This window comes from Letharia lupina, assembly GCF_014066315.1.
Source record: "Letharia lupina isolate WasteWater1 chromosome Unknown contig_4, whole genome shotgun sequence".
Lineage (NCBI taxonomy): Eukaryota > Fungi > Ascomycota > Lecanoromycetes > Lecanorales > Parmeliaceae > Letharia > Letharia lupina.
Window position 1 is genome coordinate 2175048 of NW_023502973.1, and position 104694 is coordinate 2279741.

The window sequence follows — 104694 nt, forward strand, 5'->3', positions numbered from 1 at the left end:
AACAATGCCTCCCCCTCTAAAGAATTTCATCCTCGAGCTCCGAAGATAGTGCAAAAATCGCGACGTCCCGAGGACTCTTCCCCGAAAGATCTATGATTTTAAAAACAACATGCCCTATACTCCGAGGTTCACTCCCTCGAAGACTTCTAAATACCCGCTCATTTGCGAGACTTAAAATTTACCACTAAGATTTTTACCTACGAGACTACTAAGTAAAAGACCTTTAATCTTATCTTTCTATTAATATAATATAAAAATAGGGCTATATTTCGAGTTTATAACCCCGCCTTAGCGTATATAAATTAAACTTAAATCTATTTTAGCCGATCTCGAAGTTTCTTTTTCGAGCGTCTACTTCTAGAGCTTTTTATTCTAAGACGTTCTACTCGAAATATTCTTATTAAAATAAAGCTATTTTATTCGAAATATTCTTATTAAAATAAGACGTCTTATTCGAAAATCTTCGACTTCGAAGCCCGCCTTCGGCGTAATTATTACTCGAGCGACCCTTTAAAAAATTCTAATTTCTAATTTTTAATAGAGAATTTAAGTATTCTTAAATCTCTAATTCTTAATATTTTAATAACTAAGCGTATTATCTTTAATAATAACTAATATTACTTCGAAATAGCTATTAATTAATCTTTAGATTAATTAATTTAAAATAAAGTATAGATATTATTATTAGTAACTTAGTTAAAAAAATGAATTTAAAAAATATCTACGCTTAAAAGTTAGATATCTCTATTTAAATCTAAATATCTACTCGTAAGATCTCTATAGAGTCTTATAGAACTATTATAGAGCCCTCGTAGAGGCTACTTCTAATACTCTATTAGTTTTTACGAAGTTTTATAAGATAGAAAGTTTTTTTAATTAATAAGATACTTAGTCTTATTCTTATAAACTCTTTTATCTAATATCTTATTAATCTTCTATTCTTCTTCTTTATTAATTAAGATTATTTATAACTTTAAATTATTATTACGCGAGTATTATAACTTTAATAATAATATATAAAATATAGAATAATTTTTTTTATATTTAATAGAAAGGTCTAGCTTATAAATTTATATATCTGTTTTCTCTAATACTTTAAAAGGCCTAAGCTATTTATAATTAAGTTTCTTCTTTATTTATAAAATATATATATTTAAGCTTTATAATAGTACTTTATCTTTTTCTTTAAAGATTATAGTCTTATAATTATTATTATAATACTTTATTTATTACTTTAATACTTACTCTTATAATTCTTTTAGATATAATCTTATCTCTTATAATTAATCTACTTACTCTATAATAAATAATACTTTTTCTCTTAAGATCTTATTTTAAAAGTATTTTTTAAATCTACTATATATTTTATTAATAGCTCTTATAAAATTTTATTAATACTTATATATATATTATTATTATATATAAATATAGTTATTAATAAAATTTTAGACTAATTATTTTATTTATAACGAGTAAAGGTTTATAAATTAAATTTATAATTTTCTTTTAAATTAGGGCTATCGAGTAAGTAGGTAAGCGATCTTTAGTAAGCGAACTTTAATAAGCGATATTTAAATTCCTTGCACTTTAATAATTATAGTACTAAATTTAATAATTCTTTTTATTTCTAAAAGCTTATATTTTATTCTATAATTTAAAAAAGAATTTTAAAATTTTAATAGAAAATAAAAAAGTTATTTTAAAATTAAATGATGTATATCTAATTAGAACTATCCGACTATCGAGCGAACTGCGAACTTTGATAAGCGATATTTAAATTCCTTACGCTTTAATAGTTATAAGACTTAATTCTAATATTCTTAAAAATTCGAAAAGCATAAACGACGCTTTAAAATTTTAAAAAAAATCTTAAAATTTTAATAGAAAAAAAAAAAGTTATTCTATATATCTTTAATAAGAGAGACGCGAGAGAGCGAGATTTTAATAATTACGAACGCTAATTTATTTATCTATAATAACTTAGCTAATCTAGCTAGAAGGCGTAATAATCTCGAATTTATAATTAATTATATATATAAATTTAAGATTTTCTAATTTAATTCTATCTTATTCTTTTATATATATTAATTATAATATATATATAAATAATATTTAAAAATTTAATTTTATCTTTTAGTCTAATTATTAGTTTAGAAAAATATATAATATTAAGTTTACGCTTCGTACTTAAATACTAATATAATATTATTTAGAATTTATTTATAAATAAAGAATTTTAATTTAAAATTAAGTTATATATTATATTATATAATAATAAGTAAAGATCTATTAATTAAATTTATAGAATTAAATTTTTCTAAGTTAAATCGAATTTTAATTTTAGCTCTAAATTAAATTAAACTCTAATCGCTTACTATACGCTTTTAATCTATTTTTACTATTAGAAAATTAATTTAATCTATATAATATATAGATATATATATATATAAAAAGGCGTATTAAGATCTAATTAGAAAGATATATTAAATATAAAAAATTAATTTATAATAATTATTTATAAAAAATAGAGAAAGACTATATTTTTATAATAAAAAGTATTAAAATATTAAAAAGAAATAAAGATAATATATTAATTAGTAATATAAATTTTATAATATCTTTTATTATAGTAAAAATTTTCGAATAATAAAATAGCTATAAATATTAAATAATTTTAATTTATCTAAATATATATTATTCGATATTTCTTTTATAGAGATTTAATTAACTATAATTATTATAATAAATTCTTCTCTTATAATATTATTATAATAATATATTATATTAATATAATAAAAATAATAAATTAAATTATAATAATATTCTTTACTTACTAAGTAATAATTTAATATAAAATTATAAAGAGTATATAACGTGAGATCTTAAAGAGCTAAGTCGTATTCTTAATAATAGTAATCTTATTATTACTTAATTTCTTCATAATATTCTCCGTAGTATTCTCGATAGTATTCTTCGTATTTATCTTACGATATTACTTCTATAAAGACTTAATTAACTATAATTATCGTAGTAGATTCTTCTCTTATAACGTTATTATAATAATATATTATATTAATATAATAGAAATAATAGATTAAATTATAATAATATTCTTCGCTTACTAAGTAATAATTTAATATAAAATCGTAGAGAGTATATAATATAAGATCTTAAAGAGCTAAGTCGTATTCTTAATAATAATAATTTTATTATCGCTTAATTTCTTCGTAATATTCTTCGTATTTATCTACTATATTAACTTCTCTTATACTAGTTAAATAGATTAATATAAGACTATAAAGAGTAAATCTATTATATTATTACTATTAATAACTATCTTTATAATATTCTTTATAATATTCTTCGTATTTATCTATTATAATTTCTTCTCTTACTTCTTAATATAATAAGAATAATAGATTAAATTATAATAATATTCTTTACTTATTAAGTAATAATTTAATATAGAATCGTAGAGAGTATATAATATGAAATCTTAAAGAGCTAAGTTTATTCTTAATACTAAGAGCTTTATTATCGCTTAGTTTCTTTATAATATTCTTTATATTCGCTTACTATATTAACTTCTCTTATATTAATTAAATAAATTAATATAAGATTATAAAGAGTAAATCTATTATATTATTATTACTAATAACTATCTTTATAATATTCTTTATAATATTCTTTATATTCGTCTATTATAGATTCTTCTCTTATTTAATTAAGTACGAGGATATTAAGAATAAATATATTTATATTAATAGAATTAGTAGAATAATAAAAGAAGAATAGTTATATAAATAATTATTATTTAATTCTAGACGCGTCTAATATAACTACTATAACTATTATACTTAAATATCTATTTAATCTATTAATAGTAGACTAAACTTTATAATTCTTATATCGTTAGAAAGCGTAAACTAAGTTTCATAATTTACGAAATTATAAAGTAATACATTTTTAGAGAGCTAGTTATTTTAGAGGATAAGACTTCTATATATAGATTTTTATAGATTTTTAATAATTATAAACGCTAATTTGTTTACTCGCGATATTTAATTAAAAAGCGTAAATCTAATAAATTTATAATTAGCTATATATATAAATTTAAGATTTTCTAATTTAGCTCTATCTTATTCTTTTATATATACTAATATAAACTTTCGCTATAAAATATTAATAAGACTATTAATCTTTAAATTCTTTATAATTATATTATATATTATATACTTAATTCATTTATTTATTAAAATTAAAACAATATTATAAACTTTATTAATATATAAACTTCTTATAGATAATAAATTTATAATAAAATTTATTATTATAATATAAAATAAATTTATAATATTTAATGAAATTAACGTTAACTCGTTATATAACTTATAATAATAAATTTATATTTTTTAATAATCGAGATAAATATAAATATACTTTATTATATTACTTATTATATTTATTTAATAATACTTAAATCTAATACTCTCTTTAATACGCTTATAGATAAATTATTTAATATTAAAATTATTATAATTTATATAAAAGATCTCTTTCTTTATAATAAGATTATTAGATATATAAATTACGAGACTATAATATAGTAGTTTATTCTTATTAATTTTCTATTTCGAAAGCTTATTTTATTTAATAGCGTATCTTTAATACTATCTCTTATTTATAATAAAAGTATTCTTATATTATAATTTAAGTAATTATTAATATATGTAAAAGAATAAGATAGAGTTAAGCTTAAAAATCTCAAATTTATATATATAGTTAATTATAAATTTAGAGTTACTACGCTCTTTAATTAAATCGACTAAATTAGCTCGCTAGCTCTTCTATACTCTCTTATTAAAAATTTATATATAGAAGTTTTATAATCTAAAATAATTAGCTTTCTATAAATATTATTACTTTATAATTTCGTAAATTATAAAGCTTAATTTACGCTTTCTAACGATATAAAATTTATAAAATTTAATTTACTATTAATAAATTAAATAGATATTTAAATATAGTAATTATAATTATATTAGACGCGTTCGAGATCGAATAATAATTCTTTTATCTATTTATATAATTATTCTTCTTTTATTATTCTATTAATTTATTAATATAAATATATTTATTCTCGATATATTACTAAATACTTTAGATATATATACTTCTTTTACTTATCTCTTAGAGCCTCTACTAATACTCTTAAACTATCTCTTAATAAATTTACTATTACTAATAATCGAGGCCGTAAGCGAGCTTAATAGCTATCTATTACTACTTATAAACGTATTAAAAAATTCTTAAAAAGAGTTTAAACGAATTTATAGTTATTATTTTTCTCTATATACTTCTTTTAAATTAGCGATAATATTTTTTAATTTAGCGATACTATCTTCTAAAACGCGTCTTTCTTCTTAATCTATTCTTTATTACTCTATTTTAACTATATTTCTTAATTATTTAATTAATACTATTTACTTTATTAGCTTAATAATTTACTTAATTAGATCGTTAATTAGTTACTTACTTATTTACTTAATTAATTACTTAACTAGTTACTTAATCTAATACTTTATAAAAAAAAGAGTAAAAGAAGAAACTATAATAGATAAATACGAAGAATACTACGGAGAAATTAAGCGATAATAAGATTTCTAATATTAAGAATATAACTTAACTCTTTAAAATTTTACGTTATATTAGTTATTTACTTAATTAATTATTTAGCTAGCTATTTAATCTAGTACTCTATAAAAGAAGAAAAAAAAGAAGAAACTATAATAGATAAATATAAAGAATATTACGAAGAAATTAAGTAATAATAAGATTACTATTATTAAGAATACGACTTAGCTCTTTAAGATCTTACGTTATATACTCTTTATAATTTTATATTAAATTATTATTTAGTAAGCGAAGAATACTACTATAATTTAGTTTATTATTTCTATTATATTAAAAAATAAAAGAAGAAATTATAATAGATAAATGCGAAGAATATTACGAAGAATACTATAAAGAATATTACGAAGAAATTAAGTAGTAATAAGATTATTATCATTAAGAATACGACTTAACTCTTTAAGATCTTACGTTATATACTCTCTACGATTCTATATTAAATTATTACTTCGAAATAATATATATTTAAATAAATTAAAATCGTTCGATATCTTACTTTAATAGTTATTTTATTATTCGAAAGATTTTACTACGATAGAAGATAATATAAGATTTATATTACTAATTAATATATTATCTTTATTTCTTTTTAATATTTCGATACTTCTTACTATAAGAATATAACCTTTCTCTATTTTTTATAAATAATTATTATAAATTAATTCTTTACACTCGATATATCTTTCTAATTAAGTCTTAGCGCGCCTCTCTTTATATATATATATCTATATATTATAGTAGTAAAAGTAGATTAAAAACGTATAGTAAGCGATTAGAGTTCGATTTAACTTAGAGCTAAGGCTAAAAGTCGATTTAACTTAGAAAAATTCAACTTTATAAACTGAATTTATAGGCCTTTACTTATATTATTATTAATTTTTATAACTTTAAATAAAATCTAGTAAATTAGAAGTTAAGACGATATTATAATATCTAGAATATATATTTATCTATTAAGTACTCTCTTATTTAAATTAATAACTTAGATATCTATAATAATAATAATAATATTTTATTATTTTATTAACGTTATAAATTTAATTATAGTAAATACGCTATTATATTTTTATAGATTAAATTAATAATTCTAATTACGAAGCTTATTTCGTAAAATAGAAAAAAATTTATTATTATTATTTTTATTATTATTCGATTTAATAATATTAAATCTTCTTAATAATACGTTTATAGAGTTAAGTTTTCTTTTATAATATTTAATTATAAAATTAAATATAACTAATTTTTTAGTCTAGTAAATTTACTTTATATTAAACTCTTTTATTATTATAAATAATATAAGTTATTATAATCTAAGATTATATAAATAAAATATTTACTATCTTATAAGTAATATTTTTAATTCTTAAAGTTTAATATAATTATATAAAGCTTTTTATTATATATATCTTAATAAAACTTAATATTTTTAAATTTATAATTAAAAAATATAATAAGATATTATTATTTATTCTCGCTTAATTAATTAAATATATTATCTATATTTATATTAAAAGTATTAATCTCTATAATAAATAATATTTTTTAATTATAATTTTTTAGTATAAATATAATAATAAATACTCGCTTAAGTATTTTAAAAGCTTTATATATTTTTTTATTAAATATAAAGAGTAATTTAATTTTATCTTTCTTCGCTTTTTAGCTTTAAATTTATTAAAAGTATAACTATTTATAAGAAATCTTATATAAATTATTAATAAAAATCTATAAATTTTAGAAAGATTAGAATATTTTTAATAGACTTTAATTCTAGTTATTTAATAATAATCTTAATATTTAATAGCTCTATTTAGATATTACGCTAATTTATTAAAAATCTTAAAAAAATAATCTTATTATAATTAAAAGTAAATTTTTTAATAGTTTTATATAAAGATAATACTTTAATATTAGTATATATAAAAGAATAAGATAGAGCTGAACTAGAAAACCTTGAATTTGTATATGCAGTTAATTATAAATTTGAGATTATTACGCCTTTTGACTAGACTAACTAAGTTAGCCCGCTAGCCCTTTCGAGCTCCCTTATTAAAAATTTGTATATAGAAGTTTTACACTCTGAAATAACCAGCTCTCTACGGATGCTATTTCTTTATAATTTCGTAAATTATAGAGTTCAGTATACGCTTTCTAACGCTGTAAAAATAATAAAGTTTAGTCTATTATTGATAGATTAAATTGATATTCAAATATCGTAGTCATATTAAACGCGTCCGGGATCGGATAATAATCCTTCCATCTGTTTATATAATTATTATTCTTCTACTACTCTATTAATTCTATCAATTTCCATTAATATCTTCGGTACCCCTCGCCTAAAGGTTACTTAACGTCTCAGATATGTATACCCCTTTTACCCGCCTCTTAGAGTCTCTATTAACGCCCTTAGGCCACCCCTTAACGAATCTATTACTGCTGGCAATCGAGGCCGTAAGCGAGCTTAACAGCTATCTACTACTACTTATAAACGCGTTAAAAGGCCCTTAAAAAGAGCCCGAACGGATTCACAGTTATTGTTCTTCTCTATATACTCCTCTTAAGCTAGCGATACTCGACTAACCGCTTAGTTAACACTATCTATCCTATCAACTTAATAATTCACTTAGTCAGATCGTTAGCCAGTCACTTAATTATCCACTTAGTTAGCCACTCAGCTAGCCACTTAATCTAATACTCTATAAAAGAAGAAGTAAGAGAAGGAACTATAATAGGTAAATGCGGAGAATACTACGGAGAAACTAAGCGGTAATAAGGCCACCATCGTCAAAAACACGGCTCAGCTCTCCAAGATCCCACATCATATTAGTTATTCACTCAATTAGCCACTCAACTAGCCACTTAGTCTAATACTCTATAAGAGGAGGAGTAAGAGGAGGAACTATAATAGGCGAATGCGGAGAATACTGCGGAGAAACCAAGTGGCAACAAGGCCCTCAGCACCAAGAACACGGCTCAGCTCTCCAAGATCCCACGTCATATGCTCTCCACGGTTCTATATCAAATCATCACTCAGCAAGCGGAGAATACCACTGCAATTTAGTCTGTTATTCCCACTACATTAAGGAGTAAGAGGAGGAACTATAATAGATAAATGCGGAGAACACTGCGGAGAATACTATGGAGAACACTGCGGAAAAACTAAGCGGCAACAAGGCCCCCAGTACCAAGAATACGGCTCAGCTCTCTAAGATCCCACGTCAAATCATTACTCAGCAAGCGGAGAATACTACTACAATTTGCCCTATCATCCCTACTGTATTAAGGAGTAAGAGGAGGAACTACAACAGGCAAATGCGGAGAATACTGCGGAGAACACTATAGAGAACACTGCGGAGAAACCAAGCGGCAACAAGGCCCCCAGCACCAAGAACACGGCTCAGCTCTCTAAGATCCCACGTCAAATTATCACTCAGCAAGCGGAGAACACCACTACAACTTGGCCTGTCATCCCCACTGCATTAAGGAGCAAGAGGAGGAACTACAACAGGCAAATGCGGAGAACACTGCGGAGAACACTACGGAGAACACTGCGGAGAAACCAAGCGGCAACAAGGCCACCATCGTCAAGAACACGGCTCAGCTCTCCAAGATCCCACGTCATATGCTCTCCACGGTTCCACATCAAATTATCACTCCGGAACGATGCATATTTGGACGAATTGAAACCGTCCGATGTCTACAGCTATTTCATTATTCGAAAAATTTCACTGCGGCAGGAGATATTGTGGGATTCACACCACTAATTAACACGTTGTCTCCATTTCTTTCCGGTATTTCGATACTTCTTGCCATAAGAACATGGCCTTTCTCTGTTTTTTGTAGGCAATTATTACACCTTCCTAATTAGGCCTTAGCGCGCCTCTCTCCGCACATATATATCTGTATATTACATAGATTAAATCAATTTTGTAGTGGTAGAAGTAGGTCAAAAACGCACAGCAAGCGATTAGAGTTCGATTTGACTTAGGGCTAGGGCTAAAATTCGATTTAACTTAGAAAAATCCAACTCCATGAATTTAATTCATGGGCCTTTACTTATTATATATAGTATTTTATATATATACTTCTAATATAACTCTTTTATTTCTAAATAGATTAATATATTATTTAAATATATTATATAGAAGATATCGATATATAATTTAAATACTTTATTTATTAATATATATAATAGAATAAGATAGAGTTAAATTAGAAAATCTTAAATTTATATATATAGTTAATTATAAATTTATTAGATCTACGCTTTTTAATTAAATATCGCGAGTAAATAAATTAGTATCTATAATTGTTAAAAATCTATATATAGAAGTCTTATACTCTAAAATAACTAACTCTCTATAAATATTATTTCTTTATAATTTTAGAAATTATAGAGCTTAGTTTACGCTTTCTAACGCTATAAAAATTATAAAGTTTAATCTACTATTAATAAGTTAAACTAATATTTAAATATCGTAGTTATATTAAATACGTTCGAAATTAGATAATAATTCTTTTATCTATTTATATAATTATTATTTCTCTATTACTCTATTAATTCTATTAATTCTATTAATATAAATATATTTACTCTCTCTATCCCTCGCTTTTATATTATTAGATCTATAAGATATATATACTTCTTCTATCCCTCTTTTAAAGCCTCTATTAACGCCTTTAGACTACTTTTTAATAAATCTATTATTATAAGTAATTAAGACCGTAAGCGAGCTTAATAGCTACTTACTACTACTTATAAATATATTAAAAAGTCTTTAAAAAGAGTCTAAATAAATATATTTTTCTCTATATACTTCTTCTAAATTAATAATAATATCTTTTAATTTAATAATACTATTTTCTAAAACGCATTTTCCTTTTCTATTTATTCTTTATTATTTTATTTTAAAGCCTCTTAAGGCGTATTAGATTCTAAATATCGTTAAGAAGAAGCTTTTAAAAATATAATAATTATATTAAACGCGTTCGAAATCGAATAATAATCCTTTTATCTATTTATATAATTATTCTTCTTTTACTATTTTATTAATTTTATTAATTTTATTAATATAAATATATTTATTCTTAATACTCTCGTACTTAATTAAATAAGAGAAGAATTTATAATAGACGAATATAAAGAATACTATAAAGAATATTATCGAGATAATTATTAGTAATAGTAATATAATAGGTTTACTCTCTACGATCTTATATTAATTTACTTAATTAATATAAGAGAATTTAATATAGTAAGCGAATATAGAGAATATTACGAAGAAATTAAGTAGTAATAAAACTCTTAATATTAAGAATACGGCTTAGCTCTTTAAGATCTTATATTATATACTCTTTATAATTTTATATTAAATTATTACTTAGTAAGCGAAGAATACTACTATAACTTAGTTTATTATTCTTATTATATTAAAAAATAAGAGAAGAAATTATAATAAATAAATGTAAAGAATATTATAGAGAATATTATAGAGAATATTACGAAGAAATTAAGCGATAATAAGATTTTTAATATTAAGAATATAGCTTAACTCTCTAAGATTCTATATTATATACTTTTTATAATTTTATATTAAATTATTATTTAATAAGCGAAGAATATTATTATAATTTAATTTATTATCTCTACTATATTAAAAAGTAAAAAAAGAAATTATAATAAATAAATATAGAGAATATTATAAAGAATATTATAGAGAATATAACGAAGAAATTAAGTAATAATAAATTTTTTAATATTAAAAATATAACTTAGCTCTTTAAGATCTTATATTATATACTCTCTATAATTCTATATTAAATTATTACTTAGTAAGCGAAGAATATTATTATAATTTAATTTATTATTTTTACTATATTAAGAAGTAAGAGAAGAAATTATAATAGATAAATATAAAGAATACTATAAAGAATATTATAAAGAAATTAAGCGATAATAAAATTATTATCGTTAAGAATATAGCTTAGCTCTTTAAGATTCTACGTTATATACTCTCTACGATTTTATATTAAATTATTACTTCGAAACGATATATATTTAAATAAATTGAAATCGTTTAATATCTATAGCTATTTTATTATTCGAAAAATTTTATTACGATAAAAGATATTATGAGATTTATATTACTAATTAATATATTATCTTTATTTCTTTTCGATATTTTAATACTTCTTATTATAAGAATATAGTCTTTCTCTATTTTTTATAGATAATTATTATATTTTTCTAATTAGGCCTTAGCGCGCCTCTCTTCATATATATATATCTATATACTATATAGATTAAATTAATTTTATAGTAATAGAAGTAGATTAAAAACGTATAGTAAGCGATTAGAGTTTAATTTAACTTAGGACTAGGGCTAAAATTCGATTTAACTTAGAAAAATTTAACTTTATAAATTTAATTTATAAGTCTTTACTTATATAAGTTTAAAAGATTATAAAAATATTTATAAGATTAAAAGATATTATTTAATACTTAAACTAGTTATAGCGAGTTCGAAAAGTAATTTTTTACTTATTTTTTTTTCGTACTCGTATTTTATAATATATATTATAAATATTAATCTTAATAAAATATTTTATATATACGAGTTTTTTTAATATCTCTAAAAATAGCGATAATAGATAATTATTCTTAATAATTATCTTATTAAGCTTTTAATAATTAATATAAAATTATAGTAAGTTATTTAATTTTTTAATAAATAATATTAGCGAGCTAATCTAATTAATTAAAAATTAAATCTATTTTCTCTTAAGCGTAGTATTTAAATAATCTCTAATCGCTATAAGTTTATTATATAATATATTATAAATTAAATTATTTTTAAATAACTTACTAGATAGTAAATTAATTAGATATTTAATTTAATTATATATATTAAAATAATTAGATAGCTCTTTTAAAAAAAATTCTAATAAATTTTAAAGTTATTTAGATACGCTAAAGTTATTTAGATACGCTAAAGTTATTTAATTATATAATATAATATTATATAACTTTATTATAATTATCTTTATTACGAGCGTATTCTTAATATACTTTTTAGCTCTATAGCTAGCGAGTCTTAACGAAGATATTCTCTATTATATTATATCTTCTTTTTATCTATATAGTTTAATAGTCTTATTATTCTTAATCTATCTTAATTATACTAGTATTATATCTATACTAATTCTAATATTATAATAAGTCTTCTTTATATATTCCTCGACGAAGAGAATTAATAAGTTTTTTATTTTTTATTTAAAATAAGCGATCGAGCTTAATAAAGAAAACGCTAGATATTTCTATTATATAGAAGCTCTATTATATATTTAAATTATAAATTATCTATATTATTCGAAAGAATCTATATTAAATAGTTTATATTATTAACAATAATTTAATTTATTAAAAAACGAGTCCCCTATATCGAATATAAGAAATCCTTCTCTACTTTATATTATAACTTACTTAAATTTTAACTAACTCTCTAAGCGAAATAACATCACTTAAAAGAGTTATACTCGAAGTATTTATAATCTTTATAGCGATCTAATTAATTAAGAAATAAGTATTATAGATCTTTATAAGAAATATTATTATTTTAAGCGTTATAATTAAATTTCGACTCTTAATATAGAGATCTATTAAATTTCTTAACTCGTATATACTTTTATAGTATCGAAATTTTAGAGATCTCTCCGCTTTTACTCCATTTTTACCTATATTTAATATATTATAAATTTCTTAAATTCTCACTCAAATCTATCTATATTAATATTAAAATATATATCTTTATATCGTCGATTATCTATATACTATAACTAGCTTTATCTTATATATAATAATTTATATATGAGATATTCGCCTCTAAATTCGCTATAACTTTATATATTATATATATAGCGCTCTCTATCTACTAAGAATATTTATTAATAATTTTATATTAATTAAGAGAAGATATTAGAATAATAATAGAAGACATAAAGTTAAAACTCGTCTAAGATCTCTATTTTATCTTTATTTCTATCTTTACTTACTCTATAAGATTTTAAAGTACTTAAAGTAAATCGATATCGATTAAATTTATTATAGCTAGTTTAATAGTAAATTAGATAATTACTTAATCTAAGATTATTAGATTTATCTATCTTTATAAATACTAATTTAATATTATTTAATAATTAGAATTTAAGAATTTAAGATAAGCTTACTTATAATAATAATTATTTCTTTATTAATACTTTTAAAATTATCTATATTATAGCGAGACTTAAAGAGAAAATTATTTAATATATATCTATTAGATAACGATATCGCTTATACTCTATAATCGATAATCTTCTAAATTATTTAAGTAATATATATAAGATATTCTTATTTATTCTTTAGAGAATTTATTAATATACTTATAATAAAATAAGTTAAGAAAGTTAATTATTTCTTAAATTCTATAATAATCTTATTAAATATATTAAATATAATTTTAGAAATAATAGTCTTAATCTTCTTAGAAATAATAATCTAGTAAACGATATATTAAAGAAATTAAAACTTCGTTTCTATAACTTAATTTATCTATTAATAAAAAATTAAACTATATTTAAATTAAAGGAATATATTATAAAAATATAGTTTTAAAATTAATAATTTATTAAGAAATTAATTTAAAAGAAAATTAAAAGATTTACGAAGTAATATATAAAAGTAAAGACTAAGACTAATATAAAGAAGAGTAAATACTTAATTATAACTTATCTTATTTTTAATATAGAGGATTTAAATCTTACTAAAATAGAGAATCTTATAAATAAAAATTAAACTTATATATAAAAGTATAGTAAATACTTTAAATCTAATATAAATTTTAATAAAGTATATAAGCTTAATTACTAGAGCTTTCTATAAATATAGAGATAATATAATTAAGATTAATATACGGCTCGACAATACTTCGAATATCGTATTTTTAAATAAATTAAAACTATTCGATATTAGAATAGTCTTATTCTTTCATATTTATAAAATCGATTTCTTAGATCTATATTATTTAATAACTATCTTATATTAGATTTATTAAGCGAACTTCTCTTATTATTATATACGTAAAGATCTTTCGAAGTTATTATATATTATTTATAAATCTTACTATCGCTATTAATAGTCTTTATCGATATCGTCTATATAATATCTTATAAAGAAACTTACTTAATATTAAATTAGAGTTTTTAATACTTATAACTTAATTTAATTTAAGAATCCTCGACTAATTACGTTATATTATTTTATATATATTTTATTTACTTAAATATGAATTCGAAAATTATTACTATTTACTTCTATATTAATAGATATTATTTTTATTATACTATATCGATTTTCTCTTAACTAGGCTCTCTATATACGTCTATATCTTAATTAGCGATATCGCTATAGCGTAAATATAAAGAGTTACTATCGTTCTTAATATCTCTTATAAAGAAAGATATAATACTAAAATTCTTAGATACGATTATTTCTTTATTACTTTTATTATTTTTCAGATATTAAGCGTATATATATATTTATTTTTCTATCTTTCTACTTATTAATTATAGAATATAATTTTATAAAGAGAGAGAGTAGTATTATAAGCGTATTCTTAATATATCTCTTAGCCCTATAACTAGCGAGCCTTAACGAAGATATCTTCTATTATATTATATCTTCTTTTTATCTATATAGTTCGATAGTCTTATTATTCTTATTCTATCTTATATATACTAATATCGTATCTATATTAATTCTAATAATCTTTACTACTTTTAAATAAAATCTAATATAAAAATATAATTAACGCTTATTTTAGATTATATATAATTACTATATTAGCTAATAATATAAACTACTTTATATTTATTATTATAATATTTACTTACTTCTTATTATTTATAAAAAAATCGCGATAAATCTAAAATTACTCGCGTTAATAAATATTTAGATTAATATTATAGATCTAAAAAAAACTAAGAATAAGATTATATTTTTATATATCTACGATATACGCCTTTAAAGTTTACTCTTACTTTCTTTCTTAACTATTTATAAAATTAAAAATTATATTATTAATATATATAAAAGAATAAGATAGAATTAAACTAGAAAATCTTAAATTTATATATATAGTCAATTATTAATTTATTAGATCTACGCTTTTTAATTAAATATCGTAAATAAATAAATTAATATTCGTAACTACTAATCGAAAAGATATAGTATAATATAGAATATTAATCTACTATATTATACTCTAATATAATATAAGTTATTAAGATTTATATAATCTTATATCTAATATAATATAAGATCTTAGCGAGATATTCTACGATATAATATATCTATAATATTATATTATAAAATAATATATATATAAGATATTTCGTTAAGATTTCTATATTTAGAAGTATAAAGTAGCTATTTTAATTATTATTCTAGTTAACGACTAATCGTATCTATCTTTATTCGATATATTACTATAGCTATTACTATTATAACTATTACTACTATAGCTACTACTATTATAACTATTACTACTATAACTACTACTATTATAGCTGCTACTACTATGACTATTACTTACTATTATAACTACCACTATCATGACTATCACTAGCTACTGTCGAAATGTGACCCCCGCGTATCCCAGCCACCGTGTTCTTCAGCCACCTAATTTTGTACTGTATTTAGGATCTGGCCCCGAAGAGGTTTTGGAGAATCAATCCGTCCGTTCTACACATCACATACCTGATATTTTAACAGCTACCATTACCATGGCTATCATTATTTATTATTCAAATAGCCTACTATCTTTAAATAGCCATGGTAGGGGGAGCCATGGTAGGGGGAGCCATGGTAGGGGGAGTTATGGTAGGGGGGGTTATGGTAGAGGGGGCCATGGTAGGGGTGGCTATGGTAGGGGGGGCTATGGTAGGGGCAGTTATGGTAGTGGCAGCCATGATAGTAGCAGTCATGGTTGGCCAGAATGATGACCAGAATAGCTACTTATACTTCTAAATATAGAAATCCCAACGGGATATCCCATACATATACCATTCCATGGTATGATACCACAGATATACCATACCGTGGGATATCCCGCCAAGATCCCGAACCCATACCAGAAAAATGGAATGGTATCCGACCCTATCCATACCATACCCGGGTACGGTATAATATCACTTGGTATGGAATATCCCATGGGATATACCATACCTTTCCGGCCAGTATCCGCAACCATCAAAATCTCGCCCTCCCGCGCCTCCCCTCATCAAAAAAATAGGTATACATTATTAATATATAGAATAACTTTTTTATTTTCTATTAAAATTTTGAGATTTTTTTTTAAAATTTTAGAGCGCTATTTGTGCTTTTCGAATTTTTAAGAATTATGAAATTTAGTCTTATAATTATTAAAGCGCAAGGAATTCAAATATCGCTCACCAAAGTTCGCTCACCAAAGATCGCTCACCTACTTACTCGATAGCCCTAATTAAAAAAATAACTATGAATTTAATTCATAGGCCTTTACTCGTACTTCTTATATAAGAATATTTAATAATTATTAATAATATATATTATTATTAATATATATTTAGATTTAGAAATATTTTTTTTTTAATAAAAGATTATAATATAAAGATTTTCTCGCTATTAATATCTTTTAAAATAATTATCTTATACTTCTTATTTAGTATAATAATTTTATCTTTTAATAATAGAGAGCGAGATTATCGCTTAATTAATAGCGTATTTAATACTATAATAATAAGTATTAAACTTTATCTTTTCTCTTATTTAATTTATAATTATATACTTTATTACTTATAACGTAATTTAAATATTTAAAAGAATTTTTATAATATTCTAATTATTTATAATTATAGTATTATATCTTAATAAAAGATATTTTAAATTTAATATAAGAGTTATTATTTTTAAATTTAATTCGCTTAAATTTTTAATCTTATAATATAAATAAAAATAAACTCTTCTTTTAATCTTATTAGCTTTTTATATATTATTCTTTAAACTTAATATACTATTAATTACTACTTCTCTAATTACTTATTTTATTATTAAAACGAGTTTTATCTAAAATAGAGAGCTCTTTTATTTTTTATAATCTTTATTTTATATTTTAATATTATTATAATAATATAATATAAATAATAAATTAGTTAGTCTCCTTTATAGCTTTTAGAGAAATTTTCTCTATTACTCTATCTTATAAATCTTTTATATATTTTAAATTAATTATATAGCGATCTCGCTATAATTAGAGTATAGTAAAATAATTATTAAAACTAATTATCGATTATATATTTCTTATAACTATTTTAATTAACTAGTATTTTATATTATAAGATCTAATAATTAAATTATAAACTTAATTTAAATATTATCTCTTATATTTCTTCTAGATAAATTTCTTAATATTATATAATATTATATCTCTAATATTTCTTTAAATCTATTTTTTAATATTTATTAAGAGAATAAAAGTCTAGCGAATCTTTTTTTTATTTATATAAAAATCGATATAAGATATTAAGACGATAAAATCGTTATAGTTTTAAAGAAATATAATTATCGAATTATAGTTATTAAAGTATTATATATTAAATATCTTAATAATACTTATCTTCTTATAATTTAAATTATAATAATAAGTATCGCTATACTCGCGATAATATTTTTATATATTCTATATTTTAATTAATTTAAATTCTTTAATAACTAATTACTTCTTAATATTAAACTCTAGAAATTAATAATATTAAATTTAAATTAAGTTTACGAGATAAGAATTTTCGCTTATAAATAAAGAATTATTAGATATAATACTTTAGTAATTATTAGTTTTCTTAATAATATTATTAGAATTCTTATTAATATTAGAATTAATATTATAATTACTTAATTATATAATAAATATATTTTAATAAAAGTTATTTATTAAATTAAAAATATCGCTTATAAATTATAATAAGATATTTCTACTTTATAAATTAATAGAATTAACTCGCGAGTTACTTATTATAATTAAATTAGATAATTTTATATAAATAAAATTATTAAAATTATAAGATAGTAAAGTTTCTTTTAATAAAACTATATAATAATTATATAATTATAAGATTTAGATATATAATTAATAGAATAAATAAATAAATTATTAAATAAATTAATAATTAAAGAAAGAAAAAAGAGAAAGAGAATTTATAAGTATTTAAGACTTTATTAAATATATTAGATACTCGCCCTAGCTGCGTAGCTTATAGTCTAATAAACGACGTAAGGAAGCCTATTAGTTCGCTTCGAGTACTTCCACCCTTATAATTTTCGTCAAACCGGGCTTATAACCTGTTGAATTTTGATGACGGCTTGTTGTTTTTCTATGGAGGAGTACTGCTACTTATAGTCCTTGCCAAGCATAACAGGGCTAAGTTGCTGAATTCCAACACAGACCACATGACTCCCTCATGAAAGACACCCTCAGTACTTAGCCGTGACAGCTCCATACTGCTTGCCGCGACAGTGGTTGCTAAACAGCATTGGCCCGCTCTGAATCGTCACCACCAATTTGTAATGCAGCTCCCACCATTTGATCATCTTACCATCTGCATCGCGTCTCGACTTCTTCTCAAAGAACTCCTTTGGCAGAATAGACAAGTCCGTCTTGAGCGTACAATTGGTCTTCAAGAGTTCGTCCCTTGGGTGTAATGGCGCCTTTGCGCTTTCGCACTCCAGCAGTACCGAAGTGACTTGCAAATCGCTATGCGAAGGGTTCTCATCATACTCACGGAAGAAATCGAATTCGATGGGACGAGCACGCATAAGATCATCACCCTGCTCAATATACCACGTCATTCTTCGTACACCGAACTGTCCTCTCCATTTACTGAAGAGTGGCTTCTCGCCTGCGTCCTTGACAGGGTCGACGGGGTAACATATGGCTGTCACGCCATAGTGCTTGGGTGCGATGTTGGAGACGACGGATGCTTCGGATGGTATATTGTATATGGCTGCGCCGCGAACGATAGCTGACCAGCTGCAAAGGTTCAGCCCCATATGTCAGCGATCGGATGTAGTGTTCGTGTGGATACGCCAAGGGTAGATCGGATGAGTGATGACACTTACGCATCAGGGGGCTGAATGACACGGACATCGGGGTATTTTGCCATTATTTTCGCTTTGAGGTATGCACTCGCGCCGAACCCCCCTACAAGGAAAATCGCCTATGTGAACATTGTCAGACTCTTTGGTGTGCCAATCACACAGGCGACATTACTTACCGTGATTTCTTGGCCTTTAGGATGTTGTTCCTGCAATCTTTTTAAGCGAGCTTGCGTAATCTGATGGTTTACAAGCCTGTCGACATCTTCGATAATCGGGTCGAAAATCTCTTGGAGGGTGCTCCTGGACTGTTGTTTAGTATGAATGATACTCGTAAGGGTAAGAGCAGCTTTCTATACCTCTTCACTGTGATTGTATCTTTTGATAGCCCTCTCTCGGGCCGGTCTTTGAGTGAAGCTTTCGGGAAGTTCACAAATTGCTCATCGTCGTCGGAGGTATAGAATCCCGGCTTTATATTCTCGTCGAATTGCTTCATCGCTCGAGCAAAAGCACTAGTCTCACGAAGGCTCAAGAAATCTCTGTCCCCTACGACACTCTTTACGTATTCCTCGAACCGTCGGTTAAGCATCAAAGAGCCGGCAAGCCCTCCTGCAATATTAAACCTTGGTCAGCGCATTTGCGTGCAAGCGAAGAAGTCAGGCGTAGAATCAGGTTTCTTTCCGTACCCTTCGCTGCAACCAGCTCCTTAAGTCTGAAAGGCTTCAAGCTCACGATCTCGTAGGATATCATATCCACAGTGCCGCCGCCGGCGTCGCAGATGACAAATGCGTCGCCAACCTCCAGGCCTTTGTCGCCCATATGTTGCAATGTGAAGAGCGCAGCGGCTTCTGGTTCTTTGATTAATTTGACGGGAGCAAGGCCTGCATTCCGAGCCACCTATGGTCAAGCACATACTGTTAGCTTGAAGGGACTTGTGGTCATTCAAAGACTCCCGGAGAAGGTGAACGTACCCTCAGTGTCGCGTCTTGCGCTTTGTCTGACCACACAGCCGGGACCGTCATGACGTATTGCTTCTTGAGTATCTGGAAGTAGTTCTTGGGATACTTTGATTCGATGAAGGCTGTCAAGTGTTTGAAGATGGCACTAACGTAATCGGCTGCCACCGCAGTAGGAGCTTTTCCCAATCGACGGAGCTCGGCTGTGGTGTCCACGGCAGGAACATATATGGGCTTGGGCTGGTCCGGGTCCAAAAGTAGCTTTATCGCCTCGATTCGGCCCTCGGTGGTCCTGTCCAGCTCAAAGCCCCATCGTAGCGATCCATCTGGTTCATACTTTAGAAGAGTTGGACACTTCTCGTAGGTGATTCCTTTAGATCCAGGCCATTCATTGACCACGCGTACTTCGGAAGGTGCGGCGGTAAGAACCCACGCAACTCCGCTGTACGTAGTGCCGAAATCCTAGTCGTTACGGATCAGCTGGATGAACTGCACCTTGATTCTAGACCGTCATACTCACGATTGCAATGATGACCCTGTCGGCTGCGTCGTCCGCCTCGATCTGAGTATCGGATATCAGATCAGTGATAGAAGATACTTCTGACGAAAATAAGTTCGGTGACGGTTGTGGCGAAGGGTAAGGCGACGATAAGTTCGGTGACGGTTGTGGCGAAGGGTAAGGCGAAGATAAGTTCGGTGACGGTTGTGGCGAAGGGTAAGGCGAAGATAAGTTCGGTGACGGTTGTGACGAAGGGTAAGGCGAAGATACTCTTGACGGGGTATACATCGCTCCACCGGTGGATTTCAAGCTGCTGGAGCTTTTGTTCCTTCTACCAGATTTTCGGAAAATTGAAGTTGGACCCATCGTTACCTATCAGGAATTGGTTTCTTCTATTGTAGCAAATTTCTTACGTATTTAAAAGTGTATTCGGAAGTGATGAACGATTTACACTTACTTGAACTAAGTCTTCGCAATGCCTTTTAGAAACCGATCCAATCAGGAATCACTTGCGCTCTTTTTGGATACGAATCAAAGCGGGGCATACATGTGGCTAGCTCAAAAAGGCAGCCTGCATCTTCTGGGTCGCTCATTCCCGAGGCTCCGTCTGTGCATCACATCCGGACGGATTGTTCGCACCGACACCATCCTCTTGACGCATGGCGTCTCCCCGGGCAGCCTCGGGGATTCCGGTATTGCTATCCCCAATCAGGGCCTGGAGTCTCCCCGCAGAGGTTTGCTGTAGATGATGTACTGCATGGAACTGAATGCGGGACGAACGGGCGATAAGGTCGTAAGTCGGGGAACGGATTGATAAGTCGCGTTCAATTCTGGATCGGGAGAATCGGTCTGAACATCCCACTACGACTCGCTGATTGCAATAGGTGGACTTAGACATCAGTGACGGCAAGGCAGCAACTAGATGCTGACCTTGCATGAGCCTTTGACAGAGATCGAAAACCGTGGCCTCGTAGCCTTGTCGTGGACTTTGGTATTAGCGCGCTTTGATCCATCTCACTGCATAGAATTAATAGTGCACACCCTTCCATCAATCATCAGGGCCTTTGGTAATAACGCGCCTTGATCAAATGCATATGATGCGCGCCCTCTCGTCATCTCGCTTGGTATCGTAGACTTTGCTACTAGCGCGCCATAACCCACTGCAAAGAATCTACCGCACTGACCCTTTTACACTAGGACACTTGGCAACCCTCATGTGTGAAGCCTCGACTGCTGCTTTTTTGAATCTCCTGCGGCCATTCTTCAATATAGCAAATGTTTTGCAAGACATTGTGCACTCAGGTTCTGTCGGTCATTCTGGAACTGTCAGGTAACATAATCCAGCGGGAACCCTTCACTAATCATCAAAAGATATAAAATGTCGGATTATAGTGATCAAGAAAACACCATGGTGGGGATCGAGCCCGACCCGGGCAGTCCCCATAGAGATGACCCTAAAAAGGCTTTGGTGCGAGAGGTTATCCTCAAAACTTCTGATATTCTCGGCACAAGGGATCGATCTTCGTCGTCATATCCTTCTCTTCACGAGCCCGCCTCCAAGTGCTGGGACGATTTATGGGACGCTTGCAGAGCCTTGTTAATGTATGAAGGTGACATTGCGGGAAACGAACGCTCCGAAAAACAAGTAAGTCGATGTTACACCAGTGCTATGATAGTCCGTATACTAACCAGCTAGTATCAGTCACTGCTTGCGAAGATCAAGACTGGGGAGCTTCAGGCAAAGCATGCAGCGGAGATCGAGCATTTATCACGGGACCTCTCTGCAAAAGACGAGTCGCTGAAAACGCTCGAGCGAAACATTGAGGCCTCAAAATCTCAGCTACTTGCAAAGGACCAACGACTTTCTCGAGTACATAGTGCCCTGAAAGCAAAGAACGACCGTCTAAGTGAGATGGAAGACAGTCCCAAGTCCACAGTTTTCCAACTCAAGGATGAGCTTGCATCGAAAGAGAAGACGATCAACGGCCTAAAAGACCAGCAAAAAACGTTGACTACGCAATACAGGCTGAAGGTACAAGACAATGGAAAGCTACATGCCATGGTCGCAAAAAGTGCGCAAGAGATTGATCCTTATGATGACCAGCACATCACCAAACAATTTACGGCACTGGAATGGCACATAGGACATTTGGTGAGGAAACACTTTCCAGCAACTCGGACCAAGACAAGCTGGAAGGAATACGACAACGTACGGAAAGCAGATGATCGTGATTACTTCTTGCAAGCACATATTGCAACCGTTTTAGCACAGATGTTCTTCAGTCACGATGCACGGCTTTTCGGCCTCGATGGGAAGTTAGAAGAGCATCAAGCCGATTTTGAGAGCCTGCTGCAAGAGCATAAGGGTAAAACTTATCAGAACCTCTGCCCCAATTCATGTGATGAGAGCTAACACATCTGGTCGTGTACAGTCTCGCCGCCGGAGATCGTGAAGTGGAGGATCCAGACCGTTAAAGTCTCGGGGCTGATAGCGAGCGAGCATGGCGACTTCCGAGTGGTTCAAATTCCTGAAAAGCTCAAAGAAAATCTCAAGCACGTCTACAAATGCCTTCCGGAGCCGAAAAGATGGGAGAGCGCCAAAAGCGCCCTTCTTGCGCTGTGTACATCCGCTTCCAATCTGGCACTTTCCCTCAGACGTTGCAGGGTAGAGTACGAATGGCTCCAGGTAGCACTTCCACTCCCTGAAGGCGACTTTGACCGCATCGAAGACTACAACGTTGGAGTCAAAGGGCGGACAAATGAGATTGTAGCGATATTCTTCGGCCCGGTGTACAAGCAAGTGGAAGGTGTGCCAGTGAAGCTGCGGAATGGCACAGTGCTTTGTGGTTAGAGGCCTAGAAGCTTCCCGATGGTCTAGCTAGATTCATGTGAGTCGGTATACGGCTTGTTACGGCCTCTATGCTCATACTTCCTTGTCGACACGTCTATCAATCAGCGAGTCTCAATAACGCGGGTTCCCCAGCTCGGCCAGGGGCGCCAGGCGGATCTGAGGCCCCAATTAAGTGTTGGCTGTTCATCATGGATCACCTCCCGCTATCTGTGACGGAGGCCATGATGACGAACGTGATGTTGACAAAATTGGATAGGTAGACAAGTAATACCTGAGAGTATCCTTGCGAATAACAAAAACACCAATGAGCATTTTCAAATATGCATCCACTTAATCACATTCACTGGCCCCCAAGATATGTCCTCGCCAGCATACTGTGCTCATTTGGCGGCTTTCTGTTTGGGTATGAACCCCCTATCGCCCTGTTTGTCATTCGGCTAACAACCTGCGAATCGATTGACTGACAGACCAAACTTAGATTGGACACCGGTATCATTGGTTCTATCACCGTCATGAAGAGCTATGTCATTATGGAGCAGGCCGCTGGGTGGTTATCGTCTCGATCTACATCTTCGTCACCATTTTCAGCACGTCCTGGGCGGTTGGGATAAGAATCTACGTGGCGGAGAGTCAGCCACAGCGAACGCGCGCCTCGGCCACCAATTTCACACATGGGAGCAACTGGGTGATGAACTTCCTAGCGGCTCTTACGACCCCTATTTTATAGGCAAAGTGTAGCTTCGGGGCTTACTTTTTGTTTGGTGGATGTACACAGCCATTGTGTGCATTGTCTTCATGCCGGAGACGAAGGGAAAATAATGAAATTGAGGGGGTATTTCGGCGGAAGGCTTCGGTGTCAGGAAGCTTTACAAGGGCTGTTCGCAAACTTCTTGGACGGACCGCTGTGCCATTGGCCTCTTGAGCTGAGAGTAGAGCAGATCTAGGAACCAACCCATTTCTGACTCAAGTGGGTTGATCTCTATTGGAATTCAGCACCTCAGCCCTATTGTGCTTGGCATATATTAGCGTATACAAAAAACGTTGAAATATAGAGTCGGAAGGTGCTTTCTATAAAGTTATTCTTTCTAACTATATATAGCATAGCTCGCTTAATTAGATCCCTAAGATCCTTAAAGATCCTGCTTCCATAGAAATCTATATTCTTCTTCTACCCACACGAGCCTGATCATCCTTATTCTTTAGAGATTCTTATCTAGATCTTTTTATGACCCTAAAGTAGAATTTTCTTTACTATTATTCTTATATATTTTTAGAATCTTTATTTAGCCTATCTAGCTATAATCTATCGTTATTTATTTTTCTACTAAATTTTTTACTGAAAATCTTACTATGAAAGTACTTTCTTAAGTTATTTAGTCTAGAAAACCTCTTTTATCTATTAAATTACTTCTCGAGATTTAAGAAGCCTTTAATAAGTATTTTAAGAAGTTGTTATTATTTAACTCGATTTTTAAATTATCGCTATTACTTACTAAAACTCTTTTATTATTATAAAAATAAATAAGTTATAGCACTATTATTCTAGCGAGTATTAGAAATCTTTTTAAAAAATTAATATATTATTATTATCTTAACGCTCTAGACTTCTCGAGAATTCCTCTTAGTAAAAATCCTACGAATTTTATAATCTTATCGTTAGAATCTTATTAAAGTATATCTTTTTTAAATTAGTTTAAATCTTCTATATATTCTAGTAATACTATAAAAATAAATATATCTTACTCTATATTTAGTATATATAATAATTTCTTAGAAATTATTAGTATATTAGTAGTAAAGTAACTTCGAAAGTTTAATTTCGATATAAAGGATTATTAAGATAAAGAAGATTATTTCTCTCTAGCTAAGTATCTGAAATATCTTAATATACTTCTTATCGATAATATTTTTAAATAATTAGAAAATTATCTAGAAATTATTTAACTTCTTAATTAAAGTAGAGTATATTAATTTTTAATAAATAATCTAACAATTTCGAATTATATTTTATAAGAATTTTTTTTAAAAGCTATAAAAGTAAGTATAATTCTATTTAATATCGAGATTATAGATCTATATTAACGTTTTAAAGAATCTCTTATTTTTTACTTTAAGCGTATTACTAACTTAATATAGAGAGTTAAAATTAAGAATAAACTCGCTATTACTTCTAGTGCTATCTTTAGTCTTCTTAAATCTACTATACTTAATATTATTCTTCGTATTTTTATTAGAGAATTAAATAATTAAGAGATTTAAAAGGAAGTAATGAGAGATATAGTATCTTTCGATAGATCTCTATATATAATCTATAATCTCGCGAAAGAAGTATAGCGTATTAATATCGAAATCTAGAAGCTCTTAGATAAAGAATCGAGATCTAACTAGCTATAATTCTATAAATCTCTTATAAAATAAAACTTATTAAAGTAATAAATAACTTTTTTACTTACTTCTTATTAAGCTATTAAAGTTAAAAATTCTTATATTATTAATCTTAGTTTTTTTATATAAATCTATCGAAGTAGCTATTAGAGACTTTTTTAAATTTTTAATATTTTATATAATTCTAACTCTTAAAGTATTATTATTCTTTATATAAAGTTTTAATTTTTATTTAAACTTCGATTTTAATTTAGAATTCTAATAAAGAAAATATTAATAGAAGTAAACTTACGAATTTTATAGCTAATAATTACTTTTATAATTATTAATTAATTTTAAAAGATATATCTAATTAAATTATCTCGAAGAATTCTTATATTAATAATATTATTTATTAGTCTTATAGAAAAGATAAATAATTATATATTAAGTATAATATTAAGAGTTACATCTCTTCTAATTATAAGAATACTTCACTACTTATCTAAGAATAGTCGTATCTAAAAATACTTATTTTCGAGAATAATCTATAATTAAACTTTATTTTTATTAAATTTAAAAAGTTTAATAAATCTTCTAGATCTTATAAGATTATCTCTTTATAGAAGCTTTTCGTAGCTTCTTCTTCTTCTTCTTCTATTAGATTAAGTTAAATAATATCTTTAAGCTTTATAAATTCTTATATTTCTTCTTATTCTAATTTAATATAATTTAAAATAATATAATTAAATTAATTTTATTTCGTTAACGTAAAAATCGCTAAAGCTCTTTTTAATAAAGATTAAGATTTAATAAGCGAGCTTATATAAAAGAAGTATTAATATTAATATTAATATCTTAGAGATAATAAGAAAAGTAATCTAAGAGATCTTAGTCGATACTTATTTAATTATAGCAATTTATATTATAATAGTTTTAGATATTTTAATATTTATAAAAGTAGCTTAATACTAATCTAAATTTTAATACTTCTTTTTATTCGCTATAAGTTTCTATTTAAATAAGTTCGTAATAACCTTCGACAGCTATAAATCAAGGATTTTCTTTCTAGAACTAGCTATATCTATTTTAGACTACTTTAAAAGAAGAGTATTCTAAATATAAAGATAAGAAGCGAGTTAATAAAAAAGTAGAATCTTAATCTTTAATAAATTTATTTAATAAATTTAAATATAATTCTCCTATTTCTATTCGATATATATTTAAGAGTATTAAAGTCGATATAAATATAATAGATCTTATAATATAATTATCTACTATATATAAAAAATTAAAACGTCTTATACTTAAGTTTTTAAGAAATAAATTTTAAAGCCTACTATAAATACTACGCAAGCACCTTTAATTAGCTGTTAATCTACTTTTATATAATAAATTTATAAATATTTATACTATCTTTAGAGTATTTATAAGTCTATTAATTTATATTAATATTTTCTTTTATATTAATATCTTAAATATTTATATCTTAGCTTTCTATTTAGTAAATTTTAGAGAATCTTATTATATTAATATCTATATTTTATATTAATACTTCTACTATAGAAACTAAGAAGTATATATACTTTTTAAGCTCTCTTATAAATATAAATAAGATATTCCGTATTTCTATTATTACGAAGAAAGTTAATAGATTCGATATTAGTTTTAAGAAATCTTATACTTAGATGAATTAAGGTTTCGATATAAATATAATATCTTCTAAATTAATACGCTTTTTAAATTTATATCTTTATTTACTTTCGAAAATTAGATTTAAAGGCCTTTTTATATATATAGCGAATTATTATAATATTATATTAGAATATTAGATATAGCTTATAATTAATATAAAAGAAATCTAAAGAAATATTCGATGCTTTATAGCTCTAAAAATTATATTTATTACGAAATTAGAGAGATTTAAGTATCTTAATTTAATTCTTAAAATTTCATAGCTTTATTCTATAAATACTTTTATTTTAATTCGTTTTTCTATTATTTTTCTAGAAGATAAATTAAAAAATAAAAAAGTCTAAAGAATTATAGATTTGAAAATGATTTTTTATAAAGATTATAATTTATTAATATATTTAACGTTCGCTATAATTATTTTGAAGGCTATTAGATAAGATATATTAAAGATTTTTTTTTAAAAAAATCAATTTTTTAGAATTTAATAGTTTTTTTAATTCTAGAAATAATTTATTAGATATTAAAAAGATTAAATATTATAATTTTTAATAAATTAAGTATATCTTAAATAGAATATTAAGTTGCTAGAGCTTATAGTAATTTATCTTAAAAATTTAAACCTCTTAAATATCTTTATTATTATTTTTAAAGATTTTAATTCTTTTTCTTTATCAAAATAAGTAACTATTATAAGCTTTTTAGACTAATCTATTAAAGTCTTTAATACTTCTAAACTATTAGTATTATTATTTTTATAGATATCTCTTAAATAAGTATTTTCTATTAGAAGAATAATTCGTAAAAGTTTTTTATAATATTTTTTATTATTAGAATTTAAAGAATAAATTAATAAGCTAGAATTAGATTTAATTCTTAAATTACTTATTATTATAAGAGAATAAAGATTAGAAATATTATAATTATTATATTAATATAAGTATTTTAATAGAAAAGATCTAAGAGATTTATCTTATATAAATTTTATTATATATTAAGTACATATTATATCTAATATAAAGCTTACTTCCTCGAAATCTTAGAAGCGCTAGTCTCTTTATATAGAATAGTAATTAAGAAAGCTTATTTAAGATAATCTTAAAGATAATATCTATAAACTTACTAAGTCTATAAATAAATATTTATTTTTATAAAATATATAAGCTATTATAGTAGATAAAGTTAAGAATTCGAAATCTATTAATAAGCCTTAAATGATTTTTAATTATTTATAAGTTACGAAGCTTTTTCTAGAAGCTTATCTCGAGCTAAGCTCGAAAGTTTACGATTATCTATTTAATTTATATTATAAATACTTATTTTTAATTAATTTAAAATACGCGTATTTTATAATATCTCTATATTCTAATAATAAATACTACTTTACTTTTATTATTTTAGATATTAATTAAATATAGCTTACTAGAATATAGTAGAAATTATAATCTATAGACTTTATTATAACAGAGCTAGCTTATAAAGTATTTAATTCTATTTCTTTTAAATCTTTATTACTATATTCATCGAATTCTAAAATTCTATTATCTCTTATATTCTATATAAATAATTTCTTTAATAGCTTTTATAACTTTAAGAATTTATTCTTCTTTTTATAATTTTTTTTTCTAAAATCGAATAAGCTAAATTACTCTTATTCTTCAAGAAACTATAACTATTTATATTATTAATTAAGATCTTTAATATAATTTATATTATTAAAAAATATATTTATATTCTCGAAGAATAAGTTATTAAAATAGTTAAGTAATCGATTTCTTTAGATTAATTAAAAGTTTAAGATTTCTTAGAAACTATTAATATTATATATCGATAAGTAATAAATTTTATAAAAATCGCGAGATCTTTTTCTAAATTTATAAGAAAGATAAAATAGCGATAAACTTAAATAAAATAGCTATTATTCGAAATTCTACGTATTAAATATATTATAAAAATAAGTATATATAATATTAACTTTAGTTAAATCGTTTATATATATATTAATATTTTCGATTTTATAGTTAAATATACTATTATATAATATTATATTTCTATATTATAAGAGATTTTTTAAGTTAAAGCTACTCTATTAAAAGCTTTATAATTTTAAAAGTCTATTATAATAAAAAAGAATATAAAAGTATTTATTTTATACGATTTATTTATCTTTAATCTTATTTAAAAGAAATATTCTACTTATAAGCGAGAACTCTATACTATTATTACATTCTATAAGAAGTATAATTACTTATATAAGCACCCGTATTAATCTACTATAATATATATTAATTATAAGCCTCTTATATACTTTCTTAATTTAGATCTTTATAAAAAAATCTATAGATATTAGATTAATAGACTTCGTCGCTTAAATCTTACTATTTAATATATATCTAAGTCTCGAAATAAAGCTATTAACGACTTATCGAGAATTTTATTTAATATTAAATATTTAGAGAATATTATAATTATATAAATACGATAGAAATTAGAGAATTATAATTTAAAATAAATTTAAAAGAATAATAAGAATAAATTTAATTCGTTTTTAATAGTATTTACTAAATTAAAGTAACTTAAAATCGTTAATAGAGATACGCTATATAGTATTTCTTCTTTCTTACTAAAAGCTATTTCTACTATAAAAGTTATAAAATTATTTATAAAAGCCTTCGATAAGATTAATAAAAATATTAAGATTTAAATTAAAGCTTATTATAATAGTATTTAATTTAATAAAATATACGAATTTCTTATTATAAGATCTTCGATTCTTACTATTACGTTGCTTTGAAAAGCTTTTAAATATTAAATAATACGATATATTCTATAAATCTTTTAAGAAGATATATATTTATCTTACGTATTAAAAGAAAAGATATTTATAATACTTCGAGAAAGTTTATAATAAGAGTAGTTATTAGATTAAGATTGATACTCTAATAAAATTATATAACTACTACTAATCTAGAAAGTATAAGATATTAAGAAGTATATTATCGAGTATCTCGAGTATATTAAGTATAGACTCACTATTAAATCTTAATCTTTATATTCTATTAAAGTTATATACTCTTTTTAACTTATAAAAATAAATTTTATAAACTTACTTAAAATTATTAAAGTAGAATTTACTTTTATACTTATAAAAGTCTACTATATAAGTAAATTTATACTTTTCTTTACTACTATATCTACTAATATAAAGAATATTATTAAGGATACTGTGTAAGAAGCATACATATACTCCTGGAAAGGAGTTTCACGAAGAAGCGAAAGGTGTTTCTTGGTTCTGATTGTGATTGAAAGATTGATTAAGATGAAGCTATGAACGTTCTCGAAGAAAGGAAAGGAAGCGACATGCCAAGTCACGCTAGTAAGGTTTCTCACGCTATGCTGGGAACGTAACAGTTACCCTCCCTCGTGAAAAGCCATATCGTCCTCGGGCTTTTCCTCATCTCCAGACGTGAAGGTGTGTAAGGCATGAAAGAAGGTGATTCCCGGACGGAACCTCGTAAAGTTCTAGACGTAAAGATGTAGAAAAGAAGATATACGGGTTTCACTCCTCGTGAAAACAGATATATCGGACCTAAGGCGGACACTGGAAAGCGGTAAAAGGGAAAGCGTGGAAGTGTCCGACGTGAAGGTGTCCCGATAAGATCCGCGTTCCTCATCTCATAAAGATCCAGACGTGAAGGTGTATAATTTGAGCTAAGCCGGTAAAATATAAAAGGGTGCTAGATCTAAGAGAAGAGTGCTAGATCTAAGGTAGAGAAAGGAAGACATATGCTTTCCTTAAGAGACGTAAAAGTATCACGATAGACCTAACGTGAAGGTATCTCGATAAGGTCCGCGTTCCTCATCTCGTGAAGATTCAGACGTAAAGATATACAATCTTTTCCTTCGGTTAAGCGCTTTCTTCAGTTAAAGAATCAAAAACGAAAAATCCTTCCTTCCACTCTTCGAACTCTACGAAAAACTTTCCGTCGTCATCGTAAACGAACACTAAAGTCGCCAGATCTGGATATTCCTCAGCGAAGGTCTCTTACGCTTTATTTAAGATATCGAGAATCTTATTCAGCAATAGCTTATTGATGCTCTAGTATTCCTTAATACTCTCGATATCGATCTTTCTATCTTTAACTTACTTATAATCTTAGTTTAGAAAAGATAAAAGTTTCGCAGCGCCCCTAATAAGTTTCGTTACGCTTTTATACTATGCTAAAAGTAAAGTAACCATTCTATAGATCTTTTCCGTCGCCGTTAAAAGTACCACCAGCTTTCCTTACATTCTTAAAAGAGTATCCTTCAACAAGTCGATCTCCTTCTTTATACATACGCAATCATCGCAAGTATCTACTTCCTTGACTTTCAACTCTAAATCCAAATCCTCAAAGACGAACGACTAATAAATCGGTTCCTTCTTAATTACCATCTTATCACTTAAGTTCTCGAGTTCCGGCTTCTTAGAGTCCGGCTTCTCGGCGATCTTTCTCAAGAATTCAGCTTCGATCATAATATTCCCCGTCGCAGACCTAGTCTTATAAATAACCTCGTCCTTCTTAAGTCGTTTCGTATTAGCGTTCGACGGCGATGCCGTCCGTTTCTTAATCTCTAGCAAGATACTCTTAGGCTTCTTTAAGGAATCTACCTTCTTTATAGCGGCTTTCTTTACCTTCTCGAAGTTATACTTAAAGTTCTAAACAAAGTAGAGGTAACCTTAATAGAGATTATAGTTATTATACTTCGCGGCGTTAATGTAAATACTAATATCTCAAGAGTAATCGCGTTCTTCCCCTTCATCTCTATGCAACTATTAAATCCCGAATACAACCTTATAATACCACTTAATTTCATTATCGTCTTTCATATCCATCTTTACTAATTAGCCTTTCATAATATAATTCTAATATAGATATTTACTCGCGAATACCTGAGGCCAGTATTAATATCGCTAGAATTCAGTAAAGCTTCGCGTTTCCACTATCTTAGCGATTTAAGCATCCGAAAAATTCATATAGTGGGGAGGAGTATTAATACCTTCAGTTACTTCCTCGATAAGAATAGCCTCATTTTAGTAATAGCCTTTATTCTTAAGTAGGCCCTTCGTTCAACGTAAGATTAGCTTAGATCTTAAGACGAGAGGTATCCTTAAGTAACGAGCCACGGAATCGAGAAAGTTATTCAAATTTTCGTGGTGAAGGTTCGATAGATGCGTGAAAAAACCTCGCCACGAACAGAGACGATAAGGATCCTAATTGTAAAGCGTATTTATTTATTTAAGTTTGTTCTTGAGTTTATAAAAGTAATTTAGATAAATTTGGGAAGGACGATTAAGGATATACCACAGTAGACTTTCGTAATCCTACTATTTCGAGAGCAAATCTTCTTTTACTTCGAGTCGAATATAATCGATTATTTTGCCGAGATCTGCAAGACTCGGTCGGAAGAATTTGAATTATTTAGAAACGCGTTCGATTTGGCCCCAGAGGATCAGCGTCAAGGTCTCAAGATTCGCTATTCCTACTTCTTCAAATCTCGGATGAGGTTGCCAGCGCTTTGCTTCCTCAGCGATGACTTTTGAATCGTCAGGATCGTAAGGAGTCTTTTCCCGAGGGGTAGAGTCACGTCCGGTCATGAAGTGTTGGAAGAAAATGTGGTGAGGTAAAGGAAAGAAATGAGGGGCTGGTCAAGTCACTTCACTTCGCGATTATAAGTTACGAAGTCTTCCGAAATTCCCAAAATTTCCGAGATTCCCGAAATTTCCGGATCCGAGCTTCTGTGTAATGATGTATCAGAAAATGCGAGTTAATAAAGCATATCATATCCATGGTCCAGCGGCTTAACAAAGCCTGAGAACCATGCTCCGTTTAACGTCCAGCTTGACGGTATGCCAGCAGCGTGAGAAATGATTTTCACGCTGCGGGCTTGCGTAGGGTTCTAAGATTTCCTCTTCCGGTACTCCCTTTGCGAGCGTTTCCCGTACTTTAAATCGTAGTCGTGGATCAAATCCTTTGCGTTCTCCAAATCTTCCATCTTATACCACACATTATGGGCCTTTCCCCAGCCTTTCCATTTCACCAGGTACTCTATGACATCCTCCTTGTCTTTACTTCCTCGACCCGGAGGCCGACTGGTACGCCGATCCGCCAATCTCTAAATCTCGTAGTGATTCTTAATTGCTGGCTCCTCGTGATCGAACACAGGAGCTTGTCCTTTCTTACGAGATCGGCGGTAAGAATCTTCCCCCTTAAGCGCAGGCTCAAGCATTACGACTGAGATAACGGGGTGGACCTTTCAAATAGCTGGGAGATCAAGTCTGTAGGCTAAGTTTCCGACTCGCTCAAGAATAGTAAAAGGTCCGGCCCTCTGATTCGAAAGTTTCGCATTCTCAAGTCCGGGAAGACGGTATCCCCTATGGAGCTTAACGAAAGCTTTGTCCCCTTTCTCCATGACCAAAGCTTTGTGCTTCGAGTCATACCTGAATTTCGCGTCAACCGCCGCGAAAGCCAAGGCATCTGAAGCTTCCTGTCGGTATCGAGCACGGTCATTTACGACATCTGTCTGATCCTTAGCTAAGACATCCGTTACATCAGATCCATCGTTGAGTTTCGTGCCATAGACAATCTCATTGGGAGCCTTTCCCGTCGATGTGTTTGTGGAGTTGTTGAGGCTACCCCTCAGGTGTACGGAGAATTTGTCCCAAGGATCATCGGGAACGCAAGAAATGTGGAACCTCAAAGCAATCTCTATCGTCTAGTTAGTTCGCTTAGATTGACTATCAGTTTGCGGGTGATAAGTAGTGGAAACGAGAAGCTCCGTTTCTAAGGTCCTAAAGATAGCTTTTCAGAGGTCCAATAGGAACTTTGGATCCCTATCTGAAATGATAGCTTTAAGGATTCCCCAGTCAGCGAAAGCAAGAAGCAAGGCTTCCGCCCATTCGGCAGCATTCCATGTGTCTTTCCCCGGTACAGATGTATTTCTTTTGGAAAACTTGTCAGTAATAGTCATCATTGCGTTGAATCCATTTTCCAGGAGTGGCAGTGCTAGAATAAAATCGATAGTGATCGTGTGGAAAATCAAAGGAGGAGTCACAATGGGTTTAAGACTCCCATACGGGGCGTGTCTCACAGTCTGATTCAGCTGACACTCCGGGCAATAAACGATGTAGCGCTTTAAGCGCCGAGTCAAATGCCTCATGTAGTAGGTCTCCACGATCCTCTCATATGATCTATGGAAACCGGCGTGGCTGTGATTATCATGAGCAAGCTCGAAAATCTTCTGCTCCGCCTTCTTTGGAATGCAAAGCCGTTCCCGCTCGTTGAACTCATCTTGGTAGTAGATAATTTCGTCTCAAAGCAGAAATTGTATGTTCGGGAGTTTGACGCATTCCACAGGTTCTTGTTTCTCGAGAAGCTATACCTTTCAAGCGACGAGAGCATCGAGAATCTTCGACCATTTCTTATCCTCTTGATAGCCAAGTATAAGTTTGGCACGGAATTCCTTAGACATTTCCACGAGTGTTAAATTATATGCGAGAACCTCGTCAAGAATTCCTGGATCTTGGGCGTCGAATTTTTCTTCCTACTTACGAAGCAATCTAGACAAAGCGTCGAGAACCACGTTTTGCTTGCCGGGTCTCCACCGGACATCCAGATCAAACTGAGAGGCGTACTATAAAACACGCATAAGCCGTAAATTCATTCGGTCAGAGGATGAAGAAGAAAGTGTAGTCTAACGAGCAATATCGGTGGTGGCAGAGTGGTTAGTGAAAACGATGACCTTCTTTCCCGTTCTTTGGCTCAGCATATAAGGAATTTTCTTCAAGGTCCAAATCAAGGCAGCCACTTTTAGTTCCGTCGGCCAGTAACGTAACTCTGCGGCGTTCAAGAGCTTGGATAGAAACATAATGGGTTGGACATCCGTCTTGGGAAAAGAACTTTCTTAAGGATCGTCCACCACGTGATACACCATGACTCCGAAACCGTACTTCTTAGATCCATCGAGGTCAACGTAAAGTTGGCGACTGGCGTCGTAATGGTATAGGTAAGTTTCCGTAGTCAATGCTTGCTGCAGAATGCGGAAAGCTTCTACTTCTTCTTCGGTAGGGGTGACCTTCGTAGTCTTCGAGAAATTCCTGCGAAGACGACCGCCCGGGGCTAGAGATCGCTTCAAGAGTTCCGTCTTCAAGCGTTGTAGTGGCTCAGAAATCTGAGCAAAGTACCTGACGTTTCTTCGCAGCCAGTTCGCCATTCCTATGTAGGTTTCGAGTGCCTCCAAGGTGGCGGGGAACTACATTTCCTTGATCGCTGCAACCCTTTCCTCGGTGGTAGTAAGGCCGAACCCATCTACCTTCTATCCTAGAAGCGTGACTGACGGGTATCCAAGGTAGGATTTCTTGGGCTCAAGGGTGATTTTGAGTTTCGCGAAGAGGCGAAAGATCGTTCTCAAGTGCTCGAAATGATCTTCCACGCTTCGAGAAAAGATGACAATATCGTCTATATAGCATCTGGCAAAGTAACGATATAAACGAAAGAAGTCATCCATTTTCCTCTGAACGTAAGGCACTGAGTTCTTGAAACCCATTGCTGCCACGTTGAAGTGCTCTGATCCTCGATGAGATACCATAGTGAATCGTTGCCGGTGATCTTTTTTCACCAAGAAAAGATGAAACTGTCCACTACAATCAACCACACTGATGAAAGTGCATCCTTGAACCACTGTGACTATGTCATCCTGTAGAGGAAGAGGATGATTGTCAGGAACCGTGATCTTATTGAGGCCTCTGATGTCAACAACGACCCTTCCCTTTCGCTCAGGTGTTTTCTCAGGCCCAACGTAGACTGTCTTATAGACCACGAAAACAGGGAAAGCGAAAGGAGTCGGCTCCTCAGACCAGCTCATCTTGCCTTGCGCATGCATCTTATCGAACTTTTCGTCGACAAGCTTGCGGCCTTCTGAAGTTAGGGGATAGACCTTGTTCTCTAACTTCGCCGAGAAAGATTGCCAGTCCGTGGTAATTGGCACCTGCAGCCACTCCGCTTCAGGAAGATCAATAGTGTCGCCAGAGTCTTCCCAGATGCGGGGGTTTTCTTCTAAGATACTCCGCATTATGTCGGCATATTCCTGTTTCCCGTAGATAGTGATTCCATTGGGCAGTCGCGTTTCCAAAGCGGGATCTATAGTTACCTTCCCGATGGCTAACTTTAATATAATAAGGTTGGTGAATTCCTCGAGCATGGGCCCCTTGTCTTCGGATGCCTTGGCTGCCAAAGAGTGATTCTCCACTTAGATCGGGTAACCTTCTTTAGCTTCGTACTCAATCACGGAGCCGATCCTGTGACGGCGAGGTACCACAAGCGGAGTGGCGCTATCATTTCGAATAGAAACAAAGTTGAAATTTGCGTCTATGAGATGTGCATAAAACTTTATTCATCTCTGGTTCGAAAAGGAAGTCCCGGTTAGAAAGTGGGTTCTTGCCTCGCAAAGACACAGCAATGGATCCAGTGGATTTTGGAGGAATGACTTGATGTCGTTCCGATCTCACGATTCGTCGAATTCTCATATTATCTCTAATAGTAGCTTGCACCGGCACAGCGACATTCCCACACTTGGTGAGAATCACTTTCTCCTGTGGAAGATCGATCACTACTCCTTCTGGACCGAGTATGTCCATCCCTATCAGGAGGTTTGCTTTAAGATTATCCACGACATGTATGTCTCGGGTAAACTTAATCATGACAGGCTTTCCTTCCGGAGTTTCACCTTTCATGAAGAAAGAAAGGGTGATCCATTCATCAGTGGAATGCCGGTTTGAGCCAATCCCACGCAAGGTAATCGAAGCTATGTGCTTCTTAGTAGAGAAAGAGGGCACTAGTCTCTTCAAGAAAACTCGATCCCCCATGCTCATTGGGCATCCGGTGTCCAGGCATCCTAATTCCGGCGGAGCTTCCAAAGAAAGACTAAATAGCCCGGTAAGATAATGCCATGACCGGAAGGTCATTCCATTATTCGGATTCGCGGGTGCTGCGAACTCGATCAACTCGAGTTTCTTAGGAACAGACGCCTTTTCTAGTAGCATTTTCTTGGAGGTTTATATTGACTCCTCTAGTAGCAAGTCAAGCATAGGATTCTTCTCCCTGGGAATCTTCCCAGTGTTCTTTGAAGGGGCTATTCGACGACAAGATTTCTCCTTGAGGTAAGCATGTAACTGATTGTTAGACGAAAACTCCTTTTGATATTTTCGGCAAACTAGCGAATCTCCCATCTTACTCGTAATAATATAGTAAGTAATCGAGACGAACCCGACGTCGACTTCCTCGTCCTTATAATCGGATTTCTCATCTTCTGAAGCCTTGTTCTCGTGCGCATCGTGGAAATGATCATCATTACTCGCATAATATACCGAAGAATCCTGCGAGTACGTGGGATCATAGTCTCCATAATAACCCTCAGAAATAAAGCTCTCGTTCCCAAGATCGTGAAAGTATACCTTCTATAAAGGTTAAGGCATAGATATTCCCGCAAATCCTTAATCACCATATCCTTAATTACCGCCATATTATCTAGCTAAGTAGAACAAACGTCCACTACGATTTTAGTAGTTCGTTTAATTCGAATATTATAACTGATTTGGCTAAGCGTTTTTAACTATAATTATAAGTAGCTGCTTAAAAGCCGATAGGGCGTTTCTTAGAGCTTGATTTATTGAAGCCGTAGCCGGAGCCTAAGCCTAAGCCTAAGCCTAAGGCGAAGTCTATGGGAATTGCTATCCGGGCGGCTACATGTAAAAAGATACTTAACCGCCTTGATTCTACTAATAAGGCGTATAAGCTTGAAAAGTATAAGAGGGATACATAGGGAAATTCGGCTGCTACTAATACCTATAGCCTAGATATAACGGCCTTGGCTGATAAGAACGAGTATCATACGCTCGCGGACCTGTCATGAAAGGGCGAGAAGAAAGAAATGGTCGCTTCTGAGCTTCCTAAAACCCACCTTATCGTTCCCTAGATAAAGATCGATCTTTATTAAATCGTTGTTCACGGTCTCAATCCCGATCTCTCTCTCGATCTCGATCTCGAACTTCCTTTCGCACATCCTTATACTGTAATTTCTTTTGCTAATTAAGACGGTGCCACAGCTCCTTCTTATTATTAAGCTTCTTCGTGAATTTATAAAGCGTAGTCTAAGAAGTTAAAGGAGGTATAATAGCTTATAACTCGACTTTTAAGTGATTCCACGCCTAAGTAGCTTAAGCGTGCTTCTCGAAGATTTCTACTTATACGATATACTTAAAGACGCTCTACACGTAGCTTGCAGGATTACGCCTACTGCCAGCGTCACCAAGAGTATAAACTTATCTCATAAGTTAATTCAGGGCCGAGAACATGGATATCTTGAAACGATCTTGTAGTCGAGTAAGCGTTCTTCTTAGTCCTATTTGAAATTACATTATCGCGTTTTTCTTATTTTAGAATAGAGTGTTTAGCTACTAGGATAAGGTAGCTCCTCGAAAATAAGTCGAGAGATTTATATATATAATATCCTCTTCTTTAATTACGACGTAGTCTTTTATACGCCAACAGAAAGAATATACTTCCCGATATATGATTTCTTTGCTGCTGAAAATGATGTTATCAATATTATATAATTCTTCAAGATCTAGATAAAAGAATCCTAGGTCGGAGGCACGGAAACCACCATCAGATCCCTTCGAAGCAGCTTATCCAGAAGGTCCTAGAAGACCCTACGGGCCCATTAAATCTGTGATATTAGATATAGATTATAAGTTCCTTACGATTACTTATATAGCTTATAGCATAATCTATTATATTATCGAATTTACTCTTATAGACGAAGGCGATATTTATTAAGAGCTTCCTTAACCTTGTGGAAGCTAATTTTCGCTAGAATTGGATTTTGGAGCGGTATTTTCTAAGTTGGAAGCTTCTGGCTAATTAAAAGCCGGTCTATTAAGTCCATTACCAGAAAATCCTACACTTATAAAGTTTCGGTATCCTTCATTACCATTTCCCGACATCTTATCGAATATAGCTTAACCTAATAAAAAGAGAATCCTATTCACCAAGTCCGTAGCTGTGTAGGGATCCTGGGGATCCGATATACTTAATTTCCTTAGAGTAGGGTTCACTTTCGATATAGAATCCGAAAGCGATAAGAAGAAAGGTGGGGATTAAGATCGATAAAGAGATCGAGTCCTTCGCGTAAGTGTTATAGATGGTGATAAGGAAAGACTGGTGAATCTTCTTTCTTTGCCTTTGTCGAGCTTGGGAAGAGAAGTTCTATTATTAAGGCGAGAAGATTGAATTATCTTAAGAAAAGGAGAAGGTAACGACTCTAGGAAGGCGTCTATATAATCTCTCGAGTCGGGGCTTAGATTCTTAGAAATAGAGGTATTCTTAGGCTTAAGGCGAGTTGTTTTAGCTTGTTAGATAAGAAAGTAATCAGTATTCATATAGTAACGAACTCCTCGTATAAAGGTGGTAACTACTTTTATTAGAGCACTCGTAGATTCGGAATCGTGATTTTAGGAAAGAGGGTAGGTGAGAGGTTTCTTCGATCGAGTAGTCTTCGAAGGAGAGATCGAGTTAATACTCTAAGATCGATCTTATTAGACGTATAAATCTTAATCATATAGAATATCGGTAGGTGAATTGTAAGTCTATATAATCGATTTGATAATCTAACGATAATTCTCGTTGAGAATCTACTCGTAAAGTTTAGGATTTTTTATTAAGAAAGCTTAAAATTAAAAGGCGAGTGAAATCGTTAAGTCTAATAAAATAGGTTTTCTAACTTCATCGATTATGAATAGTCGTACTCTGTCATGAAAAGGTGTGGAGAGAAAACGAAAAGAAAGATTTGTCGAGAAGGAAGGGAAGTGTTAAGGATGAGAGATAAGTTTTCTTTAAGAGAAGAAAAGTTATTTAAAAAGGTGGGGGGAATTAAGTAGCTCCCGTAGCGGTCCTTCCTTTTAGAAAAAGGTCCTTTCTTTAAGAAAGTAATAGAAGAAAAACTCCTTAGTATAAGAATAGTGTCTCTGGTGCGGAAAATAATGAGGATGGTGGTTAAAGAATATAGAAAAGTCTGGTATTGCTATTAATTATTAGGGATACTGTGTAAGAAGCATATATATACTCCTGAAAAGAAGTTTCACAAAGAAGGGAAAGGTGTTTCTTGATTTTAATTATGATTAAAATAAAATAAAGCTATGAACGTTCTCGAAGAAAGAAAAGAAAGCGACATGCCAAGTCACGCTAGTAAGGTTTCTCACGCTATGTCGGAAACGTAACAAATGTTATTTAATATTTTAAGCTATTCTTTACTATATATTAAAAGTCTTATATTTACTATCTCGATTATAATTAATATTTCTTTAATAATAAGTTAAAGAAATTCTTAAAATTCGAAGATATTACTATTATATATAGTTCTTCTAATACTTTTAAGAGTATAAGAATAATCGAGGTCTATAATAAATTACTAGAAGCGGTATTTCGCAAGAATTCTCTTTATATTAAATTAGAGTAAGATCAACGTCTATTAAAGACTAAAGATTTAATTAATATACGAGTTATTAAGTATCTAAGAATTTCTTCTATTAACATTCTTTTTATATTACTTTAGAAAGCTTCTACTAATATATCTATCTTATATATATTTTTTAAATATAACGTTTCTACTTAGATAGCTTAGTTAGAGAATTCTATTAATTATTCTTAAATTATATAATAATATCTTATTTATTAGATAAATCTTTATAATATAATTAAATAATATTTAAATTAGTAGAAGAAAAATATAACTTCGCGATATAATAAGAGAATTAAGTAAGTTATATATTATATTAATAATTTAATTATATTATATTAGAAGAATATAGAAAAGCTAAAAGCTCGCTAAAGAGATTTATTTCGAATAAGTAGATATAATAAATTTTATAAAAGATTCTTTATACTTATATAACTTAATAGTTAAAAAATTAGATATATATTTTATAATAATTATCTTAAGAAATTCGTTACTTATATAGATTATCTTCTAGATCTTACTACTCTCTTATTATCGTAATAGTAAACTATCTAATATCTTCGCTAAAAGCTTTTCTAGAGATTTATACTTTTTCGAAAGTATATACTTTTCTAATATAAAGGAATCGTCTTTTAATACTAGAATTTAGAGTCTTTAAAGCTTTCTTTTAAAGCTTTCTTTAAAACTTTCTTTAAAGATTTCTTTAGAATTCGAAACTTTCTCGAAAGTTTATAAAATTTCTTAAGAGTTTATACTTTTTTAAAAGTATATATACTTATAAAAGACTTTAATATTCTTACTTTCTATAGTATTTTATAAAAATAATTATAGAAATAGTAATTTTATCTTATTTTAATTTTAAATATAGCTTATTATTATAGCTTTCTTTATATTCTAATAGTCTTTACCCTTACTTATATATAGCTTTATAATCGCTAAAACTTTATTTTATTTATTTCGTAATAATCGAAAGATACTTTCTATAAGATTATTCTTTCTAGCTATATATAGTATAACTCGCTTAACTAAATCTCTAAGATTCTTAGAGATCCTACTTCCTTAGAAATCTATATCCTTCTTCTACCCACACGAATCTAATCACCCTTGTTCTTTTACAGAGGTCTACACCGAAAGTCCTGCACCCGCCAAGACTCTTACGCTCAGACTTCGGATAACGCCTCACCTAAAAGGCTATCTAAATAATACGTCTAAAGTTTTTCGGAATCGCACCTAGCCCTAGCCAGGTTTCGAAGCTTAATACCTCTATCAAGTTAAAAAAAAGTATCTAAAGTCTCATCCATGCGCTGTGAGAAGATATTTCTAGGCTTCCCCTCTATAGGGCCGCTTTCCGAAAGTAGGGTTAGGGCTGCACTAGTGCGGGTGCAGGACTTTCGGTGCAGACCTCTCTACTCGTACAATCCAGAAGTGAGTTCTTTGATAGAGCGAGGACACCAGTAAATCCTTCCACTTAGCCGAATTCCGGTTGAACTATTGGTGTCCTCACTTTATCAAAGAACTCACTTCTGGATTATACGAGTACTTGGTACTGAGAAAATCACACACACACCACCAGAACGAGGGTCGGGGACAAAAGTCTCTGCCGACTTTTGGTGGGGGCTGCGGGAGAAAGTCGGCAGAGACTTTTGTACCCGACCCTCGGACGTAGTACTGAATAGATGAATCTTCTCCCATATCGCATTCTACCACCTTCCTCATCATATTTGAAGCTCCTGTATATCTCGCTTAGCCGATCCTTGGTGTTTTGCCTTAGTGTTTCGAAATGCCTCCTAATCGACGCAGTTAGGGGTTCCCCCCTACTACCGACCTCCCCTTCGATCAGATAGTCCAAGAGGCCTAAGGAGACGTCCTCCCGTGCCTAAGCGATTGCTGAGGATAGCTAGCCGGGCCCTAGCAACAGTCAGCCAAGCGCAGCTACCCCCGCTCCTAGACCTGAAGGCCCTCGTGTCAAAGCCGAGTTACTACCTCACTGCGGTGTCTTCTCAGCTTATCGTAGTGTTATTGTCATGGATAATGCCAGTATACACTGTAATCCTCGTATCGAGAAGGTAATTCGTCAGCATGGTTGCGAGTCCGATATCTGCCTCCCTACTCATCAGATTTCAATCCCATCGAGCTCTCTTTTTACGTTTTTAAGGGAAAGATTTAAAAAAAATTTTTAAAAGAAGGGCCACAAAAAAAAAAAAAATTTGGTGATTATTTAAAAAAAAAAGGAAGGGAGGAGGGGGGGGGATTCAAAAGAAAGGAAAAAAAAAAAAAAAAAAGTAAAGGAAAAAAATAAATAAAAAAGAAAAAAAAAAAAAAAAAAAAAAAAAAAAAAAAAATAAAAAAAAAAAAAAAATATAAAAAAAAAAAAAAAAATAAAAAAAAAAAAAAAAAAAAAAAAAAAAAAAACCCCTTTTCTTTTAAATTAAAAAAAAAAAAAAAAAAAAAAAAAAAAAAAAAAAAAAAAAAAAAAAAAAAAAAAAAAAAAAAAAAAAAAAAAAAAAAAAAAAAAAAAAAAAAAAAAAAAAAAAAAAAAAAAAAAAAAAAAAAAATAAAAAAAAAAATTTTTTAGTGTGTGTGTGTTTTTTTAAAAAAAAAAAAAAAAAAAAAAAAAAAAAAAAAAAAAAAAAAAAAAAAAAAAAAAAAAAAAAAAAAAAAAAAAAAAAAAAAAAAAAAAAAAAAAAAAAAAAAAAAAAAAAAAAAAAAAAAAAAAAAAAAAAAAAAAAAAAAAAAAAAAAAAAAAAAAAAAAAAAAAAAAAAAAAAAAAAAAAAAAAAAAAAAAAAAAAAAAAAAAAAAAAAGGAGGGGGGGGGGGGGGGGGGGGGTTGTTTTTTTTTTTTTTTTTATATTTAGAATTGAACATAAAAAAAAATAAAAAAAGGAATTAAAAAAAAAAAAAAAAAAAAAAAAAAAAAAAAAAAAAAAAAAAAAAAAAAAAAAAAAAAAAAAAAAAAAAAAAAAAAAAAAAAAAAAAAAAAAGAGAGGGAGAGAAAAAGAAATGGAAAAATTAAAAAAAAAAAAAAAAAAAAAAAAAAAAAAAAAAAAAAAAAAAAAAAAAAAAAAAAAAAAAAAAAATATTATTTAAATTTTTTTTTTTTTTAAATAAAAACGGGTCAACGGCTATGGTTTCAACGTCCCGGAAACCTCCTTTGATCCTGCCGTCGACAAACCTGTTCTTGAGACTCTCGTTCTCGAAGGTCATCCTATTGCCGGTGTCAAACGATATCCTGAGGATTAATTTGACCGGCTTATGGCCCTGAAGCATCTGACCATTAGCAACGGCTCACGCATGCAATCTGTCTGGCAACACCAAGGTATCGAAGGACTTCTTTTCTCACATTACTCCATTATACAGCTTCACCTAGCGTAAGATTTATCTTACAAACTCCCATCACAAAGCCTTCACTATGCGTTACGGTGGCACTCTTCAATTCCTGGATCTCAGTATACGCATGAACCATCTGGAAGACGGGGCTGCTCAGCGATCGGAAGAATCGTCTTACAACCATGGTCGGAGCGCTACCGGTACTCAAAGCTTTAAACCTGAGTCACTGGTATGATTGCGCCAGACTAATTGAGAAGATGCCTCGAAGTCTCACAGTGCTCAGTCTAGACGGCGGCGGTAGTGTTGATGGAAGCTTTCCCAGTACTGTACAGGATGAGTCACTGGGCCACGCTCTGAGGGGATTGCCTGATCGATGCCCACAGCTGGCTCATGTGCGTCTCAACATGTTGCGACGAGTTGTTGATAAACATGTCATGGGTCGCTGTGGGACGCTCTCGATCCATAACCATGCTGCATTGGAATATCAGTCATCGAAAATCAAAGACGTTTTGGTCACAGGCTGTGTTGCTCGGGGATGTAACGAAACTGCACTTATGGACCCAAAGTTGACGGATAAAATCCTGATATGGTGGTGCAGGTTTCCTTCTTTTCCCATTCCCAAGATCGACCTCAACCACCCTTGGGAACGCCACTATGCGGATCAAGAGTCGGTCCTAGGCTTGAAATAGTCTCGGGATCATACCTAGCCCTCAAGGACTGCTTCTAGCTGCAAAGGTGACTTTGCAGGAGGGCCACGGTACGCTTTACTTCAGCGCGGGCATGAGGAAGCTGCATATTGGCAGATGATTTGGGGTTGAACCTATCTTGTAGCTTAGGCGGTGTACCAATCACGCATACTTGAGGGGTTGAGTATAATCCGGTTTTCGCACTCATTCACCTCGCAATCCGAAAGTCCACTTCCTGCGGCGACTGGGGATTTCCCTTCTCAATCCTCGACATGTTCTACACCAGCAACTCATGCACGACCAGGGACTGAGTACCAAACAATGACTTCCAAAACTGACGTCGCCCTCCCTCATCGTCAGCGATCTATCTGCTCGACTTGGTCCTTACCGCACCTCGTTCCGCTGGTGCAAAAGTTGCGTGCTTGTTACTACTCCACATCGGGGTACATCGTATCCTGCCGGACTTACATGATCTGAAACACATCCAAGGTGCAGGATCTCGCATCGGGCACGCAGCATCGATCTGGCATATTTTCCGGACCTTGCTCATGGCGCTTGGGGCCCCACAGATACCTCTGTCAGAGTCATCATTGGCGCCATATTTAGGGATGCTCACTGCTACTAATCTCGAGCTTCGCATGATCATCGAGGCCGTTTTCACCCTCCCCCCACGAAAAGAATCTGAGACTTGGCATTGGTTGCATGATCGAGCTGTCAAACTTGCATAATTGACGTCATTTCTCCACAATTGCTGTCAAACTTGCATTATCGATCGAATTAATTCTCCAAATACTCCAAATTCTCCATCGGCCCCACATGGCGGAGAATTATTTCGGGCATTTTATTTGGAGCGGGGATGATCGAGGGGGCCCAAGTGCAGCCCAGGCATTGAAAAGATATGCATGTCGTCGGTTGTGGAGACGTCAATTCCCAGCTCTCGCGGAGTCAGAAACGTGTCTTTTTTGGCGGTGATAGCAACTTGGAGCAACGACGCATTTGATGTGGGGAAGATTTCCCGCTCCGGCAACTGCACATGTAGCGGATGATATGCCTGTAGCCATTCACAGCAAGAGCTGCAGATTGATAAGAGTCCGTCGCTCCTCCAGCCAACCGATAATGGCATTGGATACACGAACTACACCTCCAACATCCGCCATCAGCAGAACATGATCGAGCAGGCGATTTGCGCCTCTCAACCTGAGACATATCATCAACCGGCACCCTACTCAAGCTCCTTCCCACCAACGCATTCGTCGATTTCCCCACCAAGCTCAGCAGCGGCGGCCACGGCTCATCCCTCACCACGACGAATAGATCCTGCACCTGAGGCACACTGTGTGCGGTACCTGAGAGAAATTACTTGACGGACTGACCAACCAACCTGAACATATCGACTCGCGCGCATGCAATATGGCAAGTAAGTAACATACTTCACGCACTCGTAACACTCGACCAGCCCCATTTCCCCTGTCGCACGCACACGGCACCGGTAGTCTAGCCTCGACCGCTTCCCACACATTCGTACCATGCGCCAGGCTGCGCGTCCCCGTTGTAGACTTGAAGTTTGCCGTCAGCTCTGCCAAAAAATAAATAAACATCAGGTCAGCACGCGAGACCCATCCATCCATCCGTCCATCTCTTTCCCTACCTTGGAAACACAGTGAAAGGGGAGAGCAACACCTATATGCGGATCCGGCGCATGTCCGAAGCTTCGTCTCGAGCCTTTCCCGCCCGATGGAGCCGCAGGAGTGAGTGAGTGAGTGAGTGGACGGGCGCTGAGGTGGCGATGTGGCAGGCTACGTGCCGCGGCGGCGGTGACGGTGCGTCTCCTTGAGACCCCCATCCTTCGGGATGAATGGATAATGATGGGATTGACGTTAAGAAACAGTTCACGGAAATTCTATCCTTCCGAGATATCACGGATATTATTGAACGTCGGGCGGTTTCGAGGTGGATGTGCTCGTGGAGGGCAGGCGGTCGTTGTTGTTGCGTCTCGAAAGCTGACCCGCGGGCCTCTTGTGCGATCATCAGGGGAAGAGAGAGCTCCTTCGAGATAAGACTGAGATCATCCTATGGTTTTTTCGGCGCACAGGGAAATGGGTAAGGTCCGACGGCATCGATTTCCAAAACGAGGGTTTGTATCGTTGTTGTCACTCGCATCGCCTCGGTAAGGCGTCTTTCTTCGTGGCCATTGCATCATCATCATCATCATCATCATCATCATCATCATCATGGGAGGAGCAAATACCCATAAAATAGACCTGCTCATGGTGCGGGAACGCCGGTCTCGTGGGCAAATGACCCATCAATAACAGGCAGGTATCCTTGCATGAATAATGCGTTGTGTTCGTGGGAAGCAAAGTAGTTTGAAACCATATCAACTCCTACTAACAAGGAAATCTGACGCCAATAGATTTTTACATCGAAAAACAGGACCAAGGCCGATGTGCGTTTTATCACATCGGAATTGCCTCCACACGGCACATATCTTACCGACCGTTACATTTTTTGACCACTTTTGCCACACCAACCGCGCCACTATGCACCTACAACTCATCATGCTCACTGCCGTCATCCGCACCATCCGAATCGGTGACGGCGGTCTTCACAGCCTCAGCGGCGTCACTTGCCGCGCTCTTCGCCGTCTCGGTTGCCGCCCTTGCTGCCTCACCCATACCTTCAGCCAAAGGAGCCTCAGTATCATCGCCTGTCTCATTCTTGCCCTCAAATGCATCCACCTTGTATTTGCCATTCTCCTTGATAAATTCGGCTAGATCTTCGATGGTGCGAGAACCGGAGTAGGTGATCGGTTCCTCCTTGCCACCAGCGGGGAAGAGTTTGATGGTTGGGAAACCTTGGATCTCGTCGGGGACATCGTTGGCTGTGGCGTCAACTTTGGCGATGGTGACTTGGGCGCTGGCGGGGTACATGGCGGCAAGTTCTTCATACTTGGGGGCCAAGCTATAGAAAAATGATTAGACTCTAAACGTCTGAAGCATGCCATCAAAGGTACTCTTACGCTTTGCAGTGACCGCACCAGGGGGCGTAGAACTCGAGAAGAACATCGTTGTCGTTGTCCAAAATGATCTCCTTGTAGTTGTTGGCCACGACGACCTGAACAGGGCCCTCTTGCTTCTCTGGAACAGGCTCGGACTTGACGCTGGGGTCGACCTTGCCATCAACGAAGTTCTGGACGAATGCGCCAACATCGTCATGTGTAAGCTTCTTGTCCTGGTCATAGGGAAACTTCTGGTTCTTGAGGGTCTCCTGAATAGCAAAGGCGGGCCATTTGCCGTCTTCGAGGTTCAGGTTACCAGCGTGTGCACCGAAAGACTTGGCGTCAATGGTGGCGAAGCTGATGACCCCCTTGTGCTTTTGTGCGAGAGGCTTGAGCTCAGCGGCCAGTTCAGCGCGCTCCTCTGGGGTTTCCGCGAATATGTAGGCTAGTGGGATGCCAGCCTAGGCATGTGTTAGCATGGCTCAATCTTCGGCTGTGTAGGCGAACATACCGCCATGTAGCCAGCATATGTCTCAGGACCAACTTCGCCTACCAACGGCATGGCTGAAGTCTTGGTGAATTTAGTGATGGCTTCCTCGTCAAACTTCTGCTCAAAAATGTCCTTGCCCTCGTCAAACGATTTGTAGAGAACAACAGATGGGAATTTGACACCCTCGGCTTCGGCCAACTTGGCGTCATTAGAGGCTCCAAAGAGGTGATCGTCTCTCATGGTCTCGGCGACTTCGCTGAAAGTGGTATTCGAGGTCTTGTCGCCAGCTTCAAAGAAAGCGACCACCACGACCTGGTCTGCGGTTTTGAATTCCTCGAATGTTTCTGGTGTGAGGACTGATACTGCAGGGAGGGCTTGCTTGGTCATGTAGGAGATGATACTAGATATAGCGGTTAGCGTGGAAGCCCTGAAAATTGGCAGCATACTACTTACGCAGGCGCCTTTCTTTGCCCTGAGTAGGAGCTCACGTTGTCCGGGCCTCGGAAGACCTTGACAGTTGGGTAGCCTTCAACGCCATATTCTTTACATAAGTCGGCTTCTTCTGTGCAGTCAACCTTGACCAAGGCAATGTCCTTCTCTTTGAGTGTCGTTGCGGCTTCCTCATATTCTGGGGCCAATGCTTTGCAGTGGCCACACCATGGTGCGAAAAACTCTGCTAAAACAAGGTCATGGCTCTTGACGAAGTCTGTAAATGTATCTTTCTTGAGGTCATGGACGTCAGAAGCTGATGCTACCGCAGCAGCTCCTACAAGCCCGAGAGCTACGCTCTTGAAGTTCCTCATGATTATTGAATGTTTTTAAAATGAAAGTGATGCCTTGTGTTGCAGGCTTGAATGAAGTGGTGTGTTTGTATTTTGAGGAGAGAAGAGGACAGAGATAGAGAGATGTTGTCGATGTGTCCCTATGGATTCGTAAGGTTTCAAAAGGGCCATCTGGCAACTAAAGTAGACTTCGCCGCAGGACCCTAACACTAAGCACGTGACATTTTGTATACGAGCGTCGCGAAATTAAGTTTAAGTCCTCTCGTCAATTTCGAGAGACTCGGACGTCATTGCTGAGCACTATTGCTTTTCCATCTCAACAATGTCACTTTTACTCATGGTCGTGATACATGGAGCGTTTAAGTCGTTGTCTGCAAGTACGCTGATGAGCAAGTGCTATGCTGTTACGGTGGCATATTATCAGCCTTCCAGTCTGCCGGGTTATACGTCTTTTCAGTATGCTTTTGCAGCCTGATCGATGCCGACGAGGCTGTGGACCTTCGATCATTCAGCTTAAAGTCTGAGGCTTTCTCCGCATCATAAGTGAGGTCATTGACCTGCTGATACGGGGCAGCCAATCTGCTCCTGCAGTCCGGCAGCAGACGAGTTCTGACACTCTGAGTAATTCAAACGCCTCCATGGGCATCTGTGCAATCCCGATCGTTCTATGCACGATCTGTCAAAAGCTTCTGGCTAAAGCTTGCCACAAAGAGTTACCCTGGATCGGGCAGATTTGCTGCGGGCTGGGTTATGTGTTGATTGTACTCGCCATTCTTGTCTGCAGTCCGTTCGTCTACAATCTCCTCCCAATACTATTGTGCCCACTTCTCTGCTCCTCAGCGGGACGACAACGGTTCAAACTGATTTACAAGAATGCTGCAGTGGTGCCATTCAAGATCCTCTGGTTTTATCATCTACGTTGCAAACGGCAGGCTCAAGAGATAGCTTTTGAGAGGGAAAAGCCCCGCCCTCTTCCTCTACAGCTCAGACGCCGACTCAGCCAGGCGCCGTATTGTGCAGAAACTCAATTAGGCGCTTCGTTTTTCACTAAACTACCGTTCGAAATACGACTCAAGATTTACAAAGAGGTCATTGTCGGCGATGGCTCACATGTCCATGTTGTGGTGCACAGCACAATGAGGAATCCGGATGGAGTGTTGGACGCACGCGCCAATGCCAGTGCCATGAGGGCTGGCAAGATTCGTGGCTACCACTGTGATCATGCTTTTGACAGAGTTGTCTCCAGTGCCCCTGCTTGGCATCTCGTTGATGTGGCTGAAGCAGAGGTTGTGTACGCGGGGTACAATGTGATTGCGCGAACGCATTTCTCCAACAGCTTCCCCAAAAATCGTGGCTGGGGCCCCGTGACTCTTGTCAAATGCTGTAAGCAAATGTACTTAGAAGCCATCGATCTATTATATAGTAAGCGTCGCAGCCTTCCGTCTAGGGTCTTAGATGCGAGGAGCTAATATCTCCAGGTCTGCAAATTTTCTCATTTGCGTCACTGACACCGCCACCGTTCTTCATGCAGAGCGTACTTCCCCATCGTCTTGCGCAAATCAGAAGCATTCAACTATGCTACAACCAAATCACCATGTCCAGTCCGTGTCCGAGCGGCGGAAATGATCGACGCGCTGCTCTACACGCACACCGAATGCAGAAATGTGCCGCTTGTAATCTACTTACTTGGTCCAAATTGATCAAGCAGACTTTGAAAGGATTGCGTACAATCGAGGCTTTCATCTACCTTGGAAGTACGTTTACGATGCCCACACCCGATGCTCCATGGATAACCCGCCTTCTTGAAATGCAGTGTGGATCGAACGGATTGCGAGAACTCAAAATCAACGTTTTGCCAGGTCCTTGGATGAATGTGACAGCTCATCCAGACGGTTTCCTTGCAAACGCTGCTCGGTTGGATTTGCTGCTACAAAGCATGATCAAGAAGGGTGCTGAGAAACATAGGCATAGAAAGCAAGACATCACCTAAGGCACGGCAATGTATGCCTAACACCTGGACAGCTACCTTGTCTCCGCTTAGGTCTGCCACAGCGTGCTTTCAGTCCTGACATTCTTGTACAGCAAGTAGGAATAAATGTGCCCGAAGAACAGACGCAAGCGGCTGGGTCCTCTTAGATCCTTGCACTGGATATTTCTAGAGCAAAGATCTTTCAAAGATCATGGAGTTGCCCTCCTTTCCACAGGCTTTACAGCTCGGACGCCTTTCAAGTACAGAAACCATAAGCTATATCCACCTTAAACTTGTCAATTTTGGAGCTGTTCGGGTGTCAAAAATCATTGATAGTGGGGCCCGATTCCGAAATCTATCGCGCTCTATTCCAATCGACGCGAATTATACTCTCTAGATCCTGAACCTCCTTTTCAAAAATGATCCCAATCTTTGCTCTGGTCCACAATCCGGTTATCTTCATCAATATCTTTATTTGAACATGAATCCTTCCCCAAGCGGGACTCCGTCTACAGCAATCTCGATAATCACTTCCGTGAACCTCCTCTGCTGTAACAAATACCCAGGAATCTGTCCTACGCTCAGGATGACCCACTGGTACTCCAAGGATGGTGTTCTGACCGCAGGAGCCCGAGGATGACCCAGGAATCCAATCGTTGTGTCTTCATCGTCTGGAGAAATCTGGAATCCGACCACTCGATCAGTGCTTGGAAACTGGGCAATATATTCCAAAGTCGCAAAAATGGCGACGAAGACTTCCGTGATACCAAGCATTTCCCCAACCTGGGTCACCGATACTGTCAGATGCTGGTCGTTCAATGGATTTCTGACGTCCAATTTGCTCAAGTCTTGCGTAAATTCCACCGTGGCGTTGCGAATGGACATCTTTTCTGACCGCGCTGTGAGGCCCAGAGTATCATTGCTTCCAGCAATACTTAATTGCCTCCCCTTCATCCAAATTCTGCACATCAGGATCCCGTCCCAGTACGCACCGATCACGAGGTCCCGGAAACTCTGGTGGCTGATCATCCACCTTATTCCTTTCCATACACCCCACAACAGATACCGCGCCTCTATCCCTTGCCCTGGCGCCATAGTCATAGGCACGACTACGACCTCGGGATAGCCAGGATCCGTGTAATCTCGAGGGCGAATTGACTCCGTGAAGTTTTCGAGTGCTAGCTCCATCATGGCGTTGGCTGCGTTCATGAGGCATGATGTAGCCGAGAGCCTTGCTTGCCCCTGTCGGTAATCGGTAGTGAAGCGGGGGTCTATGTCTCCCAATCTTGCCGCGTTGGTGAGATTATAGTGGAAGCCGGTTTGGTTGATCCCATCGGATGGCGGGACGACAGCCGCAGCAATGGTCGCGGCAAAGCTGAAAAGTATTGACAAGATCATGACCTACCTAGTCTGACTATTGATTCCTAGTATATAGCAGGGATGACTCTAACAGCTCGTCAAAGGGGGTTTTGGATCGGCGAAGGGGAGTGTTTCACATTTTGCGCGCAAAACACCGCCTCATTGCGCTTGTATGTGTACAAGCGACTGACAGAGCCGACTGACAGCGGGTCGGATATCGCAGTTGTCAGTTACGATACTTAAGATGGAAGATCCCGTGCGAAAGAGTTGCAGATCTTCGATTTCGATGGCTCAGATTTGCGAGCGAGCGCTCTACTTTGGAATGAGGCGCCCGCACACCACTTCAAGGAGTCGAAACTTGTCCAGAATTTGTTTCTGTCAAAAAACACCTGTCAATGTCATCTTTGGAGCACTGGCGAATCATTGCTTCCGCCCAATTTTCATTCGAGAGGTGCAGCCGTACTCTCACATGTGCCCGGAGACGTTCAACGTTGCGGAATGTCAGCAGGGTTATGGTGTTGTTTGAGAAGGGTATTCGGTATGATAAGCAAGGGAAGGGGGAAAGAAGCGGACAGGGTGCCAATCATCATGGTCAAACGAGCGTAGGAATGACTGATGCGAAGGATGTGCTTCTGCGTGACTTGGTGGTTTGCTTGTTTGAGTAATCGGTAAGCAGAGCGAGCGACATTTGATATTTGAGATATAGCGCCCACCGTTGTCATCTTTCGAGAAAGACCGAGATTATATAAAACAGGTACCTTTCAATTTCAGGCCGTAAATCCAAACGAGAGGGACAAATTGCATCAAAGTTTTCAACGGCGCACACAAATCCCCTCCCTTCCCACTACGCCGTCTCCTGTGCCTCCATCCTCTGCGCCACACTCCCTTTCCTCCACGTCGCGCGCTCATCCTTCTTCGTGACAGCCTTGCTCTCCCCCCCAACCTTCCCCCACCCGCCACCCCCAGGCGTACACACCACGATCCTCTCCCCCTTCTCCATCGCCGCCGTGTTCTTGCCCCCGAGATTGATCCACCGATCCTCCCACTCCTCCCTATCGGCGCCACGTCCCCCCTTTCGCACATGCCGCACCCAGTAGTTGATGCCGCAGGCGGCGTCCTCGCCGCCGGACAGCCCGTACGGGTGGTACACGCGCCGCTCGCTGAGGATGCTGACTTGGACCGGGATGCGGAATTCGATGTCGCGGACGACGCCGTCGCCGCCGCGGTGCTGGCCCTTGCCGCCGCTGCCGGCGCGCAGGCTGAATTGCCGCAGCGTGACCGGGTAGCGGCGCTCGAAGACTTCGGCGTCGGTGATGCGCGTGTTGGTCATGTGCGTGTGCACGCCGTTGGTGCCGTGCCAGGTGGGACCGGCGCCGGAGCCGCCGGCGATGGTCTCGTAGTAGCCGAAGCCTTTGGTCGGGGAGGACGAGGTGGAGAGGTTGCCGCCGAAGCCGAAGGTGAGGTTGTTGCAGTCGCCTTGGGAGGCGGCGCAGGCGGTGAAGGCGAGCAGGATGACGTCGGTGACGCGCTGGGATGTGAGGACGTTGCCGCCCACGACGGCAGCTTTGTCGGAGGGCGAGAGGAACGATTTCTTTGGTATGAGCACTTTGATTGGTTTGAGGCAGCCTTGGTTCAGCGGGATGTCGTCTTCGATCAGACTACGGAGACAGTAGATTATGGCGGAGTAGGTGACTGCTTCGGGGGCGTTGGTGTTGCCGTAGACTTCTGGGCCGGTGCCAGCGAAGTCGAAGATTGCTTCGCCTTTTCCGGGGTCGATGGTGATCTTAAGTTTGATTGGGCTACCGTCGTCCATGTAGTCGGTAGCTGTCAGATCCTGGCCTTCGAATCTCTTGCTAACGTCCTTGAGGAGATTGCGAACGCTTAGCTCAGCATTATCTTGGATGTTACGCATGTAGAACTGGACGACTTCCTCTCCATAGTCTTCTATCAGTGCGCTGATCAGGTTGATACCTTTCTGGTTGGCGGCGATCTGCGCTTTTAGATCGTTGAGGTTATCCGCCAGGCATCGTGTTCCGCTGCAATCTGGATATTGTGCTGGCTCATCGTAGAGTAACTCGGTTATCCTTTTTTCGTTGAATTTGCCCTCGGATACAAGCTTTTCTGACTTGATGGCCGCTCCTTCTTGGAACAGTTCTCGAGAGTGTGGAGGCATTGAACCGGGCAGTATACCGCCAATATCTGCATGATGAGCTCGAGATGCGACGTAGAAGATGATGTCCTCGCCATTGAAAGCTGGAGTGACGACTGTGATATCTGGTAAATGAGTACCGCCAAATTCTGGGTGGTTCGACACGATAACATCTCCCTGCTTCAGCTTGCCTTTCCATATTTCTGCTTGGGTCGTGACACAGGTCGACATGCTTCCGAGATGGACGGGTAGATGAGGCGCTGCAGTACGTTAGATAAAGGGCAGTGATACTGCATTAAAGAAGGTTCTTACCGTTCGCAACAAGGCCACCTGTAGAGTCGAACAAAGCACACGAGTAATCCAGTCTTTCCTTGACATTGGTACTGACACTAGTCTTCTGTAACGCCCGACCCATCTGTTCCGCAATAGCCATGAAACGATGGGCAAAGATACTTAGCATAACGGGATCAACTTCTTTGGCATTGACTGTCTTATTTTGACCTTCTGTTTTTCCAATGTCAATCACGACGTGTGTTTCAATGACCAAGGCAGTCGCTCCAGGTGTAACGACAATGGTTTGAGTACCATCAGCCAGTATTGCGGGCCCTTGAACTCGATCGCCCATGTCAAGATCTTCAAGTTTGTAGATTGGAGTTTCTTGACGTCCTCCTTCGAAGTAGACCTTGGATACACCGTATCGTTTTCCTTCGCCCAAATCCTTCGGTTTTATGTCCTTCAGCTGCATGTCGACTGTCCTCTCCAATCCCTCGAAGCTCTTACCGATGCCTCTGGCGCGAACATCGTCCACTATGATGTCACGATCCGGTAGCGTAAAACCAAATTCCTGTTCGTGCTGCTTGACGAATGCCTTCCCAAACGCCCAGTCATTGCCACCGAAGTCTTTCTTTGCCTCCTCTTCACTGGGTTTCACTATCATTAGAGCGGACTCCGTGCCTCTGTATCTCATATTTAGGTACTCCTCGAAGACTATGCTGTCATCAGAGAAGCCTTGGTCTCGAAGTTTTGCGGTTGATTTCTCTTTCAAGTCGTGCATCGTCTTCTTCAGTTCGTCCACCACCTCTCCTTCATCAGACCAAGTCTTAGAGTCTGGTACCTGGCTCTCATCTACAACATCCGCCAACGCCATCCCATAGGCGGATAGCACTGAGGAGTACCGATGGACAAGAATTTGCTTGATGCCAAGACTTTCGGCAATCGCAACTGCATGCTGACCACCTGCACCTCCAAAGGTAGCCAGTCGATGTTGCGAAGTATCGTATCCTTTAGCTTCGGTCAGCGACCTGATTGGCCTAGTCATCGTCTCATTAGCTATTTTAATGAACCCATAAGCGACTTCGTCCGGACTCATCTCCTTTTCCTTGTCGTTTCCAGCAATCTCTTTGTTAATGTCTTCAGTCAATTTTTTGAAGAGCTTCTCGCTGGCAATCGCTTCTAGGCCTTGATCTTCTGTCTTTCCAAAGATCTTAGGAAAGAAGTCAGGTAGGAGGCGACCCAAGAAGAGGTTGGCATCGGTGACAGTAAGTGGACCTCCCTTTCGATAGCATGCAGGCCCGGGATGTGCTCCTGCAGACTCTGGACCCACCACAAATAGGCCGTTACGGAAGAACAGTCGAGATCCACCACCTGCAGCAACGGTGTTGATGTCGAGCTGCGGTGATTGGATGGTCACACCGGCTGTTGTAGTCTCGAAGACATGCTCATACCTTCCGGAACCATACCGGCTGACGTCTGTGCTAGTACCTCCCATGTCAAATCCAATGACAGGTGTCCTGGTATTTGAGTCGTAAGAAGTCAGTGCGTAACCTACTACTCCACCCGCTGGACCAGACAAGATTGCTCGTAGGCCAGAGAAAAGATCGACATCAACGAGACCTCCATCCGATTGCATGAACTCGCAGCGTGCTCCCTTAGCACCGCTTTCCTTCTTTACACTTTCTGTGCCTAGGCCACCTTCAAAGCCCGCTTGAAAGCCTGCAATATACTTTTTGATCGCTGGCGTCAGATACGCATCAGCACATGCAGAGGTAGCTCGTGGAACAAGCTTGATCATCGGCATCAATTCGTGGCTCAAGCTGACATGTTCAAAGCCGATCTCTTTGGCCACTTGCCCAACCATCGCCTCATGATCGGGAAAGGTATATCCATGGACAAGGCAAACAGCAATGCTGCGGAAGCCATCATCATAGAGCTTTTGTAGTTGTGATTTGATTGTGTCTTTGGACGGTCTCTTAAGTATCCGGACAGCCTCTCCTGACAGCCCTCGTACGAGACCCTCCTCAGCGGTCGAGTCATCGGTCTTAGTGATGTGCCTCTCCGGGTCTTCTGCGTAATCCTCAAGTGTAACCCTTTCATCAATCTCGACTACCTGTTCGTAAAGGACTTCGGGTTTCCGAATAGCCAGATCAAAGATTTTTGGTCTTGATTGGTTACCGATCTCGAGGCAGTCCTTGAAACCTTTGGTGACGACCATGGCAATCCTTTCACCTTTTCGTTCCAGTAACGCGTTGGTGGCTACAGTAGTACCCATACGGATGCTTTCAATCTTTGACGTGTCCAAAGGCTCCCCCCTAGGTACTTCCTTTCCAGTGAAGTTGGACAGCATACGCCTGATACCCTCGAGAGGGGCATCATCGTAATTGGACGGGTCTTCCGAAAGGAGTTTGATCACTATGTCATCTTCCATTTTTCCACTCCCGGGGTTTCCCACGCAATCGGTGAATGTACCTCCTCTCTGTCTAGCATTAGTATGATTGTATTGCTGAGTAGTCGATGCGCAATGCAGCTTACATCTATTGCTATGCGGATACCACGGTCTCGAGTGACAGCCATCTTGTTTTATGAGAAGAAGAAATTTACAAGAAGAAGAAGGTCCGCGGAAGGAGATATAGGAGTGATAAAACAGGAGTATTGCAGCAGGGGATGCTGGATGAGAAAGGATTTTCGAATTTTCGAATTTCACGTGTACAATGTCAGTAGCCTTGGTAGGAGACTCAGTAGAAATTAGGGAGAATGGAATCGATATTTACTTGAGAAAAAGGAAAAAAGGAAAAAAAGACAGAAGGTGTGCACACCAATGATGCCAAAGTTCGAAAGTCCGTCACTGGTGGCAATGACGCCAAACCTCTCGAGGCAAGTTTACGCGAGTAGAGGGCATAGAACGCCAAGATATGTACGAGTAACGGATCCAACGGGTGGTGCACCTATTGCGAGGCTTTTTTTAGAGGGCTCTCGCAGCATATCAATGACAGGAAACCAAGCATATTGTGACAGTTTGATCTGTCGCCGAAGTCTGTAGACTTGGTAAACATGACTGAGAGGCTAAAGCAGACAGCGTCGCTCTTGGCTCACAACAAGAGCAACTGGCTCCAGAGTATTTTCCGCTACCCTGATCGTTTGCGTACGGGTAAAGCGACATTAAAAGGCTTCAGCCTGACCATATTGTATACGACTTTTGTACTGATGTACTCTCGGTACCAGCGTGGCAGTGTTGCATTAGCGCTCGAACTACGAATGCACACTCAATAACAGGGCGTTGACCATATCACATCGATGATCTTTTGGGAAGAGGCTTAGCACACCACCATTTATTTCATTCTATCAGCATGCGTCGACATTATAATCGATAATTTCCTCTTCTTGAGTTTTCAACTGCAATGCTTTCTCTCGTCCCATGATCCCTGCCTCTGTTGAATTGTTGAAAGTGCTGAGTTTGGCCCAGCATGATCTCTGCCGAATCTCAAGGGGGCCCAAATATCGCCCTCATCACCATAATATGCAGTTGGACATTTTTGGTGGTTGCCTTGCTAGGCGTCAGCCTCCTTATCTGGGCCCGGCGAACCAGGAAAAAAGGCCTGGGCCTAGACGTCTATCTGACCGTTCTTGCCTTGGCGACGACTATCGCCCTTGTAGCGCAGACCACGTGGGCTATCGCGGATGAAGGTCAGGATGATCATGAGGCTGAAATCTCGAGGACAAAATTCGCCGTGGTCGTAAGGGTAGGTCTCTTCGGTCTGGCTCTAAGTTACGTATATTGACACGATAGGCAGTCACTTCTGGTGAATCAGACTCTATGGGGATTGGTAAATTCATTGGTTCGAATGAGCGCTATAATGTTAATCGGAACGATATTTGGGGTCTCATCCAGTATGAAAATGATCGTACGGTTGCTACTGGTCTTGTCTATCCTCTACGGACTAGTAGTCTTCCTAGAAGTATTCTTGATCTGCCGTCCTATGGCAGTAGACTGGAACGCTCAGATTGATGGTACCTGCGGGGACCAAATTGTATCTTACCTCGTACTCGAGGTACTCGGTCTTCTTCTCAATTTCAGTGTTTTGATGGCACCACTACAGTGTATCTGGAGGCTACAGATGGAAAGGGCTACAAAAATGTCTATTTCAACTCCGTTTTCGGTCGGCGTCTTGTAAGTTATCCTCAATCCTGGACCTAGTACATGTATTGATTGGTAGACAGAGTCTTCATCGTCACTGGACTACGGATCCAGGCTCTCCGCATGGTCAATGCCCCCGACTTCACCTACTCGAAAGGCTACCTTGGTCTGCTCACTACCTTAGGTGCATCCCTTGGAAACATCTTCTGTTGTGCGCCATTTGCACCATTGATATACCAGCAATTGCGGAAAGCGTATCTCAAACGCGTGTCAAGGGCTGTCCATATCGACGAGGAAAACGCTGCGGCAGCCTCTGAGACCCTAGATGAGATCTCGCTTCCCATGACCGAAGATAATGCTACTCAGACTCATGACAGAAATATACTGATCGGCGTGTCAACGGTTACCCATATCGACGAGGAAAACGCTGCGGCAGCCTCTGAGACCCCAGATGAGATTTCGCTTCCCGTAATTAGGGATCACACGACTCAGACTCGCGGTAGAAGCCTACTCAAAAGCGTGTCAAGGGCTGTCCATCAAGGCACCCAATGGTCCAGACGGTCCGTCCAGAAGCCTGGACCGGTCCAATTGAAGCTGTTTTCCCTCCACTTAGATGAACCGGTCGAGACAAACTTGGACCGTGCGTCGTAATGGTGCAAGGGCCTAAAACCAGAACAATATGTGAGACTCTCAAGGAAGCTTAGGGCCGCCCTCAGACAAAAGTTCGTTCTCGATCAGCCCTATCGCTACTAAAATCATGCCTATGATCCTCAGGTATTCGCCACAAAATACGCTCACAAATCAGACCATCGGACCGATAGTCAAAATCGTCCGTCCAAACACCTTGACCGGTCCATGACCGTCAATCCGAGCCCCTGAATTGCTCCGGTATGTTGGACCAGTGGACCATTAGGGACCAATAATCCGGACCGTGGGGGCGGACCGTTGGACGCCTTGCAGTGTCCATATCGACGAAGAAAACGCTGCGCCAGCCTCTGAGACCCCAATTGAGATGTCGCCTCCCATGGCCGAGGATAAAGTATTCAGACTCTTGGCAAAAGGATACGATGGAGCGTGGACGGTTGTGTCGCTAGTGCCGAACCGCCCCCATACGGCGGATTACAAAAGCACCGCAAGTTTTGAGAAGTATGGGAGCAAGGGTCGTGTTTGTAATGCGTAAAGATCTCTTGGTCATACTCATCACTCTCACCAATCTCACCTCTGCGTACCACGAACGATCAATGGTGATCATGGTTTTGGCATGTTTCGCTCGATTTGCATTTAGCTGAGTATGGCTGGTGCCGCAACACCTGACATAGGTAGCCTGGTTGAGAGGCAACACTCATACACCCAGAAGCGTTTGAGTGGCACAAGTCATTCCCGGGTATCGTACCGCGTTCAAAATCTTACCATCGTCACCGTGATACCATGTCAAATACATGCAGATGGGTTGGCATTTCAGGCATGCTCGCTGCGAAACCTACCACAATTGACACTGACACCTCTTTGCATACCAATGCGCAAACAATAGCAACGCACATGGGTCCCTCTGCCCCAGTAGCTGCTAGTAGTCTGGGTGCCCGCAGCCAAGGAAGCTCCCAAACATCGAACCGAAGTTGTGGGTGTTGCACTCAATGTTGATTACCTGCGCGAGAATTTGATGCATACGCAAGATAAAGATTATTGTTTTGTAACAATGCATTGTCAAGTTTGCAGAGTCGGATGAGTTCGGACGGGAAGTTTCTGCAGCTCCGATCTAGGTGAAGCAGAAAAAAAGCAGATTGCATGAAGTCCGGGACTATGAGACAGAACACGCCATCCGCTCTCAGTGGGTCTGCCATCTCCCAGATCTCCTTTTTCCCTCGCTCATCTTCACCCGATCGAGGTCTGATGGCGAACTTGGCTTGAGAGGTCGAGCTTCCTCTGCTGTCTTGATATAGATAGACGAGTGCAGAAGGTGCCGCAAAATTCTTATATTGCTTGCACATTGGCTTACTTCCAGCACAATGCATGTTCAGAGCCATTTCTCGCGTCAATTACCTTGACCTTGCGAAAGTTACGATACCCACAGCCCCGTCGGGACCTTTTATGCGTTTTCAGTCTGCGAATAGTCTCTTTGCCGCCTGGGGCTTTTGTAACAGGTACAGCCATGTATGAATATATCTATCTGCCTTGCTCGAGCGCGATCTGAAGTGCTAGTACGGCGGACGACGGCTGACACTACGACAAAACCAAAAAAAAATTCTCATTTCGTTTTTTTCTTTGCGATTTCTAGTAACTCTCTCCAAAATATTCTTTTTAGAATATTCTCAACTCTTCGAGAGGTACTTTTTGAGGCACTCTTTAGGGGCTACTCTCCGGGGTACTCTCCGGGATACTCTCCGGGGTACTCTACGGGGTACTCTGGGGGGTATTTTTCCGAGTACTCTTCGAGGTACTCTCCGGGATATTCGTCCGGGTACTCTTCGAGGTACTCTCCGGGGTACTCTCATTACGATTAAATATTTTATGAAGTTCTTCGCAAAAAAAAAAAAAAAAAAAAAAAAGAATTCGCGGGAAGTTCCGTGGAAAGTCCCGTAATTTTTTTTTTTTTTTTTCTTTTTTTGCGAAGAACTTCATAAAATATTCGATCGTAGTGTTAGTTATTATCCGTTGTAAGTACCCGGAAAAGTACCCGGAAGAGTACCCGGAAGAGTACCCGGAAGAGTACCCGAAAGAGTACCCGAAAGAGTACCCGAGAGAGTACCCGAGAGAGTACCCCGGAGAGTACCCCGGAGAGTACCCCGGAGAGTAGCCCCTAAAGAGTAGCCCCTAAAGAGTGCCTCAAAAAGTACCTCTCGAAGAGTTGAGAACTAGAAATCGCGAAGAAAAAAATGAAAAGAGAATTTTTTTTTGGTTTTGTCGTAGTGTCAGCCGTCGTCCGCCGTAGCTAGGGCGGTCATTCACTGTCTCCCGAGCTGGCGACAGAAGGAAAGTGCTGAATGTTGGCAAAGCTACTCTGTGGTGATACAGTGTGAGCGTTCAAATCTGGAGGAGACGGGTATTTGTGAGGTTCAGAACTCCGGTTCTGGCCTCCTCGCGTTGCAAGACTTTGACTCGGAACTCAGATTTAGAGGCTGACAGTAGGGCGAGCAGGCGCAAAAAGGGACTCTACAGGTGGACACAGACAACGGTAGATTCATTGTGGACAAACTCCTATTAGGTTTTCGGACTAATCCGAGATGCCTAGAATCATGCTTGACCTCAGACCCAAGCTTGCACGATTGAAGCGCTGACCAAGACAAATTTCATCAACACGTCCGTAACTCTACCCAAAGAGCTTTCCATAGACCAATGCGAGAATGTAGATTCAATCAATCGTGTGCTGGGGAGCTTTTATTTGTACCAGTTGCATAGTGATAGGCTCTACTATTCCCACAAGCAACGTCAGCTCAAGCATGTCCTTCGTAGCCGCGTTCACATACGTCGTCGTCTGGAAGGCCTCGAGCAATCATCAGAACCCTACGCCAGGCCATCATTGACAAAGTCGATTGCAGCTGTGTGTAATTTATGTTCTGATTTACCCCATCTTGTATTGCTATCAGTTGCTGCGTTGACAGCGAAACGTTGGCGCCATCAACGTGCTGCGAAACGAGTCGCAATTCTCAACTTTGGTTTTCGCAATTTGTCTAGACGCATCCGGGGCTGCTTCATCAACTTCTTTTTATTCAGGTATGATGTTCTCATGTACTTCCGGAACCACAAATAATCGGCTGCCTCAGGTCCTTGCTTGTTGCGGAGCCCCTCGTAGAGTTTCCTCAGGGACCTCTGACAATTGTTCCAGAGTAGCGTATATTTGCCAAAATCCTTCATGATACTATCGCCGATACCGTCGATGCTTTCTCTGGTCATGTGCGTCCAGCCGATCAGACCAATATGGAAGCTTCCGTCTTCCGGGTAACCGGTTTCAAGGATGTACTTCTTGCGGATGTCTAGGTCAAGAAGAATGGGCTTCGAGCGGAAATGGGAACGATTTCCGTTGCGGCCATCCACGGTTTCCGAAAGTGCATGTCATCTCTTTTCACATTGCCACTCCGGACCTTACAGAGCTCATACTTGGTGAAAGAATTCTCAACGAGGTCGTGCACAATGCAGGCCCAATGAGATAGATCGCCAGCCGTTTGATCGCAGGAGAACCAAACTTGCGAGCCGAGATCGGTTCGCTCTTGTTCTTTTTGGCGCCGGATAATGTCATTACCTGTTCCCAAAAGCCTGCTTTGCAATTTTGCAGCGAGAGGCGGTACGTAATTTCCACCTAGGGGGGGAGATTTCTTACGAAAGAATTGGTGATATCTTTCGAGGACTGATCTCGCCAGGCCTGCGGGCATAGAGGAGCCGTTTATGAAGACTACTTCAGGACCGAAGCGCCCGAAGTACAGCTCTCATTTCTAGAGGTCATTATAGTATGGCTCGACCTGAGGAAGTCTTTCACGCTCCCGTGCTTGCTAATCAATCTCCCTAAGCATAGGTTGCGACATGGCGAACAAAGAAGTACAGCTGGATCCAAAGACTTTGTAGAGGAATTTCATTCTCTCGAGAAGCACTCAATTTACTGTAAGACTGCGAAGCGAGGGGGTAGGTGTGAGTGGCATTTCGCTATCTTCGACGAGGGAACTCAGTGTTGATTGAAGAACGCAGTACTCTAGGACTAGGGAAAAGCCTTTTGTAGCCGACGTATTGCACACGACACCTACATATTTGGTACAGCCAGCCGTGCATAGCCTAGACTCTGCCGTGGTGACTCCGCCATTGTGAGCTCATCTTCCACTTTCAAGGGGACGAATCGGAGCATCTTGTCTACAAGAATGGGGGGCTACTTGTGACAAGGACACGTTGACTGAATTAAATCTGGCCGCTGTGCTGTGTGATGGAGGGTAAGAATGGCATAAGCAGCGGCAGTGCCGTGTAATGGAGGGTAAAAGCTTGGCATCCTCGCGTGTTTCCCGCCCTTTCTCCGTACAAATCTTGGTCATCATGCGCCGACAGGAGATTCCTGATATCTGCACATTTGGGGCGGTAATATGTGACAACTTTGGGGGGCGGCGGCTACCTCGTATAAGTATCCATTGGGGGTGTATGGAGGTCGGCACTAAAAGTCCTGAGCATGCCAAGAAAAGGGTCCAACGTAGGGCTGACTCCGTACTTTCTCGAAATATCGCGGAGGGTCGCCATGGAGGTGATGTACGTCTCCGCATAACTCGACTGATTCATCATTAGATTAATGAGGCCATTCAACAATATTGCAATATTTGCCCGGAGTGCCGAGTGCCAAGAGATTTAATTTAGTGTTGCTCAGGGTTTTTGGTGCCGACCTCCATACTTGCAACGCAAGTTTTGAAACAATCAACAGCCCTTCCGACAGTGGTCATCTCCACCAACGAGCTTGATGTATCACAACCCTTCAGCGCGCTCGTGGAAGAGCAAACATATTGTCAGGCCATCTGTTTTGAAGTTCCACCAGACGTTACCGGACTACGGTAAGACGCCGCTTATAAAACTACCGGCAAAAGTGGGTGAACAGCTGGGGGTTGGGGCCATTCTCCTCAAAGACGAGTCCCACCGCTTTGCCTTACCATCCTACAAGATCCTCGGAGCATCATGGGGATGCGTCTGCACCATCACCCACTGCCTAGGCATTCTCCCATCAGCGCCTTTATCTCGAATTAGGCAACTCGTCGCAGTCGTCCACTATACTTTCTACACAGCTACGGATGGCAATTGGGGTCGAGCGGTAGCTCACATGGCCAAGTTTCTGGGAGCAAATGCCCTCATATACGTGCCGAAAGTCATGGTCGAGGCGACGAAGCAGAAGATCAGACAGGAGGGGGCTGAAGTGATTGTGGTTGATGGGGACTATGATATGGCTGTGAAGGAAGCGGAAAGAGCTGCGATTACACAGCCCCGTGGGTTGTTGATTGAAGACACGGCTTGGCCAGGGTATGAAGAGATTCCGCAGGTGAGTATGATGAGTTTGTCCTGAAACACGCTGAAACACTCAGTGGGTCGTCGATGGCTACTCCACCATGATGGTCGAAATCGATGAGCAGTGTCAAGAGCTGACCGGCAGACCTCTCAACCTGATCATTTGTCCCGTCGGCGTGGGTTCTCTGGCACAAGCTGTAGTAGCGCATTACAAGAGCCGAGATGCGCCGTCTACGGTGATGGCGGTCGAGCCTGACACGGCCGCTTGTTTAAAGACGAGCCTTGAGAGCGGTCAGATGACGTCTATATCTACAGGCAATACTACAATGTGCGGCATGAATTGCGGCACGGTCTCGATGACTGCTTGGCCATTCTTGCGCAACGGTGTCGATGCTAGCATCACGGTCACCGATGATGAGTCTGCAGAGGCTCAAGAGATGCTAAAAGACATGGAGATTAGCATGGGTCCGTGCAGCGCCGCAACACTGGCAGCGCTATTTAGCATCTCTGAGGAGGAAAAAGAGACGTTGCATCTCAATCGTGATTCGGTGATTGTTCTGCTGGGGACCGAAGGTGCAAGAGGCGAAGCCTTCGATATGTCGTAAAGCCCGTGCTGCGTGTGATTTCGTTTTTTGTTTTTGTCTTTTGTGCTTTGGTTTTTTGGTTTTTTGGTTTTTGATTTTTTCTTTTTTTTCTTTCAAAGAATTGTACGGGAAAAAGCGTAGTATTTCATATCCGTCAACCGAACAATCCAGCGTTCTAAATTCAAATCACCAGCAAGCACTCTTGAATTCCAAACTAGGAACCAAAATGTCATGGCCGCCTCCAAAGATGCGGAAATGTGAGAGGCGGCCTCTCATCACACACCTCACAGCATCCATACGCCGGCGAAGCCTCTTTAGAGTGTGGTTGATATGGACCAAGTACACTCCGACTCCAAACGTTGTTCGAATCATAGTACCTTCCGAGCTTGTATCTCTGCAGCCGTCTCTTGCCCTTGTACATCACCATCCGCTGCCCGTATTTCTCTTCTCTCGGTACGTAAGCAATCGCTCTACTCATCATAGCCAACGACAGCTTCGCTTCGAAAGCAGGCGTCACGCCTCCAACGGTCACCGAATGCCTAACGCCATGGATCGCAGCCAGTGTTTCCAGCACATTCTGACTTGTTCGCAGACAAGACAAAGGGAAATAATGTCCTTTTCTAAAGCATCTATTGAAAAGGATCGCTACATTCTGCAACGAATGGTCATCGCCTCCAAAGCCGGTTGCGAAAGCCGCTAACCTTGCGTAGTACTCCAAATACACTGGTTTCGCCCCTGTCCATGGAAAGGTAGGCAGCCGAACCTCAATGGTACACTTCTTAATCATTTTCGCGTACCTTTCCGACACGACCGTCAAATTATCCCGAAAATCATGAAACGGTGGCTGATAAAATTTTGGAGCTCTCACGTGAGGGTGCCTTCTGGTAATGGCAAGGACAAATTGAAACTCATTTTCCCCATAAAGTACGCTCGCCGCCTCATCATGAATTGTCTTGCTCAATCGCAGCAAAGACAATTCAAGCGTGGGGTCCCCGGTATCCGCATCCCGGAGACCAGTGTACGACTGGTGAAGTGAGACATACGACGGATGATTCGCTCTGTGTCTCTGGACAGTCGCGTCGATCTCTCTGTCGCTCTTGTCCAGAGTTGGCGTCGCCCAGCCTTTGTTGTAATGCTGTAGTTCGGAGGGGGGCTTTATGATCTTTAAGGGTGCCATGAGGCAGCAGCGATAAATCATCAGACGGATCTCTATTGGAAGGTCGAGAAAGGAGATGCCGAGACGTTCGCGGTTCACCGAAAGGGGAATTGCGTCAACTGGTCGGAAGCCTACCACACAGGACAATATCAGCTCATTGTTGGACAAGGAACTTTTTCAATCGACCGAGGGAAATGGGTAGTGTGACATACCCAAATGATCTCCTGCAGGGTCGATCACTAATTTCCTTCGTTTACGACTTCTCTTTGGAAAGATGCATTTCTTGTCCCCCGGCAGTCCTTGTATCATCGTCAAAAGCCATGGAAGAATCCATCCACAAATCTCTGCGGCAGATTTGAGTCATTTATACTGTATAGAAGCGAATGCAAAATTTCCCTTTCGGTATCGCACAAATGCGCGATTAAACCCGCTCAAAATCCGCCATTCATTGGCAATGATCTTAAACACGTACGCATCTTCTAGAAACTTCTTCTTTTTCTTCTTCTTCTTCTTCTTCTTCTTCTTCTTTTTTTTGCTATCATCCTTTATTTGTCCATAATAGAGACCATCAGCTCCTTCTCTCCTCTGACTAATTCGCTGCCCTCGTGCGTTAAAGCTGGCAAATCTTTCTTTTTGCATTCTCGGTCCCTGTCCAGTCAACATGCAAAATACAAGCCAGTCTTGAGAACCCAGATCTGGGCTTCCCATAGACCAAATCAGCGACACCTGCATCGCCTGTCAATGTCTTTCATGTCCTCTGCATGATCGGATGGATCGGTGATCTAGCTGATGGGCGGTTTTGTCGGTATCTTCCCGCTGTGGGGATAGGACAGGCAGGTAGATGGATGGATGGATAGATGGAGGCACGACGCCATGTCGGATTCCTCTGGTCATACTGCCGAGGACGGACGTTTGGTCCTTTGCGCAATGGCGTTTCGGCGATACGTCCCGCTGCCCGCTGGCATTCTTTTGCACGATGGCGAGTCCTTCGACCGGAACTGCTGGGTTGAGGTGATGAAGTGGGTGCAAACGGTTGCTGGGTTTGCGTCTAGAAGTTTGTGTCGTGTTCGTGGATGTGTGGGATAGAGGGAGGAGCCAAGAGGCTTTGGAAAGATAATGCAGTTTTTTTTTTTTTTTTCTTTTTTCTTTTTTCTTCCATGCGTTGCTAAAGAAGTCTCGGCGTCAACGACATTCGAAATGAATTTGAGTTTGGCTTAAGGTGGTATATTCTACCCAACGAGAAGCTGCCGGGTAAGAATTATCCCTTCCCATATCTTCCTAGTCGGCAAAAACTTCTTATTGTTGCAATCCCGCTTTCTGGACTCCTGCGTATGTATTGCGCTGTACATGTGCATCTGCATATCTCTCTCCCTCTCCCTCTGGATCATTTATCACCTACTTCCGTGAGTACACACACACATACATACACACATACACCCTCACACCCAACCAATTAACCAACAAAACATCACTTAGTCCCCAACCGCTGCATTCAGCCCCTGCCCCCATCCCCAACCCTTCTCATCTCTCATCTCTCACCCCGACGGCAGCGCCCGCCGCCCCGTCGCCAACCCAGCAAACGTGACGCGCATCGCGGGCTGGAACCGGGTCTCGGCCGGCGACTAGAGCGTGGATGTTGGAGCGGTCGTTGAGATGGCGATGGGGGTGAAGAGGGGTGTTGCTGTTGGCCAGGGGGTGGATGGGGGTGGGGATGCGGTTGTGGATGTGGATGTTTAGCTGGCTCTGGTGAGAAGAGGGGTGTTGCTATGACTGTGGCTGGACTGGGAGCGCTTGTGGTTGTGGTTGTGTTGAGTATACCCGGCTCTGGTGAGAAGAGGTGTGTTGCTGGACTGGGGGTGCTTGTGGTTGTGGTTGTGGATGTGGATATGGATACATCAAACACAGCCGGCTCGAAGAGTGCAGTTGTGAGTCACTGCACGGATGTATCCAGCACAGCCATTTCCGTTTCCGGCTCCGGGGACGCTGTCGCTGGGCCGGATGTCATGAACGCCGTGCCGTCGTTTCGGACCAGGAAGGGGCGGTCGTTGGAGGTGGGTCTCACTATCGTTGATGGTGCGGAGTGAGGAATAAGTACCGTCGATGATGAAGAAGAATCGTCCGCCGATGCTGCTTCTTCTTCTTCTTCTTCTTCTTCTTCTTCTTCTTCTTCTTCTTCTTCTTCTTCTTCTTCTTCTTCTTCTTCTTCTTCTTCTTCTTCTTCTTCTTCTTCTTCTTCTTCTTCTTCTTCTTCTTCTTCTTCTTCTTCTTCTTCTTCTTCTTCTTCTTCTTCATCATCCGCCTTCCCTAAATCAATCAGCACCTCACTCCCACACACCCACCACACACACAAAAACACACCAAAGACACCCGCACCCACCCACTCACCCGCACCCTCACCCCCACCGCAACACGCCCCCCCGACCCAGAGCCCCGTGCACCCTTCCCCCACGCCCCGGGTTCCAAGCCCGGAATCGGTCTAGGGTTAGGATTCCCGGCCGCGAGCAGGGGAGGGCGGGCGTGCGGGGTGAGGGGGTTGATGGGGGAGATGTTGTTGGGGTGGGGTGGGGTGGGGGTTGGGAGGGAGGAGGAGGAGGGGGGAGGGGAGGAGGGGGGGAGGGAGGAGGGGGAGGGTTTCTTTTTTTGGGGGGGGTTGGGGGGTTGGGGGGTGTCATTTTTTTTTGAGGGGGGGAAGGTGTTTGTTTTTTGGATGAGGGAGGGAGGAAGGGGGAGAGGGAGAGGGAGTCGTTGGGTGGGATGCTCTTTTGGGGGGGGGATGAGAAAGGGATGGGGATGGGGATTCTGCGGGCGGGAGGAGGGGACTTAAATACGCTCCCTTTTCATCCATATATAACTAGATGCATGCATGGGAGGAGTGTAAACGTGGCGAGATTGCGTCCGCTGGGGTGGAAGTCTTGAAGGAATTGACTGATTGACTGATTGATTGATTGATTGATTGATTGACTGATTGACTGACTGAGATGTTGGCCATCACAAGACCCAACATTCAAAACACCGCCATCGACCAGCAAACAACTCCCAGTCAGCAAAACACCGGTCACGCATCAGTCATTCGACAACAACCAACAATCTCCTCCACGCCTGTCAACAACCGCGGCGCTCGTGCCCACATCCCGGGATCCAACCCACCACCCACTCACCTTCTCCAGCACGAGACTTGCCACATCGAACCCCTTGCTCCTGCCCCATCGTACACCTTACTCACGCCCATCATCTGCGCTCTTCCCCGAACATGTGGCGCCAGGGTCGAACAGGAAAGGGGCGCGCTATACCTCCCCTTTTCCGGGCGATGGTGGCGCCGGGTTGCCTTGGATATTGCCACCGGCGAGGTCGCTCATGGGATCACCGACGGACCGGGATGCAGTGGCCTCCGGCGCTCAGGACGGCTAGCCCTCTGGGCTCATGTTGAGGTGGCAGCGTCAGGGTGCCGGAATCGGGATGTGGCGTACGACGGGGTTCCTGTTGTTGTACCGCCGGTGCGGTAGCTGGATGGCGTAGCAGGCGGGGGGGGGACGTGCTTTCTTCTGGATCAGCGTCGGAGGAAGATGGGGTCTTGGCTGGAAGCGAAAAGTAGCTTCTCGGAAAGGGGTGGTGATTCTTGGCGCGATGCCTCGAGGTTCGGTTTCGCGTCGGAGCCTTGAGGTTTTACGTTTGCATTGTCGAGGTTGAGTCTGGCACGAGGGCCCGGGTTCTGCGGCAGAGGGTTCGGTAGACGGATGTCAAGTCTTTCCTTGAGATTGTCGCTGCTGGCATATGCGGGAGAGTAGAGTAGCCATGGTAGGTGTTGCTGTTCTTAGGTTGGATGTCCTTTTTGGCAACTTTCATCTCCGATTCGTGAAGGATAGGGCAGAGGTCATGTGCCAGGGTATAGATCTGGGAGTGGCTGTGAAAGAGTGCGAGGGGCTTTCGTGGGGTAAGCGAGGCCATTGGTGGAGAAGGCATTGCTGATGGAGAAAGTAGTGCTCAGTTTGCTTCTGAGATCGCTTAGAGGGACAGGTCTTTTGGGAGAAGAGGAGAGGCTGGCGAGATCGATGATAGGATGGAGCAGGTCGCTAGGCAAAGATGACATGTGGAAAGTGTGTTTGCGTTTTCGCTTTTTCCTGTTGCTTTTTTCCGATGTGAGATGTGAACGAGAATCTACAAAGTCAACGAAAATAGAGTGGCAACCACGGAAGTGCAGAAAGGGTGTAGTTTCAACTTCTTCTCATAGAGAACTGGTCAGACAATTAAGACGGCTTCCTTTGTTGTGAGACTTACGACGATGACGTTGCTGTTCAATAAGTCTGGGTAGATTGCCTAGATAAGAAAAGGTATTGCGTGCTTTCTTAGATCAGCTGCATGTCAATGGCCGTGGTGGCGGGATGCTACGGCCTACGCTCTGCATGAGCTTGGAGGAAGCACTGCCCTTAATTTGATTCATTGCGCTAGAACCTCTATTTCTGATGAGTGAGAACGTACGACAAGCACGCTTTGTTCGCAATACCATTCTCAGCGTCATTGAGCGGGTTCGTCGCCTTTCGCCGTCCGGTCTAGACCAGGACTTCCACTATAGCCTTCAGGAGCCACATCGTCCGAAGGATCTTGCCGGCTTGAACGAGGCCGCTCCTTCCTTTGTAGCAAGGACCATTCTTTCTTTCTCAAGGCTCTCCTCTCTTTCTCAAGCTCCGTACGTTCGTGATAGAGCTGTCGCCAGGCGGCTGCGAGCTGTGCATCACGGCTTGAAGACTGGTTTCGACGTGGGCGCCGTGCCGACGAACGCATGGAGCTTTGGGTTCTGTGGTCAGGTTGAGTGGATGTAGTAGAGCCCCCAGATTGCGAAGCCTCCTCTGGACTACGGGAGCCGTGTCGAGTAGAAATCGACGAAGGCGAGGAGCGATCCGTCCCGCTTTCGATGCGGTTGTTGAGTGACGGCAGAGCATCGGGGACGCGAGCTCTATGTTCTTCAAATGCCAGTGCCGGTATACTCTCTTCAGAATCCCACCAGGAGGCTGCGTGGCCAGGTTCCCGGCCGAAGTTCTCACGGTCGTAGAACGCTGTAGGCCTCAGCCGAGAGCCAGAGTCATAGATGTAGCGCTGTTCCTCGAAAGAAAGCGGTTGAGGTAGGTCATAAATTCTCCAGTTATCGTTGAACGAATCATCGAGAGGGTGACGAGCTCTAGAAACCGCGGGACGTGACCACTGGGCGTTGACGAACGCTGCAGCTCGATGACGCCGTGTCCTAGAAGAGTCGCGATCGACTTCATCGGTGTCTTCATAGATTTGGTTTAAGTCTAATGACGAAAATGGCACAAAATCGCAATCTTCGCTGGAATAAGCGCTATCATCATGAAACGAGCGGTCGAAATGTCCACCATAATGCTATGAAGGTAGACTATTCGCGTAAGCACTTGCGAACGGCTCTATATCAGAGACTGGCTGAGCTATGAGAAGGAGAACTCCACGGATAAAGAATGTGAAGGCTGCTGTTAGTTTGCCTGAACCACCGTTTACCTGATTGCAACAGCACCCGCAAACCGGGTGTTTTAATATGTTTCTGATGGGATTGGCAAACACGGCCAGATTGGACGCCTATGGTACGATCCGTAAGCAACTGTCGCGGATAGCTTGTCACGTTAAGCAAGGCTCAATGATATCATGTAGGATAATTGCAAGAATCAAGCAAAGGATAAGCGCAGTTGATGAAGAAGCGACAACGGAACTCTGTCTAGAGGCTCGATGTGTAGAGACGGATGAGAGGCCGTCAGTGCCCGATTTCGTTCATCGCCGGCTGATAATGTTGCCAAACTGCAATGCTTACAGCTCTCATTCGACAGTAGATTTCAAGCAGTGACCGTCGAGTGGAGTAAAAAGCTTGGAAACCAAAGAGACTTCTGGAACGACGAACAGCCCGCGTGTTATCGAGTCTTCAGAAGTTCAGTGATCCTCACTCCCAAACATGGCCCACAAGCTTGAGCATTCTCGCTCGTGACCGGCTCTGCATCCCGTCCATGACCAAGCAGCTACAAATTTTCTAACGGGTAGTAGCACTAAGGTAATGCGGTTCGCCAGAAAACGGCCAGCATCCGAAGCTTCCTTCGGCGGCTCCGAGCCGCGACTCTTCATATTGCATTGAAATCGAATCTCTCCTTTCCCCTCTTCACGAAGCGGATTCCGATGGCACCTTTCCGAAGCTGAAGTGTGATGATAGCTCCCATGTCCTCGTTCATCTGCCTTGTTGCTTCATCTCTGGCTTTACTCCAGACCTCGAATTTCGCTTGATCGGTCATCCTATCTACTTCATCGTCACTGACATATGCATCCACCGCCAGTTCCACGCTGTACTGCGAGAATATGAGCGCAAGGACTGCAAGTATCTCGACCTGTGCAAAGCGTCGCCCAATACAAGAGCGATGGCCTTCGCTGAAGGGAATGTAAGCACCCTTTGGTGGGCGATACAATGCCGCAGAGGTATCCGCCGCGGTGTTGACTCCCAAATCGGACGCTTCCGTGTCCGCTTCCTGCTCAGGCATACTCGCAGTATTCTTGGCGTCAGGATCCAAAATCCACCTTTCCGGCTTGAACTCTTCAAGGTCGTTGTCCAAATTTGAGAGAGGGTGCGTCGGTTTGTCGGGATTCGCGGGTGGACCGGTTGGCCATTGATTTGGGTTGCGATGCACGGCAGGTGTTATGAGAGAAATATAGCAGTCTGCTGGTACCGTGCATGTCTTGCCTCCAATTTCGAGAGGCTGAGGGCTTTCTTTCAGGGTGGATTTGGGGATGCCCACCACAGGAGCGATTAGACGCAGCTCTTCGTTGAGCACTGCACCAGCCATACTGGCAAACAATTTGGGGATGATTTTCTCATACTCAGCCTCGCTGACGGGGTGACCCTGGAAGATCTCATCGAGATCGGCTTGAAGATGTCGTTGAGCGGCTATGTTCATAGCAAGCAGGACCAAGCAGAAATGAATAGAATTGGCCGTTGTCTCATGAGCCGCAACTATGAAGACGAACGCATTGCCGAGTATTTCCCTATCTGTCAGAGTCTGTGCCAGAGGTTTCTCTCCTGTTAACGATTCCTTCGTGATACCAGCGCCCTTCACGAGAGCGGTCATCAGGTCCATACTATCGCCTTCCATCCCCTTCAAGACCGCAGCTTTCTTTTGCTGAAACATTTCATCCATGTACTTACCCCATTCAATGAAGGCTGTATGCGTTTCTTTTGTCTTTTGGAACGGCAGATGCTCTGTGGCGAGTTAGCGTGAGCCTGAAATATGTGAAGCCGTGGCGGAGTTACTCAAGAGAAATGGTGGCAGGATAAGGACCCATAGGATATTATGCAAGAGCGATCCCAGTGCATCGGTATAGCTCATGCTATGTCCCTGGGCGGTCACTGGGCTTGATACTTTGCGCTCTTCTCCGTTTTTGACACCCCCGTTGGCATGGGCTCCTTCAGTCCCCGGCCACTGTAAATGTACCCCAAAGCCGGCCCTGCTGATCACATAGAGACTCAGTCTCATTGCATCGTCCGCGAGTGTGTAAATTGTCTTGCTCTCCGTCTTTCCGGTATTGCCGTCGAACCAGTCATTGACCATCGCCTGGCATTGTTCCAGAGTCTCCGTCCATACCAGATGGTTATTCTTTTCGGAGAATGGGGGACTTGTGATCTTTCTGTGGTGCCTCCACAGTTGGCCTTCTGACGTTATCACATTGTTCCCGTATAGCTTGATAGACTCGTACACCTCGAGTGCTTTGGGGAAGTCGTTCTTTCTACCTGTGATCTGGCTGATAACGGCAGCGTCTGCTGTATAAAGTTCGTTTCGTTCGGGGCTGACAGTGATGAATGTGTCGGTGCCCAAGCGCTTGAAGGGTTCATATCGCCGGGCCCATGCCCATTCCAACGTCAAGTCAAACCATAGCTCGGTCCATGAGGCGGGCAACTTGCGCACAATAGGGACGAGGAATATTTGTGAGAGCTGATAAAGTCTATTGACCTGGTAGAAAGGGATGATCACGTAGGGAATTCCTGACGTCTTTGCGGCGGTCAGATTTCGAGCGAACTGTGTGTATATCTTCAATGCATAGAGTGCAAATGAGACCAGCAAGGCCAATACTATGGTGGAAAACATTCAAGACACTACTGGATGGAGGATGTTGAGCAATGTGAATATCAATAACACATCTCTTGGTGTGAGAGATGGAGAAGGGTATCAGCGTTCAGCAGAATGAATTTATTTGCCTTCCTTTTTGTCTTTCGTTCGATGTGTGTCACCTGTGACGTGGTATCATCAATCGCACCCCTCATACCTTACAACATACGCGTGCAAGGCTTAGTCCCGGACGATGGCAGCTTCAATCGGCTAGAGCAATGAAATCAAGGGAAAGCAAAGTCAGTAGAGAAAGACGGCCGAATTGTCACCTCTTATCTATAAAGACCAACAAAGCAAAGGCAAAGCCAAGTTTTCCAGAGAATAAGACGACCTCCCAAAGGTCCTCTAAAGTAGTCTACGGATTTATGACTCTACGTACTCTACATCCCAAGACCAAGAAAAAGCGAGCACCAGCATACTTTACTTTATTTATGCAACTCCTCCGCGCGGGCAGTCCCCTCTGAAGTTAAATCCTTAGCAGCGACGTCGTCCGTAAACCTTTGCTTTAGCTTACACCTTAAATTGATCAGAGATGGCGCCTCACCTAAAGTAGTATAGAACAGTCGAAAAGTGAACCCCGCCGGTAGTCGGCTGCACTTGGCTAACCGAGCGGGACATTCAAGCGGGGTTGACCCAAGCGAAAGTCTATCGTCGAACCTCGGATCCGACGCAATTACCTTATTAATTATAAGCCCACGCACGCAACAAAAGAAAGATGGATACGATAAGTGTATACTATACCGAGACCTCACGGAGTTGTAAAAGAAAAGGCCAACTCTACTGTGCACTCTTTACTCCATCTGCGGTAACGATCTCGCCATCCTGGTGATGAAGTTTACAAACCGCGTCATCGCCAGTGTCAATTCCTGATATGTTTGTGGGGTAAACCTCGAACCGGACGGACTCTCATTGCTTGATGAACGATAGCCATCATGCGTCGCCTTGCCTTCCACCATCTAAAACTCCTACCATTAACCAGTGGCACCGTCTGGCTGATAACGCTCCTCGCACTCCTCATCTACTGGCTAGCCGAGGGCTGCCCTCGCTATCCCGGACAGGCCAATCCCTACGTCGCCTTCATCTCCGACATCGGTGCCTTCCGCTTGCAACCCCTGTTCATGACCGGCGGCATCATCACTTCCCTCACCCTCACCGGAACCATCATCTCCGTGCACCTTGCGCGGCGTGAGCGGAGAGTATCGACTCAGAAGCCGGGAGATGAGCAGCCGCGCTATGAGAAGTGGGTTTCGATCTTGGCGTGTTTGTTCGACGTGGCGGCTTGCCCGTGCCGGATCTGCATTACCTTTTTCGACAATCATGGTCATCCGGGTCTGCATCGCAGGTTTCTGTTCCTGGCGCTGGCTGGAACGGCACTGAGCTGTATCTGCACGGCCTTTGTCCTCTGGGGTGAGATGTGGTCGGGCCCCGCCAAGGGGAATGAGCTGTTGAGGCGTAGCTGTGTGTTCAGCAACAGCCTACTTGTGTCGGAGGTCTTACTGGGAAGTACTTTCACAGGGTTGCTCTGGACAGGGCAATTTAAAAGTGGTGGGTTTGTGGAGTGGGTCATGGCGTTTGTGTTTACGTTCTATTTCTGGGCCTTTATCGGTCTCCTTGCGTAAGGAAACTCTGAGCCTGCCTTTCGAGGCCGCTTGCTGACTACTGTGCAGCTTGCCGGACGAGAAACGGCGCGATGTTAGCGAGGAGACCCCTCTTCTGCATTGACCGGCTCCGCCTGGTCGTCAGGCCTGGGAACCAAGTCTCTGCATCAGAGCTACAATTCCCTCCCAACCTCAACGTGGTTCGATGTGGCCATCTTCGTTCGGCTGAAGAAAGATTAATGGAGAAGTAGAGAGGGCAGGCAGGCCAGATTGGAGAAGTTTTGGAACCCAAAACGGAGAGGGCAAGTTCGACGCGTGACCACGTCTGACGTACTACTGAGCCAGAGCAAGCAATGCTCATTTCGGAATCAAACAGCAAGTCTCTCACCCACAATGCACTTACCTGACCACGTGGAAGTGCACAAGCTGAAGCACAGACAGACGCCAGATACGCCAGGAACTCACCCAAACTACCACGACGAGGAATGATAGCACACATCATCCAGACCAAATACTCCGCACAACAGACAACCAAACATCATCCGAAAAATGATAAACCCTTACCCCCCATTCCACACCTTCCCTCCCTCTCCCTTTGCCATCCCAATCCAGACCCGACTCCCTCCCAGCACCATGCGCACTCCCCCGACCCCGCCACCACACCTCAACCCTCGAAAATCGACCACGCGACCCAACTGCACGACCTGACGCAGGTGTACCATCGTGCGGGGGAGCAATTGGGCATGGCGAGGGCGGGTTTGAATACCGTGGTGCGGGGGTTTGCAACGTGCGAATGTGGTCAAGGGGAGATGGGGGAATGTGGTGAAGGGGAGATGGGGGAGGCGGTGTGAGGAGGGGGGATGGTAGGGAGGTAGGGGGGTTTTAATGGGGATGGAGTTGGATTGGATTGGGAGAGTGGTTGGATGGATGGTTGGTTGGTTGGGGGTTCGGATGGGGTTGCATTGGGAGAGTGGTTGGTTGGGGGGTCCCAATTTAAAGACTGAAGCAGCATGACAGGTCAACAAAGGGGATTCTCGGAGAATTCGTATTGCTCAAGCTAGCTGCATGTAACCACCATCATCCATGCGTGCCACGACGTGTTGTTCCTTTTCAAGCAAAACAGTAATCCTCTAAGCCTCGGCAGTCTCAAACGCATCCGGGAACACCCCAACGTTACGCTCAATCGGCCCCTTGTTCCTCAAGAACTGCACGTAAGCCCCATCGATCCTGACCTTGCCTTCGGCCCGCTTCTCGAGGTATTCGTCGCGGCGGAGAGGGGTGAAGCCCCAGTTCTTGGAGACGATGATCTTTTGGCGGCCGGGGAATTTGTACTGGGAGCGACGGAGGGCTTCGATGGCCGTTGCGCGGTCTGGGAAAAAAAAATCGCACCCGTCAGCAAACGCGCGGTTCCTGGAGAGAATCGAAGCGCGAAGGGGAAGGGGGTGGACGTACGGTTGTCACGGGTCCTCACGGAGAGCAAGATCTGGCCGATATTCACACGGGCGACGGTTCCGTTGGGCTTGCCCCACGCACCGCGCATTCCGGTCTGCAGCCTGTCGGCACCGGCACAGGACAACATCTTGTTGATGCGGACGACGTGGTAAGGGTGGGCGCGGACACGGAGGTGGAACCCTTCCTTGCCGGCGATTTTGACGAGATATCTGTGGGGCGAACGTCGTCAGAGTCTGCCGGTGCGGATGGGATTGAAATGGATACGGAATAGGTGGAAACGTACTTGTTGGCGCAGATGCGGGCGGCTTCGAGGGCCTCAGAGGACAGCTGCTCGTACTCGTTGGAGACCATGTGGACGCAGAGGGGGAATTCATCGACGTTGGCACGCTTGCGGCCCAGGTCGAAAATGCGGATTTTCGGATCGGGGACACCACGGTTGAAGCGGGACTTGGGATATGGCTGTGGGAAGATTTGAATTCAGCAACGATCTTGAATAGCAATTGATGGGGTCCCTGTGAGGCTTGCGCTACAGGCAGTGTCCTTCGCCCACAAAAGGCACACTGTGCGTAATTCCAAAATTTGCACTCACCTTGTTCTTGCAGTAGCGATAACATCTTGCTGGACGACGTGCCATCTCGTTGACTGCCTAGGAGATACTGCACTTCTTGCGAACGGTCTGTATGGTTAGAGGAAGGTGGTGGTTGTTGTTAAGAAAGGATGTTCATTCTGGAGTCATAATTCGCTTCGCCTTACGTTGATTTCCAAGCAGCGAATTTGCCACTAAGCCGCTTACGGATCTGGCCCTAGCCCTACAAAATACAGGTCTCCTTTGTTCGCAGGATAAAGGCAGTCTACCGGACGTTGCGCTGCTGGTAACTTCCGATGTAGTTTAGGTCTTATAGTTAGTTCTCTATCGATCTAGCGAACCGTGGCTTGAAATACTGGCCAAGAAGCACTCGGTACAAGGTTACTCATGTGCACAGAACCATAGCCAATGCACGGTGACCTTCACGTCTTATTTCTTGCTGCCGGAGGAGCTATCTCTTATGTTTATGCTGTAGCACCCGTCAAGATATCCGAGTCACCAGCGTCCAACACAGCCATCGTAGAACATCTATAGAGCTTCCCACATGCAGTACCCAGCTCGATCTATGGTAAAGAGTCAGTACGTTTGTGAACCCTCCAAAGTCTTCTATCAAGACTCCTTCGTTGGGTAAGTCCTAAAGACCAGGGTCTTGTCGTTGGACTAAAAGCGGTATGACAGGGCATGGTAGATGGATGGGCGGGAGGGCTTACGTTGTTGCCTGCAAAATGATGCCTATAAACACTGTCAGCGACAACCATCCGATCTAATCTTTGCAAAAATGCCTTACACGTTGGTCTTCGATAGCATGGAGTAATATTCCAACTCGGATTTGCCTGGATCACAAATTCGGAGTCAGAATTGCCTATCAGACGGGGATTATTGAACCTAAAAAAATGTCCGTAGAGTAAAGACTCCCGAGGCACGTCTCAAGACTCAAGGTTTGGTCCGAAAGGGGGAAGATGGACTCTGAGGACGTACGCAGAGGAGGAGTGTTTCCGGCAATGATGACCAGTTTGGCTTTTCCGGATCGAAGAGTCTTGAGGGTACTCTTGTATCCCAAGGTCACTACATAAGATGAGGTGTCAGCCATTGAGTCTTTTGAAGTAGATGATCCAGAGCTCATGACTGCTAGAAGTAACGAACCTTTCCCGCTTTTCATGACGAGCGCCAAACGTGAATTGATCGACTCCGCCGTCTTCTTCGACTTTTTGGTCGCCGCTGGTGCCATCGTTGCGCTTTCTTATCTTTGTTATTGATATGTGGTTGAACGCGCTCCGGTCTTTTCGGTGTCCAAGTGATGGAATTTCGCTGCGGCTAAAATTGTTTGTGTGGGATGATTTAGCGTGCCAAGCATCTCTAGAAAAAGCGGACCCTTAATCAGGCCTACATGGATAACCGAATTGGGCGTCGTTGCTTTGCCAGGAAATCCAACATCAACAAAGCACGAGAGATGAAGGTAATGCACCGGTCTCTGTGGGAACACCATGATCATCATCACGATCGAGATCGCTGACCTCTATAAAGTGAGTATAAACAACACAGGTGGCGGACCGAACCATTAGGAATGCTCTCAAACATAAAGTTTTACGGGTTGTTGGAGTAAATTGTGGCTTTCAAAGCATGTCAGCTCCCAACAAGAAGACCGCGCCTCCAAATAATGGCACAAATACAAGGCCACCAGCCAACCCTACTTCTCGATCCTCACCATCCAGGTCTTCTACAAGCATCAATGGTCTGGGCAGATCACCTTCTCTCCGCGGTGGATTATCAAGGCCTGGGCGAGGCGGTACCGCTCGATCTTCTCCCCAAACGAGCTTCTTAAGCATGAATACTACGGCCTCTGACGAGGCGAGCGAGGATGATGCAAGGGCGGAGCATGTCTCACTGATGGACGAGCTCAGGAGTCGGGTACAGAAGGCCGAGACAGCATCGGAAGAGTATCAACGTCAATTGAATCTACTGCAGGCGCGCTTGCACGAAAGTCAGCAAGAGCAGGGCCAGCTTGAAGACCGGTTGCACCAGAGTAACAAGAACATCGAGGAGCTTGAAAGTGATCGGGCCCACTCTGCTCGCCAGAAACGGGAAATGCAAGACCTGTATGAGACAGAACGGACATCCATGTTGAAGGATAAAGCCGAGCAGAAGACGAGAGAAGGCGATTTGATATACGCCAATCAGCGGCTGAAAGAGGGTTTGGCGCAACGGGAAACCCGAAACAATGGTGAAGATACCAGAATTGGATCACCCAGGAATCGTGAAAGTGACCAGTTCGCTCCACCCGCTGCAGCTCCACGCGGAGATTCCAAGGACCTTTCCAAGCAAGATACTTCAAAGCAGGTAATGCAGAAGGACCAGGTCATCAAGTCACTGCGTCTGGAACTAGCTGAGGCTCAGATCAAGATCATGGAATTGGACACTGGTGGAGGAGGGGGGCGAACTCACGAGTTGGAAAAGCAACTCCTGGAAACTCGTATCGCAAATGCCCGTCTCATGGAGGACAATGAAAGCTTCCAGCTGCTTCTGAGCGAGAAGACTTTGAACGGGGACTTCAGCAAAACCGAAGCAATGCAACAATCTTCCGGACTAGGCTCTCTAGCTGAAGAACTGGGTTCTGAAGAGATGGAGTCCACCGATGAAAAGTCGGACGACTACCGACGACTAGAGACAGAAGCGAAATCACTCAAAGACCAGAATAAGGCTTTGGCGAAATACATTGAAACTATCATTGGCCGTCTTCTGTCACACAAGGAGTTCGAGTACATCCTTGACAAAACACCCGATCTCATGTCTGGTGCACCGCGACCCCAGACTGCAAACACCGACAAGGAGCTACCACCACCTCCGCGTGCCAAAGATGACGAACCCATTCCCGGTTTCCTGCAGAGAGCGACATCAGTCATCGCCGGATCAGCTAAGCGCCCTCGCCCCATTAGCCAGATAGGCACTTCTTCTGCGGCACCACCAAGTGAAGATCCTACCAAAGCACCTACTATACAGCTCGATCGGTCTCAACCCAACCGCTTGAGCACGCAGATGCGTTCTCAGTCTGAAATGCCCAACGCTGCTCCTCTAGTCAATCAAATGTATCGTGGTCCATCCTCCACAGGCTCGGGTGGGCCTATGCTCAGCCCCGGCATTTCGCCCGGCGTGACGACTGCAACTCGGACATCATTTTTCTCTCCTCCATTGGCTGCTAGTTCGAATGCCACATCTCGAGCACCATCTGGCAGCGCAAGCCGAGCTTCTCGCGAAAATAATAACGCGGGAAGCAGCTCGAATAGCACATTTAGTGACCACAGCGGAGGCGTGGATGGTAGTCCGCCCCGCGGCAACGGTAACAATGGGACCAACAATTACACTGGGGCTGTCATGACGCAAAGTCGCTTGAGGCCGTTGAGGTTGGTGCAGGAGAATCCGAAGCAAGAAGAGGATGCGGCTGCTGTAGCGGCAAGAAAGAAGGCCAATAGGGGAAGTTGGATGCCGACCTGGATGAATACGCAGAAAATAGGGATGTCGAGTGAGAACAACCCTTGAAGACCTATTCTGTTGACTTTTTGGATACCATACCCTGGGGCATGCGGAGGTGATGCACGAGGCGTAAGGCAGTACGATCATAGGTTGGGTGGGGTAGACGCTCCGTCTACGTATACTATCCTGGGAATAGGAGCATTCTTTACTCATATACCAATAGACCGTCGTTCAACATAACTATGTAAGTTGTTGCGAGACAGAATCGATACCGTATGTAAACATGCAACTGCGTGACAGCTAGTATACGTTTCGTAGAGAGTACAAAGTATGCAGCTATCTAAGCGAGATCTAAACTTTACGTCTTGGCTAATGTAAACAATCTTGTGACCAACGACATGTCAATGTCGCGATAACATACCGAAAGATGTCAATCAAAGCCGGTACACTGCCCAACGTCGTCCCCAATATAGTCCCATCCCTCCACCTGACATCCAGCAGAGGCCATTTGGGCCCCCTCCCCCTCGACCAACCGCGGTCAACCCACCCAACTCTCCTCAGATCCCAAAGGCGAACGAATAGCCTACGCTGTATGCTCCCCGACTCCGACCTACACCCCGCCAATTGACTAACCCTTTTCCCATACAACAGAACAATAAATCCATTTTCCTCCGCTCCATCGACCACCCCTCCCAATCAACCCAATACACCTCCCACACGACCACCGCAACCGTCGCCCGCTTCTCCCCCTCCGGCTACTATGTCGCCAGCGGTGACATCTCCGGTACCGTCCGCGTCTGGGACTGCGTCGGCGAAGGCGCCACCAAGGGCGAATACCCAATCATCAGCGGCCGTATCAACGATCTAGCCTGGGACGGAGACAGCCAGCGCATTATAGCCGTCGGCGACGGGAAGGAGAAGTTCGGACACTGCATCACGGCCGATAGCGGGAATACGGTCGGAGAGATCAGTGGACATAGTAGTCAGATTAATAGCGTGAGTGTGAGGCAGCAGAGACCGCTGAGGGCGGCGACGGGGAGCGATGATACGAGTTTGGTGTTTTATCATGGGGCGCCGTTTAAGTTCAACACGAGTTTGAGGAAACATCAGCGGTATGTTTACGGGGTGGCTTTTAGTCCGGATGGGGGGACGTTGGTGAGTGTGGGGGCTGACAAGAGGATTTGGCTTTATGATGGCAAGACGGGGGAAGCTAAGGGGGAGATTGGGGTGGGGGAACATACGGGGAGTGTCTTCGCTGTGTCGTGGGCGAGGGATTCACGGAGGTTTGTTACGAGTAGTGCGGATCAGACGGTCAAGGTTTGGGATGCAGAGGCTGGGAAGGTGGTGCAAAGCTGGCGGATGGGCGAGGAAGGGAAGGTCAGCATACCGGACCATCAGGTTGGGGTTGTGTGGCCTGCTGGCAGGTCGGATGGGTTGGTCATCAGTCTGGGCCTCTCGGGTGATCTGAACTACCTTCAAGAAGGAAAACCAGGAACCTTGCGGACAGTTCAGGGACACCAGAAGAACATCACAGCTATCACAGCCGACAGGGAACACAGCTCGGACCCGACTTTCTTCACTGGCAGTAGCGACGGCCGCATCTGTGCTTATGATGGGACGGGAGATGGCGAGACTATCGATGGCGATGCCCACAAGAACTATGTCTCTGACCTCGCTACTTCCAACGCTGGTCAGATCTACAGCGTAGGCTGGGATGATACCCTCCGCTCCATCGATGTATCTGCAAGGACCTTCACCGGCACCTCAACTAAAACAGACGGTCAACCGCGCGGCGTTGCCTTGACATCCTCTAGTACGGCAATAGCGACACACAAAGGCCTTTTCCTCCTCTCCCAAAAGGACAACTCCGTCATAAAACACGTACCAACAAAGTACGCCCCTACGGTCCTCGCAGCAGGCAAAAGCCACGTCGCCGTCGGTGGTGACGATTCTCAACAGCATATGTACGACCTAGACCTCAACCACGTCAAATCGATACCGCATCCCTCGCAAGTCACAGCCTTGGCCTTCTCCCCAGCCTCAAACCAGTACCTAGCCGTCGGCTTCTCCTCCGGCAAAATCATCGTCTACGAACCCAACAACCCGGAACCGGTCACCACGAGATGGTCCGCGCACACGGGGAGGGTAATGAGTATCGACTGGGATGAGAAAGGCGAGAGAGCAGTCAGTGGAGGGCTGGACACCGATATCTTCGTGTGGAGCGTGAAAAAGCCGGGCCAACGCATTAGCGTCTCGCAGGCTCACAAAGAAGGCGTCAATGGCGTCAGATGGGCTGGCGAGAACGAAGTTGTGAGCGTTGGCGGGGATGCTGCTGTTAAGAAATGGAAGGTGGAAGGAGCTGTTTGAATAAAGGTTTAGAAGCATGCACGTGCGATATTAAGCAATCAAATAGACCAGACCTGGAGACGTGTAAGATACCAAGGGGATCGATCGTCGTAGATATCCCCCCTCCCGATTCCGCCGTGGTCGATAGACGGTGTTGAGAAAGTTGCAGAGCTCTAGGATTGGGTATGCACCGGAGGAGCTCTCACTACCCCGTTTACACACCTTCTTCCAAAGTTACCAATGATGTTCAATTAAAGCGTAAATATTGGAGTGATGCCTTGACCCCCAGGCTCCTCATACAGCGACGCCCTGCGTCTTAATGCGTTGGTACCCGCCCAGGTACATTTATCATAACGTTTTCGGAAGGTGTTCTTGGAGACGGTAAGGTAACGCCTGGAGGGGTGTTTGTACCGTAAGCCTTTTTGTAGGCAGGATGTCGTTGTATTAGATTACCTACTCTGACGGCGTGTACGGTTGAGGGAATCATAGACGTACAGTCTCATGGGGATGAGTCAGGGACAGAGAGGGGTAGAGAAGTAGAGAGGAGAGGTTGTTGTCCTATCAGTTTCACCATTTTGGATCAAAAGCGGTACACATTGGGGAAAGCGAGTGATGGTGCCTGCAGAGGAGGAGGGGCATGTAGGTACGCATATACCTCTTGCTGAGTGGTTTCATATCAAACTCAAACAGTTGCTCTTGCTATACCCATATCGCCCGCGGCCCAACTAGCACTCAAATATACCACAAAGTCCTGCCTCTGGCCAATCCTCGCCGTACCCCCCTGATACCCCCATCTCGCCGTGACACAGCTCCGCACGAGCAGCGCAGCCGCGTGCGCTACTAGGATCGGTTGGAAAATGCCATCTGCAGTGTCCGTAACACGGGCCAGGATTATGGAGCAGGTTCCGGATGCGGATTCGACGGGGAGGATGGAGCTGCGGTCCCAGTGTTCGAGGAGCATGGCGCTGGGGGAGACGACGAGGGCGTAGAGAGCGGTGTGGCAGTCCGAGGGCTGGATGTGCGGTTGGCGAGGGTTGGGAAGGAAGCAGTGGGGGTCGATTGCGTTGGTGGTGTTTAGGGAGGAGGGTGTAGAAAGGGTGATGTTGCTGAGGGTTGGAGATTGGGAGAGGTCTCGTTCGACATGTTGGACTGGAGAAGGATGATCCGGATTCGCGTTGTCTGATGCTGGAAACAGAGCTGCTGCTGACAGTACAGGGAGGAGGAAAGAGAAGAAAAGGTTGTTGAAAAACATGTAGATGGCTTCGTAGACTCGGCAATATACAATTGAAAGACAATTGAATGCAAGAACTGCGGAGACGTTCATTGCAGAATGGTATTCCGGGCGCTTCAAGCGCACTCGGAAGGCCTTTAGGTCTGATAGTGCGGGTATGGTTGTCGATCCCGTCAAGTTATGTAGAGCAACGATAGCGCCAGTCGCCTTTCCAATGCTGCGGTTGCGGCTAGTAGCCCTGTCATTGACGGTGAGTGGGCTTGTAAAGTTGTAAATACTCCGCTGAGATGGCTCTTTCGGCACAAAACCGGCGTGTTTGCTTTACAGCTTCTGAGATTCCGATATCGATCCATATCGCCGCTGTCCCTAGCTTCATGCCGAAACAGACGTGTTTCATGAGGCCTTCATACTCTTCGGATTGCTGATCCCTGACTTGGCGCAAACAGCTTCCATGCGCCTTTACAACGAACTCGAATTGGGACATTGCAATTGTTCTCTGGAAGCTTTCCCCAAAGGATCTATGCATGCTCATTGCTTGTTAGCGATTCACCCCACCGCTGATGCACAACCGTCGCCAAAGGAGTAATTGATGATGCCAACGTGAGCAATGGAAACGTAGAGGTCATGATGAATATCGCCCTGGAAACTTTGTCCATCATATGTAGTAGTATCGGTATCTGTTTTGGATTTCTCCATATGGTGGAAGCAGCAAATTGAGACGCGGAAATTCAAGCGTTGAAAGTCATGAGTGCCCTTTACTCAGAGAGGCAAATCTGTTGCTCTGTGTTTGCCTTGTCTATGCTCAGACTGCGAGTAAATAGTACGGGACTGGTTCCCTATCAGAGCTGTTAAGGTCCAGGGTTTTGGTGGCATCTGACTCCTAACGATCAGAAATTGTCGAACCTCACCCGCCTTTCAACGTGACCATCCTCATCAAGTATGGCTGTCGCAGGATGAAGAGACGTCAAACAGTGATATGTACTTTGATCTACTTACACGTAGATAATAATTTAATAATCTCTCGTGCTCATGGCAACGGCAAGATGCTAAGCAGGTGGCAATATGTAAGAGTAAGGTAGATCTCTGACAAGGGTGCCTCGCGATCGCCGCTGCAGAAAATAAGAAGCACCGCAACACCATTGTACCAGCGCCATTAGGAATCGAACTTAATACGAACTACCTAAATACCTCCAACAACACGACCATAACCAACAGGCGTCCGCCCCGGACGGTAAGCCAACCAACGAACATTTCGCTTTGCAAATCAATGCATCGCACGGAATTCGAACCAACGGCTGCTGCTGTCAGAGATAGACTAGTCCCAGAACTGCCTAGAGCCACAACTCGGCTATACTTTTTTGTTTACCGGTACGCGTCTTCAATGAATCGAAGGCAACAACGTTTACATTTAACCATCCTACATCTTTATTGCTGACGACTACGGCGCGCACTCCAGTCTTTCCCTGTCAGCACATCTCCACGTCTCGCGCAATCTTTATACTTGGATTCTGTCCTGCGGCCGAATACCACGGGTGCTGAGCTCAGATTGCGACATACCCTGCCCCGCAACTCGCAACTCGCAACTCGCAAAGTCCCATCCAGCAATTTCACAGTCTACAGAGGAGGTGGATGGGAATAGGCTGAGGGGATGCTTGGGGGGTTCTGAAACACACATTCCTTTGGCAACATTCCGGGGACACGTTTCAGCGCGTATGCGACTTTGTTTGTATACGCAGGCTATCAATAAGACGCGGCTGTTTTCGCAAGGACACCGCGAGCAGAATCTCAATCCGAACACAAGCACTGAGATCATAGAAAATCAGGCCAAACATCCGTATACCTCATCGACCGGAGCAATCACCGACATCATCACCCCACCTACGTAAGACCAGAAACAGAAACCACCTGAATCTCCTCATGGTTGGGTCCTACTCTTCACATGGCGATGCAGGTGGAACTTTACACTGTCCGTCGCCAACTCACATACACCATGTCGACCCAGCTTCAGCTTTCAGACAATTACGGCGCTCTCTCTCGAGATCACCATCCAAAGGTCCTGCGTTTCGTCTAGTTACGTCAAAGTCAACATCTCCGTCACCTAGCTCTCCGCTTTCGCACTCGCGAGAACCACCTCCAAATCGATCGACATCGGCAAGCATGCTCTCGCCTACACTTGTCTCTTCTCCATCTTCGCTGGCATTTCCTTACCCCTACAGTGCACGGAAGATCAGACCTGCCACTCGAAAACTGAGTCCTATGCGCAATCCTTCACGCTCCAATAGCATCCAGCGCAGTCCAAGAAAGAGAACACTGAGCGAGTCAAGAAATCCTGGAAACGCCACACCACAGTCATCCGCCGAATCAAGTGACGATCAGGAGAACAGAAATGAGCGAAGCGTAAGTCCTGCCGAAGATTCGATGCCAGACGTAATATACAAGGCGAATGCGCCTCCTCCAGGTAGCAGTCCGTTTGCGCCCGCTCGTGCGACTAGGAACTTTGAGAAAGGCAACAGCTGGGGCGCAAAATCCAGTCCGCTGAAGAGAAGTGATGGAATTATGAACTTGGATCAAGGGAACCCGGGAAGCCCGTCAAGAAAGAGGAGAAGTTTGCACGGAGGGATGTTTAATACGGACTTCAACATTTTCGATCATGAAGCTGCGTTTGAGGAACATGACGAACCATCCACGACCGATTCGACAATGAGCATGGACTCAAGTGCTCCAGTTGACCACTTGTCAGCGGTGCCCAAGCGGACATCATCGCTGCGGAGAACAACTTTGCAGCAAAGACATGACAAGCCATTATTTGCAAGGTCGAAGCCTAACACTGATCTTGCTCTTGAATTTGCTACGCCAGGGCATGCCTCACAGAAAAGTAGGCTTCGAATGTCGCTTGACAGCGTCTTGCCCTCTATGGCCCGGGATAGCCCATTTTCTTCGCAAGGCTGTCTACCTAATGCTTCTGCACATCCCATGTCTCAGCATGGCTCGAAGCAGACTGGGTCCAGCCAAACATCGCAACCCCAACGTCATCCTCTATCACGGACATTGTCTCAGTCTACTTCGAATTCGAGCATGGCAGAAGACTCGCCCACGCACATTCCAATCCGGCAGCCTGAGCAGCGACGAACGTTTGTCGACTTTTCAAAGTCGCTCCCGGTAGGCGCTGCACGGCCCAGTTCTCGCGACGGAGAGTCATCAAGCCAGGTTTCTTCAGGAACTTCTTTTGCAACGCCCGAAAATTACAAGTTGGTCAAACCACTACCCGCAGCGTTCATGTCAACCGGACTTATCTCGAAGCGTCATAAGAATGTAGAAGACACGCAAGCTATGTTCGGTGCAAGCAAAAATTCCATGCCGGACACGCCTTGCAAACGCCACAGCCTTGCGGAGATGCCATCCCCATCAGCGCCGCGCGAAAATACCTTTGCAAAAGCTCATCATACCAGACATTCCTTCGGCACACCATCGACGCCATTCAACCCGCACACCACACGCCTAGCGCCTGAGACTTTCGGGAAAGGTGTCAGTATATTTGGCAGCAATATGGGCGGCAGCCTCCGACGGACCTCCAGCTTTCTCAATACCGACATTGAAGAATTGCAATCACCGCCTAGGCAAGACGATAGTCAGTCCAGCGCTGAATGCGACATTCCCCCAACTCCAACGAAGCAAGCCGGCATTTCGGGTAGCGCCCATCAGACACCATTTGGAGGAAGCGCAACGCGCAAGGACTTTGCTAGTGCTGGGTTTGGTGCCTCTGTTGGTGCGGAGACCCAGTCTTTCCAGCATGAGCAAGATTGTAAGTTGATTCCATTTGGGACACCATCAGGAAGTGTCGATGGAGACAGTGACGGCTTGATGGACGATTCTCCATCAACCGCCCTGAGATTCAGAAACTTTTCCTCGATGACCCGCTCTTTCACCCATTCCCGTCTATTACGGAATGTGAAGTCACCGACTCCGCTCCGCAAGACATCTTCCCTTGCGCTCGATTTTCTGTCAAGCAGATCAAAAGCTAAACCAAGTCCCCTATCTCCAGCCAGCCCTCTAAACGATCGAATGCAACACTTATCCCCTCATACGCCAAAAGGGAGCATGATCCCGCCTGACCCAAGTGGCCTGTCGATATCTGCGCATGCAAATGAGCAGCTGCGGCCCATGACTGCTTCGGCGAGCAGCGCGTCGATGTATCCTCCTGCGACCCCAACTGCTCCTAGGGACTCTTTCGCATCGTTCAAAAAATCGACCTCTAGCATGACGCCTCCTCATGGCTCAGTTGCGGTCGAGATCGACCCCGTTCTGACTTCTCGTTTCGACAAAGTAGATCTGATCGGCACTGGCGAATTCTCTCAAGTATATCGTGTAACGCAAAAGCAGGAACTCAAGGGTTCCCAAAGCTACTTCTCAATCCCCCAGGCACGGACTTCACCCAGGACACCGTTGCCAGATCGAGTCTGGGCCGTTAAAAAGTCTCGCAATGCATATATAGGGCCGAAAGACCGACAGCGAAAGCTTCAAGAAGTCAACACACTGAAAGCGCTTGGACATTCGGATCATACCGTACAGCTTTTCGATAGCTGGGAGGACAAAAACCACCTGTATATCCAAACGGAGTTCTGCGAAGAGGGTAGCTTGGACTCATTCCTTGATCAAGTAGGACGCAAAGCTCGACTTGACGACTTCAGGATCTGGAAGATCCTGCTCGAATTATCGCGTGGTCTCAAGCATATCCATGATTCGGGCTTCATCCACTTAGACCTCAAACCAGCTAATGTCTTGATCACTTTTGAAGGCGTCTTAAAGATCGCTGATTTTGGCATGGCAACTCGGTGGCCAGCTCAGCCAGGCATAGATGGAGAAGGCGATCGAGAGTATATTGGACCCGAGATACTCAGGGGGCATTTTGATAAGCCAGGAGATGTCTTCGCCCTAGGACTCATCATGCTTGAGATAGCAGGAAATGTAATGCTACCGGACAATGGAGCGTCGTGGCAACGACTGAGAACAGGTGACATGAGCGACGTTCCAAGCCTGACATGGAGCTCAGGGACCAGCAGTGTCCTTCGGGACTCCTTGGGGAAGCCTCTTTCCCAAGACGCATCGGTCGAAGACTTCTATGGATCGGACTCAGGAGAAGACGATTTCGGTTCTCCGAAATTCTTGCGCGGCCGACGTGAAAAGGAAATGAAGAACGGCCCGTTCAAGCTCCATCGATCCGGTGAACTTGCTCACCCGCCAGCCTTCATGATCGACTCCAAAGACCCAGAAGCTCTTGACAATATTGTCCGCTGGATGATTTCACCCGAAACCATCAATCGGCCAGTCGTGGATCAGGTCCTTGGAACGATAGGCGTTCAATGGGCTGAGTCCAGGAGACGAGCAGGTGCTACGATATTCGAAGGCAATTGGGGGCCCGCAGACGAAGTGCTTGCGGATGATGCGGAAATGATTGACGTGTAGGACTTCTCCCAACATCATAAGACGAGCAATCTGTGATTTGATGACTGCCCTAAGATCTGGATGACTAAGGGCAGACGTGAGGCGATTTGGCGTTCTATGGATAGAAGGAAACTTGGAGATTTCGAAATCAAGCCTGGATGGGAGGTTTGAAAGCCAGAAGCGATAGCTTTTGCATTTGCAAATGAGAGGTTCCTTTCGACGACGATGTTACGATTTCCGACCATTATTCCCCAGCTTTGACGCTCGCATTAACGGTGTACCATTTGGCTCTTCTTCGACGGTTCGCTTCTCGTGGACACCAAATTATCACATGTTACGGAACACCCTTTACTTTCACCAAAAGCTGTCAACTAGACCTTGAGACATTTCGCCACCGAGGCCTCGAAGCGCAGGACGATGACCTCTAATGCAGCACATCTACATTAGTCTTTGACGACATTCACGAGCTCTCCAGAGGGACTTGGCTTTGCATTAGCTAGGACGATACCATAGCATGTTCAGAATGCTGGGCAGGATCTTGGCTTGATGATGGCTTGGTAATTGCATTACCTCTAAGGCATAGATAGATGAATTGAATAATCTTGATCATACCTTGCAGCTCTTGGAACCGGATGTGCTTTAATTTCGAATGAGGCGATATCCGACCGGGGAGGAGAGGTGTATTGCTTGCAAGCTGTGCGAGGCTATTTGCCCGGCGAGCGCTATTACGATTGAGGCCGAGGAGAGAGTATCTGTAGAGTGTGTTCTTTGGTGAAGGTAATTGGGTAATGCATCTACTGCATTATTTGCATAGCCGTTTTGGCCGTTTTCTTGGCAGGGTTCGCTTCGAGTGCAGCCGCCAAGCTGCCGCGCGCTTGGAGAAGCAGCTCTCTTCTCCCAAAATTTCATGATGAGTAAGTCCTTTATTATTGTCTTGCACTTCTGCGTTGTACATGGTCTACGGTCAATTGACTTATTTTGGTTTCCTTGATGTTGTTTTCACCTTCGTCTGTACTTTTGCGAGTCTGGATCGCCATAGGTTCGCTGAGTGCTAACGCCTACTGCAGTCCAGTACATTTAATATCCCCTCAAGCGAGTCACGATGCGTTCTCAGCTCACGCGGTATGTCTTCCGACAGATAATACATAATGAACTATATTCGAGCGCACGATGCTGGTTCCCCACCACAAGTCATTGCCTGCGGGCGCGGCGAGGCCCCGTCATCCCTACCGCTCCCATGAGAACCCTCTTTGGATTTGGACGCAAGCCAAAGCGACAGCCAAAGCCCGTCAAATACGAGCCAGGTTTTGAGCCATTGATGGAATTGAATAGGATATTGAGAATGGGAGCCCGAGCGCCACCTCCTCAAACATTAGCGCGGGCATTCGTGGACTTCTTTCGCTTCAAGCTGACGGCTGCGCGGGCATTGGAGGACACACAAGCTCAGTACGCTCTAGAGACATTCCAACATCTACAGATGACATACACCGAGGACCTTAGTTTTGGACTTACGTGCGAGGACCTGAGGATGGCATTGAAGACGCTGGGAATCGTGGGCACAAAAGAGTACCAGTACAAGGCCCATAATGAGCTAGCCAAAGCGGTGTTTGAGGAACTTAAGAAGAGGAGGGAGACCATGACAGATGATCAAGAGCCACCTGTGTTGTTTCATCAAGATCTCTTACCCTTCATACAAGTCATGGCACGATTCGGTGAAGCCCTCTACGCCCGGGATCTTGTTGAAAGATATTGGGAAGACTGCCTTAAGCCTATGAGAGCGTCTCCATGGTCTCGAGTAATAAGGGGCTTGCAACGAGAGAACAGAGTCGAAGAGCTGCAGAAGACTGTCACTATCATGCAAAAGTACAATATACCGTTCGATCCCAAAGTTCACCAAAATATCACTGTGTTCTATGCAGCTCACCAAGCGAATATGGAAATGACAAAGAAGTGGTACCAACATCCTATCGCTAATGGAAGGACGCCCACAATTATGACGGATGCTACCGTGTTGAAGCTGTGTATCAGCCAAAGCGAGCTCGACTGGGGGGACCCTATATTCAAATCGCTGATAGCGAGAACGCCGGAGGAGAAAGCGCCATGGAATGTGATCTTCCAATGGGCGGCTGCTAAAGGCAAAAGCGTCGACGAGATCGAGAGCATGATGGAGGTCATGGTACGACGGCAAGAAGAGAAAGGGTTGACGTCATCGTTGGACATGGAGACTATCAATGGCTTGGTTGAGCTTGCGAACTCGAAAAATGACCCTTACACTGCCGAACGGTACGTGTCTCTGGGTCAGAAATGGGGGTTTCGGCCCAATGCGCGAACATACCTCTTACAGCTCGACTATCGAATAAAGGTTGGGGACCTTGGTGGGGCAAGGACTGCTTACGCTCGTCTTCAAGGTGAAGAATCAGTCAACTCGGAGGATTTGCCTCTCCTAAACAAGCTCATCGTCGCTCTTTGCGCAGAAAAGCGCCAGGACTACAATACTATAATGGGCCTCGTCGAAGACTTGGTTGAACGCAAAGCACGCTTCGAGCCCGAAGTGGTAGCTGCACTTTCCCTCCTCCACCTCCAACGCGGCGAAATGGAAGATCTAGTGGACCTCCTTAACACTCACGCCTTCCAATACGGCCTTGACCAACGCGCTTCGATCAGCGAAGTTCTCATGTCCCACATTTTTAAGCACACTACCCAAGTCTCTCGCGCTTGGGATACCTACAACATCCTAAGGCAGACTTTCTCCGAGATTGACGTTCCCACGCGAATCTCCCTCATGCAACACTTCTTTGCCCGCAAGCGCTCCGACATGGCCACCCACGTCTTCGGCCACATGCGCCAACAACAAATTAAATCTCTTCGCCCCACCGTTTCCGCCTACGTAGCCTGTCTCTCCGGTATAGCTAAAGCCGGCGATCTTGAGTCTCTACAAACTGTTCATAACATGATGAAGCTCGACTCCGAAATTGAACCGAACACACAGTTGTACAACGCCCTCATGCTCGCCTACACGGGCTGCGGGGAACCCAACACTGCGCAGGGCTTCTGGGAGGATATTGTGCACTCGAGGGAGGGGCCGAGCTATCCTAGTATCCAGATAGCATTGAGAGCGTGTGAAAGGGCGGCGTTCGGCGAAAGGGTGGCGAGAGATATTTGGGCGAGGTTGAAGAGGTTCGAGATCGAGGTTACAAAGGAGATTTATGCTGCATATGTAGGATCTTTGGCTGGACATAATCTGTTCCCAGAGTGTGTCAAGCTCATCAATGACGCGGAAAAGGAAGTGGGGTATAAGCCTGATGCTCTTCTGTAAATCCGCCGACTCCTTAACGCCGTGGTAGATTGGAATATCATAGGCTGACATGCAGCAGGATCGGCACGTTTTATAACGCCGTCAAGAGCGATAGTAATAAGCAGAAAGTTAAGGAGTGGGCTTGGGCATCGTATCCGGAGGCTTATGAAGAGTTGCTGAAGTTGGGGCAGCATGAGGTTACGAAGAGCAGTGGTGAGTATGAGGATGAGTTTGTGCATTCGAGGGAGACGTTCTTCAATATCGGACCAATTGGGAGGGATGTGGAAGCTTGAGCTTCAGAATTTCGACGGAGATCGAGATGCTCTAGCAGAGAGAATACATTAAGACCTGAATTTGAGGTCCATCTTTGGACAGGACCGCCTTGAAACGCTCCGTGTCTTAATCTTCGTCTCTCGGCCCTGCTCTTTGACTTTTTTAGTACTACACATATTCAGGCTGGAGGCCATGTAAATGGCAGATCTTCATGGACAGCGGCGCTGTTTCTACACCGCAGCTGTGAAACAAACATCACCACGGCGGATCTTTGGTTCGCCTTTGTCGATTTGCTACTTTTCCGCATTTGATTCTTTGTAGTCGGTCAACGGATCTTCTGGTATCGTCAAGTCGTAGTACATTGCCAATCAATTGAGTGTTTTGAAACGAAAGGCTCTTCCGTCCCGGGAAACACAATCACCCAGCCCGAAACCATAAGGTTTAAGTCTGGCAAACTGTACACAAGAAAAGGACACACATCTGGGTGCTCAGTCGAACAAAGCTCCTCTGCAAGTACTTTTGTCTCGGCTCCAGCGAGATTGTGGCTGGCGGCTCATGATTGAGCCCATTTTCAGGATTGAGACGTACGATAATGTTCCTTCTAAATCAACTGATAGTTGGATGAACGTTTTCCTGGAGTAGACGACAAATGCAAGACTAGCAGATCGTTGGTCACGGAGATACTTTACCTCCTACCGCGCTTGACGCGAGAGACGCCAAAGTAAGGTCATCCTTCCCAGAGCCAGAGTATGCTTGTCTCACAGACTTCCAGCTGCCGCTTTCAAGAACCTATACCTATGATTACCACACCTTTATCGCATTGGCGCGCTTCAACCTCCTCCGGTCTGTCTACCGGAAGAGTAAGATGGCTGCGCCAGGCGGTTTTCTCGACTCCATTTCCCCATGGAGCACAAGAAGCAGCACCCCAAAGCCGGGCCAGGGCAAGGAACTGGAACCTTCGAAGTTGAGCAACCAGCAGGGTGCTGATCATAGCATTGGTCATCGCCATCGGCTCAGTCTCAGTCAGTATCCTAAGGATTGTCCTCAGAGTCAAGTGAGATGGTTCTACGCAGTGGATGTAAGCTCTCGGCTGTGGCATTATCCTTGTCCAGGGCTTTTCTAAACCATCTAATCAGTCCCCAAAGCGGAAACCCCTACCCCTCGATCAGCCTAAGGATGCGAAGCCCCTTCTAGCCCCTAAGAAATACGCAGCCTTTTCTGTCCGCGACTCCCGATCCGTTGAGACGGCATTTCAGAACATGGCTGAAGATGAACATGACAAGCGTCGAGAACATTCACCTACGGGTGACATTGGAGATGTAGGCAGTCGACAGGAGCAAATCATCTATACCACAGATGGAGATGGAGGCGATCAGGGAGACGCAAGTACTCGCAAAACACACGGATCGCGTGGGAATACTAGCATCAATGAGGCTACGAGTTCCGAAAAAGGAGGAATAGTCAAAGTCCCTGTCAACGAAGACTTCTTGTTCGATGTTGACATCGAGGCAAGAGAGCTTGCTCCAACGTATTGGCTAGGCCCAATCTACGACGTGCGCCGTGGAAGCTGGTTTTACCAAGAAGGCTCCTCCCTTCGACCCTGTGATGAGAACCTTGCAATCCAACTAGAAGAAGGATACCTAAAGGTAAAACCATGGCGGAACGAAATGCTTCAACCTGCCTCCCAACCAAAGTCAAGACCTGTCTCAATGAACGCTGCGGATATTCAGAAGTCTGCTGGTGCAACCGAGAAACCGAGCGGAGAGCCCTCGATACCAGCAAAGTTCGAACTGCAGACGCAGCGATTATTCGGAGCCTATATGAATTCCGTGGTGACATATCAAGATGCCACAACTGCTTGGCTACTTACTGACGATTTCCTCTCGCGGATGAGTAGTACTGTATATCAGAGATTCGCTGGTGGCGGCCATCTCGGAGGTGTCAAGGTTCTACGAGGCTACTCAGAAGCAAACAAGGCCAAGGAGGCTAAGAAGGATGGCGATAGCCCTAACCCCAAGAAGACTGAGGCTGCGACGGAGAATTCAAAAAGGGGATCTGCAACTCCTAAGGTTGACAGAGAAACTTCCGATGATGAGCAGCTGAAGCGCTCGGCGTCTGCAGCGCAACAAGAGCCGCGCCTAGTAACTTTAGAGAGGCAATTGTCTTCGTTTTCCGAAGATCCCGCAAAACAGGAGGAAGAACGGCGACAAGCGGATGAAGATGAGATCAAAGAAGATTACAAGGATGCCGACAGCCAGGACCAGGGTCGAGAGATTGAGCATTTGATTCTTGTCACGCATGGCATTGGACAGGTAAGCGACTATCTTCATCCGCTACCAATACTTCTGCTGACCAGGAGTGCAACCAGAGGCTTGGACTACGTATGGAAAGCATCAATTTCATTCATGATGTCAATGTCCTGCGCAAGACTCTCAAAAGTGTCTACGAAACATCGCCCGACCTCCAAGCACTGAACGCCGAAGTCGAAAAATTACCAAAGAATTGCCGGGTGCAAGTGCTGCCGGTCGTATGGCGGCATCTTCTCGACTTCCCGAAACAAAGCTTCAGACAGAATGAAAGGGAGCAAGATCTCACTGACAATGATGCTTTCGGCGAGGATGACGAGTACCCTAGCCTAGAGAACATCACAGTCGAAGGCGTTCCTGCGATTCGCAACTTGATCACCGACCTCGCTCTCGACATTCTTCTATACCAAAGTGCCTACCGAGAGCACATCGCCGGCATCGTGCAAAGAGAGTGCAACCGTGTCTACGAGCTCTTCATACAGAGAAATCCCTCCTTCAACGGCAAAGTCAGCATGATCGGCCACTCTCTAGGTTCAGCAATCCTCTTCGACATTCTGTGTCATCAAAAAGACGTCAGTTTAGCCCCACAAGGCCTCTACAGGCACAGACAGCCTGGTTCAAGAAGTAGCACTGTGGCCAAGAACCTGGAAACATCGGACCTTGGCCTAAAATTCGAAGTTGAGGACTTCTTTTGCCTGGGCTCTCCACTTGGACTCTACCAAATGCTCAAAGGCCGCAAGATTGCAGCTCGTCGGACAGTTAGTGGCATAGGTGCGCAAAGCCCACTGAATCCGGATTCTCTGGATGATCCTTTCCTTGGTGCTGCGTCTACACAAACAAGCAATGCGACTAGCGAAAGAGAGGGGGACATTCTGTCCATCACAGTGTCAAGTCCAAAGTGCCAGCAGATCTACAACATTTTCCACCCGGCAGACCCAATCGCGTATAGGATAGAACCATTAATCTCACGAGCTATGTCATCTATGAAGCCACAGGTCCTGCCCTACACCAAGAAAGGCATATTTGGTGTTCAAGGCCAAGGTCTGACTAACATTGGGGCGCGAGTTGGCCAGAGCGTGTCCGGCCTATGGTCAAACTTCACATCTGGGATGGCAAGCAGCTTGTTAAATCGCAGCCTCGGCCTGACAGGCGAGGGCCAATTATCTTCTTCAACAGCGATGCATGCTCCCCAGATTCAGCGCAAAGAAAGCCCCTCGGCCGGCGCCGGTACAAACGTTACCACAGGTGGCGTGGTCTCCGAGCAAGAAGAGAACTCAGAACATCCCCCAACACTCATCGATTCTGAGATAGAGACGCTGTACGCCGGCTTTGAAAAGCGAAGAAAAAGCCATCAAAGCGATGAGACTCGAGACTTGGGCGAGAGTGCTGCATGGATGGAGGCTGAAGAGAGATCGAAGCGTCTGAAGCGGGAAGAGGCCAAAGTGAGGGCGCTGAACAGCAATGGTCGTGTTGACTTCAGCGTACAGGAGTGAGTGGTTGCAGAGAATCCTGACTCGGTTTCTGTGTCGCCAGTGCTGACATTTTCATTTCCTAGGGGCCTCCTCGATATCTCTCTTTGGGCGAGCATTGCCAGCCATCTGTCGTACTGGGCGGACGAAGATGTCAGCCACTTCATGATATCGCAACTTCTGTCCCGGCAACGAGTCATCAAACGATGAAGAAGAAACAATCACGCACTCGATGGATCAGCATAGCCTCGGAGTCAGGAACATAAGGTATACCCGGGAACGGAGACTTGTGACATCAGTTTTCCCTTTCACTCCGTAGCATCTATAGAATCTAATTCCATTTTCACCTCATACTCCCCGGACTCCACGGTGTTCCTCTCTACGGGGTCAACCACCTGATAGCGTTGGGGTTTGACCGGTTCGTAGCCTGGAATCCATGCCAATGTGGCGCTGAAGGAGTAGCCGATGGAATGTTTGAGGGGGGGTTGTCTCCGAAGATAGTGCGTGTGTGTTCGCTGGGGGAGTAGCTGAAGGAGTAATTAATGGAATTTTTGAGGGGGTTTTGTCTGGGAGTGTTGCTTGTTTGTTCGCTGGGGGAGTAGCCGATGGAGCTTTTGAGGGGGTTTTGTGCGGGAGTATTGCTTGTTTATTCGCTGGGGGAGTAGCCGATGGAATATTGAAGGAGATTATTACCTGAAGATGTTGCTTATATGTTTCTTGAGGGAGCAGTCGGTGGAATATTTGAGGGGTTTGTTGTCTGAAGGTGTTGCTTGTATGCTCGCTGATGGAGTAGCCGGTGGAGCATTTAAGGGGGATGTTACCTAAAGATATTGCTTGTTTGTTCGCTGAGGGAGTAGCCGATGGAATACTTGAGGGGGTTATTACCTGAAGGTGTTGCTTGTATGTTTCTTGAAAGAGCAGCCGATGTATTATTTAATGGGGGTGTTTGTATGAAGGTGCTGCTCGTGTCTTCCTTGGGAGAGTTGCCGATGGAACTTTTAAGGGGGTTGTTATCTGAAATTATTGCTAATATGATGCTGAAGGAGTAGCCGATGGAATTTCTGAGGGGATTATCGCCTGAAGATATTGCTTGTGAATTCGCTGAGGAAGTAGCCCATGGAATATTCGAAGGGGCTACTACTAGAAGATATTACTTATCTATTTACTAAGAGAGTATTCAATAATTAGTGCTCGCAAACAGTGAGGCTATACACAAAACAACGCATGCATAAGTAGATATGTAGATAGATGATTGGGCATATTCAATACTGGGGCAGCTAAGACCTTTTTGGATATGCAAATAGTTTAAAAAAGGTCCCCCAGCGCTAGAAAACTCCCATATCTAAGCGATATACCCTGGAGTAAAAGTGAAGCTATAGCTATATATAGATGTAAGTAAGAGAAAGAATAATAATATAGCTCTAAAGGAGAATAATTTGAATAAAGAGTCTACTATAGATGTAGCGGCCATATAAATAATACTCGCTATATCCCTCTATCTCTCGTATATCGTATATCGAATATCGTATATCGAATATCGTATATCGAATATCGTATATCGAATATCGTATAGTAATAGAACGATTAATTAAAAGCTATTAACGTTATAGTCTTATAATAGATCTATTAATCTATAGTCTTACTATTATAATTAATACTCGTAAATAATAAGATTATATATAAAATAATATATATATAAGTAGATATATAGATAGATAATTAGATATATCTAATACTAAGATAATTAAGATCTTTTTAAATATGTAAATAGTTTAAAAAAGATCTCTTAGCGCTAGAAAACTTCTAAATAATCTAAGACGTCGTTTAAAGAGAGTAAAGATCTCGAGAAGAACTTCTAATAATATTTATTATAATAAGTAATAGAAATTAATAGTACTAGCGCGAACGGGCTAAAAGGTGCTAATATTATAGTAATACTCTAAGTATATAAATTAAATAAGTAATAATATATAGATAATAGAAATCTAACTTTTAACGGCTTAATAATTAAATCTCGTTATTACTAAGATCGACGTTATATACTAATATTATAATCTCTCTATAAAAAAAATAACTTAAATAATAATCTTTAATACTAAATAATATTAATATCTCGCGAAAATTATTAATAATAATCTTTTTAGTAAAAAAAAAACCTCTTAGCTAGAATAGCGATATATTAAATAAGACTTTTTATTTAGAAAAATAACGTAAAGCTTTAACTACGTATACGTTATTATCTAATATAGTAATTATAAGTATAATTTTACAACGAAATAGATTCGTTTTAAACGCTAGAAGCGTAAGTTTTAAGTAATTATCGAATAATCTTATCGAGCGATATATAAGAAATTATTCGCCGAAGTTCTTTTATTAAAGATCTCGCTTATTATAAATAAACTTATCTATATATAGAAATACTATAAAGATAAGATAAAAGAAGATATATAGAGTTATCTTAGTATAAGTTAACTTATTAAAATAAAAAAGAATTTAAAATAATAGATTCTTAATAATTAAACGCCTTTCTTTTATATTAGCTTCGCTATAAAGATATTAACTATTTATAATAATACGTTATAACTAGAAGTAATAAAATATTAAGAGATTATCGAACTCTATATTTATATAAACTAATCTAAGATTAATAAGATATATTTTTATAGACTTTAACTTAATACGACGAGTACTTAGATTAATAATCTAATCTATAAAAACATTTATAATTATTAAAAAGAGAGATTAAATCTTTATTAATACGTAATAAATCGTATAGAATCTTATTAAAATTATATATATCTTTCTAATTTTAATAATAAGCCTCTATTAGAGAAGTTATACGATCTCTTAAGATAATATAATTTAATTATATTAATATTCTAATAGATCTCGCTTTATTTTAGCGAAGATATAAAACCTTTCAGCTATAGATATATATTAGCAATTTTTCGATATTAAAAATATAATAGATTATCGACTAACTAATTAGCCTTCGTAGATATCTAAATAGATATTATTATAATATTATAAGTAGTTATTAATATAGCTATATCGCGTAATAAAGCTATAACTAACTTATATATAAAGAATTTATATAATTTATTAATATATATATTATTATCGTAATAGAGAATTAAGCGAGATTCTCGTAATTAATATAGCTATAGCTCTATCGCGTAATAAATAACCTTTATTTCTTTAAATTATATATCTTTAAAACGATAATATATAACTATTTTAATACTAAAAACGTTTTTAAATTAAATCAATTAAATATAATCGAAATAATCGAGAATATAGCCTCTTATATCGAATTTTCTAAATATATTAATTTATATATATTATATAACTCGATTATCGACGTAGCGTATTAAGGCGACGCTATTCTAATACTCTAGAAAGATATTCTACTATAATAAATCTACTCTTATATTATTTATAATTCATATAATTATCATAAATCTTCGAAGGATATTAAAAAATTATCTTAAGAATACTCTTTCTAAAATTACGACTTTAATAGCGAAAGAAAGAAAGTTAATCGCTAACTCGAGCTTCTAATATAAAATAATTATCTTTTTTAGAAGGTTTTTAATCGTAATTTTTATCTTAATTAGCTTATTTGAGAGAAGTCTTATCTTTATATAAATACTATCGAATTTAATTTCTAGAAACTCAGCTATAAAATCTATAATATTCTTTATATAATTAATTCGAAGGTCTAATTTACTATATAGCTAATCGAATTACTAGATATATATAATTATATTATTATCTAATAAAAAAATTATAAAGAAATCGTTTAGATAATAATATACTACTTTCTATAGAAAGATCGCAATTAAGATTTAAATAAAGGCCTTTATAAAGAAATTAAATAGAAATAATAATATATATAATTTAAATAATAGATATCGTTTCTTTTAATAGCGTTTATCGCAATTAAAATTAAGTAGTTATTAATTTGATATAGCGACGAATATATATCTAAAGACGTCTTTAAGATCTCTTTTAACGAATTAAACCCTTAAATCTTTCTATAGTAATACTACTACTACGTTATTATATATAATATATTTTAATATACTCTACTTTATCTAGATATCGTTATTAACTAAGTAGCTATATAAAAATAAGAGATTATAAATTTATCTCTAATCTCTATTATATTTTAATATTAAATCGAGTAGCGAATAGATGTAATAAGGCTTATTCTAAGAGTTAACCTCAATTAAATAATACTATTAAAGCTATTTTTAAAGGTTTATCGATAGTATTTAGAGTACTTAACGTGCTAATAGATAATTTTAATTACGATAAACTAGAATATAATCTTAAAAATTTATCTTAACGCTTTTTCGAAGAATAGTTAAAATAGTCTTAATAAATATTAGATTCAGATAATTATTTAACTATTTAAATTAACTATTAACTATTAACGATTCTTAATAAAGTAAATTCAGGTCTAGTAGGTTATATAGCGCGTATAAAAACTTCTTAGATATATACTATAGCGACTAAGACATCTATAAGTACTCTAAAAATTATTCTATCTTAATAATACGATTATCTAATAATAAATAATTAAAGCTATTTATAACTAAATTTAAGACTTTAGAATACTTATTTATCGAATAATTTTACTAATAGATTATATAGATATATAAATAAATACAGCGCTCGCGAAAATAGCTACCTCTATTAAAATTTTTATAAATTCTAATTTCTTTAATAATAATAGACTTATTAAAGCTAGATATAGCGATATTTAGCTTATTATTACTTATATAAATTTCTTTAAATATAAAAAAATCTTTATAGCTCTAATTATTTATTTTCTAGATCTTAGAGTTATCTTAACTATTCTAAATATATATAATAATAAAAACGAGATAATAAGCGAGGATAAAGTTAAATCTATAGATAATAGATAGCCGTAATAAACGAATAATATATATATATAAAATCTTATTTAAGTCTTTCTTTACGCTAATATATATAAAGCGATTAGCGACTATCGAGTATATATAAAAGTAGTATATTATATAATTATAATTATTAATATTCTTATTCTTCTTAGCTAAGATAGTATATATATAAACTAATTTAGCGAAATTTTTAATCTTAAAGATCTCGAAGAAGATTTACTTAAAGTATTTGATATTTACACTTTAAAATCTTTTAATAATATTAAAAAAGAGTTTCTTATCTTTTATATAACGAAAGAGAATCTCTCTTCTTTTCTTTTAATTCGACTTAAAATTAAATAAGTTTAAATTCGATATATTCGAGTAATAATAACGATAATTATAATTATAGTAACGATAGTAACGACGTAACTTATAAACTTAACTCTTATAATAAACTTAATTCTTATAATAATAGTAATAATTTTACTTCTCTTAAACCTTAGATAACTAGACTATTAATTTCGT

At 40.5% G+C, this 104694-nt stretch overlaps 17 protein-coding genes across 17 annotated transcripts; 9 read left to right on the top strand and 8 right to left on the bottom strand.

Moving 5' to 3' along the window:
- Positions 1 to 19237: 19237 nt before the first annotated feature.
- Positions 19238 to 21679, bottom strand: HO133_008142 (uncharacterized protein; the record flags this gene model as incomplete). The annotated part of the gene is made up of 7 exons (XM_037299010.1): positions 19238 to 19793; positions 19883 to 19980; positions 20038 to 20161; positions 20218 to 20467; positions 20545 to 20755; positions 20830 to 21276; positions 21335 to 21679. 7 exons carry the CDS (start codon positions 21677 to 21679, stop codon positions 19238 to 19240), a joined length of 2031 nt encoding a protein of 676 aa, XP_037156346.1.
- A 1012-nt stretch (positions 21680 to 22691) lies between these two features.
- HO133_008143 (uncharacterized protein) lies at positions 22692 to 24164 on the top strand (the record flags this gene model as incomplete). The annotated part of the gene is made up of 3 exons (XM_037299011.1): positions 22692 to 22958; positions 23010 to 23679; positions 23746 to 24164. 3 exons carry the CDS (start codon positions 22692 to 22694, stop codon positions 24162 to 24164), a joined length of 1356 nt encoding a protein of 451 aa, XP_037156347.1.
- Positions 24165 to 48333: 24169 nt separating this feature from the next.
- On the bottom strand, positions 48334 to 50078 carry HO133_008144 (uncharacterized protein; the record flags this gene model as incomplete). The annotated part of the gene is made up of 4 exons (XM_037299012.1): positions 48334 to 48748; positions 48807 to 49246; positions 49297 to 49675; positions 49729 to 50078. The coding sequence occupies 4 exons, from the start codon at positions 50076 to 50078 to the stop codon at positions 48334 to 48336; spliced, it is 1584 nt and encodes a 527-aa protein (XP_037156348.1).
- A 1115-nt stretch (positions 50079 to 51193) lies between these two features.
- Positions 51194 to 52047, top strand: HO133_008145 (uncharacterized protein; the record flags this gene model as incomplete). The annotated part of the gene is made up of 2 exons (XM_037299013.1): positions 51194 to 51479; positions 51536 to 52047. The coding sequence occupies 2 exons, from the start codon at positions 51194 to 51196 to the stop codon at positions 52045 to 52047; spliced, it is 798 nt and encodes a 265-aa protein (XP_037156349.1).
- A 450-nt stretch (positions 52048 to 52497) lies between these two features.
- HO133_008146 (uncharacterized protein) lies at positions 52498 to 53548 on the bottom strand (the record flags this gene model as incomplete). Its single annotated transcript, XM_037299014.1, has 2 exons — positions 52498 to 53401; positions 53541 to 53548. 2 exons carry the CDS (start codon positions 53546 to 53548, stop codon positions 52498 to 52500), a joined length of 912 nt encoding a protein of 303 aa, XP_037156350.1.
- Positions 53549 to 54229: 681 nt separating this feature from the next.
- Positions 54230 to 58384, bottom strand: HO133_008147 (uncharacterized protein; the record flags this gene model as incomplete). Its single annotated transcript, XM_037299015.1, has 3 exons — positions 54230 to 55794; positions 55847 to 58286; positions 58343 to 58384. The coding sequence occupies 3 exons, from the start codon at positions 58382 to 58384 to the stop codon at positions 54230 to 54232; spliced, it is 4047 nt and encodes a 1348-aa protein (XP_037156351.1).
- Positions 58385 to 59274: 890 nt separating this feature from the next.
- Positions 59275 to 60596, top strand: HO133_008148 (uncharacterized protein; the record flags this gene model as incomplete). Its single annotated transcript, XM_037299016.1, has 4 exons — positions 59275 to 59550; positions 59602 to 59634; positions 59908 to 59978; positions 60029 to 60596. The coding sequence occupies 4 exons, from the start codon at positions 59275 to 59277 to the stop codon at positions 60594 to 60596; spliced, it is 948 nt and encodes a 315-aa protein (XP_037156352.1).
- A 4774-nt stretch (positions 60597 to 65370) lies between these two features.
- Positions 65371 to 66511, top strand: HO133_008149 (uncharacterized protein; the record flags this gene model as incomplete). The annotated part of the gene is made up of 2 exons (XM_037299017.1): positions 65371 to 65940; positions 65984 to 66511. The coding sequence occupies 2 exons, from the start codon at positions 65371 to 65373 to the stop codon at positions 66509 to 66511; spliced, it is 1098 nt and encodes a 365-aa protein (XP_037156353.1).
- Positions 66512 to 69576: 3065 nt separating this feature from the next.
- On the bottom strand, positions 69577 to 69938 carry HO133_008150 (uncharacterized protein; the record flags this gene model as incomplete). Its single annotated transcript, XM_037299018.1, has 2 exons — positions 69577 to 69703; positions 69742 to 69938. 2 exons carry the CDS (start codon positions 69936 to 69938, stop codon positions 69577 to 69579), a joined length of 324 nt encoding a protein of 107 aa, XP_037156354.1.
- A 2220-nt stretch (positions 69939 to 72158) lies between these two features.
- Positions 72159 to 73653, bottom strand: HO133_008151 (uncharacterized protein; the record flags this gene model as incomplete). The annotated part of the gene is made up of 2 exons (XM_037299019.1): positions 72159 to 73022; positions 73600 to 73653. The coding sequence occupies 2 exons, from the start codon at positions 73651 to 73653 to the stop codon at positions 72159 to 72161; spliced, it is 918 nt and encodes a 305-aa protein (XP_037156355.1).
- A 109-nt stretch (positions 73654 to 73762) lies between these two features.
- HO133_008152 (uncharacterized protein) lies at positions 73763 to 75772 on the bottom strand (the record flags this gene model as incomplete). The annotated part of the gene is made up of 2 exons (XM_037299020.1): positions 73763 to 74889; positions 74941 to 75772. The coding sequence occupies 2 exons, from the start codon at positions 75770 to 75772 to the stop codon at positions 73763 to 73765; spliced, it is 1959 nt and encodes a 652-aa protein (XP_037156356.1).
- A 953-nt stretch (positions 75773 to 76725) lies between these two features.
- On the top strand, positions 76726 to 77515 carry HO133_008153 (uncharacterized protein; the record flags this gene model as incomplete). Its single annotated transcript, XM_037299021.1, has 2 exons — positions 76726 to 77408; positions 77461 to 77515. The coding sequence occupies 2 exons, from the start codon at positions 76726 to 76728 to the stop codon at positions 77513 to 77515; spliced, it is 738 nt and encodes a 245-aa protein (XP_037156357.1).
- Positions 77516 to 81049: 3534 nt separating this feature from the next.
- Positions 81050 to 85264, top strand: HO133_008154 (uncharacterized protein; the record flags this gene model as incomplete). Its single annotated transcript, XM_037299022.1, has 3 exons — positions 81050 to 82946; positions 83399 to 83487; positions 83549 to 85264. The coding sequence occupies 3 exons, from the start codon at positions 81050 to 81052 to the stop codon at positions 85262 to 85264; spliced, it is 3702 nt and encodes a 1233-aa protein (XP_037156358.1).
- A 661-nt stretch (positions 85265 to 85925) lies between these two features.
- Positions 85926 to 86567, bottom strand: HO133_008155 (uncharacterized protein; the record flags this gene model as incomplete). The annotated part of the gene is made up of 1 exon (XM_037299023.1): positions 85926 to 86567. The coding sequence occupies one exon, from the start codon at positions 86565 to 86567 to the stop codon at positions 85926 to 85928; it is 642 nt and encodes a 213-aa protein (XP_037156359.1).
- A 1824-nt stretch (positions 86568 to 88391) lies between these two features.
- Positions 88392 to 91937, top strand: HO133_008156 (uncharacterized protein; the record flags this gene model as incomplete). Its single annotated transcript, XM_037299024.1, has 2 exons — positions 88392 to 90276; positions 90517 to 91937. The coding sequence occupies 2 exons, from the start codon at positions 88392 to 88394 to the stop codon at positions 91935 to 91937; spliced, it is 3306 nt and encodes a 1101-aa protein (XP_037156360.1).
- Positions 91938 to 93153: 1216 nt separating this feature from the next.
- HO133_008157 (uncharacterized protein) lies at positions 93154 to 95504 on the top strand (the record flags this gene model as incomplete). The annotated part of the gene is made up of 2 exons (XM_037299025.1): positions 93154 to 95228; positions 95291 to 95504. The coding sequence occupies 2 exons, from the start codon at positions 93154 to 93156 to the stop codon at positions 95502 to 95504; spliced, it is 2289 nt and encodes a 762-aa protein (XP_037156361.1).
- An 845-nt stretch (positions 95505 to 96349) lies between these two features.
- Positions 96350 to 99469, top strand: HO133_008158 (uncharacterized protein; the record flags this gene model as incomplete). The annotated part of the gene is made up of 4 exons (XM_037299026.1): positions 96350 to 96562; positions 96621 to 97796; positions 97853 to 99279; positions 99346 to 99469. 4 exons carry the CDS (start codon positions 96350 to 96352, stop codon positions 99467 to 99469), a joined length of 2940 nt encoding a protein of 979 aa, XP_037156362.1.
- Between the last annotated feature and the right edge of the window lie 5225 nt (positions 99470 to 104694).